The sequence below is a fragment of the Balaenoptera musculus genome, chromosome 7, assembly GCF_009873245.2.
Source record: "Balaenoptera musculus isolate JJ_BM4_2016_0621 chromosome 7, mBalMus1.pri.v3, whole genome shotgun sequence".
NCBI lineage: Eukaryota > Metazoa > Chordata > Mammalia > Artiodactyla > Balaenopteridae > Balaenoptera > Balaenoptera musculus.
The window spans coordinates 48,121,784-48,265,962 of NC_045791.1; the positions used below are offsets into that span (position 1 = coordinate 48,121,784).

Genomic DNA, 144,179 nt, shown 5'->3' on the forward strand with positions numbered 1-144,179 from the left:
AATGTGTACACAAATTACCGGGTATCTGAAGCATCCCGCTCTAACTGTGGTCACTGGATGAAAAACCTCAGCATCATCTGGGAACCTGTTAGAAATGCAAATTTGGGGCCCTACCTTAGATCTAGTGAATCAGAAACTGGTCGTGCAACTCAGTGATCTGTGGTGATCTGACACGTACTAACATCTGAGAATCACTGGTCTAACTTGGGACCAATCTTCTTCTCTTTTTATTCCTGACAGGTGAAGACTCAATCTCCCAAAGGGGTGGAACTCCTTCACTACCTCATTGATATTTTTACCATTGAAACTGATCCATTTTTTGTTTTTCACCAGAATTGCTAAATACATAGACACATCCTGTTACTCACTTTTTCTTTCAATGCCTGCTCCCTTGACGTCTAAGATGTTAATGTCTGGAGGAAAGGGTCAAAAAAAAAAAAAAAGAGCTAGCAAACAAAGCAAGAAAGAGGACTAGAGAGAGGGGTTCCAAGAGTTTGTTGGTGCACTGAACTCTGATTAATCTTCCACTCTAAGGATTCTCAATCACTCTAATTGTATACTCTGCATATAATTGATGCTAGCAATAAAATTTCCATCATCTGCAAGACATCCAGGATATTCAGAATATAGCCATGATCTTAAGAAGCACCTCAATGTTTAACCAAACTCTTGTTTTGTTTATTGCTGAGGTTTTGGGTGGCTTTTTTGACTACCACTCCCTGAAACAAATGAGAGATGTGGTCTCTGGAATCAGAGAAATCTGGATTTGAACTCTCGTATTATCCTTTTCGTGATGTATAGCCATGAGCAAGTTACCTAAGTTTATGTCCTCATCTCTGACATGTAACTATCAATTTATGGGTTACTCTAAGATAGGAGAGACTGAATAGAAATTTTCCACTCTGTTCTTGGCGCATGATAGATGGCAGTGGTGTGCCGGAGCCAGCTGGGACTGGCTGGAGGGACCCGTGGTGCCCATCTCTTCCCAACTGTTTACAAAGTCCGTTGTGGACATCTCATTCCCCAGCTTCTCATTTAAAATTTTTTTATAATCTTGTTCACCCCAACTTTTATCACTGCTGTGGGCAGATGCAATGTTAAATAATTGCGAACAACCGCAGGGTAAAGGCTCTTTGCACTGGCTGAGCTCTGAGGCAGGCCAAATAAGACAGCCGTGCAAGTGGATTTACCAGGGAACTGCCACGCAATTTTCTGGTAATGGCTTTTGGGGAGCTCCAAATCTGTTCTCCCCTCCAGTGTCTCTAGGCTGTAGGTTTTCACTGTGATTGTAGGACTGTTGGTTTTCAAAGGCTACTATGAAGTTTGCTGTTCTTACTGAGATACAGCCATTTTTCTTGAATAAATGTTCCTTTGGTTAATTTTGGTCAATTTTCAAAGTTCTGAAAAAGTTGGTTTTGACCATTTTGCTGGTGCTCCTATTCATTTATGGAGAACTGGATTTTCAGAAGTCCTTACTCTGACATATCCACTGATGTCCTGAAAGCCCAATTTAAATATATACAGAAAATGCAAGCATATACTTCATGAAAGAGGATGTTCAATCTGGCTCCTTAAGTTTCTATTCTTACACTATCTACTCTGCTATGTGCTGGAAAGGTGAATTTCGTGACAGGTGTTTAATCGTCATATTAAGCCTTAACATACTTTTCATTGATTCGTGCAACATAGCTCTTGCATGTACTATTCCTCAAAAATTTTTTGCACTAAATGACTGATACTTTTAGTTGTGTGCCAACTTTGCAGCATTTTGTAATGCTGCTCACTTTCTCTTTCTTAATACTCTCTTGGTTCTCCTTAAAACTCTCTGTTTCATGTCTCAGCCTGCATATGCTCTTCCTGGTTCGCTTAGTCTGTCTTTAGATTCTACCATCCCTACAAAGCAATGACTCCTGGATATGTGTCTCTAACCCTGATGTCTTCATTGAACTACAGGCTATTATATTCAATTGCCTTCAGGACTTTTTTCTTTGACCTATAGTACCTCAAATTCGACACATTCAAAACTAACTCTTACTCACTTTTCAATACTCAGCTCTAGTCTACCCTGGCTAGATTTAACTCGTCTTCATCATGTTCGCATGGTACAATATGGAAGTAAAGCATCGTACTATCATTGTTGACTGATTCTTCCAAGATACAGTAGATGCTCAATATAATTTTATAGAATTTATTACTGAATCCTAAATTGAGAGATACTTCAGAAAATGCATAATAAATTGTTGTCCTTTAAAGTTTCTACCACATATTTATGTATTTTGGATCTAATGAGTGCCAGTCTCTTATAGATGAAGAAACAGGCTCAGAGAATGGAGTACATTGTTCAAGTTTATAGTCACATTGTTAGTAAGTGACAGAAAGATTTAAACTCATGATATTATGTAATAGGCTGCTGCTGTGTATATGTGTGGATATTTATATTTTTTGGCAATTCTTAAAGGCATAAGATGGTATTGCACTCTGAAAAGCAGAGCTTAGATTTCTTTAAGTGCTTTCAAAGTCATGTCCAATATTCTTTATTGATCTTGTAAAGAGGAAGAGATTTGTTTTGTTAGTTTTAGCTCTGAAGATGACAGATACAGGGGAGAAAAAAAAAGAGTTCTCTTACTCTTGAAGGAGATAACTAGACAGGAAGAAATGCCAATGGGGAAAAAATGCCAACGGCTGCCATTTTAAACTGCCAGAATGATTCCCTAGCTTTGTTCAGGTCAATGGGCTTTGTTTTTCTATAGAAGCATTGGCTTCTCAAGACCAAACTAATCATGCCCATTATAGCTCTTGGCATGAGAGTTAAGTGAAGTTTTAGCTTTATTTCAAAGGAAAAATTTTGAATATGCTTACCCACATTCACTTCTTGCCTGCAGTCATTCTTCAGATTTCTCATATAGTCTGTCGTTTAGTATCATGAAGCTAAAGTAGATCGTTTCCTTTGTTCTCCCTGGCTCCCTCCCAGATCACTTTCTGCCCATAACCCGGCCCTACACTTGGTATTCTGGCCAAGGTTTGTAGGAGGCAGACCCATTTACCTCTCAAATAAACAGACAGTGTGTGATTCCTTAGAGATAAACAACTTTTCTTTTAGTTGCAAGTGTCAGGGCCAAATTAGATGACGCTAAACCAATTTTCAATCTTTGTGGGTCGAAATGAGATGGGTAGGGAAAGATGAATTTATAAAAGAAAATACATTAGGCAGGAAAATGAAGCATGGAGGAATTCTTTTCCCACCTCTGTTTCCCCCAATTCTTCTCTTAACAGAGCTGATTTTATTGACGGCATCAACTAGAACCAATATATCAAGACAGGCTGAGTTGTTTAGGGAGATTACAAGAAAATTCTATCTTTACTGTTTTCTTAAAGGGAGTCAAAAGGAGATATTGATATTTAGAAGTTTGGTAGTTGTGAGTTTCACAGGATTTTTAAGAAAAAAATATGTTTTCTGTGGAGCTTTGATACCTATGTCTCATTCATCTTATTTTATTACAAAATTAGTTCTTAATTTCCAGGATTGGGAAGAACATCAAGGACAATAGTAATATCCTAGCTTCAAACAGAAGCACACATTTTAACTATAAATTTTAATCTTTTCTCATTAAATATTTGGCCTGAACTGCCAAAGTGAAATAACTATTCTGTATTCTTGATTTTTAAATCACTTATTTGTAGGAGTGAGAAGTAAAATACCTACTAGGGATGAAAAGTTAGCTCCAAAGTGATTTTTCTCTGGCAAAAAAGCTTATAAATTATTAGAATGAATGGCTAGAGTATTTCTACAGTTACAAAATTTGCAGTAAAAGAATCTGCACAACCTCAAGTCACTGTCTTTAAGTTATGAACCAAAATTATGAAGCTTTTGAGAGTGGAATGTCCTGATACTCTTTCAAAGTATCATAAAAGAAAATAGTATATAACATAATAATAGAAGAAATAGTAAAATATAATTTAACTCATATATACATGATTTATAATGAATGATAAATCAATATAATATTACTCTCTGATATTTATAATCATTCAGTTGTCATCATTTTTGTCTCTCCTCAAAATCTCCACGAGGGAAGGGATTTGTCTGTTTTACAATGTCTGAAACAAGGACTGGCAGATTGAAGGTGCTCAGTAGATATTCACTGAATGAATGAACAATTCACATATGACGTTTAGTTCTTTTTGAACATAAACTGAATTTTGCTAAGTTTGACTCCCTTGAAAGTAATCAGGAGTCAGAAAAGCTTTTAATTCATGGATTTGTTTCCGTAGGCTGAAGTGGAAGTGAAGGTGTCAGCAGCTCTAAAACTCTGCAGAAAGACAAAAAGTAGATGGGGTTTGCGTGACTTTTGGGGGAAGGTTGGAAAAGTTCACTTTTTTGTTGTCTTAATTTGTCAGGAGTCTTTCCCAGACCTTGTCTTTGAATTGCGTTCTTTTCCCTCAATACTTTACAGCAGTTTTCTTTGGTAGTTCTCTTTTCAATTTTGCTAGGGGTCTAATGCAGTTAAAATCAATTTTATTAAATTCCCTAAGGTTATGAAATCTCAGTTTGTTCTGAGTTGAAGTATTCCCATTGGTGTCACCTGCTAGTTTGTACGGTATGTTGCCTTTTCAGACTGGTTTCTTTCACTTCGTAATACGGTTTGTCTTTGCTTTTGATTATTTTGATAGGCCCATAGAGATATCCCAAGGTGTTGCTAGTCACCTAGTGGAAATTTTCACAAAAACAGAAAATACATGCAAACATGATTTTATTTTTTTGATGACTTTTATTTTTAGATTCTATTACAATGTGTAAGTCTCAAGTATAACTACAATATAATTTATGACAAACATTTTGAGCATTCATAGATGTATGAAATTTGTAAAGAATTCTATGTAAACAGCATTATTATATTCATGGCTATTCACTGAATTTTATGAAGCAGTTCTTGATTATTTTCCTCAAGAATATAACATAATAAACCGCAGATATTAACAGAAATTGATGGCCTCTATACATAGGTCCTAAACCCAAGCCAATTACTTGGGCATTCTAATTTAGCTGGCCCTTTTTCATCACTCCCACTAACATTTCTCTGAAATTGCTATTTAGAACTGCTTTATTTACATATGCATTTTATCTTAACTCTTTTTAACAAAGCTATTAAAATTCTATAAAATCATGCTGAACATTTTGGGTTGAGGTTTTCAACAATCAGCATTAGAAACAGCCCACAAATCACTTATATCTTTTGCAAACTATGTAACAGTCAAAAAGGTGAAGTGAGATTCTCCCACTTTTGTTCAAATTGTATGAATGGATTTGTGTTCAGATCTGTTCACTTCAGTTTTATTCCAATTTAAATTTTACAGTGTAACTGCCATTCTATATCATTAGGTTAAATGAGTTCAATGATTGTGTGACTTAAATATTAGCATGACAGTGCTTTCTGAGGGTGGTATCTTATAATCAGTACCAAACAGTAATCTACATGAAAAGAGAAGTCTAATTTTCCTTCAAGCTTGTACTGTATTAAATGAGCTCTTGGTTCCAAATATTATTAGTAATTGATAAAAAGTCACAACTAGACATTCCTGGGAAAACATACATATACAAAACCTAACCATGTTATATTTAAAAAAAATTATAGTTCAGCATGAAATGGAAGTGTGACTTTGTAAGTTTTTCTTTTTTTGAAACGCTAAGAAGAAATTGTGTTGAGGAACCAGTTGCCAATATTTTCCTCACATAAAAATCAGGCAATGTAAAAACATTAGTAGTAAATCACACATAAACCTACCCGCTATATATCTTTTCACACTGTATTATATAAATATGCAAAGTGCAGTTATATTTATATGGATTTAAAATGATGAGGATAAACTGCATTCAAATTTAAGGTAATATTCATTTCTTAATTTAATGTATTAAAATATCTTACAAATGTAATATATTTTGTATGGTTCTCTAATTAAATTGTCAAAACCTATTTTCAACAGACTTAGCAGGGATGTGATGCAATGCTCTACACAGTCTAGGAAAACACTGCATGGTATCTTATATATTAAATAAAAAAGAGGCTCAAATAATTTAAGATGAGTGATTGAACTTAGGTGTAAAGAATCTTTGGCCCTAGGTTTAATTTCATATGTGCCTTAGGACAGATGTCTAGACGTGATAATCTCCTTCACAGATGTTGTAAAATACATCACAATTTAAAAACATTCTAGATAGGAAGTTCTGTGGAAATGTCGCTTTCTTTGTTTTTATCTGTCTTTCTCATTTCTGTTTCTTTGCCTTTCTGCCTCTCATTCTCTACCTATACTTCTTCATCTCTATAGGTATGCTTTAATCTCCTTTATTTTTAACTAGCCAGAACAACAAAAAAATTGCTTTAAGTACTTAATATAGAAATATATTTATGTTCTTTTTTCATTTAAGAAAGCAAATGAATGAAATATTGTTGTATATATTTGCTTTGAAAACTCCCAAAAAATCTTCTAAATAAAATTCTTTCTACTTATGTAACTCGATTTTTGTGTGTGCATGAATAACTTGATAGAAGAAAGATCTTATATTCCTGGAATAAACTCATAAAAAATACATCATGGCTGTTTCTTTTCAAGCCACTATTAACAAGGATTTTTAAAAAACTAGATTCATAATCCTTGGTAGAAGGACAACAGCTAAAGCAAAATGAATGTGTGCTTGGTAAACTATAAGCTCAGGATATGTTATTGATTGATATATAATATACCTCATAGTCATAGAATTTTATGGAGAAAGTGACATCTTTCTCATTTTGTAGATGAAAGCATAAAAGTTCAAGAGGATGAATGCTATTTCATCCTTTTCACACAAAAGTCTGTGTTGAACGCATGCCATGTGTTATGACTTGAAAGCTTGCCATACACACTTAGGATGGTATGCAGGAGACACAGTTAATACTGTGCCCAAGTCATTATCTGCTCAAACATGTTCCATGGTATCAAATATCTATCTGCATATCTGGAAGCACTCCACTGAAGAGAAATATCAACTTTGCTTAGTGCTAAAGAATGACTCAACACTGAATCAGAAAGCAGAAAACTGACAAAAATGACTAAGAGTTGGGTCATTATTGGTATTTTGGGGCAGCACAGTCCAGTGTTACACTGTATACATAAAAGTGAATAAAGTTTTCTTCAGTTGCTTCGTTTCTCAATTACCTTCATTTTTTTCTTTCGAGGAATGTGATATGTACTTAAAATAATTTTTTCATGTTCCACAGTTATTGTATGAACAAAGAAGGATATAGAAAAAGGCAGTCTATTAAGCACAATACTCTAAAGGTAACTCTTATCCTAGTTGGTATATGAGTCAAGATGAATAAAAAGCATTTGTTGAACGGACTAGCCTACGTGTTTTTAATCCCATGGCATTTAATAGGCACATATAAATTGGTTTTGATGCAATATGAATAAATTTAAGCACCTCAAAATATAGAATGACCACTGTAGATGGATAAAAGAGTCTTGCCCCCTAATAACAAGATGTTTTAACTAAACATTCATTACTAGTATTCATTCCTTCTATCAGGGCACTTCATTGCAAAGCCAAGGGAAAATACTTTTGTAGATATCCAAATGATAGATACTTGCACGCATGCACGCGCGTGTGTGTATTTGCATGGGAAACATGAATGTTTACAATCCTGTGAAAAGATGACAAGGTAGATGTGAACATTTTCTACATGGTCTTCTAATTTATTAAAAGTAAATAAAATTAAATCACCTTTGTTTGCTGTAATCAATAATCCCTGTACAGTTACTCTTTAGAATTCTTATAGATTCATTTACCAATGCAAAAATAGCCACTGCTAATGCTGCCCACCTATGTTAGAGAATCAGAGCTAGCGACTGCACTGACTTTGAGACTATTTTGATAAAAAGAGTTTTGGCATAGACCTCCTTAAAAGAGTCTTAATAACACAAATATATCACCTTCACAGGCTGTAAACAATATATCAAAAGTGAAGCTCTATTTTTTGCCTTCCTTGCCATCTTTTCCTTTGTCTTCCTTTTCTGTTTTGTCTTTTTCATATTTCTCTTTGTCTGGTTTTGTTACACTATCATATGAAGGTGGAGAGATGGTGGATGGAGTTCCATCTGTTTTTTCTGGACTTGAGTTCTCATTAACGTTATCAAAAACCATATCTTCTTTTTTTTTTTTTTTTTTTTTTTTTTTTAAATTTTTTTTATAGCTACTTTTATTTTTATTTATTTATTTATTTTTGGCTGTGCTGGGTCTTCGGTTCGTGCGAGGGCTTTCTCTAGTTGCGGCAAGTGGGGGCCACTCTTCATCGCGGTGCGGGGACCGCTCTTCATCGCGGTGCGCGGGCCTTTCACTATCGCGGCCCCTCCCGTTGCGGGGCACAGGCTCCAGACGCGCAGGCTCAGTAGTTGTGGCTCACGGGCCTAGTTGCTCCGCGGCATGTGGGATCTTCCCAGACCAGGGCTCGAACCCGTGTCCCCTGCATTAGCAGGCAGATTCTCAACCACTGCGCCACCAGGGAAGCCCCCCATATCTTCTTTATTGGGCAAATCATCATCTCCGTCACCATCTTTTATGTATATACTTGATATGTTTTTGACATTTTGCCGTAAGCGATAACGTCTGTAAGCACGCTGAATGACAGTAGCAGACACATCTTCCTGTTTTCGTTTTAGTGTAGTTGTGATGGGTTCATAGGACACTTTAGAAGGATTTGCAGACATGAACCTTTCTTCCATCTGTGAACGAAGAGAGTCCATCTCTCCACTTTCACCCAAAACACGCTTTGTAAAAGCAAATAAGATGTCGAGACAATGGATCCGGTCCCCACTGACCATGGGCAGATCCATGGCAATGAGCTGGGCTTTGTTTGGTTTTGCTATGAGAAGAGGAGGATCCAGGGCAGCTGCAAAATCAGAGAGTTTGCTATATTCTATAAATTGGGTGGCATCGGGATCAAACTTCTCCCAAACCTCATAGAACATCTCAAAGTCATCCTCACTCAGCGGCTCAGTACTTTCTTCAGTGGCAACACTGAAGTTCTCCAGAATGACAGCGATGTACATGTTCACCACGACCAGAAATGATATGATGATGTAACTGACAAAATAGAATATCCCCACAGATGGGTTCCCACAGTCTCCTTCAACTGAGCTTCCAGGATGAACTTTTCTGGGGTCACAATCAGGTGGTGCACTGTTGAGAATAGGTGCTAGCAATCTATCCCAGCCACCAGAGGTGGTAATCTGGAACAGGCAGATCATGCTGTTGCCAAAGGTCTCAAAGTTGAACATGTCATTAATTCCAGCTTCCTTTTTAACATAGGCAAAGTTGGACATTCCAAAGATGGCGTAGATGAACATGACCAGGAAGAGCAGGAGGCCGATGTTAAACAACGCAGGAAGGGACATCATCAAAGCAAAGAGCAGCGTGCGGATCCCCTTGGCCCCTTTGATCAGACGGAGGATTCGGCCAATCCTGGCAAGACGGATCACTCGAAACAGGGTAGGGGACACAAAATACCTTTCTATCAAATCTGCTAGAAACATACCTGGTGAAGAGGGAAGGAATACAAAGAAAATACTTAAATATCCATGCCACAGAAAATCATGACTCTAAATAGTTTTTTTTTTTGTTTTTGTTTTTTTTTAATTTTTTATTTATTTATTTTTGGCTGCGTTGGTTCTTCGTTGCTGCGCGCGGGCTTTCTCCAGTTGCGGCGAGCGGGGGCCGCTCTTCACTGTGGTGCACAGGCTTCTCACTGCGGTGGCTTCTCTTGTAGCGGAGCACAGGCTCCAGGCTCATGGGCTTCAGTAGTTGTGGCTCGTGGGCTCCAGAGCGCAGGCTCAGCAGTTGTGGCACATGGGCTTAGTTGCTTCGCAGCATGTGGAATCTTCCCGGACCAGGGCTTGAACCCGTGTCTCCTGCATTGGCAGGCGGATTCCCAACCACTGCACCACCAGGGAAACCTCTAAATAGTTTTATGTGCCATCTTACCTCTTATGATTTCAGGATTGTCATTTTACATTGAAAGCAATTTCATAACAACCCAAGGATCGAGCAATCCCACAGGAAAATGGTTAGAATTACTATTGTGAAATTTTCTCTCCCTTACTAAGTTTGTAGATCTTATTTCTTACCTCCACAACAATTTTTTTAATTGTAAGAATAGAAAAATTAAAGCTACACAGTAAAATGCTAAAAAGAAAATATAAATCACCTGAAATAACAACCAACCATTTACTACTGTTAATATTTTGTTGAGGATCACTCCATGTTTCTATGCAAGCACACAAACATTTACAAATGTAATCATGATATAGGAGCTTTTTTATGTCATTTGTTTTAGTGTTTTAGTTACTTCATCATATGGTATGGACATATTTTCATATAAATGACAAGAGAATAATTCCTTATAGTTGTATAATGTTCTGTCAAAATAACCATATATTGAAGAATTTTATGTTGTTTCCAATTGTTTTGGTTGAGACAAATATCCAAGCAGGTATATTTTCTTTTAGTTGCATGGGCATATTTTGATAATAAGAGAAGGTAGCTCAAACAGTATATTTCAAATTTTGTTATATATTGCAAATCTATCTCCAGCAAGTTTGTACAAATTCACACTCCTAATGATAGTCTATGAAAGTGTTCACACTCCACATGCTCCCCAGTGTTGTCATTCTTTATAATTTTACCAAAAAAACTTTGTGATGTTTAAAACATCTCATTATTGCAGTTTATTTGCATTTCTTTTGGGGAAAAAATAATCCAAATTTTTTTTATTATTTATTGGACATTTTGTATGCTTGTTGACCATTTTCAACTTTCTCTTTTTGGCCTAGTCTAGTCCTTTGCCCATTTTTCTATTGGGAGATTTACTATTTTCTTATTGATTTATGAGGACTATTTTTCTATTACAAGTGCTAATCTTTTGTTGGCCTTAAATGTTACATTAACAATATCCCTGTTTTTAATTTGTCTTTCAACTTTTTTTTTTTTTATTTGGTGGTGGTAGTGAGTTTTCCTCCATAGAATATTTTGATTTTTATGTAGTCATATCTATTATTTTTTCTTCATGGAGTCAAGTTTGTCATGAATAGAAAGGACTATTCAAGCTCATGGTTATACATCTATTTCTACTAGAATCCATTTTTTTAATACATTAATTTTTATACATCAATTAATTAATCTTGATCCATGAGATCTTTTAACTGAGTAACTTAGTAATTCTCTATATATTGATGTTTAATTTTGGATTATTTATTTGAATCCATTGAGCTTTTTAGTAAACACTGTTTTACTTCATCAATGTAATAATAATCTTAATATCTAGCAATGTAAGTCACCCCTCATTACTCTAATTTTTCTTCCAGGTGAACTTTAGAATCATTAGATTTATATCACCAATTTATTATCCCCACTACACAAAAAGACGCTCATGTTCTCATTGGGATAACACTGGAATGATAGATTAATCTATTAAAAAAATGGTCATGATTACAGGGAGACCCTTCTTATCCAAGTACAAGAAAAGCCTTTCAATTATTTAAACCTTCTTTTGTTTCTGTTAGTTTTCCTCATAGAAGCCTTATACATTTCTTGTTAAAGTTGTTACTAGGTATTTTACTTTATTTTTATTGGAATTGTGAATGAAATTTTTCTTTAGGCCTATTTTCTAATTTTTTGCTCCACATATAAAACAATTACTAACATTGGTACGTGCAATTTAAAATTTGCACCTTCTGAATTCTAATTGAATCCATTTTTTTCAGTTGATTCTCTTGCATTTTTAGAGTGCCATAATAAGATCTGAAAATGAAAATTTGCTCCATTGTTCAAATATATGTACCTCTCTGTTTTCTTATCTAATTGTTATCAGCCAACACTGTTACAAATAGAGGTGATAGAGGGACACTCTTTTCTTCTTCCTAAGTTAACTGGAACGCTTCCACCATTTTGCTTGTTGTTAGTATGTGATTCCTACCTAAATTTTAATTTGTTTTTTTATATATTAACTTTAATGTCACCTCTGGTAATAATACTCCTTTTTCAAAAATTGATTTTGCATCCCTATTCTAACTTATACTAGTCAATATGGCAGTTTTAGGTTATGTGACTTTTAACCTTTCTTGTCCTGCCTGTTTCAGCATCTCTAAATTGAGTTTGTATTAAATAATCCCTACAATCTCTGTCTAAAATTCATAATTATGAAAATAAATGCAATCCTAAACTACTGGGCAAGGCATGTACAAATAATAAAAAAACAAGAGGATAGAAAAACAGCTATGGTAATGAAATGAGAGGAAGTATAAAATCACATACTGTGATTCACAGATATGACTGGGGTTGGTTGAGAAATGATTACAAACTTGACAAGTATGAAGCCAAAAGGAATGAAGCTGGCATTTCTTCAGACCTTAACGTTTCACTTTGAGTTCAGGAAGAATTTTCACAAAGAGTCACCGATATTCTGGCTAGTTATATTATCATTAATCAAAGGATAGTTCTCATATGTGTAAAAACTAGAAGTGATTTCAGATTCTACATTGGTCTTCTAAGACATACCTACCTATAGACCCAGTTGCTACCTTTGTGAAGGGTAATCTTGGAAATCAAATATCAAGGAGTTTTATGTGCTTCCAACAAACAGAACATGTGTGGCTTTGAGGCTTGTTGTGTGAACCTAGGAATTCTGACATAGAGGTATTTGTTTTTTTTAGTTTTGTTTTTAAGGTTCCTTCACTCTTTCAGTATTACTAACTTACTCAAAAGTAAGTTTACATTCAAGAATTCAGAAACTTCTCTGAGTATGTGTGATGTTTAGTTTGATTCAAAATGGAAATCTGATTAATAAATGCTCTTACCTACAATGGAGAGAATCACAACCACAAAATCAAAAATGTTCCATCCTACAGTGAAGTAGTAGCATCTGAGGGAGATCAGTTTCAGCACACATTCTCCAGTGAAAAGGATAACAAAAACCACATTGACCCAATATAAAACTTCAGTCATGTATGCACTTTGTCCCTCTTTTTCTACCATCATGGTTATCATGTTGAGGCAGATAAGAACCATGATGGCGATATCAAAAGCTTGGTTTGTTACTAGGTCAAATATACATCCTTGGATTTTGTTCTGCAAAGAAACAAAAATAATAGGAAATGTACAGTAAATTTTGCAAGTAGTATCCATAAATCATTACATTAGTAAAAAAAATTTTTTTAAGGTATCAGTCTTCAAAACTTGCATAAATTATCCCTGGTCATAGGTTCTTGCTTTGTACAAGAAATATTATTAAATCTTAGAGTACACGAAAACTTTTTGTTGTTGTTGACTTTCAGTATACCAAGTCTTCAGCGAGCCTTGTAAACTAACATTTGCTTTTAAGCATATCCACCCCTAGTATGTTATATAGGAGTTGCCAGGATCACAAGGTAATTTTTACTAAGAAAACCTCAGCTCTACTACCTAGAGTATTTCAAGGTAATAAAATGATATCTCTAAATTTCTACATTGTCACGTTATTTTGACTAATATGTTGGCACTGTCTTGTACTGATATTACTGCTATAATATCAGATCTATATTTTCCTATCTCTTCCATGTATAGACTATACATTTCCAAATATATCCATACTTAACACATCACCTTTCTTGTCAGTCTCACTGATAGTATTATGCTTTCCAGGAAACCCAATTTCAAAATCACTTTATTAGTTGCATAGGCAAGTTTTAAGGCACTGTATTCAAAGTCAAGTAGTGTACTGAAAAAATTAAATACCAGAGCTTTAAATTCATACATTATGATTCAGTAGGGTCTGGGTGAAACCTGGCCATGTGTCCATTTAAAAAGTGCTGGGTAATCGTCATGTAGCCAGCTGGTACGAAGTGGATTCCCATCTTTAGGATGCTCTGTCTGCAGCCATGACTTTTGGTAAGGTGTGTTATGTTGAATAGAAATTGAAAAACATGTAATGCATTTAAAATTATTTTAATTGTTAGAGGAATACAAACTATTCTTTAACTGCTAAGACTCACTATTTACATCTGAGCCTATTCTGGTCTTTGACCCTATGGTAAGATAAAGTTTAGATTCATGACCAATCCAACTGCTTCTCTGGCTATTTGTTGTAATATCAAAGATCTACAAGGTTAGTTTCACCTGACTGATAGACAGCCATCATTACATCATAAAGCCATCAAGAAACTCAAATTTCAATCAAAAGTACATTTTATTTTGATTCTCTATAGGCCATTTGTACTAATAGTAAGTTGTATAGCTAAGGTAGAGATAAAAGCATATATAAGTATTTTTCATTTTTATAGAAAAAGAAATTATATGAAGGCATATTACGAGCTGTGACAGTGTTCAAAATACATATGTTCAGTTTTATAAGAATTTTTCTTCAAAATATTAAAATATATGCATTCATGTTTAAGAAATAATTATATATTAACGATGAATTGAAAATAATTTTAAAATTTACATGCTAAATATATATATATATTTTTACCCCCGGACGAGGTATTGGCTTTTGTGGTTTCTTGGATCCCAGCTTTTTCATTGCATTATAATATTTCTTCTGTTCTTCTGTCATAAAGATATCTTGACCTCCAAGGTAAAGAAATAAAAAATAAATCTAGTTAAAACCAGAATCATTGCCTAGATCTTCCTTCAGATCATTATTCAGGTTAAAAATGTATTCATATAGAAATGAAATGTTTTCTCGTTTCAGTAGCACATATATTAAAATTGGAACCATAGAGAGATTAGCATGGCTCCTGATCTAGGATGACATGCACATCTGTGAAGCGTTCCGTGGTTTTGGTGACAGATGGTGACAAATGGTAACTAGACTTTTATGGTAATCATTTCACAATGTATGCAAATATCAAATCATTATGTTGTATACCTGGAACTAATATACTGTTATATATCAATTACACTTCAATTTAAAGAAATGAAATGCCTTTTATTATGTGCAAGGTAGCTATAAATCAAACCTGTCTTAAAGGATTACCTACGTGTAGGCACATGACTCTCTGTACGTAATGCAGTATGCATAATACATAAAATATATGGATTACATGCAATAATGATTGGCTCAATTATCTTTTAGTAGCCTAACCTGCTATCTCATTTTATCTGTTACTTGTCTCACCAGACATTTCATTGCTAAATAACAAATATTTCAGGAAGGGTTATAAGAAATAAAAGTAGTGAATGATAATTTGGCTAACGTTTACTTATTAGCCATACTGACTCATAAAGAGTAGGGAGTAAGGGCCAAAAGTGGTAGCTAAAATAGTATTATTTTTATGTTCACTTGTATTCATTTTAATATATCATATTCCCTTAGCAGAATAAATGAATATAGTATATACATGTATAGCACATATCCATAAATACTGTATATACACACACATACACACATATATTTGGTACACATATAATAAATTTATTTATTTATTTATTTTTTAAAAAAACCTCTTTAGTTACCTCTTTAATTCCAAACAAGGAATTTCAACATAAACACTTTATTGGGTGTAAACATTACATGTAATAGAGCTGTAGATGCTGAGAAAATTACCAATAATCCAGGGTCTCTGACTTGAAGGATTTTCTAATTGAATATACAACATATAAGATTCAACAGTAAATAAACTAACATCTAAATAAAGTTTTTGTTCCTTTCTACACTGTATAAGTCTAAATCTCACAAAGGAGGCCTAGAAGCTTTGCTTACTCTTTTAAACTGTTAATTTCTTAAAATTATCTATAATTTATACAGATTCATGCATATTCCTCATCAGTCCACAATATAAACTTTTTAGTTATGGCATAAATTAGTACAATCCATGTAATTAGGAATTTATTTTGGGGAATTTACAGTTTTGAAATCCTTACTTAACTTGTGGGGTCCTGGAGCTAAGGTGATCTGTTTATGGTTTCCCTTTGGTTTTCCTGGATTGCATTTTCTTATCAAATACCTAACGATAACCAGGCTTCCCTTTCTGTCTTATGTGTTTTAATTTACATCTCCTCTAATTGATAGGCAGTCTTTGTGCAATTTTGGCATTCATCTGATCTATTGATGCATGAGAGAGAACTTTCATGCCAATGTTAAGAGAAGCCCAGACCCTTTATTCCTCAGTGATGAGGGTTGAATATCACCGCAGGTCAAGAACTTACAAGAAGCTAGGAAAACACTGGGAAGATAACTCTGAATTAGAGGTAAAAATCAAAGTAGCAGGTTTTGTCTTCCCTTGATGATACCCTGGTTGTCAACATAATGAAGGATGGGATGAAGCTAAGAGGAGATTACAAAATGCTCCAGTAGAGAAACTTGTGTTGTCATTTTATTTAACTGTAGCTTATATAGACCTTGTAAAATGCACCCTGTTAAAAGTTAGGTGGCAGACATTCTGTAAGTCAGGCTGGTCTTTACACTCTATGTCAAGGCTGTATTACATAGTAGTTAAGAAGACCCCAGTTCTGGTGTAAGATCATCTTCATTCAATCCCCATCTCTGTTGCCCTTGGGCAAGTTTTTTAATCTCTTTAAGGTTATATCATCTCATCATTACAAGAGTAACTACCTCATTGGTTTGTTGTGAGGATCAATTAAGATACTGTATTCCAAACACTCAGTAATTATTTATAACTTCCGTTGTTGTTATTAACCTTCCAAACAAGGTTATAGTTACTGAAAAGGGTTGATGTTAGAATTTAGTCATATGTACCCAGGTCTGTACTAGTCATTTGTGTAAATACATTGCATACATTTCCCTTCTATAACTTGAACTCATTAATAACTTATGTTCTAATTTTCAGAAGTGTATTTTCTGATGAACTATTAAAACCCAATTATCACATGGATTTGTTAAAGATGAAAACAGTGTGTATAAGAATGATGGATAGCTGGCAAACTAGTAAAGTGGGGGTGGTGATTAGAAAGAGGTATATGGGAATTTGGCAGGGTCCTAAACCAAGACCAAAGTGTTGAAGTTAAAAAGCATTAAGAGGCAACATTTCATTGTGGAAAAAATAGGCTTTGCAGTCAAATAGAACTTTGGATCCTGACCACCAATGACCTACTACTTGATTTGAAACAAGTTGTTAATCTTCTCTAGGCCTCAGTTTATACACTTGTATAAAGATAGCACTTTCATTGGTTTGTTCTATGGATTAGATGAATTCATATAGAGGCCTCTAGCAGGAGACCTCCTCTGTAGTAGATTATTAATTGATCTGTTGGTCCTGTCTTCTTTCATTCTCTTAGTAGGTTGGAAAGAAACCCTAAACCATTCAGAAAGGGTCAGAAGATAAAAAGCAGCTTAGAATGCAAATGAAACACTGGAAGAATGGTAGGTGATAACTGTAGCAGTCACTGCTTTGAAATTAGTAACTTTCGCCTGACGTTACTGGTAATGGTGTCTACCCAACCCATCTTCCTGCAGTGGCAATTCTTGTTGTAAGAATAACATTCAAGAGCAAGGGGATCAAAGCAATTAGGGCTGTGGCTGTCCTGTCATGTCATACTGCTCTTTCTAGATACACCTATAATTTATTCTATACAGGGAATGCTGGAGAACCATATGTATGTGCTTATATATCACATATACACGTATATAATGACTAAAGTAGGAAAAATAAATTGGAAATTAGGGTATAATTTGTGAAATTATTTTCAAGATTAATTATTAATTATTCAAGATCCTCTGCCTAAAGGCATGAATATATGATAATGCTAGCTAAGTTTGACTGTCAGATATAAAATGTAAGAATGGAACATGGAATTTTAAAAATTCTTTGAAAAATAAACACCTGTATTTGGAAATGTAAGCATAAATAACATTTAATATTTACTACATTTTCCTTCACCTGAGAATAGTCAATCATGGCCACTGATGCCATTTTACTGCATGTACCCCTGTCTTTTCTTAGATGCTAAGCCAGTACCTGAAATCACTTCCTCCTGGTATTCCAGCACTCACCCTTCAAAGGTCTCTTTTCCTGTGGGTGGTGCTACAGCCACAGTAACTCTGTTAACTTTGAGAAAACTGAGGCTTCTTAGACATTTTTTTCTCCTGCAAATCACAAACAACACTGTAGACCCTACCCCTTAAAATCTCTTAACTGAATGAATACCCTATTCTCTATTGCTGCAAATGACTAATTTGGAGAATTAAGTGTGGTCTAGGTGGCAGGTAAAGCAGGGTCTGACCTAGTCTTTGGTCTCTCCCCAGTCATTCTCTGCATCATTGTTAGGTTAATTTTTTAATTAAAGCTTAGTTTTCATAATCTCTGGGAAAAGAGACCCTGGAGTTAGGTCCATGACGAAGCTACTTCTTAGCTATCAGACCATGTGCAAGTCACACAACCCCTCTGAAAGGTGAAGTGGGGATACTGTGCCCTGTAGACTTATAAAATGTGACGAAGATTACTGTGTAAAGTACTTTACACATGATCAGACATGTCATCAAATCTTAATAGATGTCTATGTCCTGCTTATACGTTCTTCCGTACTCAAAATACCTCAGTGACACATCAGATCCTACTGAAAAATATCTAACATGACTTTTCAGATCTGCTCTCAAGCAAATAAAGACCTCATCTTTTCTATTTCTCTTCTCAAAACTCCATCCAAACTGGATGGACTGCTATTTCTCCTGCACTGCACCTCCTTTGCCAGCATGGTGCATGTGCTCACACACTTCTCTGACCCTTCATGTGGCTTACTTATCCTTCTGCCTGCCACTTGCTTTGTGTCTTTTCATCCATCTTCCAAGGCCTGCTCAATTGTCACATATATCATAAAACTTTCTATAGCTGTATCTAGTTTTCCTCTGACTGCCCATTTACATTTTTTGTTGTTAATTTTCTTACTGCATTTATCACTATGTCATATTATAGTATTTGGGGGTACAGCATAGGAAAGGGCCTAAGTAATATACAAGGTACATGGGATCAACTACCGACTATTAAAACCCTAACACTTACCAGGTGCATAATCGTGGGTAAGTCACTCAAAATCTCTGTGCCTTTCCTCATTTATGAGACAAAGTCTATAATAATAATTCCTCTCATGGTTGATGTTAAGGATTAAACTGTGTCCAACCCCCCCACACCCCGCCAAAAAAAGAAAAAAAAAAAAGGAGATATGTTGAAGTCCTAACCCCTCGTACCTCAGAAAGACCTTATTTGGAAATAGTGTCATTGAAGATGTAATTAAAATAAGGTCATACTGGAGTAGGGTGGGCCCTTAATCCAATATGACTGGTGCCCCTATAAGGAGAGGAGAGAGACAGAAAGAGAGAGAATGTCATGTGACCACAGAGGCTGAGACTGAAGTTACGCTGCCATAAGCCAAGGAATACTTGAGCTACCAGAAGCTGGAAGATGCAAAGAAGGATCCTCCTCTAGAGACTCTGAGGAAAGCATGGCCCTACCAACACTTTGATTTTGGACTTCTAGCTTCCAGAACTGTGAAAGAAATCAACTTCTGATGTTCGAAACCACCCAGTGTGTGGTACTTTGCTATGGCAGGCCTAAGACTGATACAGTTGATGTGAACATTAATGAAACAAAGATCTCAGGGGAGTGTCTGACTTGCAAATCTTAACTTTAATTACCTGTGTCATTTCTTCTGCTATAATATAAACTCCTTGAGCTCAGGAAAGTATCTTCTGTTGTTCTCTTTAAGTACCAGCCCAATACATACCACACAGAACAGTGGCTCAGAACAGAATACAGTAACTAATTATGAAACATGTTTTGAGTAAATAATTAGTTCACTGAATTTTCTTAATCAATCCTCTACAGGGAACATTGGAAAATAAAACTGAATAGTTGATGTATTTCTTAAAAATAATTATGACTTAGGAGATGATTATTTTCTGTGCAGAGATGAATGAGATTAAGCATATCCATCATTATATAGTAATCAATTACTTGGAAAATTAATGAAATTCTAATGAACTAATTACTAACTGACATCAAATTAAATTTCACATTGTATTTTTGGAAAAATAATTGTTCCTTTCTTTCAGTGCAATGACAAAAACTTGAAATACTTATCTTCTTTTTCTGTTGGTTGAAGTTATCTATGATGACCCCAATGAACAAGTTCAAGGTGAAGAATGACCCAAAGATGATGAAGATGACAAAATAAATATACATGTAGAGGCTGTATTCATATATGGGCTGCTTGTCTACCTATAAAATTAACAAAAGTTAGCAGTATGTTGACAATAAAATTCATCATTTTCTTTTTCACATGGTTTGACAAGGTAATTCAAACAGTGCTATCCTAGGTAAACGTGGTTTTTCAGAAGCCATAGTGTTGTCAAGGTTCAACATAATCATTCTTAAAAATTTATTCAACACTAAATAAATATTTATTACATGCTTACTATGAATATAATCTTCAAATTACTACAAAGGGCTTATCCACTGTAGTACTTATTCTCAGATTGTAGGACAGTTTAGTAAGTAAATGACCTAGTGCATAATTTTTATTTCCAGAAAAAAATAGTAAAAGAGATGATATCACACTTATATAAATCTTTTTTTTTTCATTTGATTACAGCAATGTCTTCTGTGGCTTTTGTGACAATATGAAATAGCAGTCTTCAAACTTTCTTAGTGTGTGACTAATTTCGCATAAACTCTTTCAAGGAACTTTAAAATATAAAAGCAGTAAAAACTATGAATAAAATATGTTATTTCCTTTTTATTTTGATAAACAAATATTTACTGAGCACTTATTATTGCCAGGCTGTGCTAAGCGCTCTACTTAACATTTTCTAGTTGGATCCTCACTCAGAACAATCCTATGAGGTAGGCGGTGAATTATTTTCTTTTCATAGATCAATAAACAGGCTCAGAGAGATAAAGTAATTTGCTCGAAGTCATATGCAAGCTTGTCTGATATGGTACAGCCAGAATTTAAGCCAAGCTCTGTTTCCAAATGCTGCACAGGTAACCACGAGGCTACCACCAGGTGGGTGTTCTTCAGTGTGTGTGCACATACCAAGGGCTCCTTGGAGCTGCTGTTTGAAAACAGCCTAACTAAACTAAGGAACTTTTCAAAATTGTAGAGTTTAGCGTTATGTTTACCAATACTTACGTTAACAGAATCAACTGCTGCATACATAATATCCATCCATCCTTTAAATGTTGCCTGTAAATATAAAATTTATAGAATCTGAACCTCATACTTTAAAATAGTCACAAGTGAGTTTAGTGTGTTTAATGTTACAGCATTTATTAAGTAATACTAAATTAGTGAGTTTTACTATACAGTCCTCCCTCGGTATCTGCAGGGGATTGGTTCCAGGGCCCCCCTGAAGATACCAAAATCTGCCCATGCTCAAGTCCCTTGCATTAGGCAGATGCGAACCCATGGATAAGGAGAGCCCACTGTATTTCAAAATACCAATTTAACATAAGATGCTGTGTCAAGGGAAAAAAGGGGAGGGACACATTACAAAGTCACATCCTAAATCTGACTCCTAGTTAATTATTGCCAGGTTGTTACAACTGCCTGTGAGTTTTGTACATGAACTTTTCATTATTTTTCCGGGGGGGGGGGGAGGAGAATTTTATGAATAACAAAGGAAACAATTTTTCTCCATATCTTAAGGATTCTCCATACCAGTGGGAAGTCCTTCTCATTTCCCTGTAGTGTAAAAGTGCAGTCCAAAACATGACTATTCGTTTTTGGACACAGTATTCAGATGGCACAATGGCAGGGGCTCAGGTGACTCCAAAAAGGTGGATTAATAACTCTACAATGCAACGACAGAACCCATGTTCTGTTCTCATGTTTATAGGCACATGTTCTAAAAAGACCAACTCGGGCTTCCCTGGTGGCGCAGTGGTTGAGAATCTGCCTGCCAATGCAGGGGACACGGGTTCGAGCCCTGGTCTGGGAAGATCCCACATGCCGCGGAGCAACTAGGCCCGTGAGCCACAACTACTGAGCCTGCGCGTCTGGAGCCTGTGCTCCGCAACGAAAGGCCGCGATAGTGAGAGGCCCGCGCACCGCGATGAAGAGTGGCCCCCGCTTGCCGCAACTAGAGAAAGCCCTCGCACAGAAACGAAGACCCAACACAGACAAAAATTTAAAAAATAAATAAATAAATAAATAAAATTAAAAAAAATAAAAAATAAAAAATAAATAAAAAGACCAACTCTATGTTTAAAGTCACAAAGTACTTTATCTTTAATTTTTAGTTAATAATTATATAAATAATGACAGCTCCTCCATCCAGTGTGCACCAAAATGTCAAGCATTCATAAAAGGAGTCACTTACAACTTGAAGCAGAGACAGGTAACCAAGTCCAACATTATCAAAGTTCACTTTCAGGTTCTTCCATCGCACATTTTGGCTAACATTCATAAGTGCAAAACACTCAGAACGATTTTCAACTTCACTTGTAGGAAACGGTGACCCATCTGTGGTGTTAACACACTGATAGAACTTGCCAGCAAACAAATTTACTCCCATGATGCTAAATATTAGCCAGAATATAAGACACACAAGTAGCACATTCATGATGGAAGGGATTGCACCTATGAGTGCATTCACGACCACCTAGCATTTAGAGGAAAGAAGAGAATGATTAGGATTAGTATGAATGTTAAATGGGCAACATTAATGAAACACAATACAGAATTAAAGAAGTTAGAAAAGCCACCCTTACATGTTTAAGACATAAATCAACCAACCAACACGTACTTATTGAATGCCTACTGTGTGCTCATCGGGACAAAATGAGACAGGAGCCCCTCGATCAATGAGTTTACAAAAGTACATGAGGATCACACAGTGAAACTATTAGCAACAATACAGAACAAATCACTAAGATTATATGACAGTTTAAATAAATGAAAAAAATAAATAAAAAGAATAAACCAAAAACCTGATATATGTAAGGTGAAGTCATAAAATCTGCATGCTCTAGAAAAGAAAGAAATTTGTAAATTTAAACAATTAAAATAAGTAAAATGTACATTTAAAGGTTCATAGTCCTAGAATTACCAGTGCTAAGATTCTCCCATATAGAGAAACTACTAGTACATATAAGCTGGAGTTAAGATTGGGAATCTTTTCACGGTTTGAATCCCGTAGATTTAACTGGTTCTGCTAGTTGTGTGATACGTAAACTTAATTAAGACCCTGGGACCTCTGTTTCCTCATCTACAGAACGAGAGCAATCTTTTCAAATTTATTATTCTAACTCTAAAAACACTTTATACATAAGCCCTTGGCTAAATATAGATAGTGCTGGCCTCAATTAAAACAAAAAATGCAGAATAGTTTATCTTTAATACTCCCTTTATTTCTGCTTTTCAGCATTTCCACTACTATTGATCACCAGTGCCTCTTGCCACCCAGTGCTCCTTCATGGCGACCACTGTAGCATTTATCACCCTCCAGATTTTCTTAATTACCTCATCTTTCCAAACTTACGATCTTCTTACAGTTGACCGCTACTCTGAATTTGAGTGCAAAGGTGTTAAAGAATAATTTGTTAAGTAAAGAGCACGTGCTGCCTTTTTTTTTTGCAATGTATCAAGCAGGATCCCTGACTACTTCTGAGATTGTCTAGAGCAGGAGTTGTCAAACATTTTCTTAAATATTTTTAGGTTTTGCGGATTATATGATTTCTGTTACCACTATTCCATTCTGCCCTTGCAGCGATAGATCATATATAAACAAATGGGCATGGCTGTGGTCCAATAAACTTCCTTTACAAAACAGGCATCCAGCCTGTAGGCTTTGGTTGTTGACCCTTGGTCAAGAACAACAGTTATTACCCTGGGCTTCATGGGTAGACATGGACCTGTAGAGGTTCCATGGGGGAATGAACTCATATGAAGAACATTATTATGGGTATGCTTTCTTTACGGAGAAATGACTTCTACTTTTATGAGATTCTTACAACGTACATGACCCCCAGAGGGTTAGGAAGAACAGAATTAGAGAGTAGAATTCCAAGTGGTCAGCTCTTTTTCAAGCCTACATTTTCATCCTCATTTCCTGCTACCCTCCCGCTATGCTTATAACCTAGGCACGCCGATCCTTATAGTCACCGCTCAAACACACCTTGCCTAGTCAACTCTGTCCTCTACCAAGTTGCATCTCTGCCTGGAATGCCCACCTGCCTGTGACTTGGGGCCCATTCTTTTAGTCATGGCTGCGAGGTCACCTCCATAGGAAGCCCCTCCCAGACCTCCCCAGGCAGCCAGTTTCATCTCTACTCCCATAGCACTGTGTGCTTACTGTTTTATAGCAGATGCCACAGAATAACTACTACTCCCCTCTCTGTCTCTCCATGACCACTGTCCTGACTCACTCTTGGGGGACTGGGGTCTATTTACCATTGTACACTTTTTACAGTACAAAATTTGACACATGGTTTTGGTGCTGAAAGAATGTGCATAATGATGAGTCTCTGAGGGAGATGGATACATATCGTTCTGATGAGAAGCCATTTGGAAAAGTCAGTAAGTTCAAGAACCTCAAGCCCTTTTAAAGGAAGCTAACTACAAAATGCCTCATATGCCAATCATATTTCATTGATTCTTTAAAACGATCCTGCAATTTGAAGAAACATCCCTGTTTCGCATGGCTAATAAACGTAACTAAATAGACATACTTGTCCCTCCAAATATATTAAAACATTCTCCTGCATCCAATTCACCTGCATATTAGATAAACAACAGAGAGCAAACAGGGTAAAATAATGGAGTGGCTTAATCACTGAGGGATGTATTAATATCTTGATGGGGAAGGTATATTACTTGACCATGAGAATGTAGTAGACGCTCTGCTTGAGTCCAGGGATCAGTCATAAGTTCTGAATAGATCGCAACATTCTACTAATGCTCAAAAAGAAAAATTAATGTCAACTCCAATACTACCGTTCTGTATAAAATGAAACTTGTAATTTCAATTCTTACATGACCAAAAGTACTTGACTTTTACTTATGAAAAAAAATCTTTGTATAATCATGATCTTTCATATACTTACATGGGGGCCAACATACACTGGATACACTAACAAGTAGAGGTTACAGTCATAATTAGGTCACAGTCATAATGTAATGAAGATCTGCTAGACTCAAACACATCTAACATTCATTCACCTGAGGCTTCAGATTTCTGAGCCCCATTCCAGAGTTTATTACTCAGTATATCTGGGGTGGAACCTGGGAATTTGCATTTCTAGTAAGTTTTCAGATGATGCTGACCACATTTAAGAGATGCAGTAAGCAAATTGTTCAGAGACTACTGTTAGAGAGGCAGTCGGATAAATAAATAAGTACGATGCAATATAATGAGGATGTTATGTGCCTGAACATACAGGAAGGATGCTCAATTATACCTGGTGGTGGACAGACAAGGCGCATTTAAACTGAGGCTTAAAGGATGAGTAGGTATTTACTATATTGATGAGTTAGGGTTGAGATAGGGCAGGGAGAAACATTCCTGGCCAAGAGAATGGAGGCATGAGAAAGCAGGAATATATCTGGAGAAGAAGAAATTCAAGGAGAGAAGCAACAAATGAGGATATAGACTCATCAGAGAAAATAAAGAATGGATTTTATGAAGAAGTTGCTGGTTTAATACAGCCCTAAAGCTAAGTTGCTGGTAGTCATTATTTATCTCACCTTGTTTTTTTCTGCAAAATGAATCTCTTTTCAGGTACTATGCTGCCTACTGCAAATTAAGTAAAATCAGAGCTTTAGTTTTCTCAAATACAATTTGGAGCTATTTCCACTTTCACTGAGCCATGTATTTAAAGAATGAAATTAAAAGTGATGCCTGATGCTACTTCACTTCTCTGTCTTTTCTTATGCCCCACACCCAGGGTAGTTCCTTAAAAAAAAGTTTGAGCACCTGATAAAGGCAAGTCCTTCATGACTTATATATGAGAGATGCTGTCAGGACTAATAGTGTCCCCTTCACCTGAGTTTCCTAGCATAGGAAAGATTGTCATTTAGGAAGGGAAAAGTCACTTATTTGAATCACTGCCTCACAATATAATATGGAGGCATTACTGTATTTGATTTAGTCTTTGTTAGACAATAGGCACTGAAACACTGCATGTATATGCACATGTATACACACTTATATACATAAACAGCCCATATATACGTATATATATGCATGTGTGTGTAAATATAAACAGTCCATAATTCCTACATACCCATGTTTTCATATTTTACACTCCATTAAGAAATATGAATATTATATTAGAAGTTTAGTATTTTCTTACCCTCATTCCTTCAAATCTAGATAAAGCTCTCAGAGGTCTTAAAGCTCTAAGTGTCCGAAGGGATTTAATGGGGCCAAGGTCTGAGTAGCCAAGAGCGTTTGCGACCAAAGTAACCAAAGAAACCTAAAAAAGAAGAAAAATTTCATTAATCATTTCAATGAAATAATAAAGCATGAAGAGAAAAAGTCAATTTCAAAGATCACTAAGAGCAGTTCAACAAGAACAATATGATTTTATACATAAAGTTATCTACTTATTGTCTAAAAATTGGATAAGATAGATGCTTTTTAAAGGAAATAGATTTAAAGGAAAGTTAAGCTAAATAAGATGAAATAATAGAAGGAAAGTAAGTTATTTCTTATATCTGAATTAAAAAAATCACACATGCTTTTCACACTTTTGTAGTCAATGGTTTTGTACTTGCTTATTTTTTTTTTTAATTAATTATTTATTTATTTATTTATTTTTGGCTGTGTTGGGTCTTCGTTTCTGTGCATGGGCTTTCTCAAGTTGTGGCAAGTGGGGGCCACTCTTCATCGCGGTGCGCGGGCCTCTCACTGTCGTGGCCTCTCTTATTGAGGAGCACAAGCTCCAGACGCATGGGCTCAGTAGTTGTGGCTCACGGGCCTAGTTGCTCCGTGGCATGTGGGATCTTCCCAGACCAGGGCTCGAACCCGTGTCCCCTGCATTGGCAGGCAGATTCTCAACCACTGCGCCACCAGGGAAGCCCTGTACTTGCTTATTAATCCTGAACATTTAATTAAAGCAACTATCAAAATTTCAATTGGAATAAAGCCCAGGGCATAACGAAGTGTGTGATTCTGAAGCTAAGTTAAAAGAGTGTGGCAATCACTCAACCAAATCTAAGTCCCAGTATAGAGCTTTTTCAAAAGCATTCTGAAGACTTATGACTTTGAGATGAGGCAAATTCCCCAGAAGATTATTCTGACCTACAGTTTCTCAGAATTGGCACCAAAGATCTTCCTATCAATAATTAGTGGGAGAAAATCTCAATTGTACTGAAGACAGCACACAAGTAGGTGATCTCACTGGCTTCACCATTAACATAGACACACAAGAACTTCGTCATGTTAGACGGACCCTCCACAATCACCATAACCAGTATCCAACAGAAATTTGTGTTCTTATCGTAAGTTATCTCAGAAGAAAGAACATGGACAGAAGTAAAATCAATACATGTTTTGGTAAGGAGCAATGAGCTCTTCAATGACCCAAGATCTGTATTGGTAAATGTATTCAGTCTTTGAATAAGTTCCATTTAAAATATCCATTGTTTCACACTGCGTGCAGCAGGAGGCAATGCCTAAGAACAATGTCTGCAATGCAGTTGATTGGAATTAAGTAATGACTGAAAGACTGAAGTTTTCCAGGGAAGATTAGGAACAACTGGAGAGTCAAGTTCCTTATGTTTAACTATTGAAGGAGTAGAAAAATTTATTGCTTGCAAGTTCACTACTGCTGCTATCAGAAACACAGTGAACTGATTTTTGAATCAGGATGTGTTGAAGTGTTTTGCTCTCATACAGTTACTTCTAAATGTCTCACTAAATGTAACATAACTCTTTGTTTTTAGGTCTTCATGCTATGTATTCAGAATTACTAACTAATCCTCAGTATCACTCTTAGATTGACCCAGTCATTCAGGTCCATTATTTCCCACTTACGTATGCTTAAAAAAATGTGTATTTTTTAATCAGAATAATAAATGTTCCTTTTTAATCAGAAAATAATAAAGGTTTAAAATGTCTATTATAATTTGAATAACCCCTAAGGAAATGGTTAACCTGATCTCCAAACCATTGTTAAATGAGTGTTATTATATTGAATATATGTAGTCTGTAACTGAGAACATATGTATATGCATATATTTATTTATCTATTTATGTATACATGTGTATGTGCATGATATATGCCCCTATTGATGAATAATGCTCAGTCAAGTAAGTTTCAACTAATCAGGAAGCTTGCAGAAATCAAACAAATCCATCCTCTGAATATCAAATCAAAAGAATATCAAATCAGGTTCTGAAACCTGAATATGTACCAGAATCATCTGGAGAGCTTATTACAAGAATTTTCTGGGTCCCAACACCAGAGTTTCTGATTTAGTAGCACTTGAGTGGGACCTGAGAATTTGTATCTACAACAAGTTCCCACCCACATGTGCCAATGTTGTTGGTTCAGGGATTACACTCTGAGAGCAACTGTGCTAGATAAATTTCTCAATTTTTGAGAAATAAAAAAAATCTCAGCTCCTCCCCCAAATCCACATGCTTAGATTTGCACCTCTATCAGCAAGCAAACTGAGTGGAGTTTTGCTCTCTCTGTTGCATTATGAAAACATTATATATATATAATATAATTATATGCGTTATGTGTGTGTATATGTATATATATATACACAAACACACACATATATATATAATTTATTTAGTTAGTTTTTTCAAAATGTTAAATATTTCAAATTGAAGCTATATAACTTCCCTGAATTCTGCATATTACATACCCCTAAATACTGAGAAGCACTACTTCAGATTTTCAAATACAAAAAAATTTCATTATTAAATAGCCATATCTCTTTCTTAACTAAAAATAAATTCAACTCTACTTGTAAACTTTTTTTTTAATCTGAGAGATGAAAAGAACACTGACAATATTTTTAAAAGTTTCTGAATATCATATATTTTATAATTTTTAAAAGATGCAATCATATTTACAGGTTAAGAGAAAAGAAATAATCCACATTCCTTCTATTATTTCTTCTTATTTTGGTTATCCTTTTTTTAAAACTATTGTATTACAAAAGTGTTCATCTTACCATTCATTTTTCTAGGCACTAACTATGTAACGTATATGAAAAAAAGGTGAATCAAAAAATAATCAAACATGAAATCATTAACATAAAGTATCAAAAATTAAATATCTCATAGAGGAAGTCTGAGAGAACATAGGAGATATAACGTATAGCTATGCCTGCCTTGGAAAAAAAAATCTTTTTGCATATTACCTATCTAAATATGATAATATTTAACATTAGTGAAGGTTTTTGAAAAAACTTATTTGTAAGAATAAATCTCCCTTTAAAATTTACTCAGAAGTACCTACATCGACAATTAAGAAATCCAGCCAACACCAGGCATTGGTGAAATAGGTTTTATAACCATATGCTATCCATTTTAGAAGCATTTCCAGAATAAAGATGTAAGTGAATATCTTGTCAGCATACTCCAGGATAATCTTAATGGTCTTTTTCTTTTCAATATATATATCTTCAAAAGCCTGTGAAAATAATATTCAGATTTAAATTTGCTACAACTTAAAGCTTATGATTCATGACAAAAACAGGAAATGAAATTCTGATAAAGAGACCACTGAGATATAATACTATTACAGGCCAGCTGTCTTTCTTCTGGTTTACAGTTACTGTGTAACACTTAGTTCTAGCCTTTGCACCAGTGCAGGGGGCTGATCACCAGAGGTCAAGAGAAAGAGAGTGAAAAAGAATGAAATTATTTATAGTCCCCTAAAAGAACCATGATCTCTGACACATTCAGGGATTTCCACTCATCTGACTCCCCTTTTATCCTCCTTCAAATTAGGTAAGTCCTAGTAATTTAAGACATGATTCCAGGGTCAGCCCCTTTTATAAATCTCTCTAACCCTGCACTCTACTTCGACACAGAAGTAGGATTTAAGCCCTCTCCTTCAGCTCTTATGTGCCTGTACATTCCCAGTGCCTAGCACTGTGTCAAGAACACAGCAGGAAAGGTTTGCTAAATGAATGAATGCAGTAGCTTAATAGGGCTATAGAACACAGAAGATGGTTTCTTCCTTTGAATTTTGCACCAATATTTTATCATTCATTAAAAGTTTCAGCTCTACAAATCACTGTTATATTTATTACATCAATGTGACATCTTTTAACACTTTCCAAGAAATTTTAGTAAGTGATAGACGATGATACTGTGGTCATAGCCACAAGGCCCGTGGGAAATAATTTGAATGGACTTAAAGAACTGATCTCACTGAAGCCACTGAAAATGACTGCTGACCTAAACAGGTCTAAAGTATTAGATTTTTCTCTTTCAAGTTTAAACAACATTCACTTTGTTGGAGAAAATGAAAGCAAAAGGACCTGTATCCTTGGTGGTTAACACTGGACTACCTGTCCACAGTCATGGGCTTGTGCATTCTTATTCTTCTTATTCCAAGTTCTTATATCAATACTTTAAAAATGATCCTTAGCACTTTTGGAGAAATGTAATCCTCAATATTGAAGAAAACAGAGAAGTTGGAACAGAGAGAATGGACAGATCCATGAAGATGCTGAGAGAAGGTTCTACCAGCTAGCAGAGGTTCTAAAAGACAATGGAACTAAAAGGCAAGAACTGAAGTCCAGCCCTCAGGACTCTTCTGCTTCCCTTCTCCGAGTTCTGGAGGAATCAGGCAAGCTACCTAAACAAACTCTGGCAATGCCTCAGTCCTTGAAATGCGAAGACAAGGAAGGGGCTTGATAACAAAGAAGAGTACACCTTGCTCCAACCCATGGAGCCTGAAGCAGGATTCTGCCTGCAGAGATCCTACCTTCTAGAACTAATCTTGTGGATGAGGGAACAAGGAGGCAAGGAGGTCGCTGTGTGAGCTCGGCCAAATCTGAGGCATAGGCCTCCCTGTTACTTATTTCGGTCACCACTCATTTGTTTCTCCCCTTTCTGAGGACCCACAACACAGTGAAAAGATACTGTGGCTTTGAATTTAGACTTCAGTTATACCTCTGCCATTTACTAGCTTTGGGACATTAGCAACTTTTAAAACTCTGCACCCAGCTTTCTCATTGGTAAAATGAGCAAAATACTATAATCTCACAAGATGTTTGAAAATTAAAGAAGAAAACCTATATAAAGATCTTGAAACACAATAAATATGTACTCAGTTGGAGCTATTACTTTTTATTTATTTTTATTATTAATTAAGGTACTATTCATTAAGTAAGGTATTTAAAAAATCTAGCTCAGTTAGCAAACTCCCTGAGTGAAAACACCAGTTTCTTGAAATACAGTTCCCTTTTCTTCCTTATATGATACATTTGAATTTCAGTTTTGAGAATGCCCCTCCCGCAAAATGTCATCTTCCTTTTTAGACAATTTGAACAAGGGATTACTCTAACTTTTTCTTTAATTTTTGGTAATCTCCTTTCTAAAAGTCTCAGTCACATATGTGACTCAACATGACTCATCAACTTCCTCAGTTATTAGGAATACAAGAAAATGTAGATGTTATCGAGACTCCTACTTGCATTCCACCAGATAAACAGAGCAGCATTTTTCTCATTACATCTTCTGTTTTCCGATAGGAAATTTGTTGGCAGAGGCAGTGCGCTATGCGCCCTGAGCATCTCTGCATGTTCCTGTTGGGCAGGCCAAGAACCCAAGGCCCTGACTGCTCCTTATCCAGGTCCTTTCTTAGGGTTGTTTTTGCCACAAGCAACCTTGAGGGATGAGGTAGCGTCTCCTTCTGGGACAAAGAGCAAGTCTGCTTATTGCTTGCTATAAAAGAATGGGTTCCCTAAGCTCAGTGCTTCTCAGCTGTGATGCGAACACACTGTATGTGTACTGTTCATTTTAGTCCCTGTTATGCCCTCACTGGACTTGGGGACAAAGGGAACCAACACACATATGCTAAAGTTCTTGCTCCTTTCTATGCCATGAGTAACAAAGTCCTTTGTCCCTGACTCGGAAGCCTCCCATCTTCCACCAGCATCCATGAAACAGTAACAGGTTAACTTTCGTAAGTGAAATCAAATCCCAGATCCATAAACCTGTCTAAGAGGAAACTTACAAAGTTCTTGAGTATTCTGTTTTTAGTAAAATGGAACGTCCAGTGGTATCTTTAGCTGGAACTGGGCTTTTCTAATGGCTCATCTATATTCGTGTCAGCAGGAGAGAAGAGCAAACAAGAAAAGGCTCAGGGAGCTTCTGACTCTCCCAGATCCCTCTCAAACCTCAGAGAAGGCACTTGGCACAAGTACAAGAATGACAGACCTATCCCATTCTCACCCTAAAACTACAGTCTATTTTCCCTTATGCAAGATGCTTCATAAGCTGACACTGCCTATCTCTGTCACAGTATCTCTGGTCACCACCCACCTGCCTGGATTTGCTCTTCCTCCCATGACACCTTCTATAGTTTGGGAACTGTTAATTTCCTGAATGTCTCATGCTATTTTATGCTTCACTCCCCTCAGGCCACCTTCCTGGCTGGAAAATTCCTATTTCTTTCTAGATCTTGCAAAACATCATCTACCGTTCTGAAATCCCAAGCAGACAACTCTTCCTGCTCCAGAGCTTAATCATGCATATACTTCACTTACAAACATATCCCAATTCTGTATCACTTGTGCCTCTCACTTCCCTAATGCTCTCTGAGCTCCTTGAGAAAAGCACCTGGATCTTATCCAACTTTGCATTCAGGGCAGCAAGAATAATGCCAGGCATGGAGTAAATATTTACTGAGCTAAGTAAAATTTTGTCCTTGGGACTGATCAGAGGGATTAATTTTTAAGTAAAACCATCTGCCATGATATTTTTATCTTCAACTCATCTATTAAAAATAATGACTTAATTGATTTAAGCCTTAGATGTCAGATCACTTACCAGAGCACCACTGCTGAGCAGGATCATGAGAACAATGAAGCTTTCAAACCAACTGTGCTCAACTATCCGATAGCAGGTCTTCCTGATGTTCCACCAGATTTTTCCTTTCCCTGATTCTGTGTTAATTTGGCAGCATGGGAGCCTCCGCACACAACCTGGCAAGAAAGACATGCATGTAAAATCTGGATATTCAGAATACATAAAATACTTAACATACATCATTTAATGCAAAGCGCTCCTACGATAGTTCCTCAACCAAATAATTTCTAACACTTACACCTGAAGCTTCAAATAGTTTCAACTTGGATGCTGCCTTTTCTCATCTCTTAACTCTCCCTGGTGTTTTCTTAATACTTGTATCAGTAATTTTGAACTTGGGATGTATTCGTGTTTTCTGTTCTTCCCTAGTTTCTCATCAATCTCCTCTACAGTGTTTAAACCACATATTGTTCTTTTTATTACTGCAGCCCTAATGCAATCCTAATACACAATGAGCAGTAAATAATTACTGGTTAACGAATGAACTAAAATCTCAAGACAAAAATGCATTTCATGGCCTTCTTGATACGAATTTAGTCTGCAGTCTGGTGCTGCTTCAACTCCTCTATAAAACACCCTTTGAGAAAGAGCATTCTATGTAATACTTTAAAAATTAGTAGAAGGTCCTATAATTCAGTTCAAAAGAAACAGATCTTGATTACAAGAATCAGATGAAACTGTTTCAAGTACTATAAGTTAAAAACAAATCTGATTTTGGAATCCCAGATGCAAAACACACTGCTATAAAAAACTGAAGAATATTTTATTTAAAGTTGTTTAGGTTAATTCATTCATATCCCCATCAAACATTTATTGATTAACCTTTTACTCAGCTGTGTACATATTTCTTCTCCTCAAGATATCTATTACTGGTTTTTGGTTAGGCGGCTAGATATAGAAATAAATTACTATAACTGGATAATGCAACTAAAATGACAGATATGCTGGGGTTATGTTTGATAGCTTGGAAGAAATTCACCTAACCTGGCTTATTTGTTGAGAAAGTGAGGTCAGAGGAGGTTTTCTGGAAGAGGTGGGACCTGAATTGAATCAAAGTATTAGCCAAAAAGAGTGGAGTGGAATTCCAGGCCAAGAGGCAGCAAAATGTGCTGTGTACAGGACTTACAAGTAGTTCAGAATTTTGATGAAAGCAAACTGCACAGAAAAGGGATGGATGAGAGGTAAGGTAGAGAAACTGGTCAGATTATGGAAAGCATTTTCTCCCACCTTAAGGAGTTTGGCTATATCCTAAATCCTAACGAGGAGTAAGTGAAGGGTTGTAAGCAGAAAATTACATAGGAAGATTGTAATTTAAATAGATGTCGCCAGCAACTGTGGAGGATAAGTTGGAAGAGAAGAAGAAGGAGGGGTGGGGGGCAAAGAAAGACCCAGAGCTAGAAAACCAGTTAGGGTCTGGTTCAGTATCCCCAACAAGAAGGATAGATTTGGGCAGCTCTGGTTAGGAACTAGAGCAATAACAGAGTCAAGACATATTTGGCAGGTAAAATCAGCACATTTGCTGACTGATTGGATATGGGATGTAAGAGGAAGGGAGAAGCCCAGACAACTGGGTGGATGTCAGTAATGAAATGAAGACCACAGGAGCAGGAGCTGCTTGGGGTGATAATGAGTTTGAGATGCCAGTGAAACCTCTAAATACAGACATGCTGTAGATATTTGGAGGTGTGAATCTGAAGCTCAGGGGAAAAGTCTGGGCTGGAAAAGAATGTGTAGGAATCATTAGCACATATGTGTCAGCTGAGATCAGGACAGTTGTTGAGGTCACACACAAAAAAGTATTTAGGGTGAGGAGAGAAAAGGGTCGAGTCTGGAACATTCTGGGACAGCAATATTAAGAGACAGAATTCAGTGGTATGCTGGAGCCAACTCATACTGGCTCTTGACAACTTATTGTTAAATTGCCAGGAAATTTTGCTAGCCTGTTGTTAAATGCAGCTGTTATCAAAAATTAAATTGTGTAAACTTAAAAATATAACTTACTTAAAAAAGGTAATAAATACTAAAAATATATTACTCTAATAATTTTACTCTAAAAATATATTACTCTACATTTTACTATTATCTATGCTCTTGAGTATATTTAAGCATTCTATCTGGTTGGCAGAATATGTTATACTGTTGGGCTACAATGTATCTCTTCCCAACTGTGCATGCAGCAAAGTCACACCAGTAGTTTGAGATCAGCCATGGTGGGAATCTTTACAAAAGTCATCAAATGCTATAAATCCAGGCTTGTTGATTTTCTAGAGAAGAATTAAGAAAGTGATGGAGAAAATGTTAATAAAACTGGAAAAGTATGCCATATTGGTAGCCATTACACTGTGAATAGCACAAAAAATTGAGGAAATATTCTTTCAGTATTCGAATTCTATTATCTGATTCAGCAAAGATTTGTTCACATCACTGATGAAAGAGTCAAGTTCTGACACACAGCCTTTTTGTTTCACTCTCACCTTACTGATTAACGTAAATGAAAATACCAACCAACCTTCAGGTTAAAACTATACTTGTTCATCAGTTGCAACCCCTGTTTATAAATATAAAATTTTGGCAAAATTCAACAAAAGCATTCTGTGGGAACCAATTAGCTATATGGAATGTTCAATGAAGGATGGTGATTATATTACTGCCTGTAAATTGTGTACCACATATCTTTTATATCAGTAAAATACATGGTAAACTGATGGATGTATGCATACTTTGTTTTTCTTGAAGAACTGGTTGTTAAACATTTACCTGTCCACCACTGGGAAAGGCAGAAGATGAGAAAACCCTGAAGGAGGTGACAAAGTTGGGGTGGGGAAAATGTAGAAGAGGCTGCAGTAAAAGAAAAGTCAGGGAAGAGTTTCATGAAGGACTGGTGAACACAGCTATGACCAAGAGAGTCTCAGAGAGAGAATGATTGAAATTAAAAAAAAAATAAAGTTGATTAAAAAATAAACAATCAAAATTACTTAAAAAAAGGAAGAATTTAAAAAGAGGAACTACAGTGAATTCTTCTCTTAAAATTTTTAGATCAAAAACCTCGTTTGGAGGGAATGTAGAAGGTGGGAAAGCAAGAATGAACAGCACTTTTTAGAGGCTTGTTTTAGAAGTTTGCAAGTTAGGCACTCTAAAAATAATTTACTTGTCTATAAAACAATATATTTCATTAAAAATATTGAGCCTATCAAGTAATAACTTCATATAATCATAAGCTGTCTGTTCTGAAACAACAAAGCTATATAATTCTCTTGGTGAAATACATTTTTTGGACAATGTCTTGTTATGGTTTCTTTTACGATTATGTAGCGAAATTAGTTCATTGATCCTTAATACGAGGTATCTCCTAGTACTTTAATTTCCAGTTTTATAGAAATGTAGCAAGTTATGTTTTTCTCCCACATCTGACATTTTTGCTAACAATTTTATGTGTTCTTGTCCTTTCTCTCTGGAAACTTCTAAGTTCCCAGAAGGCTGAACTGTGCCTGTTATGCCCTTTCTTTCTGCTCACAGTACTTACTACAATCCTCTACATAGATTCATATGCTGGGATAGTTGACTTAAAAGACATAACCCCCCAAAAAAAGAGTTCTAAAATCACCTAAGCATTAGTCATGATCTGAAGGGTCATGTCTTTGTGAATTCTAGAATTTACACAAAGTTTGGATGAAATAGAAAAAAAAAAAAAAAAAACCAACTGGGTGAAAGGAAAATATACACATGGCTTCACTTATCCAATGTTATTACAGTTTACATGACCTCAGATCTCAAAGAATTTATCTTCATTGTATCTAAAACAATTACTTTATATCTCAAATGCATTTAGTAAAGAAAGAATATTTTATAAAATGATATGAAAAAATAGTAAAAGGTAAGGCCAAAAATTGACACCAGATCATCTTTTTCGGGGCAAAAGAAAACACCAGATAGAGTGGAAAAATTTAAGATGGAATTTTTTTTTATTAACTTAATGCTTGAGACTTTAGAACTTATCTTAAAAACAAAGATCTTGTGCAGAACAGAATCTATCTGCATCAAGTATAATTACCAGAGGAGAAAGTTATCTCTTTGGTTAAGAAGATTTTACTATTTGGGATTTCTTTTTGTAGGTCTTAAGGTTGAAGAGAAATATTATTCTTACGATTGAGGCAGGAAAAGGCACTATATATTCTAATTAGAAAAGTTAAGTAAACTTTTTATCTGAGATGAAGGTTCATAAGTATTTTCCTCAGGATTTATCACACCTCAGAGAGTTTCTCTCTTATTTTGAGGCAGGAGAATAGGACCACCGCCTGTCTAGCTTTTATGCAAAGGCATATCCCAAGAGATTTCCAACCTAGCTGGTTAGCAACGTTATCACACCTTCTTTTTTAAAAGGACTATTAATTAAATGTAAACACAGCAGAGAATGTCTCAAACATTTTAATAGGTCCCCATGGGTAAATGCTATTTCTTTTGGGTGGTTTCATTAATTTGCTCTTGTGATCCATTAAGTAAAATCTCTATTGTGTTTCATCATGTTAAACTAATGCTTTCAAATAAAAAAGAAACCACAGGCCTCTTCTAAGTTTAGCCATTAATAGAAATATAACAGCATGATCAGTATAATTAATATAAAAATTTATTAGGAAAACATGTCTTTTTTTAAACACTTCTTAAAAACTTCTAAATCCTTTATAACGAGTTTTTTGTCCACATTTTCCTTCCAAAAAAAGACAAAAATAGGCACAAAGGAGTTGGTTATTGTGTTACTAAAGTTAGAATTAGTTATTAGTTATTTTATAGGAAGTGGAACTCAGAACATTTTGGGGGAAAGTTGAGTTAGCTCCTCCTACTAAATTAATAGAAAATACATTATTTTAAGGAGAAGAGTGTGTCCTTCTCACACCCTAATCCTGATTTTGTGATTTACTAATTGTATAATCCAAAAGGAGTATAATATAAAACCAAGCAAAATCAAACAGTCATGTCATGTTCATAATTATATAGATTGCAAAGACATGTAGAATTAAGGATAGTGAAGAACAGTACCAGATCTGGGAAGGTACCTGAAGTCTTGAATGATAAAGCTAATGAAACAGAACTAAGGAAAAACACAGAATAAGAGGGAGGAGAAAAAGGTGAAGAGGAACAAGATGCAAATGAATAAAGTGATAGTTATGAAGTTAAAAAGGATCAATGGATGTGAGGCTATGAACAACAAAATCATTTTAGCATTCGTCTTCACTGAAACACAACTATTCTGATTTAACTCTCCCACTTCCTTTGATTTTCCTGCTGCCTTTCAGGTAACAGAAACCTCTAGAGGCCAAATGATGCTCTAAATTGGCATTGGTTCTAGCGCAACACTTGTCAACCAATCACGACTTGGTAAGGGTAATTTCCACTATGAGTAAACAAGTTCCCAATTTTCCATCCTGTCAAGCCCACTTATTTTGAACTCTTCATGTGGAAACCATATATTTCCAGTTTCTTGAGGCCCCAAGCTTGGTGTCTTCTTTGACTCTTCTAAAGAGAAGAAAGCTTTAACACCCAGCATCGAATCCATCAGCAAATCCCTTCAGCTTTAACTTGAAAATATACTCAGAATCTCATACTCTCACCATCCCCAATACTCTCACAGTAGTCTACACTCCCATCATCTCTCACCTGGATTACCGCAGGGACATCCAAGAGGTTTCCCAGCTTCTGCCCTTGCTATCCACCTATCTGCTCTTAAGATGGCATTTTGTGAGACTTCTAAATGAGATTCTTATGTTTTTCAATGCTCTTGAGATCTGGCCTCTACTGTGTCTCTAACCTCAACTTCTACCACCCTTTCCACCTCTCAATCTGTTCTACTCATACCAGCCTCTTGATTTGGTTTTCAAATATGCATATCGCCACTTCAGGGCATGTGCCTTCATTACTCTGCTTAAAATACTCTTCCTTCATATATTTGCGTGGTCCACTTCAATCTTCTTCAGGTCTCTGATCAAATGTTATCTTTTTAGAAAGGCCTTCTCTGACCACTCTATTTGTATGAGAGTAGGCTTCCACCCCTCAATCTTAGTATTCCCATTTTCACTTTACTTCTCCATAGCATGTATCACTTATCAGACCTACTAAATATTTATATATTTATTTGGGTAAGAAACATTGTTTTTTTTCCCTGCTCTATCTCTGTCTAGTGCTCAGGTCTGGGCCTGGCAGACAGAAGGTATTTAATGATTATTTGTTGATTGGATAAAAGAATGATTAAGTGGATAAAGGGTTGAAGGGCTCAGAAAATTGGTTGCCCTGTTTTTATCAGGCTGAGCCTCTTAGCCCAGCAGGTCCGGTAAGTATAAAGTCTCGAGTGGAGCACAGCTGCTCAAAGTGATATGACTCAGAGATGTGTGTTTGCTAGTAGATATTCCTGTCATTAAAATATATATATTTATCTGTTTATTTAAATTTTTATTGAGAACATACATACAGTGTAGTACACATATTTTAAGTATATATATTGATATTCTCATGTAACAGCCATGTAGGTCATGATATAACATTTCCAAGCACCCAGAAATCACTCTCATGCCCTTTCCCAATCTGTACCCCCTAAAGGTAACTACTAGTCTGACTTCTATCTTTGTAGATTGATTTTGTCTATTCTTCTCCTATTTTGCCCATTTTTTCCAGCTTTACTGAGGTATAATTGACAATTAAAAACTGTATATATTTAAGGTGTACAACTTGATGATTTGATATAGGTTTATACTGTGAAATAATCACCACAATCAAGTTAATTAAATTGCCATCACCTCACGTAGTTACCAAATTCTTCTTTTTGGGTGGGTTGAGAACATTTAAGATCTACCCTCTTAGCAAATTTCAAGTACACAACACGGTATTGTTAACTATACGCATATTGTTGTCCATTAGATTTCCAGAATGCATTCATCTTGTGCAACTGAAACTTTGGTTCTCAGTAAATTTTCAGTGGTCAAGACCACAATTCACTGAAAATGTGTTTCTATAATATCTCTTATATACTAGACTCAAATTAGAAGTTATGAATAATCTCAAAATCATTATATAAGTATTCTCATTGGTGTTTTATAGGATTAAAATAGCACCTACAGTCTGAAATAGCTTAGCATTAATACTTTCTGCAGAGGGTTTAAGTTTTTCTAAGGCCCTTCTCTGATATAGAGCCATAATTTGTTAGATAAGCCCAACTTCTTTCTGGTTATCCTAGAATTTTAAGTCAGGGTCATTCATAAAATGTGTGGAAGAAATCTTGGTAGCATCTGTACAAATTTAAGTTTACATGGTACTAGTCAATTTCATTTTATCGTGATGCTGAAATACATGATGATACTCTTAAATGCCTTTAACATGAACACTTCTAAAGAAAACTCCATGTGTTTTGCTTATAGTACTAATTTGAGTTAACACAAATTTCTATTAATTGGGTGTCACACTTTTTTGCTTCTCACACACACAAAAAATGACATTTGGCTTTTATTTAAAGAGAATTCATGCATCCATTGTAGTTTGCAGATATCTTTATTTGCTGGTCATTTTGTTTACTGCATGAGTGTTATAGGAGACTGGTTGAGAAAATCTTGAAGAATGAAAGCGAGTCAGTGATTTCTACAAAAAAACACAAATGCTGAGAGTTTAAGCCCATGAGTAGATCATGAGTCATTAGCATCAAGGCTACCACTGCTTCTAGATAAGATTGCTAACAAAATACTTTAAAAACAATAAGGAAACTAGAAGGAGATGAAAGACAGTACTGTGCTAATTAATTTATTAATGCTATCTCATTTAATCTCCTCAACATCCCTATGATATGGATGTAAAATGTACCCATTTTACAGATGAGGCGTCTGAGGTATAAGACTAAAATGTGCTCAAGGTCTCATAGAGAGTTAGCAGTAGGCCAGTTAGAACTCATATTTATCACGCTCCAAAGCTTGTACAATAAATTATTGTATTACATTGCAACCCTACTCTAGGTTTGCGTTTTTACTTAGATGACACAATACTTGCTTAGAAAACTGCATATTTTCCCAAGTCAAGTTCAAAGTAACTGCTTTGAATAAAATCCCTGAAAAATTCCAGGAGTAGTAAGAAGTTCAGTAAGGTAGAAAGTGAAAAGGAATGAAAAGAGGCACTGTTAGAAAATAAGAGCCTGAGGCCAAATGTAAAGGGCCTTACATGCCAAGTTAAGGACTTCAGGTTTTATCCTACCAATGGTTCTCAAATTTTAGTGTGCATCAGAATCCCCTGAAGGACTCGGACCCTATCTCCAGAGTTTCTGATCAACTTGTGTGTTTTGTGATCAACCTGTGGCTAGAAAGGGAGAGGTTAGGACTGACTTAAAGTCGAGCTTGAGAGGCAAGATAGATCATGACATCACTAAATGTGACAGAGACTGGAGGAAGCTGTAGATTACATGTGGAAACCCCACTGAAGTTTGTTTTGAACTTATTCAACTGTTGTTTAAAGACAACAGATGGAGATGAGCAATGGGGAGCTGTAGGCAGATCTGGAACTTGAATGAAGTCAGGGGTAAAGATAAAGATGTAAGAGCAACAACACAGAAATGGTTGCTTACACCACAGACACGGACGAAACCACTTAGGGCTACAGAATAAGAAAAGTAGATAACCAAACATCAAACTGTGGGCAAACGTCATTATTTAAGGTTTGTGCATAAAAAATAGTCACTAAAAGAAACAGGGGAAGAAACTCAGAATTCTCAGTGATGTAAAAGAAGAACAAAAATAGAGTGTGGCCTCTGAAACCAAGGGAAGGAAGAATTTTGAGACAGACTATGGTCAACTGTATCAAATGGTTTCCTGACAGAGTAGCTTCAGCTTTTGATGAAAAGGACAACAGTATCTACCCCATTAATTTGTTTACTGGTTCCATGGAGCTGGGAACATGAATTAAGGATCTAAATGAGAATATGAACATCTTTCAGGAAGTAGAGTGCTATATAGTATAACACCGTCACCGTCATAAATTACTGTTAGTAGCATATCATAAGTGTGGAAACTGAAGCTTAGAAAGCTCCAGCAACTTGCCCTTAGTCACAGAGCCATGACTGAATCAGCATTGGAATAGAGTCTTCTGACTTTTTACTCATCAACCCCCAGTAAGTATTAGGTTTTAAGACCAAAGCCAAAACACTAATAAATGGCTGCTAACTGAGGTCTCAATTTTTCTCTTACCATCTGTAAAACAGGCCTCTGGCTCATCTGAATTTACAGGCTCAGCCTCTGCTTCCTCTCCTTCTCCTGGCACAGGGTTATCAACTGTGCTGCACTCAGAGGAACTCGATCCGTTCAGCCTCTAAAAAGAAATTCACCACCCCACCAGAGAGTTCATTTAGGGTTCATTCAAATCTTGCATTAAAACCATATTTGATAATCAGAGTCATGCAAAGTGTTATGAAAAAAGATTAACAGTATGATGGCCATAAAAACATATAAACATACATTGAGGTCAGGTCACCTTACAATGCATCTGTGCTTGATCTTTCTATCTACACATCCTGTGAAAAATACATTTCCTTATTTTTAGTATGCTAACAAGTTATGGACAGAATCAGTCTTAAGGTAATATTTTTATGTAAACTATAACATCTGCAAAGTATTGGCCACATTTTTATTTTGCTTTATGTTTAATATAAATTTGTATACACCAATAATTACTATTTTAGAACAACCAAGACCCTGATAGAAATAATATACAAGTGCCAAACTGCCAACACCTGATAATTGAAAGGTCAGATCTGACAACTGGCAGAAAAAGCTTGTTGGTACTTAAAAGTTTTAAAAAGAATAAAATCAGTGTAAAATGAAATCCAAACATATTTTTTCTATTAACGCTTGGATTTGAAAATATGTATCAGGATGATATAGATAGAAGGCCTTTCATCAAAACAAAAAAAGTCAAATACTGTATTGGAATCAAAATGTCAAAGACCATAGCAATTATCTTATCCAATACCACCTATTTCAGTGATAGAATTTCAGGATACAGTAGATCATAAATATTATTTATAATGTCAAGAGATAGTGGCTACTAAAGTGAGTACCACATGCAAACTCTGAAACAAAGATTCCATGAAATTGAACATGGCGGACCAACACATGAGAGGAATGAACTCATTGTCATTATGATCATAGAACTGATCATAACACAAATTTTTCCCACCCAGAACTTTGTGATCAAACATGATGTTTACACACATACACATACACAGAAAGTTTTAGATAAAATACATACAGCAATTGTAGCAAAACTGTGTCAATTTTCCTAATATTATTTTATAAGGGGTAGAGCAGCACATCAATGGAAGAGTTCAATTTTCATTCTCATTTGCTAAACGACATGTGAATATTGAAAACTACTAGTTATTATAGCATGTACTTCTCTTAATAAGATTACAGCTTTACTTGTTTTTTTTTTAAGAATGATTCAAACAAATGTAAGTGCTAAAAATGAGGAAATACTTATTTCATTTAAATTGATTCTTCAATCTATTGATTTGCATTAAGATCATAGGCCCAACCTAAAATATTAACTTTTAGAGAATGACTTTGGAAGCTAAAAGTATACTTTATGGGTACCACATTAAATTCTCAGTGCTATTATTATCACACAGTATTCAATATCGTAAAAAAGGCATTGATAAGAATTGAACATAAGGAATGATGTAAGCAAAGTGGTTTGTATAACTGAGGTAAAGAATTATGAACACTCTATTAAATTAATACTTCTAATCTACATTGGCATAGAAGTATTATTCCCACATAGTCAAAGAGTTTTAAAATATTATGTTATTAACAGTATCAATATGAAATTTCACTTAAGAAGCAGGTTATTTAAACTGATTGAATTCATCTAAAATTACTTTAAAATAAAGCAAATACAAATTAATTGTAAGACAATATCCTGTAAGACTTAAGGTTTTAAAATATATATTACTCCAGGAAACAATGGGGAAACTTATAATTATTAATATGTCCTATTGTGCCAATTACCACAAAAACCCATTTTAAGTACCATATCTAAAAGACTACAATTATTTGATGTCCTCAATTCTTGACCTTTCAGTTGCAAGTGAACTGTCGCTAGGGAATTGAAGGACAAGGCACTATGATTCTGTGGAGATGAGACCAAACATTTCCATGCTGAAAAAAAGTTATTGGCTTGAACTTTGAGGAAAAGCAGTGGGTGAAATAGCTGATAGAATACGAAGCTCCTCCCTGCTATTAGCCAAAATACTGACAAATAGGATATAGTTATAATGATTTTCTCTCACCTTGTAACAACTTTTAAATAAAATGTTTCAAATCTGCAGAACCCTGACGTTTGTTAAATTAATGAAAGCATCTTCAACCTCAACATTTGGTTTTCTCACTCTTTGAAAGAGCATTAACAAAGCAGAATTATGCCAAGTTAATTTATAAGTAAAAATTAAGATGATTTTATGACGTGTATTCTTGCCATTGAAGCCTTTCCCCCCCATCACTTTCATGGCAATTTTTTGTCAATTAAATTCGGAGTTTGGCTCGGATTTTACATCATAAATGACAGTTATTCAAAATTATTCCTCATTGCAACAGAAATTATCAAAATATTTAATATGAACTATAATTTGTATCACAAGCCAAATTCAATGTTTAGAATGTTTTTAGGAATTCAATGTTTTCCTGGGAATGCATTAAGTATTCACAAGTAGCTATTTCAGTACTGTATATAATGTTAAATATTTATGGGCATGTCCTAGCAATATAGACAGTTTAGTTTTAATCTATTCAGCTTTTAAACTTCATACCTACTAAAGCAGAAGTTTCTTTAACAGGGTCCAAAAAGGATATTTTTAAATAGAAAGGCTAACATCTATTACAAAGGTTTTCTCTTGAAGGTAAATTCTTTTAAATCTCATAGTAGGCATTGCTAGATTTAACTACTGAATCTTCTTTTATTCTTGTTTAGTATACAGTGAAGATCAAGTCAATCATTTGTATCATTTTATATAATTAATTATATGATTATTTTCATTTATGTATACTCAATCATTTACTATTTAGTTTTCTTGTGATTTTGGAAATGGAAGAATAATTATACTATACTAAGAGCAGTGAAATAAATACTTCAGTATGAAAAAGTTCCCTTCTGGATTTATAAATAGGTCATTTTAAAATTTCACGTCGATTTTATTTTTAGTAAAATGTGAAATCGTATAGAATAGGAAATATGCTATAGTTAGCATTCCTGCCTTTTTATTAAATAATATGGTATTGACTGTAGGTACTTCCTCATTTTTTTCTTTCTTTCCTTTAAATAAAACATATACACTTGATTCAAAAATTTCAAATGTACAATAGCATGTGATGAAAAATACAAGTCCCCTCCACTCTCGCCCTGATTCTATTTCCTTTAGGTAATTACTATACTATATATAGGTACTTTTTGACATATCTTTCTATATTCTTCAATGAGCATCCATAAAACACTGAAGTAGCTTTGAAACATCCTACTCTTGATTATAAACTTATATAGCTATGTCACTATTGAAAATATGATCAAATTAAAGCTTAATTATTCTTTATGGATCTCCTTTTGATTGTCTTGAAGGTGTGTTTTCTACAACACTGCATATAAGTAGAAACTCTGTTAAATGTAGGTGTCATATGAAAAACTGCCCTAGGCTGGTCACTTACAAACTTGTTACTGTCATTTCCTGAAATAGGCGATCTCATTGTAAGCCTATTTGATGCTAGTATGGATGGGTTAATGCTAGTTGGTCATTTATTTCGAGAGGTATGAAGTAGGATTGTCTAATAACTTGACAATCTGGCACTCAAAATCAAAAACACTATCAACATATAGCAGCACTGTAGAAAACACAGAACTCAACAAAAGCCTTATTCAAAGAGGATGGTTGGTGTTGAAAACATCCCAAAGATGTCACGTTTAAAGTACGTGCTATAAGGCTGTTTGCTTCACACAACACAAGAAAGGTATTCTTTGAGTAGCAGAGTCTAGAATAGTTATTTCACCTGAACGTCCAAACAAAAAAACCCAAAGGATAGCAAGAAGATTGAAAGAAGCAAATCAAAAGGAAGGGATGGGCATATAAGGGCAGAAAAATTATGGGTGACATTAGTGATACACTAAGCTCCACTGTATGTCAATAAACAAGAAAGACTTTTATTAGATTCAAATCAACATCACCCAACTTTTAATTTTATAGCCTAATTTTCCAACTGATATCTATAATGAGGGTTCTGAATCTATAATGAGGAGTAAAATGGTAAAGTTTAGAATAAAGGATCAAAGAACATTTACAGAGGAATTCCACAGATAGCTACTATGCTTTGTGAGAGAAGTCCAATGTTTTTCCAAGTTTACCATTCTATTACGGGATAACTTGAATTTTAAAGCCAAAATATGCTTTCCTCTCCCTTGCAATTGTTAGGCTGTTTTTTTGCCTTCTGAAGAAATGCAAACACTACCCCTTTCAACCTTTTATAAACTAGAGATTACCTATGGTATTGCCATTTGTGGGTTTTTTTTTTTTTTTATTTTGAGAGTAATGATATTTAGTTTCTTTACATGATTTAGCTTCTGGGCCCCTCAAAGTCCCTCAAATCCTTTTCCAGTCTCTCTGGAATTCTGCTTTCTCTCAAAATTATTTTTAAAAGGCAAATACCATATGCTAACACATATATATGGAATCTAAAAAAAAAAAAAAAGTAGTTAAGAAGTACCTAGGGGCAGGACAGGAATAAAGACGCAGACATAGAGAATGGACTTGAGGACACGAGGAGGGGGAAGGGTAAGCTGGGACAAAGGGAAAGAGTGGCATGGACCTATATATACTACCAAATGTAAAATAGATAGCTAGTGGGAAGCAGCCGCATAGTACAGGGAGATCAGCTCGGTGCTTTGTGACCACCTAGAGGGGTGGGATAGGGAGCGTGGGAGGGAGACACAAGAGGGAGGGGATATGGGGATATATGTATTCATACAGCTGATTCACTTTGTTATACAGCAGCAACTAACACAACATTGTAAAGCAATTATACTCCAATAAAGATGTTAAAAAAAAAAAAGGCAATGCCCAAAGTTAAAAAGTACTCCAGATACACTTCATAAATGGAAAATTAAATATTTTTTTCCTCTCTGTGATCTAGATTTTCATTTCACTTCCATTTAAGTTAGCAGAAAATAGTTTATTTACTAGTTACAGTAAATTCTTTTCTCACATTATGGGCAACTAAAACTCCAGCACTTTTTCATATAAAGGGCAAGAAAATGGAGTTTTTCCTTTCCTAGTGTTTTGTTTATTGCTACTAGAGAAGCTGTGTAGGCTTTTTGGGAACAGTTGTTCATTCAGCAGGAAATCTACTTAACAATTCCATCACAGGGTCAAATGGTTTATAGTATTAGTTGATGGAGAAATAATGAGGTCAAATCGCAGTCACCACCAGGGAAATTCAAAATAAAGCAAAAAGTTTACTGAAAGTTCCTAGTTTTTTCAGAATCTTCTACCTAGGGTACTTTCTATTCAATAACAGGACAATTTACAGGACTGAAAGATCAAGATCTTGCATATGAAAACAAACAAACAAATGCAACAAAGTTTGGCCATATAAGATCCAACCGGCTATAGATTTCTCAGCCAGATCCTACAGTATCATCAACTTCTTTCTAATGGAAAGGCAAATGGCATTCACCAGTAAGGTCCTGAAAGGTAAAGCAACCACTGGTATTCAAAGGCTTTGTGCACTAACACAGAACTGCTATTTGCAGAGAATAGTTATTTAAATAGCTGGAATACAGTGGGTCAAATCAGAAAGAATATCTTAAAAACTTCAGGAACGAAAACTTAAACAGTTCTACTTTTGAGGCCTGCTAGGAAACTCCAAGTAGGTAAATACGGATTGGAACACAAGCAAACATGACAGCAAAATGTGAGGTAAAAGCATATACTCTATGACTCAAGGTCACTAAATATTATTTATAATAAAAAAGGAAATGACAAAAAACAAACTACCTGTACATCTGAATGATTAATGCTATTCTCTAAAACTACCCATAATGAGGAAGCACAAGGAAAGAAATTCCAATTGGAACAATTCCAATTGGAACGATTCCAATAGTTTTTAAATACCTGGGCTTCTAATACTGCAAACACAATGTAAAATAAAATTTGGCACAGATAAAATATATTTTTCCTAACCTTTATGTAGGTAGCTTCTGCCAAAAAAAAGTATTGTATTTCAAGTCAATTTTTTGCAACTGAATTCTTGTTTATCTGGAGAATAACCACTCCTTAATATGTACCTCATGTTTTCTAACAGTAGTTTGGTAAAAAAAAAAAAAAAAGTAATAATAATTTAGGAACTAAGCACACACACACATACACACACATATATATTTCTAGAAACAGTTTCCTCAAAAATTGTGTTTTAGCTGTACATATATAGATACTATTGTATATGTGTACATCTTTACTTAGGTTCTAGGGGAAGGAAATTTACTGCATTTTGGAATAAAATGGTTCTTAAAATATTGCCTCTAAATCACCATCAATTTGAAATAGAAAAATATGTCTTTTACCTAGGAGCACCTTTAAAATTAACTGCAAGTAAACTAGAACAATTATATGTTTCTTTTTAAATTTGAAACTCCTATCATTACTATTCTTAGAGTGTATCAATTTTAGGATAGAGTTTTGCTTTCATCATTGCAAATGGAAAACAATAATACAAACATCCTAACAATGACAGAGAAATTGAAAATATGAACTGCATTAAATATAAAAAAGGCAAGATTCTTATTAATGTGGAATTTCTTCCTTCCAAGGAATTTTAGAGTTCATTCATTCAACAGGTTATACTAAAATTAAAACAAGATATTATATCTGAGTAGTATATTTCTTTTATACGTGTTAGCCAGATACAGCAATCCATATTAATCTTTCTAATTTTAGGGAAAGTGTTTCATGTCTTATTGACAGGTTTAGTGTTCACTTCATAATATGTTCCCTTTAAACCTCTTATCTTTCTTGAGGCTACATGTATATCTATCGCCTCATGAAATATATTCAGTCATCCCTCGGTATCCTGGGAGGTTGGCTGCAGGGCCCCAGCAGATACCAAAATCTGCAAATGCTCAAGTCGCTTATATAAAAAGGTGTAGTATTTGCATATAGCATATGCACATCCTTCCATTCTCCCTTATACTTTAAATCATCTCTAGATTACTCATAATACCTAATACGATGTGAATGCTATGTAAATAGTTGTAAATAGAATGTAAATGCATGTAAATAGTTGCTGGTGTGCAGCAAATTCATGTTGTGGTTTTTGGAACTTTCTGGAATTTTTTCCCCCGAATATTTTCAAGCCCGATTAGTTGAAACTGCTCATGCAGGACACATGGATACAGAGGGCCAAATGTACATAATCAGAAACTTATTCTCATCAGTGTGTAAATCTGCTTCTGGAATCAAATTAATCATTTCAGGCATTTGCAACTCATTCCTTCATAGGCAGAGCCCAGTAAATTATTAATTGATACATTTTATATACTGCCAAATAAAAATCAAATATTACTGAATTAATTAAAGAAATAAAGTCCTAGTTATCATTGTGCTTAAAATAATTTCAAAACATACTCAAAGTCTGGCCTAGAAGCTGGGTACTTTGGCTCTGTCTCCAACTTTCTACATGTGTACTCAGAAACTGTATGAGTCTCAATTTCCTTACCTGTGAATACACGACTAACACTAGAAAGGTCCTTTCCTGTTACAAGAATTTTATGTTTACGCCTGAAATATTTCTCCCACAAAAATTATTTCTTGAGTTTTAATTTACTGAGTTTGAATGTGACAATTTTAATTTTTTCCCCAGCTTTACTGAGATGTAATTGACATACAGCATTGTGTAAGTTTAAGGAAAACAATGTGATAATTAGATACATGTATATATTGTGAAATGTTTACCACAATAAGGTTAGTTAATACATCCTTCACCTCACATAATTACCATTTCCTTGTTGTTATTATGGTGAGAATATTAAAACTCTACTCTCATTGCAATAAACCTGACAATTTAGTATGACATACATCTATACATATACAGGTGACCTTGAACATCATGGGGGTCAGGGCACGACCCTCCGTGAGGTCTAAAATCTGATTATAACTCGTAGTCAGCCCTCCGCACCCACCGTTCCTCAGTGCCCTCTGTTCCACATCCGTGGATTCAACCAACCACAGATCGTGTAGTACTGTATTCTTTACTACTGAAAAAATCCCAGTATTAGTGGAACCACGCAATTCAAGCCCCTGTTGTTCAAGGGTCAACTGTATAGCTTAAATTAGGAGGGGAAGTTGATAGAGGTTTTTTAATTAAATGCTGCTTCAGTGGCTTCTGTTACATACTAACTTTTATAATCCAGCCAATAAAAATTTATAGATCATGCACTTGAAATCACCTAAGGACATGAGAGATGTATCAAGGAATTCATCAAGAGAGCAACAAAAAACGATGGAATTGCCCCAGTGACATGCTGTGATGTCAATTTATCTATGGAAAAATTGTATATGTTTTAACTTTCTTGCAATGGGTCAGGCAGAGAGATTTTGTAGCTGAACAGCATGCATGACACTGAAAAAAAATATCATATACATATGTATGATTTTTTTTTTTAGGTAACCTGTGTAAAAGTGGTCACATATGTCTGTGCCTGGTTAAAAGCACAGAGCTGCATCCTTGATGGATCCAGTTTGTTTTTACCCCTGTGAGAAGTAAGAAGGTCAGGTACTGAAGTCTGTAAATGCAGCATGATGGAACAGTTTAATCAACTGATTTGAAATGTTTAAAGTCACATACCTGTAAGTAGAAATTAGTTATATTTGACAATGCATGCTATATGCTCAATGCAAAGCAATATATTTGAAACACAGTAATAAGATTAAATATAATTCAACATAGATTTAGAAATAATGAACTAAACAGTTACATAGTTCTGTTATTTAGATGAATTTAAACACTATTGATATAATGTGCGAAGGCAATCTTTTGCATTCTGCTTGCATATTCTAAAATTAGCATTTCTTGATTTACTTTTAATTTTGACATTTCAAACAGCATTACAGGAACGGAATGTTTTCAAATTTATCAAAATATAAAAATTAAGAAACATTGATTTAAACGTCAGACCAAAATTTCACTGTTTTTAGACACAAGAACAAATCCAATAAAGATGAAAATAATTTCAAATAGTTTGGAACCAATCTACAAAAAAGATATTATCTAAGTAAAATTCTGTAGGGGTGCTTTGTTTTGTTTTTGCAAGAATCTATGCATAAAAGATAGGATCAAATGTCAGCTTCCCCCAAAGGTATAATTGAAACTAATCCCTAAATCTTGCCAAATCAAATGCATTTCTGGAGAAGATTATTATATTTTCTAAAATGCAGTAAAGAGAAGAAATCTAAACTGCCTGCAACTGCCTCTTTGTGGAAAAAACTTTATAAAAAATCTAAGGAGAGACAGACCTAACAACAATGTAATTAAAACCACCATATATTAAAAATAAATAAAATATTTAACCTTGATGACTGCAAATACTTAAACAACTTTTTATAAAATCAATAAAAGGAGTGAATTTAATAACAAGTAAGCACATTTAAGTTTCTCCAAAGATGATGGCTTTCAAAAATTGAATGCTGAATAGATGAATAGGTGGATGGATAAATGAATGAGTGAATCAGATGAACAACATGAATGTTTGTTCCTCTGCCTGGGATTTCCTTCTCCACCACATTCACACAATGAAATGATCTCCATCCTTTAAGGTCTAGCTTAGGTGCCACCTCTTTTCATGTGCCTTCGACCTGATATAACCGCTTACTTAATACATCCTCAATGGACTGGTTTATTATTCTCTTACGGACTGTACTTTGCTCTGCTCTATTATCAAAGTAAACTATAAGCTAATAAATTAACATTAAGGAGGATTAGACACTGAACACGAATCAGCAAATGCACAATACCATTAGAACGGAAAATTTGATCCTGAATTGCAACATTACAGAGATATAACAGAAAATAATTATATTCCTATCCACTCTCTTGCCTTTCTATGATATGTATTATGGTAGTTAAAGCTTGGAGCTCAAATTTTAAAAGACCCCTAGAAACATCAGTGACTAACCAGCATCATTTCTTAATCTTTTAGCATCTTAGTCATCTGTAAATATAGATTAATATTATCCACTTTCCTGGGTTGTTTTAAGGAGGAAAGTTATATAGCTTATATGAAAGTGGCTAATGTATACATTTTCTCCTTGGTCTCTTTGGTGCTTTCCTGTGTCCACTTCTCAAGTGCTGAGTTGATCACTTGTCCTCGTCCTTTCTAAGGTCCCTGTACTGCAGTGGATGCTGTGGTGCACTGCCCCAGTCCCCCTTTCAGACACGCCACTCATTCTTCCACCTGCTAGGAGTGTTGGCAGCTGAGGGCTTGCAGCTGAGTCCCTCTCTGGGAATTGAAATACAGAAGGAAGCTGCCTTACTCAAGGTTACATCCCCTCCCCTGGCCTGGAAGAGTGGAGGGAGAGCCTGTATCCAGTGACGGACTGGCGTGGACCACACAAAGTCCTGACCCCTTGCTTCAACTTGGGACTACTCCAAAGGGTCATTCCAGTGCCGGAGGTGCCTACAGGGTCAGCTGAGGCCTCTGCTGCAACTGCAGAGCATTTCAGCTTCTCCCTCTGGGCAATCATCTCGCTTCCCTCACTTCTTACAGGTGTTAGGTGCTGAACCTGAGAACACTACTCAGAGTTGGTTTCCCAGGGAACCTGACCTCAAAATTAACATACAAAATTCCAACCTGTTTACAACTCTGACTTATCTTCTTAAAACCTCCAATTACCTACTGTTCACCATCACTTAGCTATCCTGCACATAGCTCACAATTAAGATGTCCCCAAATTAAACTCTGTCTCTATCTTACCCCCCAAGTTTTCTTCCCTCCCCCCACCCCGTATATTTTTAATAGCATCAATATCCATCCAGTCGTCTAAGCCAAAACTTTTGATTATGAGTTAATTTGTATCTCCCAAAAAAAGATATGTTGAAGTCCTAATGCCTGGTACCTCTGAATATGACCTTATGTGGAAATAGGGTCTTTGCAGATGTAGTCAAATTGAGAGGAATTCACTAGGGTGGGCCCTAATCTAACATAATTAGTGTCTTTATAAAATGAAAAGACAGAGACAGATAGGGAGAACTCCATGTGACAACAGAAGCGAAGATCAGAGTGATGCAGCTGCTACACATGGGAGGCCAAGGATGAAGTACCACCACCAGAAGCTAGGAAGAAGCGAGGTAGGATCCTCCCTAGAGCCTGCAGAGAGCATGGCCCTGCCTACACCTCCATTACAGATTTACAGCCTCTGGAACTATCTAAGAATACAGTTCTGTTGTATAAAGCCCCAAGTTTGTGATACTCTGTTATGACAGCCACAGGAAATGAATATACCCTTTGAAACAGCTCACAACTCACATATCCAGACCCTGAGCCCTTATTTTTTAAATCGCAGTGTCTTACCATTATCCCACGTGCCACCATCACTCCCTTAGATTGAGCCCTCATCAAGTGTGCTTCGGATGGCTGCAATAGCCTTTCATCCTCTCCCCTTTGTTACGCCCCCAACCAAACTTTCTTTAAAAGTAGAGGTTTGCTAACAACAAAGTATAACAAGACAGAGTTTCCTCTTTCTGTTAAATAAAAAGAAACCTATTTCAATCTCTCGCCCATGGTTAAGTCAAGCCATTTACTATCTGGCTCCAATTTACCTCTGCCACTTACTACTTCCCAGCAGGCCATCCTCATGTGTATTTAATGGGCTTTTGTGCACCTGGATGCTTCCACACATGCTAGGCCCATTACACCTACCAGAAGGGTGTCTCTGTCTCTCTCTGTCTCTGTCTCCCTCCCTTCCTCCCCCTCTCTTCCCGCTCCCTCTCTTTCATTCTCTCTCTTTCCTGATGAATTCTCTTTTTACCATAAAATCCGCTTCAAGTGCCATCTCCACTGTGAAGTGTTCCAGTTTATTTTCAAGATTATTAACCATATCTTTATCCTGCTTCAATATTTTTTCTAAAAATCTGTTTTAATTCTTTTTTATATGTTTAATTATAATTTCTGATTTCCATACGTGTTTCTCCTCAAAGGCAGGGACCTTGCTTTACTCTTTATCACTTAAGACAGTGCCAGAGAGCAAGAAGACCCTGAGCCTACAGCTACTGAGGAAATGAGTACACCAATGACATCTTTCTAGTGTCCAGCAGGCATAAGGCAAAAAGCAGGTGCTTAGGAAACGTGAGCTGAAACAATGAATAGCCACAGTTTACTGAACATGTACTCATGTATTCCTTCACAATTTTTTTCTCTCACAATGATCAAAGTGAATGGACTTTACTTCCTTTAAGAACAAAAATTTTGCATAACTGTGTTTGCAGTGTTTTAAATGACACTCTGTTGAAGGTGAGAAGTTTGATTGCGTAAAATTTGAAGGTTTCATTGATTTCCTTTCTTCAAGGACCTCAGCTAGCTCCATCACAACTTGGAGACAATGTTTCAAAACACTAAAGAACTACTGAGTAAAGCTGAGTAAAGTTTCTGTATTTGACTGGAGGAGGAATGAATAGGGGATCTTTCTGTGCTGAAAATTTTACACAGGATGTTTTCCTTTCTGCTGAGTACACAACAGGAGCAAATTCACTTAAGCCAGGCTTGATAATAGATACATTTGTCAAAAGAGCAGTAAAGAAGATTTGGGGTATTAGATTCACAGCGAGTAGCTTCTCTGAAAGCTGTCAGAGTTTAACCACTCCAAAATCACAGGAGGCTGTTACGTTTTAAAATATGTGGAGAAGTAAACTGGGTAAATTTAACGTTTTTCCCCCAAATGTACATATACTTTCAAATCAACATCACAATTCTGTAAAATGGCTCTTTTTTTATCTTTAAAGAAAGAAATAAGTTATCTGTAATAACTGAAAACAAAGGGTCTCTTTAACTCTCCAAGAAAGAGCTCTCCATTTAAAAAAATTTATTAGTTTAGTTTTTTAGAACTTTCAATTTTGAGATTTGGCATGATTTAAAAAAGAGAAAAAAACTACACTTCTTAAGAATTTAGTTAAGCCAGACACCAATCACATTGAATTACTGCAGCTGGGTGAAAAAAAAAATTTTTTTTTTTTTTCTCTAAGCAGCTGTTAGCACAGTGCCTGGAGCATAGAAGATCTCAATAAATATTTATTGAATGAATGGGTGCATTTCATGCTTCATTTGAGGCTCATAATAATGAAGCACTTCATTGTTAATGGTGAAAATCTGCAGTGTGTTAATGTTTGCCTAGGGCTTAGAGGGCTGCCTCAGGTGGAGGCTGATTCTGAGAGGGGCCATCAGTTCAGAGTGTATTCTGAGATGCAGTGACAGGAGTCTCACTCTCATGGGTCCCCTTGAGATGACAGTACGTCTTTCTCGATTCTGAGACAGACTCTATCTTCAGAGAAATGCTGATGTTCTATTGCCAATTATTGCCTCAAAACTCTTTAAGATAATTTACTCAACGCCTTATTTGAACTCATCTCTTTGGTCATTTGCTGGTAAGCTGTTTGATTACAAAATATTTTGACTTCAATCTGGAGTGTATATCTGTCTATCAGAACATGGAAACCTGCCTATCTGAGAGCCGACACTAGAAGAGGACAGAAAGTCTCCATAAACTACAATGGGAAAAAAAGGATGCTAGGACATGAAAGAGAGGGTGGATTTGTTTTTTTGGATGGCGAAAGGGAAAGAGGGAAAGGTGTCAAAGGTCAAAGATATTCTTTCCCCCTGTTCAAAATGCAGATTCTTAAACAGGTAAAAGTGGAAAATACCCCAGCCTCTGAATAAAGAAAATGATTTCTCAGAAACCTGGATCAAAATAAACCAGGAATGGGACTTCCCTGGTGGTCCAGTGGTTAAGACTCCGCACTTCCACTGCAAGGGGCACAGGTTCAATCCCTGGTCAGGGAAGTTCCGCATGCTGTGCAGCGTGGCCAAAAAAAAAAAAAAAGGAAAAAAATAAACCAGGGATGAATTTAGGTTCACTTCCTATGCAAACTCAATCCAGCACAGTGGCCCCTGGGAACCCTGCTGGTAAGGATTCTGAGGTTGCATCCAGACTTAGGCAGAGAGAGTTTGGAGGATATGGACCAGAACAGGCGTTTGTAACAAGCTCCTATGTTTGTCTTTACACACTAAAATTTAACCTGTAGCAAATAGCTACTTACAGTGTGTACATGACTACTAATCATACCCATGATAATTGTTAATTGGGCACTTATTTTCCAACAGGCACTTGTTTATCTAAATCATTCAATCTTTATTACAATTCTGTTGCATACAAGTAAACTAGAAAAAAACAGAGGTTTTTAAAAATTGCTCAAGATCATGGAGTTATTAGCAAATATTAAATACAGGATCTAAGGCAAGTATTCTATCTCCAGAGGATGCATTTTTCATCAAACTCCAAGGTAGTGCTTAAGACTTAAATAACTTACAAATATTCAATTGGGCATTATTTTCCATTGGATAATCATGATTTGCCTCTTTGGGCAAGGTTCATCAAGAACATGGAATCATTATTTCAAAGATATCTGAGGCATGAAAAATAAGAAAGTTACATAGGAGTTAAAAAATTGGGAACTCAAGTAAGAGCTGAAGATTAGGGGAATTAGAGCAGGGAGGTTAGCCTGGAAGGGCGTTAGAAAACACTTTAGGTGAATAAGGAAATCTGCATTTTTTTAGTGGTCCAAATTGAAAAGTAAAACCAACAAGTCATAACTAGGAACATTTAAATCTCAAGCTACTGGAGAGAAAGGCTCTAGAACAGGGTGTCACAGTTGGCAACAGCTTAATATTATCTAACAAGTTTCCTGTAGAGCTTGAAATTTCATTACTTCTCAAGTCCAGTATATACTCAAGTAGGTTTGAATGTAGTCAAGATGACACATTTTGAGATATGCCATGGAAAAATGTCTTATGAAGAAGGACAAACTTTCAAGATCCATAATTTAAAATCTGAACTTTTAGAGGCTAATAATGATGATGAATTCAGTAACAAACACAATACCTAACACTTTTTTAGGGCTTACCAACTCAAATACTGTGCTAAATGATTTAAAGAGACTAGCTTATGTATTCCTTATTACAACCTATGAGGTAGCCTCAAGCTCCTGAATATTATACCATGTAAACCACAGATAGGAAATAGAAAAAGTGTATTTTTTCTCATGTAGTTATGACTATAATGTCATAAAAAAACCCAATGGTAATTAAGAATATTAAAATGTTACCATCAAACGGTCTTTGGATAACACAGTTTAAGGGCACTAAATTTCACGCTTTTTAGGAAGGATTTATGGGCTAGGTGGCAGAGTAACTTTATGGATGGTTAAAATAGTCTATTTCCGTAACCAAATGGTTTATAGACTAAATCATTAATTATAAAAGACTGCTGGATACTATGACATCACAAACTTCCTCTGGATACCACAGGGTATGTAAATTCTTCAGAAGCATGGCTCAGTATCCCAGGGGAGACAAACTGGGTATCAACCCCAATAGGAATGTGGGTTTTATCCCTGAAATAGACAAATACAGGAGAAGGAAGGTAGACTTATGAATAACAAGACTGGGATTCTTGTCTTGGCTCTGCCTTGAACCAGCTTTATAACTATAGATAAAGTCGCTTCCTCTTAATGGCCTTCTCAGTTAGGAAATGAGGTGCTAAATGGGGCAGGTCTATTATAGTCCCTTTACAATGTTATAATTCAACAGACTAAGAATATGATTTTTGCCAGCGACTAAGGAGATCCATGTAGGGATAGCCACAGGCTTTGAGCAAAGAAAAAACGACCAGGTAAGAAATGATTCCTCCCGAATATTAAGATGAAAGCAATATTTGGTAAACTCAACCAAGCTACCAAAGTGCTTTAACACCCAGAATCTCAAGCTTATTCAGAAAGTCTGCCAGGCAGTTAGGGTTTTACAACTCTAATCTTTGTAGGCAGAGAAATGGGTAATTGAATTAGTTTTCCTTTTCACATGAGACTAGACGCAGATTACTGTTCCTGAGCGGGGTATGTGAAATCTAATTTTCTACCTTCAAGCCAAAACAACCACATCTTTTGAATTTTGGATTACTTCTTCCATGTAAAGATTTTTAAAATAAAATATTTTATTCCTTACTTTGTGATCTTGGAAATAATTTTTTTGGCTACTTAAAATATATATACTCATAATTTATTTAATCATCTATTCATTCAATAAGTAAGTACTGAGCATTTACTCTGCACCTAGTACTGGTCGTATGGTGTGCATGCACACAAACACACACACATACACACACACAGAGCTGTGTATCTTTGTTCCAAAATCCACTATAAATTCATGGAGGATAGGTCTTAATATAAGGTTAAGAAGATAGAAGATGTTTGGGAAATACCTGTCAAACACTTTCAAATATGACCTAAAGAAAGGAAAAATATTTTAAAGTGATATCTTAAAACTTTAAAGAGATGCCATAAAAATGCTTTGTGATAAAACTCACTTATGATTATTATATTCCATATTAATAAAAATACAGCTCAACAATGCTTTGAATATATGCAACCAAGTGTGGGGAAGGAGGATACAAAAAAAGTTTTAATAAAAGTTTCCCGTTTTCAATGAGTTTACAGTACCATTTGATGCATACAATAATTTCTCAAAAAAATTAAGATACAAGGCTAAATAATAAGTCTAGGAGAAGGCATAAAATTGTGTGGGGTTCAAAATGAGATCATATCTGTTTGAAGAGAAACTAGGAATGATGCAACAGCTACGACTTTTGAGTTCTGAGTACTGTTCTAAGCATACCGCATGTGTTAATTCATTTAACCCTCACCTAACCCTATGCTGTAAGGCCTAATAATTTTACACACGAGGAAGCTGAGGGCTATGTCTTGAAGTACATGTTTAGGATTTTGACTGAAGAAGGAAACCCCAAGCAAAATCATGCAGGTTGTGAGTGTATGTGGCCCAGAAGAAAAATGGCTTGGTTCAGGCGCAGGAGCCCTAGCAAGCCCAGGAGAGACAGCTGGTCAGCTGGCTGGGGCCATGGTGTGAAGGCTTTATGTATGGTCCACAATTCACATCTACGTTGGGGATCAAGGATACTTCAAAGGAGAAGTATGATTAGGACTGAACCTAAGTAAAATTAATCAAACAAGTGGATTAGAGTAGATGGAAAATGGAGGCAGAGACACCAGTGGGGAATGGGAATACACGTGGAATGGTTTCGGCAAGAAGTAGACAGGGCAAAGGCAAAGGTGATGAACAGGAGCTGTGGATTCAACAGACACTGTGAAAGGAGATGGTATATGACTTTAGGATTGATAACAAACAGGGAATAAAGGAAGGGAAGACTTAAAGATACCTGGTGCTTTCAAATTTCGCTAAATGGATTATATCAGTTATGAAGAACCAGTAAGTAAAACCTTACCATATGAACCTTCAGGAAGCTACAGTATAAATTCACATACACACAAACTACTCAGTAGTATGCAATATTAGAATAAACTTAGGACAGCAAAAATCTGAAATTTTAACTCATTTCGTACTAGTTAATAACATGAAACAAAATGCGTATAAAACAATCTTACCCCTTTGCTGTATTCACTATCTGAATCACTGCTAAGTTCCTCAGTATTCATAAATTCCAAATCAGATTCCCCAGGTGCAATTGGCACTGTCACTGTGAGGCTGGGATTATGAATAAATGATTGACAATCACTTTCTTCCACCAAGTATTTGTCCATGCTGTTTCCAAAACCACTGGTTTTATCTTTTTCTTTGTGAAAATTGTGATCCTTGCTCATTTCAGCAAGTGTGTGGTTAGAGATGTAGTTTTCCTTCTTAAAATTTAGATCTTCTTTTCGGCTTATCTCTCTGGAAATCTCTGGCTTTGTGGAAAATGCTTTTAGAATAAATTCACGTAAGGTTTGTTTCACATAATTTATTCCCTTCTTAATTCTAGCCACTGCAGTCTGGAGGTTGTTTGCATCAGTGTCTTCTTCAATTGCTGTAAGATTGTCTGAACTAAATGAGCTCAATAATAAAGCAAGAAATAGGTTGAGGACCTACGTCAGGGTGGGGATAGGGTGTGGAGAAAAAGGGAGACAGGAAATAAAAACGAAAATAAGTGCAGTTTTCTGAAATACAGGCCAAAATCCAAACCAGCAATGAAGAGCCCTGAACTTCTTCACCCATAGATAAGAACATATGATAGGTGTAGAGGAGAAGCTAGAGTCCTCATCAGTCTCTCCATGTCTGAGCTTCTGTGAACTCTGGGGAGCAGAGGTCAGCCATACCCTTAAAGGGCTAGCATGAGGAGCAAAGAGAATGTTCCCTCACCATTACCATGATGTCATTCCTAAGTTACTTTCTACAGCAGGAATCCCTTGTCCAAATTCCCTTTTATGGGTCTAAATAGCTCTTCTAACATTACCTTTGATATTTGTTACCTGTGAGAAACAAGTAGAACAAGAAAATTGTGACTAGTGTCTATTGTGCTGAAGGTAACTTAAGCCAAGATCTGTGTTCACTTTTCCCAGGAGATAAATGTCACTTATTACAACAAATGGAACATACAACACTTGCAGAGCTCCTGTAATAAAATATTCTGTCCGAGAATTTTGCCAACTTGCAACTTAATGAGGCTTTTTTTTTTGGTTGCGCTGTGTGGCATGCGGGATCTTAGTTCCCTGGCCAGGGATCAAACCCGTGCCCCCTGCAGTGGAAGCATGGAGTCCTAACCACTGGACTGCCAGGGAAGTCCCTTAATGAAGCTTTTAAAGCAAAGAAAAAGACCTGCGCATTGAACCCAATTCAAATGAGACAATGGCATTATGATTGGGTGGCTTCACTGCCAATCATTTTGGCCCTGGACAACTCCAGGTCAAGACAACTCCTACTTGAAGCAAAGTTCTGTTTGTGTGCAAACTATTTCTGTTTTTCCTCCTGGAGGTAAGGGTCCAGGTGAACTGAACATTGTGGAAAGAAAAAAAAAAAACAGAATTCTTACAGAGGGCTAAAAATATGTAAATCATATTTTAAAAGTGTTTTACATAAAAAACAAAAAGATAATTGAAATAATCTTTCATTTAAGTCTCTTCATGGCCAAAAACATCTACCTCATATTTAAACAATCAAAATTAGACCAAACTGAGGAAAAGGGACTCACCCCTGATTTTGGTCACACCTAAAACAATTTCTCAGAAATGTAAGTAGAAAAGCACAAGTTAAAAATGTCTGTGTTAATATGTCTAGTTTAAGAGAAGAATCCGAGAGGGAGGGGAAAGAGAAAAGCATAGAAAACAATTTGATGAATCATTAAGGAATTCTGAATTGGTTATTTTCATTTTGGTTTTTATTGTCAATGAAAAATATATTGCACTATGAAATGTATGTTTGTTTATGTATATGTTTTAATAGGAATGTTGATGGGAAGCCAAGGGCTCATTTTACCCTTTAGTCTCCCTAATCAATGCAAATGTTAATAGATTTCTTTTTTTCCTTCAAATTTGTAATTAGATTTCATTTTTCCAGCTTTATTGAGAGATAATTGCCATACAACACTGTGTAAGTTTAAAGTGTACAACATGTTGATTTGATATCCTTATATATTAGGGAACACCTCCATCACGTCTCATAATTACCATTATTTTTTTGTGGTGAGAACATTTAAGTCTACTCTGTTAGCAACTTTCAAGTTGGCATGTGGGCTGCAAGGACAAAAAAAATGAGCAACTTATTTTTAAGCCAGTGGGAAGTGAAGGTACTAACCATATGGCTGTTATCACAGACAACCTCCTGGGATACCTGATGAAGAGTCTGATGCTAGGTTGACCAACTAAACCAAACCAACATGGTGGCTTTGAAAACTGAATTGAGTCATTGAAGAGCATCTTATCCCAATTATCTCCTGCCTCTAAGCTTGAAAATTCCTACCAACAGGTACGTATAAGAAAGAAGGAAACAAACAGTGAAGGCGTACAAGCTAGGAAAACACTAATGGAGAAGCAGATCACTTGTAAAAGAGATGCTATAGAGCAGTGGTGGGCAAACTTTTTCTGTAAAAGGGCCAGATAATAAATTATTTAGGTTTTGTAGGACAAAGAATCTCTATGGAGACTACTCAGACCTGTTTGTGTAGAGTAAAACAGCCGAAGACAATATGTAAATGAATGAGCATGTCCGTGTTTCAATAAATTTTGCTTATGGAAACTCAAATTTGAATTTCATATAATTTCCATGTGCCAAAAAATATTTTTCTTTATATTTTTTTAACAATTTAAAAATGTAAAAAACATTTCAGTTTTGCAGGGCCATGCAAAAACAAGCAGTGTGTGGGATTTGGCCCATGGGCCATATTGTTTGCTGATAACTTGTTATAGGTGCTAGTCTTATATGTGACTTTAACAGAGCAGGACTAGTCCTTCCATTTGCCTTGTTCCATTATAACTTCATTTTTGTTATTGTTAATTTAATCATATTCTATTTACTAGTGTAGCTTCACATTTGAATCAACACTTAAGAGACATGAAAACCACAGATGTAACCCATATGACATCACTATCAAAATGAAAGAATAGAAAACTTTCCATTAAAATAAATATTGTGAAAAATATAAATATAGCTTATCTGGCACAGAAATGTAGACAATATTTCATTTTCTTTTCTGTTCTTCACTGAATTTAAATAGTCAATATTCCATTATAATTAATAGTTTTAGATCTAATTAATCCTATAATTATAAAAGTAACTGATCATATCATCATGTAACAATTTTCTATGGAGAATTTTAAATGTATGAACATCAGATTACATACCACCAGGTTTCCAATGACCATGACCATCATGTAAACAATAAGGCACATGGCTTGACCGGCGACCTCCATGCAGTCCCACATGGTCTCTATCCACTCTCCACACAACACTCGGAACACAATCAGGAAGGAGTGGAAGAAGTCATTCATGTGCCAGCGTGGGAGTATGCAGTCTTCATTGATCTTACAGACACATTCTTTGTAGCTCTTACCAAAGAGCTGCATGCCAACCACGGCAAAAATGAAGACGATGATGGCCAACACCAAGGTGAGGTTACCCAGAGCCCCCACTGAGTTACCAATGATCTTGATCAGCATGTTCAGTGTTGGCCAAGATTTTGCCAACTTGAAAACTCGGAGCTAAAAGTAAACACAAAGCTTAATATTAATTTTTATGAAAAAGTTCTCAATGTTTCCAATCTTGAATTTTGTTCCAAAATTTAGTTCTAAAATATTGTCATTATTACCTAGCTAAAATCGATTATTTCTACTTTTCATTTTCATCTACTCTCAATATTCCTGTTATTTTGTTATACTTGCCACCATATAATTACCACACAAATTTTGAAGGAACTGTAATTTTAGTTCAGGATTGTTATAGAACCTCTATCAGATATTATATCCTTTAAATTGAAAATTTATCCTTAATTCTATTTTCTGATACTTTCATAATTTTTTTCATGCTGACATAGGGAGAAAGCCTAACATGTTAGAGGAAAAAAGCATTAGAAAGTGTTTACTTTTTAATATTTTTGATATCAGAGAACAATTTTGAGGCTATAATCTTTAATTATCAAATCCACAAAGTAATGAACATATTATAATGGTTGAAATTCTATAAACCATAAGCTTATTGCGATATAAATCATCGCGCTACCATTATACTAGCATACAACTGAATATGTCTTCAAGATCCTAAAATTAAGATATCTGTGTGATTTTGAGCTCTAAGTGCATTTGTTACTGAATGGGCTTTATTTTACTAGATACTGAGACCTAATCTTGTCTTTTGATTCAAACCTCCAAAAGTTTTAAATAATAATAATGCAAAACCAAAGAAACACCCCTTTATATATAGAATATAATGGTAAGGTTGGTCTATATTTACCAGTCTGAATGATCGTAGAACTGACAATCCTTCCACATCTGCTAGAAAAAGCTCCACTAAGCTTAAAGTCACAATAAGACTGTCAAAAATATTCCATCCTACTTGGAAGTACTCATATGGATCCATGGCAATTAGTTTTAAAACCATTTCAGCTGCAAAGATGCCAGTAAAGACCTACATGAAAAATATAATATTTTTCTAGTATTATTAGAAGGTATGGAATCAAGCTAATGATAATAATGACATGTTTAGCATTTACTGTGTTTCAGACAATGTGCTAGATACTTTATAAACATATTATTTCATTCAATCCTACAAACTAAATATCACTAGTCCTATAGCTCTAATACAAGCATCGAAGGGTTATGAAGCTCTAACTCACCTATCAGCTCTCATCACCTTTAGACAGCATCATAGAAAAGCATACTAAAATTTCAGATAAATTAAACCTTTGAAAATTAACACAGGCAATCTTTGCAAAACAAGTTTTGTGGGTCAACAAGTTATCCTGGAAGATAATATAAAGGAAACAGACTGATACAAAAATTTTGAACCAGTCTTTTTTTCTGGTCTGACTACTCTTAGGGTAATAAGGAACAAGTTGACTCACTCTTTAAAGATTTATCAGTAGAAAAGGAAAAAGTATTTAATTGATACAGTAGCAGCTAAAGTAAGACTTCCAAAGCTTTGACACAAAAGTGCATCACAAAACATCATTAATTCATGACATGGCATCAAAGGACTCATTTAAAAAGGCAACAGTGAAAGACTTATGAATCATTCGGGTACAATTTGATTCAAAAAAACTGAGCAAAGAAGGTTCAAAGGGAAATAGTTAGCTCTATAACTGTGCGAGTCATTTTTAAAATAATGCAGCATCAAGAAGACTAGCAGGGAGCACCCAGACTTGGGATTGTAGTTATAGACAAGAAACATGGTGAGTCTTTTTTGGATTCACAGTGATGCAGTCAAGTCAGTGAGAAGGTACTGATTTTCATCATCTGGACCTCTACCAACAATTAGAAACTAGATTAAATAGTCCTGCCTTTTTCCAGTGAGGAATAGAAAGAAAGAAGAATGCTAACTTAGAGCACATGAGTTTTAAACATCCTGACTGGGAATATTCATAAGAAATTTTGGAGAGATGATCAACTCAGAAACACTCTTTGACTTCAAAGATCAATTGGTTTGGGACCACGGCAAAAGTAAAATTATCTTATACAGACATTTGCAAAGACATCCAGAGTTTTTCATGATTTATGAAGAGTCATAAGTTGGGACCCTTTGGTTGTGAAATAGTACTTCTGCCTGATTCATGCAGATTGTTGGAAACTAGCACTTTCTATTTGCCATAAGGCATTAATTAACTTGAGTGTGATCAACACTGCACATTAAAGAGCATCAACTTTCCTACTAGAATCCTTCTAGTCTGCCCTTATGTCTTCTGTGTCCAGTTTAATCATTCTGGTTTCCAAATATTCTTGTTCTTAAGGCTTGTTTCTGCTGATTCATTGAAAGCATGATGGTGATGATGAAGATGATGGTGACGATGATGATGATGGTGATGACAATAGGTTTGATTTGTTGAGTACTTACTATATGCCAGGCTGATAAGTAGAAAGTGTTTATTCCTCTCAATAATATGATATATAAAATATTATTATCATTATATTAAAGAATTATTATTATTATTTTATAAAGTATTATAATTACATAAATGAGAAAATTAAAGATTACAGACATTAAAACATTTTCCCAAGGTCATAAAACCAGTAAGAGGCAAAACCAGGATTCAAACTCAGGACTTTGGACCTCCAAAGGTCTAGGTTCTTTACCTATTATGTCAAAACAAAGTATCCATAGCTTTTCTGAAAACATGTAGGGTATGTACTCATAAGGAAGCTGCAGTGTAATTATAAAATGGGTAAGGAAGTATCAAATTTTCAAAGTGTTGCTGCTAAGAGACATGCCAGCAGAAAAACAGAACACACTATCATCTCCCAAGATGTGACTCGTTATGGAAATAGTATTGTTATTTATAGGCCTCAACATTACCGCAAAATTATTTAAAAATAGTAACTATCACCAGAAACTTGACTCTGTACAATGATTCATACTGTGAGTTCTGGAGATGCCTAATTACCTAGCTAAATATTCATCTGACTTCAAAAAAAGAAACGACAGTCATGACAAACAAAGAGAGCAGCTCTGGGAACACAACCCAAATTAAGAGACTTACCAAATTTCCCACAGTGAGCACGTTCTTGAATTCATCAGTCATTGGGTGATGTTCCATAGCCATGAACAGTGTGTTTAAAACTATGCAAATGGTAATAGCAAGATCTACAAAAGGATCCATTACAATAAAATAGATAAGTTTTTTGAATTTTATCCAATATGGAGAGCAATTCCAGATCAAGAATGTGTGTGCAAATCTGTACCACCAAGGTGGACATTTTTGCCTGGACTCCTCGAGTTCTGGGAGAAAAAACAACAGAGAACACCAAGTCAATCATTTGCATATTGTATACTTTTTATTCCTCACCAGATACAAATCAGCAGTATACTTTAACACTGAAACACGTCTTCTGTTTAGACTTTGCAAATTTAACAGTACTGTTTCTATGAAAGCATAGCATGTTACATAAAAATCTTATATCACACATTCATTTACTAGATCAACCATAAGGAGAAGGCAGTGAAATTAATGAATGAGAGCAGATATGGATATCTCTGAGAGAAACATATCCTTAACATATGACAGTAAACAAGAGAATTGATGTTTTCTTAATGGAGATATGTATATTTTTAAGATAAATGTATGTATACCAGTATACATACTTTCCCCTGTGTCCTTAACCCATTACAACAATAACACACTTCTACTCTATCCAGGAAAAGCTCTTGCTAGTTCACAGGTGAAAACAATCCCAGAACCAAGAAACTGAAAATAATTTATAGAGTGACTCATGCAATAGGCACTAAACACCATTAGCCCATTTCGTTCTCATCATAAATTTAGGAGGTAGGTGAAAACTTTGTCTGGGCCCATCATGGGTATGTGGGGGGACGAGGTGGTAGCCCGTGGACAAGGTAAGACCTGGGGCACATTGTGGGGAGAGAAGGTGGGAGGCAACACAGTTTTTAAATTGCCACCCTTTGACCGACCACTACTATTCACATCATATTCTCTGAACTGCTTTCTCTAATTCCTTTGGATCACAATCTTAACAGATGTCATGTCACATATTTACCATTTCACCATTTTATAGAAGGTGCTCAGAGGCAGCAATTTATAAACACCTGGAAGTTTGTATTATTTTCTCACATTTTAGAAAGATGATCAATTCCAAGAGACTAGGTAAAGTTTCGAAGAATACATAGTGAGAGAACCACACAGGCCTGGGTTAACCTCCCTTTCTTCATTTAGTACCATAAAGTTATCTATCTTTGAAAGGCATATCGCCCAAAGCCTGTCTTTAATCACAAATAACTTTATCCACTTTTTAAGCACATAAAGACAATTCCTTTAGTGTCCATTGGTTAGCCTTACCATTGTTTATAACCATTTTATATTCTTTGAATTCTTTCTAAGAACTTGCTATATCTATTTAAGGCTGACTAGGACTTACCTGAATTTTGTTAAAAATCTGTATGGTAAAGAGAATATTATTCCGTACCTTCTACAGTGTTTGTTAATATGCTTGCCCTACTCATTGCCCTTTGTCTGAGATTGGGATCATTCAACATATCCTCAGAAAGGAGGTAAGAACTGGAACGTCTTTTCTTGTGTATTTGATTGTTTGTACCCTGAAAAAAAAAAGATGATTAATTACAGTTTTAAGAATGGAATTCTAATAAATTGTAGGTAGAAAATAAAATCTTGCTCACATAGTTGTAGTGAGTAATTAAAAGTAGAGTCTAGATTGTTGATTTGAATCATGGCTCTGCTACTTACAGGCTGTGTATCATAGGAGAGTTACTTAACCTCTCTGTCTCCATTTCATCACTGGTAAAATGGGGGTAATCATAGCACTTGCCTTACAATCTTTCTATGAGTATTAAATGAATTAATACTTAGGAAATAAAAGATAAAATGAGCTGCTTTCATTGTTAAATTCACTATCATTATCTATCTTTCAGAGTTTCCAATTTATTCAGATAGTTTTACTATGTAAGAATCCTACGTGTAAACAGCTAAACAATTGTTAAGTGGCGTGTGCGTAAAGGGGTAGAACCTAGATTTCTAGGTTAAATTAAATTTTTGTAATTATTCTTTGTTAAGGTACAGCAATAACAGAGGCAACTGTAATGATTGTTTCTCACTGCCAAGGAAGATCTCATGAGCTGCTCTGAGGCTATGAGGAAAAATGACTCAGTTGGAAAAGGACAATTAAGACTGATGGAAACTGTAGCAAAATGGAGAATATAAGCTCCATCTAAAAGAGGTGACCACTCTCCAGCTCTAAAGGATTGCTGCTATGCAGCAGGAATATGAGCTCAGTCTTACCAGGTATACCCATTTTTATGTGAAGATGTCTTATTTCTAAATCTTAGCAACTAATTCAAAGTTAAAACACTATGCCAGTTCAGGGCAGGCCAACAATACACACACACACACACACACACACACACATGCTCACACACATATATATACATATAAACAACTATACAAGTCTACATTTATCATCTATCTATCTAGTTGTGTGTGGTATGTATGTACGTGTGTATACACACAAACACACACACCATTCTACATATATATAGATATACAGATCTAGAGTTGTAAAGTTGTACAGTTTATATTTGTGTATATATTAAAACATTGACAAACAGGCAAAAATATGTGTATGTGTGTATGTATGCATGTATGTGTATGTGCAAAGACACACACACATATCTGCAGGTGGCTTTATATAGAAATCTTTCTATAACCATGTTTTCCCTGATATACTCTCTAATTTACTGACTTTCCAGAAGCAGAGATTTCTTTTTCCCCAAGTCAAACAATCAGCTGTGTTGATTAAATAATTTGTTCTCCATGTAGACATGTCTCAGGTGTCAAGTTTATACTATTTCTCATGCAATTTTTTCATCTAAACTGTACATTATTCCACACTATTATGTTTTGCATTTCTATTGAATCTTAAAGTTTCCACTAATTACTCAAGTTTTGTAGTTTTAGTTTCAGGATTTAGAGTGCTACTGATTTTTCTGTGGGTAAAAATAAAGTATTAAATAAAACATTCCATTTAAAAATAGGAAATAATCTCCAAATCTGATACACATTATATAATCTTTTACAGGTAATACACATTGTTGAAAAGCAAAACACAACAAAGATCTGATTCTATGGAAATTTAACATGCTCGTTTGATAAGGAAAAATACCTTGACAGAGGGCTGAAGCTGTATCGTGCAAGCACAGAGGTCACAGGTGACCTAAAAGCACATGCATTCTTTCAAACCAAATGAAAATATGTGTGTGGCCATGGCTTTGATGGAACTTTATTCTCACTTGAAATACTACATTGTCTGCAACTATGAATTTACGAATCGGTAGCCCAAGTTCAAAGTCAAAGCCTTGCTGATACTGAGTAATGCAGTGTAACATAGTCAGTGGCCTTAAGAGGTAACCTAGATACTCCCTAAACCGGAAAGACTTTCAAGCCTAATCACACCCTTTTCTCAAACCACTCAATGACTCCTAAACTCTTGAAATTGTTGTTTTGGAAAGGTGTTTTGTTTTTGTCTTTATATATATATGTTTGCATTTCTGTATGTGTTTTGGATATTATGTGTTTATTCATAGATTCCAGATAAAAGAGTTCTGTTGTTTTTTAATGAAAACAGTAAGTTTCATTTATGTATGGGAAAAAGCACAGTTATTCTAAATTATTTCCAAGAAGCCTACCACACATTGGAGAGAAAGTATGGTGGTTAAAAGCACAAGCTTTGAAATAGAGGGTCTCTGTTTGAACTTTAGGACTACCATTTATTAGCTGAGTGACCTTGCACAACGTGCTTTATTTCCCTGTGCCTCAGTTTCCCTATTTGTAAAACAGGGATAATAATATATCACCTCATAGGGCTGTTGTAAATACTAATGTGTCTGCTATTATTATTACTATTACTAATTATTAACAACTCAAATAAGATCCTTGCAATAAGGTATATATTAAGTAGTGACTTGAAAAAAATAGCAGTAGGTGACAAATAATCCAAATTTCCTTAGAGACATGGGACCTATTATCAACTAATAAGATCAGCATTATCATTGCATTTTGTGCTGATACATAGATCTTTTATAAATTGTTTTCTAAGGGGATGATTCATAATCAAGTATAGTATCAGTAGATAAGTATCTTTTTTCAAAAATGGGGTTTTAAATATCTTGGAATTAGATACCTACAACAATAGTATTAGGAGTACGTTAATCAGTTAAAGGTGTGTTTCTAACATAAAAAGTATTGCAAGATGCAGAGGCATTCACAGGACCAGAGAGAAGGCCCCTCCAGCAGAGAGATTGATGGATGCAAGAGTAAGGGCCAAGCCATGCCTGAGCTATTTAAAACGTACTTACACTGTCCTCAGAAGTTGCCTTATCTATTATCACCTCTGGCAGAAGCTGTCCATTGGGGAACATGAGGGCTGAGGGTCCATCTACCAAGGAGACCACACCATTGCAGTCCACGGTGCTGTGCATCTTCCTGTTCACCGGCAGCACGGGGGGGGACCTACTGGCTTGGCTGATATTACTGCTGCGCCGCTCCCGAGGTCTGTGGGGCACGAACAGTGAGCCCCTTCTGCTCTCGTTGTCCCCGAAGATGCTATGCTCATCGTCGGCAAATTCAGTCTCAGATCCAATATCTTTTCCTCGACCTTTGAAACTAAAAAGACTTGTTCTGCTGCTTCGCCTTGCAGAAAACAAGGAGCCATGAATGCTGAGTGGTGACTGCAGAAAAAATAAGAGAGGACATGTATCTGCTGAAGCACCCAAAAACAGAAGTTCATTTCCCATAACTTCCACTGAGACCACTGGCCTGAGGGCAGGAGGTTCTGTACAGGTTTAAATGAAACATATTTAAAAACAAAGAAATTCAGCAAAAAGACAAATTCTTCCAAATAAGGAACGAAAAGACTGGAAAAGTTCATCCTTTCAGGACCAGGTACATTATTTGTTGCTGTACCGCTCTCTATAGTTCTGGCCTAGAGTGTTCTCTCCATTCATTCTGTACCGTTCATGCTGCTATAAAGAACATATCACTTAAAGAAAGAATTTGGTATTGATGCCCGTTTTTGAGCTTTTCATATATCAACCCATACATTCCATAAGTATTGAAACTTTCTTGAGGTCCAAGACCATGCTGTATGTATCTTTGCGTTCCACTGCTTGCAACTCTACCCTGCATGTTGAGGGCTCGGTTAAGGTGTGTTAAGAAAGACCTTTTGGGACTTCCCTGGTGGTCCCGTGGTTAAGAATCCTCCTTTCAATGCAGGGGACATGGGTTCGATCCCTGGTCAGGAAACTAGATCCCACACGCATGCCGCAACTAAGAGTTTGCATGCCACAACTACAGAGCTGGCGAGCCGCAACTAAGACCCGGCACAACCAAATAAATAAATAAATATATTTTTTAAAAAGACCTTTTAATACTAGTGGGTTTACAAAGTCATAAAATATTAGAACTTGGAAAAGAAGCTGCCCAGTACAAAAGGGGAAAAAAGTCCCATTTATATGACTCATGTCCAAGATAAAACATGTGTATAAACCAAACTGCATATTCTTCGGAAGTATCTAATTGAATAAACATTAGTGCTTGCTATGTACAGGACAAGGTGGTAGGCATAGTGAATAATGGCAAATGGGTATGACAAGGTCGTTACCTTAAAACTAGCTTGGACTGCTCTTGTCATATTTCTTTTTATTGATATCACATGTATTCAAGTTCTGTCTCCCCAACCAGATTATGAAATCTTTGAAGGCAGGGACTTTTATTTTTGTATATATCTGGAAGGGTTTTACAGACTTAAGTAGTAGAAGATAGAATTTTTAAATGATGACGTAGATAAAAAGGATAGGAATTCTGAGTGGGTAACTGAAGAGCAGATTGGGAAGAGTGGCGAGGACAGAGGAATCTTTGTGGATGGGTGGCACCTGAGCTAATGGGTAAAGAATGGGTGGTCCTATGCCAGGAGGAAAACAAGGAAGAAATTCATCCCACTTAGAGGAAACCATGTGTACCAAGTAATAAAGGAATGAAAATACTGGGCATGTAGGTGAGAGTAAACAATCATGGGGGACTGAGGGTACATGAAGGTTGAGAAAGGTAGGACTGAGGTGAAGCCAGTCCATGGCGTTGACAAGATGTGGGTCTTGTTCTGTAGTCAGTGGCTACAACAACAACTCACTCCTCTCCTGAGGTCCCTTCCCTCAGATAGAACACTTTGCTCTATGATGCCACCTCTGGTGATATGCATGTGATGGTGTCAGTGGTACCTGGTTAGGGGTAGACAATCTCTTTTCACGTGCTCGCCTATGACCTTCAACACCAAGGTGGAAACTTTTTCTCCTGATGCTCTCCTCGGATTCGGATTTGGACAATTTCTCACCATCTCCCTTTTCTTCCCCAATGGAGAGTTTCTTTTGACTCTTTTTCTTTCTTCTGTTTCTTCTTTCTTTAGCACTTTTAGAGCTCAGTTTGGATGTTTCGGAAGAACTCTCGGAGAGGCCCATTATCCGGCTTCTCTCAATGCTTGTATATTCAGCTGCTGCCATTGCTATTGCCTGTTGCACCAAGAGGTCACACACACAGTGAGTCATTTCCAAAGTCTGGGAAACCCTATTATGGGGCATCTGGTTACTACAAATTCAATTACACTGTTCATGTAATCACGTCCCTTGTAAGGGAAGTAATGTCGTTTTCTTTGCACTCTGAATAGAGAGCTTACAAAATATATGTTTATTGCTTTTCCTGCATTGTAATAAAGCCATACTGTGCCTTGGAATTAAACTATTACATACTATTACTATATAGTAAAGCAATTTAAGTAGTATATGTGGAATTTTAAATTGTATATGTAAAAGTTTTAATTTTAGGTAATTCTGGGTCATAAAACACATAAACCATGTGATAATTCATTTGTATATCTTGTTCTGGTAATTAACTCAATATTATCAATAAATTCAGGTACCGCTATACTTTAATGAAGAATGAATTATTTGCAAATAAAATAAATTATTACAGAATAATATCTCAAGAAAATGAAAGAGCCTTTTAGGGGTTCTCTAGGAAATTCCTGGGATAGCCTAGTGCTACCCCTTTTATAAAAATTAAATTTTTATTATTAAAATAAAACGATCCTTGTAAAAATTTGGAAAATAAAGATATTGTGAATAAAAAACAAAAATCAGTCAGAAACCTACATCCCAGCAATAATTGGTGTTAACATTTCTTCCACTCTTTATATATATAATTTTTAAATTGTTTGTATCCTATATTCTATTTTGTATTCTACAACTTAATATATTGTTATATTAACACCTTTTCCTGTCATAATATTATTAAAACACATCATTTTATGGCCGAATAATACTCCACGACACAAACATATCATAGTCTTCTTAACCATTTTCTAATTTTTGGAAATATAAATGCTTTCTTATTTTTAATATTATTAAAATACTGTCCTGAACATCTTTCTGCTTCAAAGTTTCTCCGCATCACAGATTATTACCCTCCCCCAAATAGGTTAGGTTGCTTGAAGAGATTTGCTAGGTCAAACACGTGTGGAATATTTGAAATTTTGGTTCTCTTAGTACAAGCCTCCTCAAACTTTTCCACTGAAGTACCCCTTTGGAGGAAGGAGTAAGGAGAAATCCTCAAGAATTTGTGACTTAACCTAAAGTGGCCACAATCATAAGTATGATTTTCTTAACATCTCATACGTTATCTTAAAATCCTTGCAACACTAACCAAAACTGATGAACATTTTGCTTTCTACCTCACAGAGTACCTAACTTTAACATCAAATAATTTTCCCTAAACATTTGTGTACAATGGGGAAATACAACATATACATTTGTGTACAATGGGGAAATACAACATATATATTTTGGGACTTTGCATAATGCCATACACACAGAGGAATTGTGAGTAACAGGTTTAGGAGGAAGAGATTAGAACATTCTCCGTGCTGGAGTGAGCTGATTATGTGGGAAGGTGGAATGGGGCAGATGTCAGTTCTAACTCAATCCAGAATTGCTTCCTTTGACCACACCAGAATGAAAATTCAGTTTTCATTTATAAAAATGAAAGGAAACCAGGAAGGAAAATCTCCCCAGGGAAGGCTGAGCATAGGCCACAGGGCTTCTGTTGTTTCCTCTGCTTTTCTACTTCTAGGAAGAAGTTTAAATCAAATAACAATACCTCAGCTTCCTCTTGCTCTTTTTTAAGTCGATCTAACATCTGTTGAAATTCTAACTCTTTCTGCCTAGCTTCTTCGATGTTTGCCTGGTTCTGTTCTTCATAGGCCATGGCAACCACAGCCAGGATCAAGTTTATTAGATAAAATGATCCCAGGAAAATCACCACAACAAAGAAGATCATGTAGGTTTTCCCAGCAGCACGCAGTGTCTAGGGAAAAATGGAAATTATTATTTTAATAACACAAAGGGTTTTTCTGTTAAATCATTTCAACTTGAATGGCATATTAGGTATGTAAATCGTACAGTTCTGTATACTCTTATGTTATCAAAAATATAAAGGAATAAAATTGTATCTTCATCGAAAACAATCAGTATGAAAATACACACTTTTTCAGTACAAAAGATATAGCAATTAATTAAGCTTGTACCGAAATTAAGTATGATTCTTGACTATTAGTAAGCATAATAATAACCCTGGATTTTTTCTCCCCTAATCTGAAAATTACTCAAAAACTAGCTGCTTTACTCATTTTCAAATTATAGGACTAGATAATTTCCATAGTATCATTTACTGATAAAATTGTATCTTTAAGAAATATTAATGATTATGTTAACACAAGGTAGATAGCCTTATTATATGAACTTATGCATTCATCTTTTATGTATTTTTAATTAACATTTATTAAAATTTTTTAAATGTAATACATGGTAAAAAATTCAAATGGTACAAACAGATATTAAATGAAAAATAAGTCTCTTTATTCTATCTCTGATGCCTGGTAACTCAATTGCCTTTTCTATCAGTTACTGTTGTTACTGATTTCTTCTTTTGGATAAATTCTTTGTAGTGGAATTCTTAGGTCAACAGGTATATTCATTTTAATTTTCATAGAAATTGCCATGATATCTTCTCCAGTGGTTCCCAGAAATGTGTGAGAAAGTCTACCTCCCCACATCTAGTCAGACAGTATCCCTCTTTTGATCAACTTTTTGATTTTGGTGATCCAACAGGTGAAAAGTTATATGTCACTCCAGTTTTAATTTGCAGTAAAGGTGAGTATCTTTTTGCATACTTAAAAAGTCATTTGTATTTCTTTTTTTTCCCGTGAAGTAAGATTTTTATATAATTTCTACATTCATTTATAATATTCTCAGAAATTAAATAGACATAAAACAGGCCAAAAGAAGAATCCGTAGCAATTTGAGAAGTGAGTCATTATTTTTTATAGTATAGAATAATCATTTTTGGTCTCCTTCCTCTTGGGGTTGGGTACTGATAACATATAGGTGAAAAGATAGAGCCACAATCCCAAGAGGATCACATGTAAGTTAGAGAGGAGATGGTCACATGAATGAAGAATTCCAGTACAAGAGATGGATGCTATAAACTGAAGAACAGTCAAAGGGCATGGAAGTATAGAAGAAGGAACAAGTGAGTTGAGAGAGAAAAACTCAGAGACATGAATTGAGTCTTCCATTCTCATATTAGTTTGCTCAGGCTGCCATAACAAAATGCTATAAATTGGGTAACTTAAACAACAGAAATTTATTTTCTCAGTCCTAGAGGATTGAAGTTCAAGATCAAAGTATTGGCAGGTTTGGTTTCTCCTGCGGTCTCTCCCCTTGGCTTGTGGATGGCTACCTTCTCACTGAGTCCTCACAAGGTATTTTCTCTCTCTGTGTGTGCATCGCTACTCATGTCCTAATGTTTCCTTCTTATAAGGACATCAGATTGGTTTAGGACCCACCCTAATGGCCTAATTTTAACTTAGTTACCTCTTTAAAGGCCTTAACTCTAAATATAGTCATTCTAAGGTACTGGGAGTTAGGACTTCAACATATGAATTTGGGGGAGATACTATTCAGTCCAGAACAACTGTACATGGGAGTGCACAAAATAAAGAACAGTGAGCAAAGGAGAGCCTGGTGTTTAGGGCACTGCAGACAGGGAGGCAAGTGTGGAAAGCATAGCGTGTGTAGGAGTGCTGTGAGAGAACATTACAGTATATTTCTTGCTATTTACCTAGGACCCCGTGGGATGCTATATTCAGAAAGGGGGAAAGAGATCTAGAGATCCAAAACCCCAGAAGAGTAAGAAAATAATTCATGATTTAAGAACTATCCATTCTAATAGTGCTGGAAATAGAACATGTCTAATTTTAGTACTAAGACAATAGAGTTTTCTCCATTATAAATTGAATAAAACATCTCATATATAAAGCTGGTAAGGAACATACATCAGATTTTTGTGCAATGAACGCAATGAATGTTTCTCTTGGCACTCACCTGTTGGTAAAGGTTTTCCCAGTAGTCCTGGGTCATTAGCCGAAACAAGGCTAAGAAGGCCCAACTGAAAGTATCGAAGCTCGTGTAGCCATAATCAGGGTTCCTGCCAACCTTCACACAGGTGTACCCTTCTGGACACTGACTACATGTGAAAAAGGATATCATAAGTCAGAGTACCTTCAGGATGCAAGCTAAAGGGTACTACAGAGAAGTCAGAAATTCAAGGTTTCCTTTCCAGGGGGACAATATTGAATAATGATAAAGAACACATTATTTGGAGCCAGCAAGAACTGGGTTTGAATCCCATCCTTACTTTTTACTAGTTGTTGACTTTGTCAAATTACTTAAATTCTCCAAGGCCCAGTTCCTTCTTTCTGTGAGACAAGATAATAATACCTACCTCCAAAGGTTAAGACTGTTATTAAGTTTAAAGAAGATAATGTATGCAAATTACCTAGCCTAGTTCCTGCACATAGAAAGCATTTAATAAATGGTAGCTGCTATTAGTATCATCATCATCAATCATTAAGACTTGGAAACTTTCACCAGATGTCATAAAGTAGTTCTTGTGCCCATAAAGATTGATATATAGGCCTCTAATAAAACTGTGTCTCCCCAAATTATTCTTGGGGTGAATTAGAATCAAGAACAGTCAACAGATAGCAATTGTGTACGTGCATAGAGATTTCTAGTTTAAGACTTTTTTTCTTTTTAAAATTAGTGGATTGGTATCCATGATGTCAAATAAACACAGTGTTCTGAGGTGTCTTTAGGAGCAGCAACCTTATCTTGTTTATTTTTATGTTCCCAGTGTACACAGAGCCCCTGGGCAGGGGGGAGTGAAAGAACAAAGGTCCTGCAGCAGAAATAAAGTCGGTGTGTGTGAGAAAGAGCAAAATGGGTACTTACATAAATATGACATTCTTAAAATATCTTTACCCCAGTCCATGGGATCCTTTTGTTTAGAGTGGCCAAACTGTCACTGCATTCTGTCACCTATGAACCATACTTGATGGGAGAATGAGTATAATTTGGGGATGGAAAGAAAAGTTGATTTTGTCACTCTTCTTCCCAGAAAGAAGAAAGGTTGGAAACTATCCAACCAACTTTTGGTGGGGTTTTCTGGAAGTAATTTTTTTCTACTTTCTTAGGATGTATATGATTTGTATCTTGTTTTAATTCAAGCACTACCTCAAAGTATTGCTTTCAAATGCATGGTATGCATTAACCATGAAAGTTTTAAAGTTTGGACTCACTGTGGGACAGAATGAGTCCAAAAATGCCATGAAATATATGAAAATAATATAGAATCAAAGGTTCTTATTAGCAAACTGATTGAGTTTGATTTCCCTTTTTTCCCCCAGCCTTTGGACTAAACTGAAAACAAATATTACATACCCTGAATCGGTGCTGAAACCACAAAGGAGAGCATCTTTGGATCCCTCCAAGTAATAAAAATATTCTGTTTAGGAAGAAATTGAACAATATAACATTATGGAGTGTAAGCTTTAAGAGTGACACAGCAGGTCAGTTAATTAATATAGACACATTTACAAACATATTCAGGCCCAGTGCCAGGCAATAGGCATTCATTTATTTATTGTATCCTTATATATTCTCCTTCAAATATTTGTTGATAACCTCTTATGGGCGAGGCAGTGAATACGATGACAAACATGATAAATAAGATAATCAATTTTATGAAGCTTTCTTTATGTTTAGGTAAGGGTAGAGGTTGGGGATGGAGAAAGACACTGAACAAGTAAATAAGTAAATATACAAGGTATTTTCTCATAGGGATAAATGCCCTAAAGAAAATAAATTAAGACAATGTGACCAAATGTGGTCAGGGAAGTCCTTTCTAAAGAGATGACATTCGAGCTGGAACCTAAATGCTACAGAGAAGCCAGCCATTCGAGGACCCTCGTGAGACATCTTGACAGAGTCAAGAGCAAAGAGCAAAACCCCAAGGTAGAAGTGAAGTTGGTATATGGAAACAAAAAAGCAAAATGGCCAGCCCAGTTATAGTGCAGTGAGTGGGGAGGATTGTGGTGTCAGAGGTGGGCCGGGGCCACGTAGCAAGGCTTTGCATGCCATGGAAAGGAGTTTGGATTGTAAGTATGATAGGAAGTAATAGAAGTAGGAAGTAGAGATGTGAGACAATAATTAACATTTTTGAATGTTGCTGTGGCTGCTCTGTGGACTATGGGCTATAGGAGGGCAAGTGTGGAAGCAGGGACACAAGCTAAGTGACTACAGTGACAGGTGACATGGCTATGATTCAGAGAGTAGCCATGGATACGGAGAGAAGGGGATAGAATCAAGTGGACGGGATGTGTTGACGGAGTGCATGTGGGGTGTGTGGAAGAGAAGAGACACAAGGATGGATCTACTGGTCAAGAGTGGTACCAGTTACTGGGATAAGGACGAGTGGGGCAAGGAATGGCCTGAAGGACAACCAGGAGCTCCGTTTTAGCTGTGCTCCACGTGAGATGATTATTAGGTATTAAATTATATTTGTCAAGTAAGTGACTGGATTGATATGAGTCTTGAGGTCAGTGAAGGTATCAACTATGGAGATACAAAGATGGGCGTCATCGTCAGGCCATGGGACCCGATGAGTTAACCCAGAGAGAAAGTGGAGCTGGGGAAGGGGAGGGAAGGGAGGGAAAGAGAAGGAAAAGAGCCCCCAGCTCAGCCCCAAGTATTCCAGAAGGGGTACAGTTGGCAAGGCAACACTATAAGGGAAGGAAATTTATTTTCTGAAATTCTCTCATTGTTTACTCATCAATCAACATCTATTTAGGACTTACTAAGTTCTGGATGTTGAGGATACAGAACTGAAATAAATGTACATTTTCCCCTTTCATGGTACCCTTTGTGCCCATTTTCAGGTGTAAAGGAACTCATAACTCTTCCTTTATTTACTATAATGACTTATTCTTAATACAGGGGGCTGATCCAAACATATACAGTAAAGGTATAAAGGACAAAAAGAATTTTTTTAATAAGGGCCCAACTTCCTATTTGGCTCAAGTCAAAATAAATAAAGATGTAATTTCTAGGAGGCTCTGGAGTAACAGCAGAACGATGACTTTGAAGTCAGATGTACTTGGATTTGAATATTGTTTCTACCCCTTCCTATGTAGGTAAATTATTTTATCACTTTAAGATTTAGCTTCTGCATTTGTAAAATGTGGATAAAAACACTTACTTTGTAGAGCTGTTGAATTAGTACTAATAGGCCATTGCACGTAAAACACTTAACACAGTGACCCACACGTTCTACATCAATGCTCAAAGAGCAGCAGCTCTTATTAGACAACTTCAGATAAGACTAACTGACTTATATGCCATCGTTTGGTCTTATGTAGAAGACACAAATCTTAGAAGACACAAATAAACCAATAAGGCCTCTTAGTTTGGGGTAAAAACTCTCACAGTGTTCATTTTTGCAAAAAATCCTGTGCCTTAGGGAGGGTAGGCATGGCAGAATGACGATGGAGGAGGTTATCATGCAATGTTTTATACATAAACCTCTGAGATATTTTTATTATGGAAGGATTACTTTAGCGTTATCCTTTAAAGAAATACCAGTTCACATTTACCAATCACTGAGGAGCTGATTTATAAAAGTGGGCTCTAGAGCTGCCTGTACGGGCATGTTGCAGGGCTAACATAGTCAACTCAATACACGAATGATGAAAGGTGAAGCCATGAGCGAGAGTGAACTACTCTGGTCTTGTAGAACACTTGAAAATAATTCCCAAACAAATAAACAGTAAATTATTAGGATAATTAGCCTCAAGAGAATTTAAGGTTAACATGTAAAGGGAAAATGTAATACCAAGAGAAGAATTCCTCTTTTGCACTCCCAGCCAATGATCCCATCTCGCACTTTTCTGTGGAAATAAAAGCCACTGGGCTTGACTTAATCCTCCTCTGATTACGCTGGAGCCTGCTTTTCCATCTTTCCTCCTGCTTCTATGGTGGAGATGTCTCTCCCCTTCGCTCTCCCACTTTCTCAAGGACTTGCCCTCCCCCACTCTCCTGAATTATTAATCCATATTTTACTACTTATTCATTTCTAAAACTAGAAAAACATCCTTATCAAAATCCATCTTTTAAAAAAATGTTGGCCATTGCCCCTGTTATTCTGATTCCCTTACAGCCAAATTTCTTGGAAGAACTGTCTACACATACTGTCTTCTCTTCTTCCTGACATCTTATTCACCCGTCACCACCTTCGTCCAACCCTGTGCTCCTACCGCTCTACTAGAATTTGCTCATGAAAGTCTCTAATGACTTCCATGTTGTTTAAGCTAATATACATTTCTCTATCCTCATCATCCTTGATCTTGATCTTAATCCTTGATCTTGCAGCATCATTCAACACAAGCACTCCCTTTTTCTCAACATACATTTTTCTCTTGGTTTTCCAACTTATACCTTTGCTTCTTGCTTTACTGGCCACTCTTTCACTGCATCTTTTTTGGGGTCCTCCTCTCTACCTGCCTTCTAGACATTAGGGTTGTAGAGATGAGCATCTTCTAAACACCAAATTTGCTTTAAACACCAGATTTCCCATTCTCTACCTACTTATAAACATCAGGGTTTTCAGAAGGATGTGTGTATGTGTGTACATATCTTTTCCCTCTGCTGATTACTTCGAAGCGTATATCTCCAAACTAGGCAGTTCCTCTGATCTCTATGCTTAACTCTCCAATTGTCTACTTTCTATCTCCACTTGGATGTCCCAATGACATCTCAATTTTAACTGGTTAATAGTGACTTTCTCCTACAAACCTGACCACTCTTCCCTCACTTCCCATTGCCACCTATCCAGTTACTGTGCCAGAAACCTAGACGAGATCCCCAAGCCCTTCTCTCCTCTCTAATTCATCAGCGAGTTCTATAGGTGTCATTTTGAACTCACCTTTTTCACCTTCTGCCGCCACTCTAGATGAAACCACAATCTTGTCTTGTTTGGAATGATAGAAACAACATCCTAACTGGTCTTCCTTATTCCAATCTACCATCTACTCTTACCCAATCAGCTCCCCATATGGTAAAGTGATTAAAGCCACTGCATTTAAAATAAAATCCAAACTCCTTTCCATGGGCTAAGACGTTCTTCATGATATGACCCCTGCCTTTTTCTCTAACTTTCTCTGTTGCCATTCTGCCTCTCCTTTGCTAAAGTCTAACCACACTGCTATTTTCCCATTCCTTAAACACATGATACTCTTTCTTGTCTCAGGGCTTTCCCACAAGTTCTTCCTTCTAATTCAAGGAACAGCCCCCATTTACACTTACACTATTTTATGGCTTCTTATTATCCTTTAGATCTCTGCTTAAATGCCACCTCCTCAGAGAGGGCTTCTCATTTAGTTGGTATCTCAGCCCCTGAGATTTATTTTCTTTGCATAGCATTTGTTATAACTTGCAATATTTCTTATTGGTCTGTTCCCCTCCTTTTACTCTTTTTACCCTACAAGATAAGCTCTGTGGATGCAGGGGCTGAGGTTATCATACTCACTGCTACAGGTCCAGAAACTTGTACAATGCTTAGCTCAGGGAAGCACTCAATAAACCCATGTGATAAATGAATACTTGAATTAATATTGCAGTGAGACTGGGCTTCTATGACACAGAAGACAGGTGGGAAACCAAACTCGGACTTAACACAATCATCTCTGCTGTGAAACTATATTTCAGAAGAAAATCAAGAATAATGTATAGAGTTGAGGGAGAAGATTGTGGTATAAAATTTCATTGTTAGCTAAGCTGTCATTCACTCATGTGTAAATGCAATATGAAGATACACTGCAAAATCCAAGAGCTTTTTCTACTCTTTTTGAAAAAAATTGCTTGAAGCAATTCCAGAAGGTTAAAAATCACTCAAAGCATGAACTCAGGAATGAGACCAAGATTCAGAATAAAAGGACTGGTAATGATCCTAGTTAAAAAAAAAGTCAAGTTTAAGTAAGTGCTGTAAACTGATTCATAAAACAGAGTACAAATGTCTGCAATTACCTGTAAGCTCTATAACTTGCATGGTACATAAATTAAGAAATAAAATCCTTTGGAAACTAGGAATAAAATTTAAGATCATATTAATAAAAATCAGAAGCTGAAAAAATAAATTAAAGGAAAGGAAAATATGCTACATTCCTCATCAAATGCTGGTAGTAAAAAAAATATACATTAAAAATTTTACTTTGAAAACCTTCAGTTTTCTTGTTTTAGGCTTCCTTTTCTTCAGTTTTCTTTATTTACAGTCTTTTACTATATTAGCTAGGTTTTATTTGCCTTTATATTCCTCAGTGAGTAGGAAAAAACACATTAAGTAAAAAAAAAAAAAAAAAAAGATGTATACGACTCTTTATTATTTAAGGAGAATTAACACCTGACCTTTATTCCCTGATCTCCTTCTATCAAAGGCACTTGCATGTCCACCTTACCTCTGGATCTAATTATTAAGGTTTATGGGTTCACGTGGGCAACATCATACAGACACACTGCAGGTGTTAGACAGAAATTACAATCTTGCTAGATTTCATTCTCACCCAAACTCATCAGCTCTGGTGAGAGAAACTGTGTTAGGGGATAACTATTTAGAAAACATGACGTTTATGCTTTCTGTAAGATACTCTAAAATACACTTGTGAATTAAGTAGACTTCTGAGACTGTGTGTACAGATCATCTTAAATGGTATCTACAGAACTAGTTCTGATGAATTAAACTTTGATGATCATTAGCTAGATTGAGGGAAGCCATTAGAAAGAGCTGTAAAACTCATCATTGGTTATAGTATGAGGATAGTGCTGATAAAGCTGCATAAACTGTTCTGCTTATACAAATCTTTAGAAATATTATTGAGACAAACATTTTAATATGTGATAATATTATCATTATAACATGATTAACATGACTGTACAATGTTATAGTTATAAGAAAAATACAAGGGTAAAAATATAATTATATTACTATATAATAAATTATACTATAAAATAAACATAAGTATAAATTACTCAATAAAACTACAGTATATAAATATATAACTTATGAAATTTAATGGTCAATATCATTAATTCATAGCTAAATTTATTTTTCTAGAGCAAACTTATTCTTTTTTATCTTACAGAAATTGAGAATTATGGAACTATCCCATGTTCTTAATACCAGAACCGCTAGAAAGCTTAGATTGAGGGAAATTTATGAAAATATAACATGATCCAAATTCACATTGTAGCAACTTTCTCTATATTTGCGTGATTTTGAAATAATTAAAATGAAAGCAACATTTCATTGCCAGAAGAGAACAATGCTCTTAGCCTTATTTCAACCTATTAATAACTACAGGGGCATTCTTACTTCCATAGTCTTCTTCATCGAGAGTATTCAATATGCTTTCTATTGTTTCATTATTTTCAAGTGGAGTCCGCACACATTTTTGCTTCAGGTTGCCCATAAAGAGCTGCAGCCCAATCAGTGCAAACACGCTCAGACAGAACACAGTCAGGATCATGACGTCAGAAAGCTTCTTCACAGACTGGATCAGGGCCCCTACGATGGTCTTCAGGCCTGAATACGGGGAGGAGAAATAGGTGTTCAAAATGAAATAAAGCCTCTGAATGAGAAACGAAAACAAAACACAAGCTTTCCTAGAAATGCATGCATTTTATCAAATCAATGATCTTAAATAACCTAGTTGGAAAAAAGTCTACCAGCTCAAAAGGGTGGACTTGCTGTTTTATATATTTTGTTTCTGTATATTACAGCAAGTGATTAAAAACTTTAAAATATTTCAAGAGAATAACCAAACTGTCAAAATGAATAATTTGGTTGCTCAAACCATATCCACACTCACTTGAAAAAATAATTTTTAAAAAGTGTCAATTCAGTGAATGTTTGTCAGACAAAACATCTCTTTATAATGACACCAAAACAAAAAAGAGGCTGAATTGCAGCACATAGTGACAACTTACTAATTTTCAGTTAAGAAATGGTTTGTTGAGGAAAGAAAAAAACATTATGTCATGCAATCCTCCCCATGCTGATATTTTACATCTCTTTTCTTAACCATATGAAAAGCAATAAAACAAATTGAAATTTTCATTCCTGGATAAGCAAAATGGAAAATGAACTGTTAGACAGGAGGGAAAATTTCAAGTTGAGATGTGAACCAAATGGCCATCTTCATCGTCTAAGACTCATGCAACTGATTAAACTCAAAGGCTGACTTTTAATAACGACTGTGAAAACCATAAGAGATCAAATTTAATTAAAATTGCATAAGAGAAAGTTTTTCTTGTTTTTCCTTCAAAAGATCAAAGTCAGCCCCGGTGTTTAACCCCACTCTCACCTGGAATGACTGAAATTGTTTTCAAAGCTCGGAGAACTCTGAATGTTCTCAACGCTGAGACATTGCCCAGGTCCACAAACTCTGTCACATATCTGTAATAGGGGAGTTTACACACAAACACGGTAACAACACACACACAAACAAAGAACAACTCCCAAATAGTTGGAGTTATGAGTGGCCTAATGCTTCACACCAATTACTTCTTACCTGGGATTACAGAAATAGTTTTCAAAGCTCTCAACACTCTGAAAGTTCGAAGAGCTGAAACATTGCCTAGGTTTACAAATTCTGTTAAATACCTGTAGAATTAAATCAGAGTTATTCAGAATTTAGATAAAGTCTATGATACTTACCTGTGCCTTTAGTCAAGGTGTTTCCTACGTTTGGAACTTCTTATTTAAATTTATAGTTCTGCAAGTCTTTTGTTTCTATCATTACTAATTTAATTTGATTTGATTTGAGTCATTTGATGTGAGCAAAATACAAACGTATTATTAAAATGGTTTCATACACATAAATGCCTAAATAAACAATTAAATGCTTCAATTACTAAACTTTAATATTATGATAATATAGATATTTAATATTCTATAAAATATCAGCAGCAAACCTTGACAACTGTATGCTAATTAAAAGAAGCCAGACACAAAAAGGCCACATATTGCATGATTCCATTCATGTGAAATGTCTAGAACTGGCAAATCCACAGAGACAGAACACAGTTGAGTGGTTTCCAGGGACTGGGGGGGAGAAGGGAATGGAAGTGACTGCTTTCTGGGGTGACGAAAATATTCTGGAATTAGAGAGTGGTGATGGTTGCACAACTTTGTGAACATACTACAAAACACTGAATTTTATACTTTAAAAATGGTAAAGTTTATGGCACATAAATTTAAAAAAGGAGACCCCTGAGAAGATGCAGCCTTCTTTGACACAGTGTTGTCTTGGCAGGTGGTGGGTGGCACTACAGCAGTCTTATATGACCACAAAAAGAGCCAGCCTGAAGGACAAAGAGGTGGGGCAGGTGTGCGGGAACTGGAGACTAGAAATCTCAAGACCCTTCTGTATTGTCTAAATCCCTCCAATGAACATGTATTACTTTTACAATTCAAAATGACAGAGGGAAAATACTGTATCTAGGTTTGAGATTTAAAAAATAAAGAAATGTTTCTGACAAATATATTTAGGAAAAGAGCAGCAATATGAATAAATTAAAATTATATCTTAATGTGATACTTTTCCCTTGAAAATAAACTGTGGTTGCCTATGTAATGCATACACAATGCATTAATGTTAGGTTTAGTATGCAGTGACAGCCCTTATAAAAAGATTTATTTCTATATTTTAATATACTTATTAGCTTTTGAATAATATAGGTTAATAAAAAAAAAGAGCACCGTACTTATAATAAATGCCTGAGTTTTTTTCTGTTTTTCTTATAGGTTTTACCAGATTTTAAATAAGAACTTGGAAAAAGTGTGACCCTAACTGGCACCACATATATTATCTATCCAAGTACTGAGCATGGAGGAAGATCATCTATCTTAATGATGTCATACACTTTTGAGTAGAAAATGCTCTATCTGAAAAAATATTAATATTTTTTTGATGACTAACTTTCATACAGTATCCTTTAAATGCAACCATTATATGCTGGAAAAGTCAAACCCCAAAAGTCTGTTCTTACTGGAATACTGTGCTGTCTGAGACTTTCATGAGTCTGGCATTTCAAAAAACTGAAAGTACTTACGCAAAAACAATGACAATAAAATCAAGCCAGTTCCAAGGGTCACGAAGGAAGGTGAATTCTCCTACACAGAAGCCTCTTGCAAGGATTTTTACAAGTGATTCAAAAGTATATATTCCAGTAAAAGTGTACCTAGGCACAAGAATCCATTGGGATATTAAGTGCGAAAAGAATACAATACCATGTGAATCTTTATAATTCATTTTTTCTGATTAACCAAAGGAAGGCATCTATTGGAGTAGGGTCGTTGGTTTATGGATCCATTCTAACTATTAGAATAAACTACAGTAAAGGGCTTTCCAGAAAATCTTAAAATGTACATATCAGAAACACTCTCAGAAAGTAGAGGTATTTAAAAATTACTAAGAACACAGGTATTAGATCTGCCTAGAAAATTCCTGTATTGTTCCTATCAGAAATATATCCAAGGACAAGAGATATGTGACATGTCTAAGAACAAAGCAGGGTATCTGATAAGGTATTTTTTCTAGAAAAGACTGTAGCATGTATTATTCTATTCTAACATTAGCAGGTTAATATTGTAGGGGAGAAAAAAATAACTGAAAGAAAAGCAACTATGTAACATGGGAAGATAAACACCACAACTTTTATAGATGCAATAACTTCCTGGTATAAAAAGGAAAGGATAAAAATGACCATACTAAGACTATATTAAAATGTACTTAAACCCACTTACTCTACATTCTTGGTCCAATCTGGAGGGTTACTCATGGTCATAAATATGCAATTCGTCAGAATAGTGCACATGATAAGCATGCTGAATGCGGTAGCTTAGAATCAAGGAATATGATAAAAGACCACGGTAGGAACTTTGAATATTTGATAAAGACATTTGTTGAAATGCTAACAATATTTCCTTAGAAAAAAATTCTAAGCACGTCTATAGACTTAAAAAAAATCTCTTTGAACAAGGTAGTAACAGACAAAAGCAATTTTTCCTAAAATACTAAAATTGCCATTCTCCCAATCTACTCACAGATCTACACCAAATCATATTGAGATTGGTAAACCAGAGTCTTTTCAGGTACAAAAGGACTAAAATCTATATTTTAAAAAAATAACAAAAACTGCATTTTAAAGAACCATTGTAAGTAAGCATTTTAAAAAGGATATGAGTGTACTAAAATCTTAATAGATATTCTTCTGAGAGGACTGAAAGGAGAGAGCATGTACAAAGCAGGTGTGGCATTGAAACGGAAGATTGCTTTCCCTTTGTTCAACACTATGAAAGTCTGCAAGAGCAAAAAGAAAACAGTATGAATCGAGACTCCAAAATTTCAGTGTAGTAGATTAATATCTGCAATTTACCTCTCCACGTGGTAGGGTCATATTAAAGAAACACTGCCATCAGACTCGAGCAATGTGGTTCCAATACCATTGATGCAGCTATTCACGTCATGTTGGCCAATGAACTCCAAGTCCATTGTCCATTTCTTCAGTAAAATAAGAAGTGAGCCATTTATGAGCATGTATTATTTAGACCTTTCAAAATACAGTTTTCACTTTTTCATATCCCTTCAACACCCAAATCAGTAACAATAACTTGTGGCCACTGGAAATATTTTAAAATACAACTTCCTTCTTTCATTACATTGTATTTTATGCAAACCAAATAGAAACTAGCTATCCTTGATTTTTATCATATCACTTAGAGAATTTTAATACTTCTTGGCTATTGTCAGGTTTAGTAGCAAATGTTCCAAAATATGAGTTTTCAAAAATATTTTCATAAATTTAAGGAATATTAGAGTTGAAAGAATCCTACTACTCAGTATGATTTTCCTATTTTAGATGTTAATACCAATAACAGCTAAAATAAAAGAACATAAATTAAAGGACTTGCTTGCTACTATCCATGGCAATTTTTTGAAATAATATGAATAGAACCAAACATTTAAGAAGTATGTTATGTAACCATTGCATAATGAATGACATTTTCCATGTCTCTGGTATTTAGTTGAAAAATTTGAAACCCAAACAAACAAACAGCAATAACAACAAAACATTAAAACAACCGAAGGAATTGGCTTGGAAATCAGAAAGACCAAGTTCAAATCCTTGTCTTATTTTTCTGTGGTTGGCAAACAAATTCCTTGTGTTATCTAGAAGACACTGATTTGGTCTTTTTGTTGTTGATTATGAATTCTATATAAGTTTATAAGGGAGCTTCTGGTAATAAATATTTTTCACCAAATTGGAGATGTAACTAGGGGTAATCTTGCTTTTGTATGTGGCAGAGCCCCCGAGAAAACAAACAGAATCTATTCTTTTCAGATGCCCTTTTATATTCCTGGTCCCTTTTACTATACCAGTTATGTCTAAACATAATTTACCATAAAGTTCACTTTTACATTGAAAATTAGTTTTAAAATTAATGTCTCACCTTTGAGTACAACTATTGGTTTCTTAAATCTCAATACACTGTGCTTTTTAAAATTCATTCAGCCATTATACTCTACAATTGTGCAGTGAGCAACTATGGCATAAGAGGCAATGAAAGGAATTTGAACATAAATGAGGCATGAGTTTTGCATTCAAGGAGCTTCCTAGAAAAGTGATAAGAACACAATAACTCTAATACAAGGCAAGATGTGACAGGTAGCATACAGAGAAATACAAATGGCAGAGCATGAGAGTAAAGAGTGGGCATGGTCACATGTCTGTCAGAATAATCAGGGGACTTCATGAACCAGAGGTCATCTGAGCTAATGTGAAAATCATATTACTGCCCCAACTTGGCAAGATCAAGTTACCCTGTACTTGAAATTTAAAAAAAAGAACTGGTTTACTATTTTTAAATTCAGATTCCCAATTTTTCATTTTCATTAAAAACTTCTTTAGGATTGTCTGGGTTTATAAACAACCAGGAGTTAATTACAGGTGGGAAAAATAGATATGCCTATGACATTTTGGGTAGCAGAATAAGTCTCTTTAGCAAAGTCTAAAATCCTACTAGGAAATGCATAGATGTCAAGGTCTGAATAATTTTTTTTAATATTGCTCACTTATTTAATAATTTATTGAACATAAAATTAGAGAATTAAGGTACTTAAAGAGTATAAGCGTTGGAGCTAGACAGATAGGATTCTAAATACCTGATCTACCATTTCACAACTTGAGAGCTAGCACTTCAAGTCTGTGAAGCTTTTAAGTTCTGGTATATTGTAAATTCTTAGTAAATGGTGGGAAGAGCTGCTGATATTTTGGGCAACATATAAGGCACCAATGATATGAAGATAATAAGACATTGTACCTGTCCTCTTAATACTCACAGCAGAGGGTAATTGGTAATTTATTCTTTCTTAAAGACACAAACTTTCATCTATAATAAAGGCACTGCATAAAACTATTCAAAAGCACTTAATATATTCATCACACATGAAAATGAAGCCCTAATTTCTATCATTAGTTTATTAAGTGTCCTTTTTTTAACAAAGCATTGATAATTACACTCAAATATAAGTTAAAATCTGAACCCAGGTCAAATCAGGAGTCATTTAGATTTTTAATCCAAGCAGTGATTATAATGTAGCAGAAATAAAGTTCTTGTCAATTAGTGTGAATAACCCGAAACATTAAGGAATCAATCCACACAGAAGTCAATCCTGAAGTTGCAAGTGGAAGTCAAAACTACTTTAATCAAGAATGATTGAAGGGCTAGGACATGGTACAAAAAGCTGATCATCTAAAGCTCGAAACCAAAAAAAATAAAATAAAAAGACTCGGTAATCCCTGTGGGTATTTATTCATCTGTTAATAGAGGACCATGAAAAATAGATTACTTCATTTGACCTAGCTCTACCCAAGTATACTGATGCAGATGTGCATTAGTCTTTTAATGTGGTTGGCGTCATATTTGAAAGGAGCTGGGGCCAAGGTGAGGGATTGGAGTCCCACCCCTAAAGATTCTCCATTAAAGTTGTCTACCACATACCTAAAATGATTCCATTAGTTAATCCTCCATTCAAATACAAACATTTTCTCCTTACCTCCCAATTCACTTTAAGCCAATATTAGTCTATATCTCTGAATTGGGATTTATTTCAGAAAGATTCCTTTCCTCCTTCAGGGCTTCCTGGTTAAGTAACATCCAGGGCCCCTTGAGAAATGGGAAATGCAGGAGGTATCCATGAAGAGCCAGGCATTTTTCAGAATGAAGTAGTAAGTAAAATGAGAAAGTACTTTTTATATTGCCGGTTTCATTATTTACCCATTCATTCTTCCATTCATTTTTGTAAAGCTGTGAGCATGGTGATGCTATACAACAGAAATTAAACTAAGAGATGTTATATAAGAGAATATTTCAGTAGGGAGTCAAATCAACTTGAACTAAAAAATTTGTGACAAAACTTACTAGCATGTAGCATTTTGTAAGTTACTTATTTTCCCCAGGTCCTTTGTTACTTCCTGTCTTACCAAGTTATAGTAAATATGTGTGCTAATTTGTATAAAAAGTCTAGTGCCTGATGCAGAGATCCTGGATACGTGTTAACATTCTTCCTTCCTGTGTCAGAATACTGATTGGTTAATTGGAATGCTGGGTAGTATCTCAAAGGCTTCTCAGGTATTCTGCTTTCTCCTTCTGTGCTGTCAGCTTGCTGAGATGCCGGCTTTAATGTGAAGCAAAATATTACATATTGCTATTCATAGCAACTACCCCGAAGAAGATGTGTTTCTACCATCAAAATTAACTTCATCACATTTTCTATTTCTCAAGACATTTCAGTGCCCTTTATTTTATTTGCTAGATGTGTTATCAATAAATAATCTCTTTTATTTACATCTTAAGTCAAAATAATTTTTTTTAATGGACTTTATCCTGCCTTTCTTGACCTCTTAAAGATAACTCTGCAGTTGCCATGCAGCAAAGCATTGTTGGAGAAAGTTATGGAACCTGCTGATCTAATCCTTTACTGTCACCTCTTTGTCAAGTTCAATCTGGTTGTATCTGCTACTGTCTCAGAAATGATTGTAATCCCCTTCTCATTTTCTCGGTAGAATAACCTTTATAGCAGTTGTTTCAAACTCTCCCATTTCCTTAATGCAATCAACACCTTCTCAGGTCTGCTGCTCTCAAGATTGACTCTCAAAGGACAATTTCCACTCCTGTAGTACGGAAAATATTGATATGATTTAACATGCATTTCCTCAGATGTGCCTACCTTTACTTCAACATATCAGGACTCAAATTCATCCTCCTATTTGCCCTTCAGGGCTCACACAGTAAGGCTTCGCTCCATTTTTCTAATGCAAATACAAGCTGACCTGTGGTTTATCCCTTGTCTGTTAACATCAGCAACTAGCTACTTACTCGACCCTCTGTATTTTTCTCTGAGAATAATTTTTCTCCACTTTCAAACGTGCTACTTATACCCTACGTTGAAAAGGTTTTCAATTTATTCCTTGCCTCAAGTGACCATCTTTCTGGTGGAAATTTCTCAAATTTTTCAGCATGCATCGACTGCCACCCACTTCCTCTTTTTACTTGCTATCCACCACTATCTTGCTTTGATTTCCATCACCTAACACAAACTGCTTCCAAAAAGTTACCAACTCATCCTCCTTGTTCATTCCAATAGCCTTTCTCCAGCCTCAACTTTCTGGATGATTTTATGAGACACTCTCTTCCCTTTTTTTTTTTTGAATAATGGAAAACTTTCTGATTTACAATGTCTTGCCTCTCTGACCATCTCAGGCTCTTTCTCTCCAACCCCCTAAATGAGTGACTCTCTAAATCCCATTATTAGTTGAGTGATTTTATATATTCCCATGGATTCAACTGTCACCTCCATGCAAATGCATTCTGGACGTATCCCCAGGTCTTACTTCTCAAACGGACAATTATTTTGTTCCTACCAGGATGCACTTATGTTATGTCCCAAAAGGCAGAACATTATACTGAACACTATTAAATTAAAAAAAATCAAAATAGTATGCCAGTGACAGAACCAGTTTTGATGAAAAATTAGTAAAAGTACATATTCTGAAAGAGCCTACATATGTATTTAACTAAACATTTTTGTCATGATGTGGCTTTTCACTAAATTCTACTTAATCTCAATTTAAAATGTCTTTCTGTACAAAAGAGGTAAACAGAGTCTGCACCATTGCAGGCACAATAAACTCACTTTTTTGTCTGCATAGTAAGGGTCCAGGTCCTCCAGGGGCTCTGAAACCATGCCCTGAGGGATGTCCCCATAGATGAAGGGCAGCTGTTTGCCGGCTTCCAAGTCACTGCTTGGCTTTGGCCCTTCTTCGTCATCGTCTTTCTTTTCTTCTTTGGGTTCCTTTGTTTTTCCTTCAGCAATACGTTGTTCAATGAGGGCAAGAGACTGTTTTGTGAAGAAGACAAAGCTCTGAGGTCCTGGGGGAGGCAACATTGCCATCTTTTCATCCTGTATATTTTATTTCCCCTTCAGCTCCTTACATAAGAGGCCTAAGGAGAAACAAACAAAGCCTTAAGTGGTTGCCAGCCAGGGACAGCACTTTAAAAAAATAATAATAGTAATAATAAAACAGATTTTGGTTTCAACTACAAGAAGTACTGTGTTCACAGAATTATCATCATGTTGAATGAGCAATTATTAAGTGACTACTATGTACATGACTTATTTTCTATGCTCTCTAATGATCTTTATTTAAGAATTTGAACTTAACACTTCACAGATCTTAAGGTGACAACTTAATGAAAAATATGTTTAATTCCCTTTATTTTTCATCTGTATTTACTCTTAGTGCAATTCAATTCAACTTTCCTTGTTTAAAAATCTTTATGACAGTGCTTCTGATAACACCACTCTCCAGGTTCCCTTCTTGCCTCTCTGGTCACCTGATCCTCTTCTGTCTGACATCTCATAATATACTCACACCCTCTGCTTCTCTTTCTTGAGGAAACTTATCTCTGTGAAGTGAGGTGGTGGAAGATTGTTTTACTCTATTTTACACATTTAGATTTTCTTACAATAAATACATATACCTTTATGAATCAGAAAAAAATATATTTCCATTCTGAATTAAAAACAATTTAGGCAAATGTTTCAGAAGAACAAAGAAGATAAAAGGAATTTGGGAAAGGTTTGGGATAGATTCAATTTAAAAAGTAAAAAAAAAAACACTATAATAGGCATTCAAATTATGACTTCCCTAATTAACTTACATGTGTAAGTAAATTGGGACACACCAACTTCTAGTATGTCAACCCACTGTGAACAACTTGAAAGGTTGTATATTAAGTGATATCATGACACACAGAGGGAGGATAAGCTAAGAGAAGCCATGGTCTGTTCTTTTATTTTCCAATGTGAAACATAAAAATTAAGCAAATCACAATAGTGACAACACAGGTTATACAGATTCAGAAAAAGTAGTGAAAAGAAGCTGAAACTAATTATTCTTTTACAGATTTCTCCTATTCCTATGTCAAACAAAATTTACTTCAATTATGTTTAGAGCAAAATGGATGACTTTTCCCCTTAGTCATTTGGGCAAGGTATAAGAATAACCCTTATCAGAAATCTATGTATTTTTTTTAAGGTGGAAAACCAGTTTAAAAACAACAGAAAATCATTTTGCAATGTAAAATTATAAAAAGGCTTATAATGCAAATTTAGCTTTTCTGGAAAATGCATTTTTATGTTTTTATCACATAATTGAGTCTGCTTTTTGCCATGGTATGTATCATCATATTTCTTTTTAAATCTGCTAACCCATATTCATTTAAAATGTTTTTACCAAAGAGTTAATCTGGGCATGTTCCTATATCAGATATTTAAAGCTGTGAGAGTAAGGAGAAAACACAGTTTTTGTCATTAAGGACCTTACATTCTAAAAAGGAATAATCATATCAAATCATACAGTAAAGACAAGCCTGGTTTGGCCATACTACGGGAGAATACAATCAGCTTAAATAACTCACAGCCTTCTTTTGTACCCTGATGTAGACACAGAGATAGAGATATAGGCATGCGCCAGGAGAGAGGGTACCATAGGTAACAGGAAGTGGCGAGTTCCTGCGATTTAAGTACAAAATTTCTAACATTTCTGACATAAATTGCAGGACTCTTTTAGGAGCCTCTCCAAACGTGGAGAACTCAAAACGTCTTACAAGTAGTAGATGTATAGCAATAGTTCATGGGAGAGAATTTGCTGAAAGCCATGCAATGGCATATTTGGAAATAAGAACACATCTCTACCTATGGATTCAGAATTATGGAATTTTATAATTATGAAAAAGAAGAGCAAAGTCAGTTCACTCTGCTGGCCACAAGCAGCTAAAATTATTACTTTTGAACAAAATTCGGACAGTTAATTGACTATGCGTCTGCTGATTTGCCCTGGGTTTTAAAGTATTTGACTAAGATTATTTATTCTGTTATTTCTATAAATTCAAACCAGTAAAAAGAGACATATATTTTGATGGAAACGAAAGTTGAGATGAGTTTCGAAGAATGTAGTGAAAAATAAGGGACACTTCATGTGTACATTCAAAAGCAGGATAGAGTGACTCATGAAAGAATGAATCGTGACTCAGCATTCCACTACTAGGTAAGTACTCAATAGGATTGAAAACATGTCCCCGCCAAACTTGTACCTGAATGTTCGTAGCAGCATTATTCTTAATAGCCAAAAAGTGGAAACAATCCAAATGTCCGTCAACTGACAAAATGGGGCGTATCCACACAACGGAATACGACAATAAAAATAAATAAAATACAGATACATGTTACAACATGGATGAACTCTGAAAACCCCATGAAGGTGGCCAGACCCAAAAGGTCACATACTGGATGATTCCATCTGTATGAAATGTCCAGAACAGGCATACCCTCAGAGACAAAAAGTACATTGCTATTGCCAGAGGCTGGGGAGAGGGGGTAGTGAGGAGAGACCATTAATGGTTATGGGGTTAATGGTTAATAGGAATGAAGTTTCTCGGGGAGGTGATAAAAAGTTCTAAAATTAGATAATGGCAATGATTGCACAACTCTATGAATATGCTATAAACCACTGAATTTACACTTTAAAGGATGATTTTTATGGTATGTGAGCTACACCTCAATAAAATTATTATAAAAGTTTTCTAAGAAAATTGAATCATGAAGTCTGTGAAAATTGCCCTGAGCTGAGAAGAGAGGTTTAGGAAAATGGAAACAAATTCACATACTCAACACCAATCACTGTATAAGTCTCTGTAGTCTCAGTATAAACATGGGATTGCTCTTGGTGTAAGATTAATTCAGGAGAAGCTAAGGTTTAGTTCTAGCACTTGAAGGCCAAGCCTGGTACAGGTTTTAAAACTGTGGTCACAAATCAATCTAAAAAACAAGGCGGTGAGTGTAGTTGCCACTTGGGCTTAGGAGATTCCTCAACACTTTTGGAAATCACAAAGGCGAGGAGGGGTTACTTGCGTCAACTGACTTTCAGTGTACACATACATGGCCTCCTGCGGGAAGAGATGGCTGAAGAACTGGTATTTTTGTACATCTTACATTCGAATGAAGGTGTCACCTCTTTCAAGAATTATTTGACAGAAATCCAGGTAAGTAGATGTCATGAACTCAGATGTCCAGTCACCAGCTCCACTCTTTCAATATTCCTATTCTCTTTTTCCCTCTTTTTCTTCTCCTTGCTCATGCACATTCTCAATATACAGTTTCTGAATCACTAAAGTATATGGAAATAGCAGGGATGGTGGGTGATTCAAGTCAGTGGTACCACTGGGACATATCTTCCTCAGGCTAAATTGAAGGAAGACACTAAGCACCTGCTTAACATCAGGGCCTTGAAAAGTTAAGTTGAAGAGACTCCGGTCAGATTCCATAATCATCCTCTAGTTTGGAGGGTAGAGGGGAAATCACTGCCTCCTGTCTGTATGATGGGAAAAATAATGTGTACCAAATTTTGAGGGTAATTTTGCAATATCTATCAAAAGCCTCAAATATGTTGATTCATTTTTATGGCCAAATAACCTCCCTTCTAGGAATGTAACCAAAAGCAATAATCTCAGATGTCCTCAAACATTTATGAAGATGTTTACTGCAATGTTTTCATAATATTGAAAATTGTAATCAATCCAAAAGTCTAACAGTCAGGGTTTCATTAAATGAAAATAAACATACAATGAAAAACTGAGTGGCATTTAAAGAGTGCTTTTAAAGACTATTTAATAAATTTAAAAAATCTTATAAAGGATAATTAATAGAATACAGGGTACCTGTACACAAACATATATTTATATTCATCTTAATTTTTAAAAATGTACAGAAAGAAACTCTGAAATTAAATACACTATATATTTAATGAAGGTCATTCCTAGCTGAGGGATTATGAGTTATTTTTATTAATTTATTTATACTTATTTTTCAAATTTTATGAATAAAAATGTCATGCTTTTTTATCCAAAAAAAGGTAATTTAAAAAGAAGCACTTAAATTTATTTGACCTGATTTAATATATTTAATGAAATCAGCCACTGTTTATTCTTTCCATGTTTAGTTTACAATTTTGAAAATTACCATGTTTCCACTTATTAATATCACCATGACTGCATCTTCTTCAGAGTAAGATCACAATATTGCACATGAAGACAATATTTTTGTGTTCTCATGACTATCTTGCCAACCTACCATTAATCTCATAATAGAAGATACTTAACTTCTGAAAATAAAAACTGAAGGTATTATCCTTGTACCTAGGATTTCTTACAATTATAATAGGTATGAAAATATTTATTCTGAACTCTTCTTATTTTCTAGCTATTACCTATGTATGTATGCATTTCTCTCTCTCTCTCTCTCTCTCTCTCTCTCTCTCTCTCTATCATCTACCTATTTTTATCTCATACATCTTTCCAGTCAAAGCAATGTCAGCTTCCAGTTCATGACAATGGTCTTGACCCATGTGTTTACCACCCCTTGGCCTCCAATTCCCATTGCACTGAAAACAAAGATGCACAGTAGGGAACAGTTTCATGACATCACTGAACACCAAAAAAGACACTAAACAGTTTTCACAAATCTGAAGAAGAGATAGCAGATGGGGTTACCCCAGTGAAGAGATCAGAGCAGAAGACGCAGCCTAAAACACTCATCTGAGAATGTCAGAACAGAGAAAGAAATACTTCTTCCCAGCACAGAAGTCATAGAGTTGGCACACAGGGCAAGTATGTCAGAAAACAAGTTGACTAACCCAAGGATTATCGATTTAACAACTTGCAGGTCACATTTCCCACTACTCCCTCTATATTCAAGTATAAAGCAGCAGAATTTATCCCCAGGCTAAAACCAAAAAGTTAATCTCTGAATGAATTGAGATAAGACCCCTAGGGTGTCCATTTCCATTTTAGCTGAAAGCAGAGTGGAGACTGGGGAAAGGTGGACTCTTCTTCTTGCCCATACATCCTAAAAGGAAGCCAGCCTATCAACACGCCAGACACATACAGAGAGCTTGCTGTCATCCCTCTCTTTCAAGGCAGTATTTGTTTGGAAAACAGGCCTACATAAAGGCAGAAGATATCCTGACCAACAACAGCATAGCTTTTCATTTATAACTATTAATAGATAATTAAGGATAAATTGGTAATCAAAGACTACTAAACATAAAACTGAAGGACTAAGATGAACAGACCAAACTCCTAACTCTAGAAGAAAGGAAAAAGCAAACATAGGGGAATATTGAGTTTAAAATTAGTATTCCCAGAGAAATCTGAGAGGATAGAGAATCTATTACAGAAAAGAATAGGCTACAAAAAAAAAAAAGAGGTATCAAAACAACAAAAGTTCCTGATAATTAGAGGCATGATGATCAAAATAAAAATTTCAATAGAATGTTTGCTGAAAAGAACTAGAAGCCAGAATTTTAGTTACCTTTCAAGGGTACTTTATCAGGAAGGGGCATAAGTGAGCATTCTAAGGTGTGGAAATGTTCTGTATCTTGATCTGTGTGATGGTCGCATGGGTATGTACATATGTAAAAATTAATGGAGTTCTATACTTTGGATTTGTGTCAAAAAATTCCCCTAAAATGTAGTGCAAAAGAGCAAAGGAAAGCTCAAAATAAAATTCAGGAGATATAGAATAATCCAGGGAGTCCCAACATCAGTCTCATTTGAGCTTCCAAAAGAGGGAGCAGCAAATGGAAAAGAGAAAACAATAACTAAGAAAAGATAGAAGAAAATTAATCAAGAGTCATCAGGCTGAAAATACAAAAGAGGTTCAATTAAAAAGGTAGATTCTAGTGAAAATTTAGAATTCCAATAAGAAAGACAAGATTTTGAAAAAAATCCATATATTAGATCCATTGTTTTTATCTCTTTAGGGTAAATTGGAGACAATCTGAAATTTATTTTATTAATATCTTCCTTTCAAGGGACCAATGTGTCACACTGCAAACTCCCACAGGGTAAGGAATGTCTCTTCTACTTTCTTTGCTTAGATGAATACAGAAAGCTTTATTAGGTGCCACCTATGGTTGGCTTGCTGAATGTATGATTTCCAATGGTATCAATTTTCATTGAATCTCACACCAATTCTTCCATAACTAGGTATGGATACTGGTATCATGTTAAACAATATCAAGAACCCATATTATAAAATTAATGAGTCTTATTCCCTACTGTTTTCTTAAATACTACTATTTTAAAAGCTCTTTTCACTTAGGTAACAGTAAAAAGGCGGCTAAGGACTTCCCTGGTGGCGCAGTGGTTAAGAGTCCGCCTGCCAATGCAAGGGACATGGATTCGATCCCTGGTCCAGGAAGATCCCACATGCCGCAGAGCAGCGAAGCCCGGGAGCCACAACTACTGAGTCTGCGCTCTAGAGCCCATGCGCCACAACTACTGAGCCCGCGTGCCACAACTACTGAAGCCCACGCGCCTAGAGCCCATGCTCCACAACAAGAGAAGCCGCCTCAATGAGAAGCCCACACACCACAACGAAGAGTAGCCCCCTCTCGCCGCAGTGAGAGAGCCCGCACACAGCAACAAAGACCCAATGCAGCCAAAAAAAAAAAAAAAAAGGCAGCTAAGTGTCATTTTTCCCTATTGCTGCCAAAAAATGTATGTCAGAATGAAGGTATACTCTGTTTTGGTTCCCAACGTGGGTGTATAAAAGAATCATCTGCATAACTTAAAAACTACAGCTGCCAGGGCTTATCCAAGTAATGCTGAAATAAAATTTTTGAGGGAGGGTTTAAGTTTATCTACTTTAAAAAAGCATAAAATATTGATGTGACTCCCCTTTTAAGAACCATTTTTAAAGCAACAAATGCACTAAATCAAAAACATCAGATGAATACATATAAATTAATGACCAGGTTTTATTATTCAGTAAGAGAAAACAAATGCAATTAAAAGCACACAAAAGTTTTTGGATTTTTTATTTGAAGAGTATGTAGTAGGAATGTAAAATATGAAAGTTTAAAGTCTCCATTTTAAAATTGAAAAGATAAACATAAATTCCATTCAATAAAAACAACACATTTTTTGAACTCTGAATCTATATTATGCTCAGTTAAAGAAAGAAGATTTGGAATGAGGGGGAAAAAGGAGGACATGAAAAAGGTTGAAAGAGAGAAGGAAGATGATAAACAAACTAAACAGGAAAGGAGAGTGTAATAGGGGGAAAGGGAGAGGGTCTAACAAAAATACCCTAGGTCCCTTAGCTCCCTTCCAGCTACAAAGTCCAAGACAATAAAAAAAAAACAAAGCAAGTTCTTCGCATATTAATTTTTATTTTTAATTCTCAACATTTTAAGCATCATTCATGTTGTATTACTCATATTACTTCATCTCTATTAAGCCTGGAACCCCAAATATCAAATTATTATGTTGTACATCTGAAATTAATATAATGTTATATGTCAATTATTCCTCAATTAAAAAAAGCTGATCGTTCAACTTTTAGGAATAAATGACAACACTGCAAAAAAAGAAGACAAAGATATTAAAAGAAACATGTTTATCAGCTTAAGAACTAAAGGTATGTATTAATTTATGAATGCTAAATATTTAGCAATGTACACACTTCAAAAAAATTTTTTTCACTTTACATAAGTTTCTCCAGTTTCTCTTCAAATTTGAGTTTCTGCAAGACATTGAAAATATGGCTCAATTTCCAAAAATGTAAAATGGACAAAATCCTTCATAATATATATCATGAAGTGCACTTGTATTCAACACAGAAAAACTCAAACTGGTTTCAGTAGCTCACAGATCAGTCATCATCTTGACCTTTCCCATCACAATCCATGTTCCACATTTTATAGCTATTGGCGCTTTACAGATGACAAGTTCTCTAAGCCTCAGTTTCCTAGTTTGAAAATGGGGTTAATAATCACTGCCTCCAAGAGTGGTTAGGGTTGGCATGGTTAAGTGTATATAAAGTGTTTAGGAGAGTTTTACACATAGTAACCGTAAATGGTGCCGTTAATATTATTAACTTGTCTCATCTTTCCATTTGAATTCCTTGCTTTGGTCATTTACATCATACATTTGTAATTAAGATCTACTAATTACAATAAACTTGAGGATATTTCAATTTATAGAAATTTATTAGCCTTTTAAACAAGAAACATAGTTCACATATATGTATAACACAAGCAGAGATTTGATTTAGAGACATGATTCAAGTGCAAGTTCAAGAGCCAGAAATCCTAGAGTTTGAATCCTGGGTTTACTAGTTACTAGCTATGTGATCTTGTATATCCAAGTTATGCAACCTATCTGAGCCTAAAAGACACTGAAGCATTTACAATAGAACCAGTTACTTTGTAAAACATAATGTTAAACACCACAAATATCCCTAGAATGAATCTTCATTGCTCAGAGATTTAGATTGCTGCTGAGTTTCCTTTGTTTAAGTAAATTCCCATTATTTTGCCTTTGTTGCCTTGAACTTTATATCAACATTTGTGAGATAATTTTTTATTTAGACGAAATTATGTGGTTCAAGAACTATCATTAAGATTTTTTTTCTTTTTCTTCTTTTTTTTTAATTGAAGTGGTATTTCTGTACAGGCTCAAAAGGAAGTGAATTCTACCACTTGGTTCACCTTCTGAGAAGCATTTAAGTATCATTAATGGAGTCTCTGAACAGAGTACAGGAATGATCCTTTCATTCAAACAAAGAAATATCACAGTCTCTAGAGAGTTTTAGGGACTCTGGGTACCTTCTATGGCTCTGAACATACTGTTCCAAAAATTGTATTCTTTTTTTTTTAAATTATTTTATTTATTATTTATTTTTGGCTGTGTTGGGTCTTCGTTGCTGCGTGCGGGCTTTCTCTAGTTGTGGCGAGCGGGGGCTACTCTTCTTTGCAGTGAGCAGGCTTCTCATTGCGGTGGCTTTTCTTGTTGCAGAGCACAGGCTCTAGGCGTATGGGCTTCAGTAGTTGTGGCACGCGTGCTCAGTAGTTGTGGCTCACGGGCTCTAGAGCATAGGCTCAGAAGTTGTGGTGCATGGGCTTAGTTGCTCCGTGGCATGTGGGATCTTCCCGTACCAGGGCTCGAACCCGTGTCCCCTGCATTGGCAGGCAGATTCTTAACCACTGAGCCACCAGGGAAGCCCCAAAAATTGTATTCTTGTAGTCATGTATCAGCAGCAGCCATGACAAAGCTGCTTTGGGGGATTCCTTTAGTCCTCAGGGTCCTATGAAGCCCCTCACATAGGGATAATCTCTGAGAGTGAGATGGGTGTGGGTTCCCTTAGATGTGTACAGTCCTAACTGAGAATCTCCCAGAAATCAGTGAAGTGAACCCCAACACCAGTTTTTACTTAAATGTGGAAAAGGGAAAAAATGTGGTCTGTGCCCATTATCTTATTCTGGTAAAGGTCTCAGTGGCCTCTGTTACCTTAGCCCCACAGCAGGTGCCTAATACTGGAACTCTAAATGGCAGTTCCCAATTGATTTATTAATGCCAGAGTGTCAACTCTATTGTGGTTCAGGTAGGATATGTGTATATCATGTCCAAATAACTTTGTAATAAGAAATGGGCTTTTGTAATGATTATCAGCATACTTTGTCTTACCCATGTAATATGTATTTAAAAATAGAATTATTCTCTTAAAATATTTCCTATGGAATTACTTTAGCAGCTAGTTTCATTTGACAAGTTTCAACATTTCTTGTAGAAATCAGGTAATATTTGAATTTCTTATTTCTTTGTGATTAGACAATTAAAGATATGATATTTCCTCATTTCAAGGAGCAGAAGAATAATTACATGTTTATAATTCTATAATAAACTAAACTCAGGCTCTGTTTTATATTCCATCACTGAGTCTCTTACCTATAGCTAACTTGAATTTATATAAAATTAAAATAGGTCCAATAAACCATTTTGAAGTTCTGCCAAAATCTGAATCAACTTTGGTCAAATCTAAATTATTTAAGACAGTGGACAAATGTAAAAATAAGTAAAATAGGATGTTATATTGATCTCACTGTTGTCAAATGAAAAATTGCTTTGAAAATGTCACTTGTCTGGAAACAGATAGTGATATTTTCTCACAGGTAAAATTTTAGCTGGAGTACCATTCATTTTTAAAGTCTTCTCAAGGCACCAGGGAATCCATATACAAGCATTTTAAAGGGCAATTTAAAATAAATCATACCTCACATCAACAGTGATAACTCATGTTGATGATATGTTCTCTTGATATATGATGAGAATGGTGCTTTACCTGTATAGTCGTCCTCCCCAAAATTCAAAACTTTGATCCTAATCATGAGAAAAACATCAGAAAACCCCAAGTCAGGGACATTCTACAAAATACCTGACCAGTACTCCTTCAAATCATCAAAGTTATCAAAAACAAGGAAAGTCTGAGGAACTGTGACAGCCTATAGATGTCTAAGGAGACACGATGGCTAAATGTAATACTGGTATTCTGGGCAGGATCTTGGATGAGAAAAAAAGACAGTGGGGAAAACCTAGGGCAATCTGAGTAAAGTATTATTACTTAATAATAATAATGTATCATTATGGTTTCATTAATTGCAACATATATACCATAAAAATGTAAATTGTTATTAATAGGGGAAACTGGGTATGGAGTACATGGGAACTCTCTGTACTACCTGCATAATTTTTCCATAAATCTAAAACAATTCCAAGATAAAAAGTTCATTTAAAAAAAAAGAGACATCACAGGTATAAAATTACACTAATATTATGTAAAGTTAACAATGTATCAGTAATTTTATTTTATCAAGTAAATACATTGCCATTATTTAGAATGTACCTAAGTGATAATAGACCTACAAAACTGAGCTACTTTAATTAAAATGGGTTATAATTAATACATAAAAATAATTTGCATAGTAAAAAATAGCATCGCTTTGATAAACAGGAGATCCATTAGAAATGCTGAACAATTTTTAAGTTATTATGCTTGGGAGGGTAATTTTTATAAATGTGCCCTCTTGGGTAAGGAATAAGCTTACAACTTATAAACATAGAACTAGACTGGAGTCACAATGTCTGAGTCCTAATTATACTTGAGATCATTATGACTAAGTAGGCTAAAAAATTCATCTATAAGGGATTCATGTGTGTTTTCTTTTAGAATAAGGGTAATTTAGCTCACTCGGTAGTGTTAAGCATACCAAGTATTTTTTAAGTTGTTAAATTAATGCATTATTATATGTCTGTCATGATTATGCAGTTAAGCTATAAAAGGCTCTCTTTTGGTTTCTGTGTTACTTTAGAAACTGTGGGGTAACACTGCAATGAAGGAAATCTATCTGACTCAGAAATTCTCATTTTACTGACTTCTAAACACCTGATAATAGTCAGGGATACACTTAATTAACCATTTCTTATAACCAAAGTCCTCTGTTGCCACCATAGCATTTTAAAACCCTCACCTATGTTCAGTGGCATCCCCTTTACAATTTTTCTACTCATAAAATCTAAAATCCCATGATAAAAGAGAAAGTCATCATCAGGAGATGGGAGAAGCAACCTTTAGTTCCAGTATGAACTGTTATGATATAAGCTCTCTTTCATCAGAACTACAAAACTTCAGATGAGTCTGGAAGCTCTGCTCTACATCTTGGCACCAAAGGAAACACCTGGATCCTTCCTATACCCAGCTGCAGCACATGAGAGGAATACCTAGATCATACAAATCCTATCTGTCAACGACAAGGAAGATGAAGCTGAAACTCTCAAAGATAAGAGGAAGTGTACGTTAATCATCCAGTAGCTCTACTATTTAGATAAGAAAGTGAAAGCTGCTGGAGGACTGAATCTGGAGAGTATAGGGAAAAAAACAGTAACTAAACCAGGTTTGAGTCCATTCCTGGCTGCTCCCTGAATTGTAATTAGAAGGCCTCTCAATAGTCGTTCATTTTGCTGATACGTGAACACCTGATAACATCACTGGAGGAAGGCAATAGACAGATATGCCCTGGCTGTACAAATTTTGTTCCATTCTTGGCAGGATGACCATGGCATTTATGTTGCGAAGAAAGATTTTTTGTCAAGAATAAATGCTACATCACATCAGACACCAAGACATAAATTGGGACTGTTCTGGGCAAACTTCGATATATGCTTATCTTACTTTTGAGACATCCTAGAAGTTACCAAAAAGGACCTAAGATCCTTACAAGGCATTCCTTTGTAATATTTTCCTTTTTATGGGAGCATATAAGACTAACTGTCTTGATCATTATTTGTCTAGGTGTACCACAGCTACTGTGTGCTTTGCTAAAAGACGTTATGGCTGCACAGCAGTACCAAAATAAACATAGGCAGAACTTAAATCTTAAATTCGTAAGATTTAATCATAATGACATTCCTACTCTTTGGAAATACTACACCTTGCTTAAATGGCATCCCAGGGAGTCTTCCAGCCTGGGACCTCAGATAACGGAAGATTCCCAGCTTCAGGTGCAGGCTGGAAGCACCATGGGTTATATTCAAATACTGCTTGGCATTGCATTTAATATGCAATAAAAGGTCTATAAAACCCCTTGACTAATCTTTTAATTTGCTGTCTTGATATATCTGTCTAATTTTGATCAAAATAAATACATAATTTTAGCTCTAATTTGGGCAGACCCTCTAACACTTCCTGAGTATCAGTTTATCATTTTTGAAAATTGTACAAATTTTCAAATTGTCAGTTGTTCTACCTCTGATGCTTTATCTTACCCTTTGCCATATCATGGTTCAGTAAAACCAGTGGTTGTAATCCATTATGTTTAGGGATTTAGGTGATGGCCATATTATTTGTTTCGTTACCTGAAATTTAAAAATTAACCAAAATTTTTTCACTTAAGTAGGCAGTAAGGAGACTAGAATTAAGACAGCCTTTATGAATCTATATGCAATCCTCTATTTCCTCAATTTGCTTTTAACTTTATATAATTTCTTACAATGTCATCAGTAGTCACTAAATATAGTACACTTTATCATTTAATTGCCTATCTTCATTGTGGATTTATCCTGTGCATATCCTAGTCATTCCTCATGTCTAGCCGGTACTAAGGAGCCTTCCCTTACAAGATGGGTTAGATGAACTAATATGTGTCATCATTGAACTATAGCCTATAAATATATAGCTTCACTTGACTGATTGTTATAATTAGGTGTCTCTAGGAATCTCTAAGATTATGTGATCCTAGAGAGCAGTGTATCCTTAGCCTGTAATTGTGCTTAGAACAAAGTAGACCTGCCACTTGGTTTTGTAGTCTCGTGGTCACTGACAATCCAGAACACTAGAAGGTATAAAAAATATCCTTCTAGAGTGAGCAGTTCTGTGTTTTTACCCCATTGCTGGTTGAATGGTTTGTTTAGTTTGGAGGAATTCATGGAACTATATATTTAGGATATATGTATTTTTCTGTAAGTATATTGTACTTCATGCAAAGTTTAAAAAGATGAAAGCGAAATTTAAAAACTTTTTTCAGAAAACACAAACTGAGAGAATTCATCACCATACGAAAATATACATTAAACATTAAAGGAAGTTTCTAGGCAGAAGGAAAAGATCCTAAGGGAAGAAGAGTGGAAATACAGAGAGAAATGAAGAACATCGGAATGGGTATGTGTCTGTGTATATAAAAGGAAAAACTGACTCTACAAAAATGAATGACTATACAAAGCAATAATAGTTCTATATCATGGATTTTAAGACTATGTAGAATAAAATGCATGAATGAATTCCAGTTTATATATTTTCTTGAATCCATCATTATATATACAAACTAGATTTCCTTTAATCTTATTTAATTTTTACTTATTTCAGCCTGTAACATTTGAGTTTTATTATTAAGGTAATTGTTCTCAGGTTTCAAAAAAAGAACATGGAATTTTTTTCTCTGTTGTGTAGAAAACACTGTCCATGAAGCCCCTTAGTGTATACTGTTGTATAAATACTACTATTTTCAAAGTAGCCTTATTTTGAAAGAGCCTTCAATAACTGAAAATTAGAAAATGAATCTTAAATGACCAGCCATCAGTTAAATTATTTTCAACATTATTATTTGTATTAAAATTTATTTTTAAATGTCATCACAATAAACTGTCAGCAGAATTAACAGGATGTGCTTTGGGGATTTTTCTTTATTAAGCTACAAAAGACTAAAGCAAGAAGACCTAAATATTGGTCTTCTTGACCAATTCAAGGAATTCAAGAAGACCTGAATTCCTTATTGTTCAAATTATTAAGACAAACTGAAGGTAATCCTGATTTTAAGATCACCTCCCAATAGGTTATACAAATAATAATTGTTACATGTGTGAAATCATATGATGTTAATATTCCTTTAATATGTCCATTCCATTTTACTTACTGTTCAACAAATATTTTTAAACTGATTACTAAGTGTCAGACACAATGCCAGGTTCTGGGGACACAAATACAAAATAGGCGGCCTTGGTCCTTGTCCTCTGGGACCTACAGTCTACTGGGGAATATGGGAAAGCAAACAATTGCAATCCACCTATCATATGAAAGTAATGAGAATATATGGAAAAGGCACCTGACCTGGACTCTGGAAGGAAGATTTTGGTCAAGGAGGGAAGATGAGTAGAGGTTGGGTGGTCTGTACTATGACTCGTATCCCCGATAGGTCCTCTGCCTTGGCACTCTTTATTCGTAAGATTGTTAAGTGCCTGCTATGGTCCAGGAGCTGTCTTTGTCTTTTTTTAAGTTTGTCCCTAGCCTGATCGTCTTCTCCACACTCAGCTTTTCTAAACAATAAAAATCATCTCTGGTTTTGTCCTTCCATGGACTCTGAAATGTATAACTTCATAAGCTCTTTAGATTCTATTCCTGGATTTATCTAATCTCAGGCTATTCTAATTTAAATTTTTTAAAAGTTTGCACAAAGCTTGTAAAGATTCAATCATAATTTAGCTGTATTGTGGATAATATCAACCATCACTGCATTCCATAGATTTTTTGTTTTAACCTCAGGTTTGGAGAGTTAATCTCCCCAGATCATGCCCATCATCACCACTGGCCATGCAAAGCCTCTCTTTATTATTATTTTTTTCTTTTTTCAGCCCGGTATGCCAGTCCTGTTTACTCCAGCCCCTTCCCATTCCTATTCTCATCCATACGCAACCATCCTAATGGGTTTACTGTGCATCTTTGTGTTATGTTTTCTTAAAAATTGAATATTACCTTGGATGCACGTATCTTAAATTTTTATAAATTTTGTGTTATACACCTTATTCCGTTTCTATTTTCTTTAAACTAAGCACTATGATTATAAGATCCATCCGTGTTACAATAAGTACATCTAGTATGTGCTTCTAACTACTTCTAATATTCCAATGTATATTATCAGACATTTTACCTATCTGCTCTCTTAGTGAGAACACCTGGGTGCCATCTAGGGCCCCCTACCTCTCTGGGGACCCAGAGACAGATCCAGGTTATTTAAGCCTGTAGCCTATACAATTTTTTAGCAGGAGGATTGAGGGAAAAAATGCAAATTACAAATACAAATTAGATACAGAAATTAAATGTATTTCCATTTAGAAAAAACTAACCAATACCACAAACACCATAAATTCCAAAATTTAATGAATTAACTCCCTAGTACACCTTTTTTAATGCTTTTCCTCCATTTTTGGCTTCATTCTCATTGACCATCTCTACACAGGGTAACAATTTTGTAAGGAGGGAAATAGAGGCAATTTAGTCTTTCCTTTAGTATAACTAATTGGAATGTATCTTGGTAATGGCATGTACATTTTTAGTATTACTGTTAAATTTGGGAAAACCTCCATCAAGTTCCTTTCATACATGAGCTCTAAGATACCAGAGCATTTGAGTGTCCTTGTTCAACGGCTAATTTTATATACTCTGAATTGACAACACTCATTAACCACTTTGTCATCAATGTCCTCAATGTAGTGATACACAATGAATATCATGTTATCTCATGTGTTTGGGTATTTCATGGCCAACCGGCAAGAAATTTAAGTATTTTTTCCCCAACATATTTATATGATTCACTTTTCTTTAACTGGATTATCAAACAATCCAAGAGCCTATTTAATACTTCTATTAGAAATTCACCTCTTCCTTTTAGTGAAATACTGTTTCTTACTTTTGCTTCTGATATGATAAAATGCTTTGCTATATTTCATTGTTCAATGTTAATATAATGATTTCCTTGCTTTTTACAATTTTTGTTTCATATTCCACTAATTTTATATCTAAATTTTCTCTCAGTACTTTAATACAAAAAGTTAAAGATGAAAAAGAAAGTGCCTTTCATATATATACCTATATTATATATATTTAATGTGTAATTTTTAACTTAGAGTATTCTTATGTATCTATCTAAATTGCAATTAAACTGTCATATTTGAGCTTTATTGTGTTTGTGGATAAATATCTTGTACCTCATTTGTAATTGGGTTTCTCAAGAAACCCAAAATATATATTAAGGATATATTTTGCAATATATATTAAGGATATATTTTGCAATATATATTTTTCATTGTATCTATTTCATGTAGTTGGGGAAGCTTTATATTAGGCAGAGTAAATAAAAGAAAATTCCAAGTTGGCATCTGTGTTTAAAATATGCCATCTATGAAATGTGACCAGTAAAAAAAAAAAACCAAAACGTGTTAACTGTTGAAAAATACCAAAGTAATCACGATTTCAGTTACTGGGAAGCTTCTCTGGCAAGATTAAAGAGCTGAACATGGCACCTATTCTATATATTTAGTGTTTTTATAAGAGTGTGTGTGATAAATATACATGGAAGTAACTGTAAACCCCATAAATAAACTCAAGTGAAATGTATCTCCAACTCAACTCCTCTTTGCTACAAACCAGATATGGTCATGGCTACTCCAACACTACTTGATAGGAGGGAAAATCATGGTAATATCGATAGTTAAAATATCTTACTTTTGTAAATCTTACCAAAATAGGTAACATGTGAAAACATTGCTAAAGCTCCTCCTAGCTTAAACTTTATTATTTCCTCAGTAAACTCACTTCTCTCACCACCACAAAATAACATTGTCATGAACAACTTTGTATGTGTCCCTTTATGGAGCTGTGTAAGAATTCTTTGGCAATGCTCCCGAGGTAGGGAGCATAATTGTTGGGTCCTAGGGTACATACATACTTAATTGGACTAAGTAATGCCAAGTTCCTCTCCAGAATGGCTGCACTTTTCTATTCTCCCACCAGAGAAGGTTCTACATCTCTACATCCACACCAACATATGGCATTATTCAGTTTTTTAACTTTTATCAGGCTAAGAGATGAAAAACCTATCACTTTTTAAACTGAGTTAGCATGGCTCTGGTCTATAATGATGTTGAGCATCTCTTTGTATGCCTACTCACTTTCTGGGTTTCTTACGTGAATTCTTTGTTCTTATCCTTTTTCCAATTTTTCTATTATGATTGTTGTCTTTTATTGGTTGATTAGCAGGTGTTCCCGTATATACTAGACTGTAATACCTCAGTTTCAGAATTGCAAGTATCTTTTATTCTATCATTAACTTTTTCAGTGGTATCTTTTCTTCATTGAACAGGTATCTTTAATTGGCCTTATTTTAATGTTCTGAAAGTCTTGCTTCATATAGGCTTCTTCACCTCTCCTCCCACAAAGATTTCTTATAGTATGTTTTCATCCATATTGAGACATGTCCTCTCCTTTTCTCTCTACTTGAGGTTAACTTACCTATACATGATCGTTTAGTCTTTTACTTTATCAATTTCTCCAAAAAGCCAATTGACACATTGAATAATTTATGAAGGATTTATACCTTTATAATGTTTGTCTTCCCATCTGAAGAGGTTAGATAATTTTATATGTCCCTTATTAGAGTTTAAATTTTTCTACATAAGGATTTGTATATCACTACTTAAATTAATGAATTAATTCTAGACACCGTCTAGTTTTATGTTGCTATTGTAAATGAGGTCCTATTTTAAAAACACATAAATTCTAGTTGGTAATTGCTACTGATTGGACTTTATATCCTGTGATCTTTAATTTTCATTTCTAATAGTTTGTCAATTATATTTTCTGAATAGATGATCATATCTTCTGGAAATAATGACAATTTTTTCTCCTTTTATTTCTTTTTCTTTTCTTGGAGCACCAATATAGAGTATGAATAACCACTTTATGTCAGATACCGCATAAGATCTGGGAATTCAATGATAAAAGAGACAAAATGACATGCCCTCAACTTTAACTGCTTCTTTTTAATATAGCTTACTTTTAGTGCATTACCTTAAACACTTATGTTATCTCTTCATAATATACTACTTCATAGTTCACTTATCAAATTAGAGAATAGGCATAGTTGGGTATAAATCACTTGGGAATTCTCTGAACTATAGAATGATAAATTCACAAATTAGAAAAGCACCACAAATTATCTATTACCTTGGGGAGGAGGGACATCCATTGCCACCAGATGAGTTAAACTCAAATGTAAAATGATACTTTATTTAATCGTTATACTACTTGAGGTAAAATGCCTTCCTTTGCTTCAAGTATATAAGGTATATCCATTCTAACCATTCAGTCACTCAATGTCTGATTGCACATACCTGATCAATCTTGCATAATCAGATATTAATCTGCTTCATTTTTAAACCCCAAAGCAACTTATAGGTGTGTCTATGCATATGTGTGTACATGTATATATATTTATATTTATATCCAGCAGCCAATCTTCCTTCTTAACTGGGGTGAACAAGGATCTCCCCTTGGGAGTAGTGGTGATGGAACTCGAGCCCTACCTCTTGCTGTGGAAATCTAAGGTGAATTATCCTTCCTTTCTACTCTTTTTTTTTTTTTTTTTTCTACTCTTGTTAGTATGGCAAGGCTGCATCTCCTAAGCTAATCCAAATGGATTAACTTTCCCTTTACTTGGGTCCTGGAATGAGTGAAGCCAAAATGAAGGAAGGTCTAGTTGGAATTCCTTTGCGCTGGAGTCTTTGTGCAACTACAGTAGAGTCCAATTCCAGCAGAATCATCCAGCAGTTCCGTCCTGGCCAGATGAGTCTGCCAGACAGCCTCTAGCCCTCCCACTGGTCTGCTCATTTCCCCAGCCAGCTCATCCAGATACCCAAAGCCTTCCAGTGACTGTGTGAGGATCCAGAATCTTTCAATAAATCTCCCTTTGGCTTGAGATAGCCAACGCTTATTTCTCTTGCTGTCAACCAATATTCTTGTTTAATAAGGGAAAATTACTTCTTACTCACTGTGTGGAAACTAGGTTATGATAAGAACAGGCTAATTTTAGACAGGGCAGTTTTGCTAAGTGATTAAAATACTTCAAAATTAAATTTTCTTTTAAAGTTACATTTTTAATACATTTCAAAATAAAATATTTGTAGTTTTTCATCCTCAGGAAAGTCTGGGACATACAGGAATATTGTGATTATGAGAAATATAAAGACTAATAATCAAGTAATTTAAATAATCATAAGAATGCTATATTATTTGATCTTGGCCTAAATTAGTGGTTCTCTCAACAGGGCAATTCTTCCCTACTCAACTCTCAGATAGGGTTCTCAAAGTTAGGAAATAAAAAATCACAACATTCAGTTAAATTTAAATTATTTCTAATTGCCTATGTACATTTTGAGATAAATAAAACATATACACAGAGCATACTTATTCTAAAACTTCATTCATTGTTTATCGGAAATAAATTATCAGTATCTAAACTATATATATATCTTTCCTGAATATCTGATGATTTGGCTTTCATTAACAGCTCCTTGGTTTTGCAGAATTTTCTCATAAAATTTCTTGCAGTTAGAGTCTATGTTCCATTTCCACTGTAACATATCTGCCATAGTGGTCACATCCACTTATTTCATTCTTTTGTCCACTGAACATTCATTAATGAGAAAACATGGTCAATATTAGCCTTACAAGCTGGGATACTGAACACATATGTATATAAAGTTAGAAACAGCAAGGCTCAGAGTTGTTATCTTTCATGACATAACTTGCTTTTGTATTTTTCAGGACTAAGTTGTATCTCTTGATCTACAACTTTTTAAAATGTTGCCTACTGACAAACAAGAGCAATGTCGTGAATTTTTATTCTCTTCTTTGACTACACATGATTCCAATTATTCCCATTCTGGAAGAGTATTTAGCAGTATTCATATACAAGAATCAAATTCTTCAACAGGTAGAATCCATTTCAAAATACAGTCATGAAAACTGTTGTAAAAATCATTCACTTCTAATGGATTTTTTTCCCCATGTGTTCCTAAGTAATGTTGTCCCTTTTAAAAACAGCCTTGGCATTTAATGAATAACATTTTCACTCATTTTTTTCATTCAATAAGTTCTTTAAAGCAGTGGAGTACTTCAATAATACTTTCTACTCTTCTTTCAAACAGCATAATCCTACTGTAAAGAGAAATTGAAAACCATAAACAGGAAATACGTAGGCTTCACACAATGAGCTATTTAAAAAGTCAGCAAGAATTTGTAGGGCCTTTTCAGAATTAATGTATGATTTCAGTGCTTCAATAGTCGAGGATTCTCTCCGCCTCATTTGTTAGAGAGCCACTAACTTTTAGCATGCAAGAGAACTGAAGAATAATGAATGCAAACAAAAACACAAAAATCCTCTAATCATTCTGTTTGAACAGAATCCTAAAATAAGAAAACAATTTCATGACAATTACTTTACTGTCAATATAAAGGACACCAGATGTTGTTCATCATGTACAATATGGCAGAAGAGCCAACACCACCCAGAAGCTCATTTATACTTTGCTTCAACTTTGAATAAACAACACACCTTTAGGCAAACATTCACCAAATTATATTTGTACTGTCTCCACCAAAAGAAGTACAGTTTTTTTTAAACATCTTTATTGGAATATAATTGCTTTACAACGGTGTGTCAGTTTCTGCTTTAGAAGTACAGTTTTTATGATTAACTCCTAACTCAATAAGAGGGAGGAGTGTTTGTTATGGACATCTGGTAGGAAGATCTAGGAAGGCTGCTAACAGGAAAGCCTCCTACAGCAAAGAATTATATGGCCCAAATGTCAACCTTGCTGAGTTGAGAAACCTACGCTTAAACCACAATTTCATCTGTAGGCCTCTCTGATTTAGCCCTGACCAGGGTTCTTAGGAACTTACTTGCTAATTTGGCTCTAATTGATTTTTACATTATCTACTTGCTGTTTACATTGTAAACACCCCAAGCAGATGGCTGTTTTTAGTTCTCTGTCTCCTGAAGGGTATTGTAGGCTGTCAATAAATCCAAAGGCTCCACCGTTTTCATTTATAATCATTACATTGTCATTAGCTTTGGTCCAACCTTTGGTACTCCTATTGTAGTACTCTCTATAGAGAATATCTGTGCAGAGCTATAGACCCTAGACACTGACACTAATTCACTTGGGAAATATTCACCATTTCCATTATATTTAAAGGAACTATGTCCTTGAAAAAATAAAGTGGAGAGAAAGGGGGCTGGAGAAGAAGGTAGATGCAATGACTGTGAATTGATTTAAGCAGGAAAATGATCAAATCTGTATTTTATAAAGCTCAGGTCTCCCACTGTGCAGAGGGTGAGTTTACGACACAGAGATCAGCTAGCAAATGAATGTGAAACTGTAGCATATCATGATGTAGAGGTGTGGTCATATTTGAGAGATAATGAAAAGTTAGAATTGACACTGGAATGTGGGACCCTAGGAAAGAGATGAGAATCAAGGATTACTTTCAGGTATCTGACTTGGTCAACCAAGAAATGCTTTCATAATTTCTTATGGTAGAAAAACTAGGAGGATGAGGCTTAAACAAGGGAGGAAAAATGATGGTTCCTGTTTTGGTCATGATGCATCTGAGATGCCTGGAGACATAAAGTATACAGGTCCAATATATAGTTAGCCATGTTGTTCTAGAACTCAATCCATGAACCTGGGTTGGAAATAGTAACTTTGGAGTCACCAGCACAAAGAACTATTTGACACTGACCAGGAAAATTTCTACTCTTAATAGGTTAATAGCCTTTAAGACTTACATGCAAATTACCATAATACAAGGGAATGATATAATTACTTGAATGGAAGTATTTCAAAAGTACTTTAGAAACACAAGGAAGTAGAAGTGGGTTTGAGCTAGTACAGGAAAGATAAGTCAGAATTCTGCAGAAGTACATGGCTGAATGTGTATTTCTCAAGGCTGGACTGTCTGAGCCAGGATACCTTCTTTTTAATCCTGACTTCAAGACTTAGAAGCTATGTCACCTTGGTCAAATTACTTAATTGGGCATTTCAACTTACTCATCTGTAAGATGAGTATGAAAAGGATGATGGAGAATTAAATGAGTCAACAAATATAAACTCTTCAGAACTGTATCTGAAACACTAAGACCTTAATAAATGCCTATGATGATTGCTGTTATTATCATGATTAATCAGGCAGAGGGAACAAAATGAACCAGGGCATTGATGCATCAAAACATGCAGAGCAAGTTAAGGAAATGATGAGAGGTCTATGGAGTACTTGGTAGCCCTAAACCCAGGAATAGATGATATGAACCAGAACTTGCTAGCAGCAGAGTAGTGGTGACAGGCATTCCCCTTCTAAGGGAATGTTTTCAGCAATTTTTATGCCATCATGTAGTAGGAAGAGTACTAGTAGGAACCTTAAGAAACCTATATTTCTGTCCTGGCTCTTACTCTTGTCACTTATGAGACCCTGAGTAGGTCACTCAGCTTACCCTGGCGTCAGTTATCCCACCTAGAAAACACAGACTTTAGATGGTGATCTTTAAGTTCTTTTCTGGTCTAAAAAGTTAATTTAAATAGCTTTTCTGAACTAGTAATACTACCAGAATATGTTTAACTTGTTCTGAATAAAGAGCACAGTGTCTATAAATGATTATTTCATAAACCCTTCAGTATTACTTGATAGTGAGACTGCTTTTTGAAAAAATAAAAAACCCAAAATGGGTCCATTATTTGAAACAAAAGAGGAAATGTATGTGTTCTAATATTCATTCTCACTTTTTTTCTTTCCACGAGAATCCTGAGTTATCGGCCCAACTAAAAAACCATATTTACTCAGTTTTCCTCATAGGTAGGGGTGTGACTAGTTTTGACTAAACAAAGGTAAGAAATATTAATGGAACTTCCTTGCAGATGCCTGGAAAGGGAGAAGTTGAGTCTTCCCTTCTTTCTGTTGCCTTGAATTTGGATATTACCACTCCAACAACCATCCTGGACTATAATGTGAACTTCTGGTTGGAAGTCAGAAGTAACAGAGCAGGAAGAAGGATCTGGGTGGGTACCCACTGATTTTGCGCAGCCACTGGACCAGTCCTGGATGTCTATCTTGGCCTTCCATTAAGTGAAAGCATAACAACTTGAAAGTTTGAGCTACTGTGTTCAGGTCGGTATTATTAGCAGCTGAATCTACTTCCAAATGACACGAAAGCAATATTGAATACCTATCCAGTTAAGTGATATTAATTTGATTCATAAACTGATTAACTCTGAATGAAATTATTCTTAGTAACATCATATACAACATTGAAACACATTTTACATGCTTCTGTTCTTTTACATTTATCAAACTTTATTTAATTTTTCATAATTATTCCTAACTTTTAAAAATTATCTTAGTGTTTGACATGTTACCACACAGGTTGGTTTCCTCAAAAAGCACAGTCCTTATGAAATGCAGAGGGCTATAAAACCAATCTCATAATTGAACAACTTTAATACCATAATTAATATTATTTTTCCAAAGAGAAGAATGAAGCACAGAGCAACTAGATCTTAGGTGCCATTTGAGAGGAAGTTCAAGGTACAGCAAAATATCAGTTTCACTTATAAGAAAATCTCAAGGACTAGACTCATGAATCCAGAGGTAATATTTTAATAAGATGCCAAAAATTATAGTACATACAGACCTTGGTTCAAATGGTCTGCATACAAATGGCTATATTAAAACAATTTTTCCTAATTGAAGTTTTCCAAGACCAACAGTGCTAAAATCTATTTTATAGCTTAGAAATAAAAAGCCAATTTGAATACTTTAAGAAGACTACATTAATTACTATCTACTGAGGTTCAACAATTATTCATCTGATTTAATATGCAAATCTCAGATGGCAAGGATCAGACTCATTATTCTGAAAGGAACAGGGTGCAGCAAAGCCAACATTAAAATTTAACCACTAATCAGACTTTTAGGATGCAGCAAATACTTAAAAATGCACCTCACCTTAACAGGGCAAAATACTATTTAGTGCCTTGAACACATTCTGCTTTTCCATGACTACATTTAGGATAATCAAAAAACCCTATATCATACATATTCCAGGCATGAATTATCCTGGTTTGTGTTGGGTTTGTTTTGGGGCTTACTGTTTGGGGACATGGTGTTTTGTAAGGCTGCGACAATTAAAATTCTGTAATGGGAACAGGTGTTATTTAAGTTTTCATTTGCAAACCAACCATTATAAACAGAGTGGGAAAGATGGGTAAGATTCTAGAGAAGTTCTCACAGTTTTTGACCATGACCCACAGTGCAAACTATGTTTTACTCTGTGGCTGAGTATACATGTTCACTTATATCTGAAACAAAGTTTCACAAACAATATATATTCTTACTGTTAACTAATACTCACAGGAGGTTCTCTCTTCTAGTCTACCCTCACTGTCTTTGTGTATGTGTGTGTGTGTTAAATCTACACACTACAACTCACTAATCCCGTTTAAAAATACTACTCTACAGTGATTGGAGCTTAGAGGAAATCTAAGTCAGACCTCTCAATTCACAAATATGGAAACTGAAGTGTCATCTAGAGGGTGACTTTGTTCAAGATGACAGAGCTGTGTAAAGCAGAGTCAGGACTAGGACGAAGGTCTGCTGATCCCCAATGTAGAAAAAAAAGATAACGTTAGATAAGGGATGTTCATGTTTTTAAAAGTTCAAAATGCAGAAGTATATGGCTTAGAGTATGTACCCCTCACAAAGGTCTTGGCATCTGAATCACCGAAGTTTTTAACTGATGACTCATTTGGCTTTGTTCAGCAGGCTTGAGTCTAGAAACTCAATCAGCAAGTAGTTTATCTAGTAAACTGCCTTTGTAATTAAATAAAACAATCTCCAGAAACTTAATTGAGGAATGTCTACCCATCAGTAATACCTAGAAGCTACAATTTGTTGGGGTGCTTATGTCACATTTCTGTCACACTGCTCTTTGAAAATCAAATTTAAAATGACAGGCAGGTTGCTCTTAACTTCCTTAAAGGCATGCACAAGTAACTGCAAACTCTCTGATACTTAATGTGTCAAAGAAAAGGCTCATTTCGTAGGCAGTAATCTTTTATTGATAGGAACATAATTTGGGAATTTCTAAATTTGTAATTTGGACTTATTGTAATTAAAGATTAGTAAATATGCAAAAATAGGTGAGGACAAGAGAATATTAAAGAAATACCTTGCGAAGGAAACACATTTTCTCATATTTTGTTGAAGTACAACAAATCTATTGGTCCTTGTATTTTTACAGGCCCCCACCCCTAAGTGTAATGAATTTATGAAGATGGAAGAGAAGCTTATTAAATCTATTACTTTTCATCCCAATATTTGATATCGAGTCTCTATATTTAAATAAAAAAGAAATATATTAACAACAAAATTGAGTCCCTTGCATCTAAGTGTCTACTCAATAAGTATTGGTTAATTAATTGTAAATTCACCACTGCAAAGAAGAAACTTGATGTTAGTATAAAAATCATCTTAAGATGACTTTTATTTAAATAACCTCTATATAATAATATGGCAAACATTTTAAATAAATGAGAACGTTAGTGAGGAATATAAGTACACACAACATCTCTTATGATATTTCTTTTTGAAACTAAAGTCCACTGTCTAGAGAGGTAGCATATTACAGTTAGCAAATCATAAGCGCTCTTGTCACAAAATCACAGGTCCAAATGTTGGCTTCACACTGTCGTATAAAGAGCAAGTAATTTATTCTCTCAGATACTCAGGAATTCTACATCCCATTTCAGTAGTGAGGAACTTATCTGGCTAATCTGTTAGGAATAAGGCATGAGATAAGCATGTCGACAAACTGGTTAGTTTTATTCTACAGCATTACAGCAAAAAGAAAGAAAGAGAGAAAGGAAGGAAGGAAGGAAAGAAGGGAGGGAGGGAGGGAAGGAGGGAGGAAGAGAGGGAAGGGAGGGAGGAGAAGGAAGGAAGGAAGGAAGAAGGAGAAAGGAAGGAAGGAAGGAAGGAAGAGCGAAGGAAGCAAGCAAGCAAACGCGAAATCTGTCTCCTTAACGAAAATGAGTGAAAACAAAATTCCCCAATAATACAAACTGAAAAGAATGTACTTTTAGAAATTTTATAATTTATATCGACTGCATTTGACATGGGTTTTCTCCCAAGCTATACAATTTTAACATTGATATATATGACTTAAAAGCAAAGACATATGCATTTTACCAAATATTGTTTCCACATTTATTCCACCATGACCTCTCATTCAGTTTTATTTTCTCTCTTTCAACTAGTACTACTGATTCTTGGTTTTCTAAATTTTTTTTCTTCAGTATTTAAAAATTTTTATTGCTATATAGTATTCCATCATATCAAAGGTTTACCGTTGTTTTTTTTTAACACCTTTATTGGAGTATAATTGCTTTACAATGGTGTGTTAGTTTCTGCTGTATAACAAAATGAATCAGCTATATGTATACATATATCCCCATACCCCCTCCCTCATGTGTCTCCCTCCCACCCTCCCTATCCCACCCCGCTAGGTGGACACAAAGCACCGAGCTGATCTCCCTGCGCTATGCGGCTGCTTCCCACTAGCTATCTATTTTACATTTGGTAGTGTATATATGTCCATGCCACTCTCTCACTTCATCCCAGCTTACCCTTCCCCCTCTCCATGTCCTCAAGTCCATTCTCTATGTCTGCGTCTTTATTCCTGTCCTGCCTCTAGGTTCTTCAGAACCTTTTTTTTTTTAGATTCCATATATTTGTGTTAGCATACGGTATTTGTTTTTCTCTTTCTGACTTACTTCACTCTGTATAACAGTCTCTAGGTCCATCCACCTCACAACAAATAACTCAATTTCGTTTCTTTTTATGGCTGAGTAATATTCTATTGTATATATATGCCACATCTTCTTTATCCATTCATCTGTCTATGGACACTTAGGTTGCTTCCATGTCCTGTCTATTGTAAATAGAGCTGCAATGAACATTGTGGTACATGACTCTGGTTTTCTAATGTTTATTTTATCAGGTTTCTAATGTTTTAGATTCAGTCCTCTCATCACATTATGAAGTTTACTTCCTGATGTACAAAAGTATACCAAGAACATGGTTTTGTGTACTTGCTCTATATTTTATTTTTATATCTACATTTCTTCATATTTTTTGACAGACATTAATATGCCAACATATTTCTAAAGAACTAATTTCTTTTGGAAACACCGCTTAATTGATAGTACCTTTTTAGGAGAAAAAAATTAAAAATACATTTCCAATTCAAGAGTAATACAAATTTATATAAAGATATGCTGAGTTACAATAGTTTTATAATTTTCACAGCTCTTTCTCATATGGCAATGCTCTGAAATATAAAATGCAACTATCCTTTCCTTAATTTAATATAAATGGTGACATCAAGGTTTACAGTTTAGTATTTGCAAAGTCATGTTGAAGGAGATATTGGAGCCATGACTAGAAGTCAAGTTTTGAGCTTTGAGTTCAGTGCCTTCCACCACTTCATTCTGCTTAAGATAGGTCATTTGGATAGTAAATGGAAGAATATGCAACAATAAGCCTAAAGATATTTGCTCTCAAAAAAAAAAAGGCAGTTTAGCCAATATGTCTAAATATGTATATGGGTCTCTCTTTTTTTAAGGCTCTCAGAAAGACACACTGATGAGAGTTCATGGGAATGAACCAGGCCTATCTGTGAATAAATTCTTAGTTCACCGTTGCTGTGGGAAAAGTGAGAGATCCAATGACAAAGTCTGAGAGGTTTCCTATAGTTAGTGGCTATTATGTTTCTTTTGCTTATGACACAATACAGAGGAAAAACTGGGAGAGGAATTGCTGTTTCATTTCTTTCTTATTTTCCTAATTGCCTTTTTTTTTCCTAACAGCTTATATTTAAAGGAAGCCAAGCCATAATCTTTTCATCAATCATATTAACCTGTCGTTTCATTCAGAAAATATGAGGCAAGTTTTGATCTTAATTTTAAGAAAACTAGGAGATTCTGGTCTCTCTTTTATTGTCTTGTAAGCATACTTGCAGAATAATGAGGTCAATACACAGGAAATGTCTCACACATTTCTCTCTGTGTTGCATAAATATCTATCAAAATAATAATTGAGAGATGACTGTGTATACTTTCCAAAAATCTTGTCATGAAGATCCTCTCCTTGACATTTGTGAAATTATGATGTCTTACAAATAGAAAAAAAAAGAGCAAATAAACATATATGAACACATATGTGTATCTATAATAATACATTATATTTACTTCAAAATAATTTAGAATTATTGGGTTATTTCAGGTTTGTGCAGGAAACACAAATGATTTAAATCAGAGGTGGGAAAAAAAAAAATCAGAGGTGGGGCCAGTCTATTCAGTCAATGCCATATGGAGATGTTTGTGTCTGGTCACTTGCTGATATGCTAGGCCAATCATGACCCCTACAACATGACAATAGGCAATTCCTGCAGTTAGTTTTCCTGCCTTTCCTTAAGATGATAATACGTATAGGATCAAGTTTGCAATCCTTATCATTAAGAAAATGTCCCAGATTCATTTTTACTAGGAAATAACATAATAATAACGTGAGCATCTCCTACACGAATTTATACTATGGCTAAATTTTAAAGAATCTACATGTGCAAACTGTAAAGCATTATGTAATTAAAATATGTACATATAAGATTGAAAATTTAAGACAAGAATTTTTAAAAAAGTCTTCCAGCATCCTTCTTAGATGTGCATAATCCACTTGGAGACTGCAGATTACGCCTTTCCCACGTCCAGATCATAATTTGACCAGCTCAGCTCAGGCCTCACATCCATCACCAAAACTTCCCTGGAGAACCATGGCAAACATGTCCCATCTTTTCCTACCTTCATACTGCAAAAATACTTTTAGTGCAGAGTACTTTTGGTTTTAAAACTAGCATTGTTTTCAACATCAAGATTAATTGTAACATCTGTATTACACCTTTCTAGATGTTGTGAAATTAACTACATAATTTAGTGCAGGCGAAATCTGCACTAAATGTATATTTATATGAAATAATTATAAGACTGATTTTTCTTGGTGTGGTGGAAAAGAGAACACATAAAATTTTTTGTCATATTCTTTGCTGGTTTTAGAGGAGAAAATTACATATTTGGCATAACCCATTTAGAGTTATGACTAGTATTATATTTTGAAACAAAAGCAAGAAGTCTTTACATATGGAAACCCCAAGTTTTTAGGAGACATTACATATATCAGTATTTTACAGAACTGGAAATGTTTGTGTTTCAAAAAAGAAGTTCCAGTTGACGCAAAATACACCTCAGATACCTTTTCTGGGAAAGAAAAATTTTAAATAAATCTTGCTTTCTTTTCCCCCAAGAATTTTTCTGTACATTTCAAAATCAGCCAAGAGAGAGCCTTTGGATTGAGGAACATAGCTATTGTATTAGGAACTATGAGTCAGACAAACCGGCTTTTGAAGTCCAGCTCTATCATTTTCTGGTTGTGTGTGATGGACTAGTGTCTCTACTTCTCTAAGATCAAGTTTGCTCACCTAAAAAGTGGAGATGACAATAGTGCCTTTCCTCATTATGTTATTGTGTGCATTACAACAGATACTGCATATAAAGCCATCTATTTACATAGATGACTTTATAAGATAAAGTGATGAGAGGGGTGCTGAACACAAGGACCACTCAATAAAATATCAAAGCTCAAAATGCTAAGGTTCAATTCTGTGCTTATGTGGATAATCGGCTAGGGTCAAGGAGGAATGCCTGAGAGTATAATATGCCTTTTCATGGAGAAATAAATGCTAAGTGTTCCTATATGGATCCAATCCATTGCATTAGCTTTAGTAGTATCATATTTCAATCAACCAAACTAAACTGGCACAGACACATACTTAATTGAAAAATTATTAACCACATCATATTATTTAGAATAAATGAAGCATCTTTAAAACCACATTTTGATATATTTTTTGTCTTTATAAAGCTTTTTAGTATTATTTCATTTGAACCTAACAACATTGTACTCTTAAAAAAGATACCATTAACCATCACCTAGGAGTTAACAGAAGTGTGAAACATGAGAAACCACGAAGTAAAGCCTTTTGGTGAGAAGTTATCTTATGAAACTAAGGATTTATAATTTTTTACATTGGCTTAGAAACGGGTCCTCCTAGTCATCTATCATCAGACTCATTCAACCTTATAAGAGTACTGGGCTTGGTCAAAAGAAACTAGAGAATGAACCTTAAGAAGATGTATCTGAGCTGTATAAATAATCATCATACTAGCAATTCATCAGTATGTGGTAGACCTGTCAAAGACAAAACAAAATTTCCTATTGCTTGGATTGTTTTCTCCACTGCCAATAATATCTAATTTATTTTCAAATTCCTTTTAGTGATCCCTTTCATGTGTGTTTTATGGAAAGCCACCTAAAATCCTTTGTGCAAGCAGGAAAAACTAATCAAGATAACAAACCCAGAGATGGAAATTTCCACCGCTGATGTCACAGCTGTGCCTTTAGATGAGAAAATCCAAAATACGTGGGAGGAGAAAGCCACTAAACATAAAATTCTCTGCGTCTGATGTGAAGCAGGAGTGCAAGTCAGAAAGCCCTGAGTCATGCCCTTTGCTGTCTTGCCAAAGCAGCTTTTCCTCAAGGCTCCGAAAGAGAGCTCTGACCATGTTTCAGACCTCATAAAATTGATAAATTAGATTTGAGCTGATTGTATTGCAAATATTCCCCCAATTACTGCAAGAATTAAAATATCACAACTGTCATGTAAGATGGGCATCAAGTGGCCTAAATAGAGACCTCAGCTCTCATCCGTATAGAAGAATGGTCAGCATTTGCTGCTTGATAATACATATCTTGATTTAGTAGTACCCAAAATTCTTTCATAGAATCTCTATTCTTAGGCTATCTTTAGGTCATTTCATGACAAAATTGGTACTGAGTTGTGGTGTGCATAGCTTAGAAAATCGGCCAGTGATGAGAGCTTTTACAAAGCTGTAAATGCCATTAGCAAAGAATACGATTTTTGAGAGTAGGTAGAGTTTGGTTGTGCTATAGAAGAAAGTTAATATATATATAAAGCAGCTACTCTGTGTTAAGTACTGTGCTAGAAATGTAATCTTTTCAGAAACATTATGAATATGTTATTACACTCATTCCAATTCATGGAGACCTAGAGAACTTCTTTGATACTACTAGAAAGGGGCAGAGGCAGGCTAAACTCAGTTCTCCCTGTTTTGAAAGTTTTCACCACATTGAGGTCAGTAGGCTCTTTAAAAGGTGAGGGGAAAGAAAGCTATGGAAAATGGGATACTGACTGACATAAAGGTGTAAGTTATAAGAAAACACACAATACAAATAGGTATTTCAAATCAATAGAGGAATTAAAAAAACAATGAAACAAAAGAACAAACAAACCCAGGTATATTTACCAGAAGGTCCTGTTGAAGGTGAAAGTATTTGTTGCTTTCCTTCTTCCTGAGCTCCCAGAATTCCATGCTGCCATGATTAGGAATGAGGATGATATCCTTGGTTACATTTTCCCCTACTACCACCTCCTCCCAAAATAAAACTAATGGTGCCTACCCTGTATTTTAAAGTTCTCACCCAAGAGAATATCTTCCAAAGATATAACTTGTTAGAAACAAGACTGTTTAAACACAGGTATTATGGATTAGACTTCCCAATATTACTGAAGAACAGCTAGACCTAGCATCCTTGCTAGGGAGTATTTTAAGTGCAGAATTCACTTAAAATTGCCACCATGGAACACGTGATAAAGTCCTATGTCATTAGGTCTGCTTGTTGGGACTTATAGGCTTGGGAACTTTTGTCATCTGCCTTGAAACCACCAAGATGGAGAATTCTGTACTGAAATATCAGTAAGGAGTGTCTCATTCTCCTGCTCCTCTGAGCCTCTTGATCAACCTGTGCTGCTGTGGTAGATAATTTGTCTCACCACTTGTAAACAAACAAGGAAAGAAGCACCAGTGGTGCCCTGACACTTCCTCCCTCTTTCCTGCCTTAGCCAATTTCTCAAAAGGAAAACGGGCTTGGTCAGGGGATATGAAAACAGAACAGATCATCAGAAAATCTTCTCATTATTTAGGCCTATTCTTAATTCCAAAATTTAATGCCAAAGATCATAAATCTTTTGCACAAAACTTTTCTCTTTTTTCCCCAAATGAATCCACCATGACTTGGCATTTCTCATAGATCTTTTCAGTCTTGCCTTGGGAAATTGGACACCTTTTATTCATCTCAACAAAGAGGATTTACTAAAACATTAAGGATACTTAATGTTTTAAAACAATTCAATACTGTACGTATTAGACATTTTAAAGTATACAATGCTTTGGCCGTGTCGACAACATAAAGATGGGCCTCTAGGGGCATTTCTCCTAATGAATGGGAAGTGCTCAGCTCAAGCTGGAAAAAAATTTACCACCTGTTTGTAAAAGATATAGTTCAGCTGCTACCTTGACAACAAAACCAAGCACGCTAGCGACCTGAGGGACTGCAGAGATACCTGCTATTGTTTGATACGGAAAGGAACTGGAAACTTACTAAACATGGAACAGGTGCAGAGAAAACTATCATTGTTCTCTCTATAGCATGGTTTCAGGTGGGAATCGAGCTCAATGAAAAGGGTATATAATATATAAATGTACACGATCAAGAATATGACTTCTAACAGTAGGAGGAAAAGTGAGGAGAGGAAAAAGTCAGACAACAAAAATATAGAAAAACGGACACCTGCACAATAGTTTTGAGATAACCATTCAAATCATTTGAGCCTCAGACTGGACAGAACTCAGTGTGCTTGAAGGGTTGAATATTTCACATGAAGATCAGGATGGGGAATTGGGACTGGGGCTGAGTCACCCACGTGTCTTCTCCTCCTCCTCCTTCCCCACATCAATTTGCTGATACCTGACTGGTCTTCTTTTTTAAAAATATGTTTTTATGTATTACGGTGACCCTGAATTAATAAGAATGGAATTTAGAGAACACAAACTAGAAGCATTAGTACTGCAAGTTTGTCTAAAATCTTTAGGCACTGGCCTACCACTCTCTCCATCCTCCTAGCCCATTTGTCCTTTCCTACTTCTTAATCTCCTCTGGGATCTTATATTTTTGGAGTATTCTCTCGTTTCCACTTACACCTACATAAGAATACAGATGAAAATATTTTCACAATATTGTCCTAAACATCCAGAAGGTTCATGAATCATTGCTCTTAGAAAGCCTTTGACACCCAAGGGATATATTTTCATGCAAGTGATCACACCGGGAGATCAGCCTTCCTAGTGGATGATGTACCTTATGGACAAGTTGTATTTGTTTTTTCCTGGCATAGTAAAGTGTTATTTAAGTGGACCCCCAATTGAGGTGAAAAGCCTTGAGTTCTGCCCTATTTAGGATGCCTCTCAACCAAGTGTTTCATAATTAACTAATTAATGCTCAAAACACACCTGGGGCACTGTTAGTACTATTCCATCATTCTTCCTGAGTTATAAACACATTAAGGCTTTATGTGAAGTCACCAATAAATGACAACACTGAAAATAAATCCAGGAATTAGTGTCTTAAGTACCTTGAATTGACTGGTAGACTATCCTCCCCTGACCCCACCCTTCACATGCATTTGAAGTTCATGTCCCAGAATTTAAGGGATACATTCTGCTCTACAGCTTATATATTGAGGTCATGAGGAGACAGAAAAGGATGAACATTTTTTTAAAACTATAGGATAGGGTTGCCAGATAAAATATGCGGTGCCCAGTTGAATTTGAATTTCAAATAGACCCAGGACCTACATAAGGAATTGGCAACTTTTCATGACCATGTTCCAGAGGGACTAGGCCTTTTTCTTTTAGTATAATAAGATGGTGGGTACTCAAATCAGATGCACATGCAGGGAGAACACATGGGGGAGAGATCGCCCACTTCCCAACTGTCATGCTGTGACTCTCAGGACGCCAGGAAGCAGTCAACTCATGAGCCAATGGAAATCAGCTAAGATACCACCTTTGCACATGTGCAATTGCTTGCTGATTATCATATGGACTGTTTTTTTACAAACTAAGAATGGAAAGGCTTTCCACTGTAAAAACTTGAGAAACAACTATTTTCCAGCCTATATACGTCCTTCAGGTTCAGCAAACTGGTATCTATTTTTCCTATACTCTTATATTACCCTGATCACTTAAATGACACTGTTAATCAGTAGCCAGTACTAGAAGTAACAAATATCATTCACTATCTAGGGATACAGAATAGACTCTTAATATCCAATCAACAAGTCCTACTGATTATTCCTCCTAAACCATCCCTAAATTCATTCCCTTTTACATCCCCACAGCTTTTCTCTATTCTTTACCTCTTATCTGCATTATCACAATAGTTTCCTAATACCTAGGTTTCCAGTCTCTTTTCCTCTAATCTACAGACTACACATTACTATCAAAGTGGTAAATAAAAACTGATGACTTCACTACTCTACTTAAAAATCATCGATGGTTGGTTTATGAGATTAACTACAAAGGCCTTTCTTAAGTGATCCCAGCCTCATTCCATGAAATTCAGGCTCACCCACCTATTCAGAACTCTGGCGAAGTGGCTCTGGTCCAATGGAGCATTCCCATTCACCCTTCAGGAGCCAGTCCAAGGATTATTTCACCCAGGACCACTTTCCTTAAATCTCCAAAGTAGTTACTCTCATCATGATTTGACATCTTATTCATCTTTCAACTCCCAATGTTTAGCCCAATAAGGCACACAGTAGGCAGACAACAAACATTGATTCAATGGTTATATACTTTTTTCTCTATTCCATACTCCAGAAAAGATTAGAAAAAGCTCAGAACTCAAGATCCCAATAAAAGAAAAAAAAAAATGTCACAAACTTATGTAATGAGTTTTCCACTTCTCTCTCATATTTATTATTTTCTATACAATCCATTTTATGTATTTCAATTTCTGCACTGAACCACATGTTTTACTTACCTACTGAGTACTTTCCCCTCATCTCCCAGTTTTGGAATATTAAATGAAACATTCTCAATGGTCAGAGAGAATTAAAGTATTGTCAATTCTGCTAATTATAATATCTCCACTACATTAAGTTAGGGCACAATTTTACTAAACACTCTAAGTAGACACTGAGGGCAGTACACTATAAGAGCCTAGAGTCATCACGAACATAAAAATGTTTCATAGTAACATGCTAGGTCTGCTATATTTTCAGTTGAAAGCCTTTCTACCAATGAATGGTTCATAGACTTGACTCTAACTTGCTATGCTATAGCTAAACTATCTCTGGCACCAAGAACATTTATACTAGTACATCTGTAAGGTTCCTTTCTGTATGAAAATTGATTCCATTTTTCCTGTATGTATAATTTACAGGTAATTTGAGTGTTTTACATAACAGCAGACATTATTAAACAGGCTAGTGAAGACAACTTTCCAGGCACTTCGTATGCATTCCTGTCTGGTTTTGTTTGTGACAACTTTCTCTGTGTATGTAATATCCCCAGCACTTGGTCTCATGAAAGTAGACATCCCCATATGTGCTTTAGAACCCAATAAATATGTGCACAAAACCCAAGAAAATCCCCTGCTTCACTTTCTCATCTCTGCTGACTTTGAGGATTTGGAGATTTAAGAATATGAAGAGAAATCTTGATTTGGGGGAGAAGAATTAGTGTGTATAGAGGTGTGCTCAGGAATTCACTAATGAAACTTTAAAAATGACAATTACTTTCGATCTTGTCTTTAACTGTGCTTTCTATTATGCTAGACACAACGAATTGAGTGCTCAGGGATTCGTCTGTAAAGTGAGGAAGTCGACTATAATTTTTGAGGGTACTTTCAACTTAGTTATCTATGACTCCATGATTGTAAACACATGCTCTGTCAGTCATCTTGCAGTTGTCTGCTGATGGTCACCAGGGAAAAAGTGAAAGATTCTTCGTTTAAAAAGAACATTCTAAATGCATGTATTACCTCAAGTACGTTAGTAGCAAGTATACTAATATATGATGGGCAGCATATTATTAACCAAAAGATGGTTATAACTAAGAGTAAGAAACAGGAATCTCTAGAACTATAAATATAGTCAAAGTCAATGCTATTTGATGGTGATATTTCTTTATAAAGCTAAATTTTCTTTAAATGTTATTTTAACATAAATTTATTTGGAAAGCTAAGAGAAATCTCCATGAACACAGACACAACCAAATTTTTTTTCTAAATAGATATTTAAGATGTGTATACCTAAAGTGAAAAAAAACCTAATTTGGGGACACAAAAAGCTTACTGGAAGAATTTTTTAAAAATAACTGAGGCTTCCCTGGTGGCGCAGTGGTTGAGAATCTGCCTGCTAATGCAGGGCACACGGGTTCGAGCCCTGGTCTGGGAAGATCCCACATGCCGCGGAGCAACTAGGCCCGTGAGCCACAGCTGGTGAGCCTGCGCGTCTGGAGCCTGTGCTCCGCAACAAGAGAGGCCGCGATAGTGAGAGGCCCGCGCACCGCGATGAAGAGTGGCCCCCGCTTGCCACAACTAGAGAAAGCCCTTGCACAGAAACGAAGACCCAACACAGCCAAAAAAATAAAAAATAAAAAAAAAATTTAAAAAAAAGCTATTAAAAAAATAAATAAATAAATAACTGAAGTGTGAAATGCCTAAGAAATGAAGAACAACAATATAAAACAAAAACAGTGTGGGGGAATAAGCAAGTCAGAAATATTTCCTTTATAATGTTTTATCAACCACACAATTACTTTATGGTTCACAGAAAATCAGAACTGCATAAATCTTGTCACAAAAAAAATGTCTCCCTGCAACTGAGCTGAGGAATTTAGAGTTGATACATGTCAAAGGTAAAAACATGTTTCTTTTCTCAAGCAGGAGAGATGGGTCACATGATGATGTTCTATTGCAATATCTTCATGGCTCCCTTGCCAAAGGGCTGATGTATATTTAATCACTTTATCTAATGGATGTGATTTCTCAAGTCACAGTTACCCATTAGGAAGGCTCTTGCTCTGGTTCAGCTGAGCACTCTGATTACATTTCCTGACTGTGGTTTCAGAGAGGCAGAGCTAGTGGAGAATTCCCTGGCTGATCCATCTGTCTTTGCAATAGACAAGCAAATACAACAGGATCATCTAAGTCATTAGGCTTGTGGATTGGGTGGAAAAACCACGTGGATGTACGATGTCCAAACCTTTTCAGCCAGGTGCCTATATCTGGTAATTTTAATTACCACAGAATCGATCTTTTTTTTTTTTTTCAAAATGCCTTATCCTTCTCAATTAGAATGGGGACAAATCTCATTGTGGAGTTTTAAACAATTACTATGAAGCACCTCATCAGCATAGCTGATACCACCTAAGAACATATTTATATGCAAAATAATACAGTGACACTTAAAAGTCTTTTATTCCAGTACAGTGTTATAATGTTTTTACTGTTGTAAGACACAGTAAAAAAAAGTATACAAATAAACATATATTATATATATAGCCTAGCCCCATTATAACCGATTATATATTATTAAATTATATATGATATCTACTATATCACAAATACTCTTGTCTACTGTCCTCCTTCTTCTGCATGTTCTTCAGCAACATGTACAATGTTGAAACTATATTGACATAACTAGAAAATAAACCTTATACCTGTAAGATGGGGAAAAACTGCTAACTTGGAATACTGGTACATTTCCTATGATAATTTAACAGATTATCAGTTTTACACAGTCCTACTTTAGATAACAATAGAAAATTTTAAATAGATAAATCCATACCGATTTAATGATGTACTTCAAAAGACTGTTCTACTCAACAAATATTTACATGGTTGACATGTGTATTCCTTTGCTCTGAGACAAGAAATAAAGCATCTAAAATATGATCTAAACAGGTGAAATTCAAAAAATGAAACACCATGGCAAATTAATGATGGTGATGCATTTTTTTTTAATTTCATTCTTTTTTTTTTTTTTAAACATCTTTATTGAAGTATAATTGCCTTACAATAGTGTGTTAGCTTCTGCTAATTTCATTCTTTTTTATTGAGATATAATTGACATATACTATTATATTAGTTTCAGGTGTACAACACAATATTTGATATTTGTATATACTGCAAAATGATCACCACAATAAGCCTAATTAATATCCAGGTGATACATTTTTTTAAAAACCTACCATAAGGGCAGAGTACAGCAAGACTGAAACGAAGAAACCAACTAATGCCTTAGCAAGGACCTTGTATATCCTACACTGAAGTAAAGGAGTATTTAGGAAAGCAACCCTCAACCACAAACTGTTAATCATTAACGGTTAATCATACATGTGTTGCTGTATGGATTTTAATGAATTCATTAACTGAATATATTGTAAGAGATTCTCCTAGATCTTGTCAAGATAGTTTTGCCCCCTCAATTATAAGAATATAGTCAGACTTTCAAACGTAAAAAAAGGGAAGAAACTCCAAACAGAGCCTATTTTAGGAATCTGAGCCTTCCACCTGAAAGGGGGCTTCACATTTCTGTACTGCTCTCTTCTGTCGCCTCCTCAATTGAAAATTGGGTGTCATTTCTGTGCATGTGAGATAGGACACATTAGTGGTTTTCAATTTAGCAGTATCAGGGGTTGTTAGAAAAAGGAATTATTTTCTCTAAACCAAGATTTAAAACTGTTAAGGACCCTATCTTTCCATTTTATCTATTTTTCTTACTGAAGCACAGCAAGATTTCTTTTGGAAAAAAAGAAAAAAGAGTTGTGCTACAGAAAACGCTGGAAAGTATTTAGTTGGGTAGTACCAAGTAAGTTTGGATCAGTTATAATATTCATTCAATGTACAAGAGATCCTGCCTTTACAATGGGAAATTCAGTGATTTTCCCCTGCTTAAAAAAAAAAAACAATCTTCTATAGCTGACCACTGCCTACAGCATAATCTGCCATGGCTTTGGTTTGGCAGAGAAAGCTTTTCCTAGCCAGGTGCTGACAGCCTCTTTTCCTCCCCTATTTGCGTCTACATTCCAGCTACATCACTCTACATTTCATTTCCCAAAGGGCAGCCAGATTATTTTATGATCACTGCCTTCTCATGCTGCTCCCTCTATCCAGTTTCAACTACCCAGATCATCTGATTACTTATCTTTTAATATTCAGCTCAGCACCTCTTATATGAAGAGATCTGATCTCATCTCCTACCTTTCTTTCCTCAAATATAAATTCAACTCTTCATCAGCTTCTCCTTCTCTCATCTCTCCAGTCTGACTTGGGCTCCCAACTACCACCTAGTTGGTGGTAGTTTATCATATTTATCATATTTATCATATATGATATATCATATATATATCATACATATTTATCATATATATATCATTTATCATATTTCTTATAATGCCTCATTTCTTTCATTAGTCTCCATGCCTGTCTTCTTCAGCTAGACTCTAAGCTTCTTAGATAGGAAACTTGTCTTAGGCATCTTTTATCACTAGTGTATTGCATGGTATCTAGACATCATAGGAACCTGCTGAATGACTGATGAATGACAACTTCTCCTAACCCAAATATATGAAGAAGCAAGAATATTGCCTTTAAGGTAATGTATACATCACACTGATTTGTAGGCAAATTTTAGTTATTATTCAATGAAATTACTTAAGAGTTTTCAATATTTTGAGAGTATCTTCAAATACAATAATCAATAACTGTCATGTCACTGACTTTACATCAGAAACTTGAAAAACATTTATGGCACTCTCAATTTTTCTTTTGCTCCTCATTTAAAAAATTAAAAAACATTCAGAAACAAAACAATTCCTATCCTTATATGTAGCCTGATGTGTGCAAGAAATATAAAATTTCTGCTGTTATAGTCTGTTTCTCATTTTAATGATACCAAAATAAAAACTACTGCCTATCTGCTTGGGTTTAATCAAAGCAGCATTCAAACAACTAAAAACAGTAAAGTTAAAAGCTTGATCTGATAGATGAGAAGGGAGACCAATATGGTGGACATCACCTAATTAAATGTAAAATTCTTCAATTCTGAATTATACTAGTCATGCAGAGTCACAATTATACTAGTCACTCCTAAAAATTCATTAGGAATGTTTTCCCATTTCACCAGTGCTTAAGCACCCCCAAATTGCAAATACTTTATTTGAAACACGTATTTGATTAAGGACAAATCCCCAAATGTCTGGATCTCTAGCAAAGTGATAACTTAATTGTTTTAGAAACTTAGGCACAGATGCAATACTAGATTCGTGATTCATTCTAACTTAAATTTTGCCATTAACAATGCAGTTTATTTAAAATTTGTAGGCAAATAACAGGGCCAAGTTATACAGAAAATATTTTATTATTGTTAAATCCAACATACAATACCTTGAAGAAAGTTGTGCATATAACTAATTTAAGGTTATTAATATAGTTGAATATAAATATAGCAAATTTTCATTGGTATAAAATTTAGAAAATACTGAAAAGCATAAAGATTAAAACAAAATTAATCTATTCAGAAAAAATTACTGACAATATTCTGAAGTATTTGCTTTGTGTTTTTATGCACATACATACAGCGAAAATGCTTTCCAGAAAGGCTGTAAAAATTTATGTTCCCTCTAGCAATATATAAGCATATATTTTTCCATACCCAAACAATATTAAATACAGTAATTTTAAAAATGCTTCCCAATTTGATAGGAAAAAAACATTTAAAAATGTGCATTCCATGGAACATTTCTGTTTCTTCTCTAATAAATCTGCTTATTCTCTTGGTCCTTTTTCTATGGGGGTTTTCATCATTTCCTTCTTTGATAAGGGGTCTTTTTATGCTAAAGATATTGGTCCCTTTACATAAAAGTTTTTATTTACTTATTTTTTGCCAGTTTGCCATCTTTTAATTTTTGTCTTTGGTAAGCCTGGTTTTTGAAAATAGAATTACATAATTGCTATCTAAAAAACTATACAGTGACTTTATAATCAAAATGTTCACACTTTTTATGCATACGTATTTTTTCCTAGCGCGAGAGCAGAGTTTTATTTTCCAGATATATTTCTGGGAATCACAGGCCTAGGAATGAGCTATTGACACAGTCCCTGGAGTCAGGTCTGAGGCTGAGACAGGTTGCTCATTTTACCTCGACTGGATTCATCCAATTCAACCTTTGCCTCTCCTCTTTTCTCGGTGTTTGGGTCACGCACCTCCTCCGATCTGTATAACCTGTCTGCATTTGGAATTTTTGTAGAGTGAAATTTCTTTAATTCAGATGACTCTATACTAAATAAGGCTAATAATAATATTATATATTTTTATACACATTATAGTTTGCTAAACACTTTCACCTGCATCATTCATTCATTCTACTTCATTCTAGACATATTTTTGAGGATACACTATTCGATTATAACCCTAAGCTTCAGAGCAATTAGTAACTCCGAGAATAGAATACTTTTAAGTTGAATAGTTGGGTCAAAACTACAGGTTTATGACTCATTATTTTCCCCTCAATAGTGTTCTTATATTTGTTTTTGAAGACTAAATACAGCCATAAAACTCAAAGGTATATATAATGAAAATTAATTCTCCCTCTCTCCCTTGTTTCCCAGCCATAGTAGGAGGGAACCACTGGTACCAATTCCTTGTGTATCCATCTAACATGTTTCTATAAACACATAAATACCTATTAATTTTTCTTTTCACACAAATAATACCCTATATACACACTGCTTTACGTTTTGCATTTATCACTTAAAAGTATAACCTGGAAGTATTTCCATAATAGTATGTATAGAGGCACCACCTCTTTTTTCCAACAGTTTCATAAATTCCTATTGTATGAATATATCAAAAAAATTTTTAACATCATTATTGGAGTATAATTGCTTTACAATGGGGTGTTAGTTTCTGCTGTGTAACAAAGTGAGTCAGCTATACATATACATATATCCCCATATCTCCTCCCTCTTGCGTCTCCCTCACACCCTCCCTATCCCACCCCTCCAGGTGGTCACAAAGCACCAAGCTGATCTCCCTGTGCTATGCGGCTGCTTCCCACTAGCTATCTATTTTACACTTGGTAGTGTATATATGTCCATAAATATGCCAAAATTATTTAGCCATTCCCCCTTGTAGAACATTTAGTTTTTTTCACAAAGCTACAATGATTATCCTCTCATATATAGCTTCACAATACGGAACTATATTTGTGAGACAAATGCCTGAAAGTGGAATTGCTGGGTCATAATTGTATCTCTGTTTTTAATTTGGAAAAAGATAATATTGCCAAATTACTTTTCATAGAGGTTCTATCAATTCATACTCCCCACAATACGTCAGGAATTGTTTGCACATAACTTCAACACAGAGTTTTTAAAATTGTTTTCATCTTTGCCATTTTGAGAAGTGGGAAATGACGACTTCCTATTGTTTTATTTTGCATTTTCTCTTCTGAGTAAGGTTGTGGATCTTTTCCTATCCTTAGAAACCATTGGTTCTTCCTTTTCTGTGAGCTCTTTGTATATAGCCTTTGTCCGTTTTTATAATGGGCTATTGGTCTGTTCTTATTAATTTAGGAACTCTTAATATAATAAGGAAATTAGTTCTTTTTTGTGGAATAAGATGTAAATATTTTTAACAGTTTGCTATTTTTCATTTCTTTTGGTTTATGGCGATGTTTCCCCTTCAAAGCGTTTAGTTTTTTATTAAATTGAATTCAGCAATGCTTTCTCTAATGGCTATTGTGCTTTATATTACCTTTGAAAAAATTCAACGTTTTCTTCTAGTAACATTTTTTCTTCCTGTGGTTTATATTTTAAATATTTGATTCATTTGAATGTATCTTGGGATTAAGTTGTGAGGTAGCAATCTGAATTTATCTTTATCCACACGGCTATCCAGCTGTCCCAACGATACCTACTAACTAATATTTCCTCGCATCTACTTGAGATGCCACCTTTATAATTCTCATATGTAATTATGTCTATTTCTGGACATTATATTTTCTTCCACTGCATTATGTATTATACTAATATTACACCATTTTAATTACTCTAGTTTTATAAAATCATTTGATATGAGTTTTCATGACATTTTATAGCACCTGATCAACGGATACACAAAAAATTTTAAGGATTGTATGTGATAATTTTATACTAAGAGTAGCAGACAGATAGTTAGGGATTTATTTCTAGACTCTTTGATGAGGAAAATTATTGAAATATTGTGATCTGGGTCTTTCAGACAGCCTGTAATGATTATCTATGTTATACTTTAAGACAGAAGCTGTCTCTATGCATGGGTTTACAAAATACAGTACTCCTCAAATTTATAAGAAATTAAAGTTTAAAACCTCAAAAAGTATATTACTTTGAGGGAAATTAAGATGATTGTCAATGATTGCTGGCATATCTGAAATTTTTAAAAGAAAATTCATGTAGTCCCATTTACATGAGATGTATGAAGGAAAAAGGGAAAAGATTCTTTTGCTCACATTAAATTTTCTCTGTTAGTCAGAATTCCTGAGAGCACAAATCATCACAAACTTAGGTAACTTCTGGGGTCACTAAAGTATGGCTGCAGAAGAGGTCCTACCCCTTTTTATAAAGTGTTGTATAGAGAGTGCATTTCCACTCTGATTATGCATGTACCCACCTCCCCCCCAACATGGTTTTGGAGAAACGGCATAATACCTTTGATGCCAGGCAGGGTTAGGTTTTTTGACATCCCTAATTATAACACATAAGTAGCCTTGTGACATTATGCAAATTCCTCATACATGAAGCAGGGAAAGTAGCTGTCTTACAAGGTTATTAGGTAAAATAGAAACAGTTTCTGTGCCTACCACAGTGCCTAGGCTAAATATTAGCAATATTCATAGTTCTTAAATTTGTGGCTCCAGAGTGAGAGAGACCTGGGTTCAAATTCCATCTCTACTGCTTATTAGCTTGTGTCCTTGGGCAAGTTAATTAACCTCTCTAAAGCTTGGTTTCTGCATTGGAAAACAGGGCTGGAAATAATTATCCAATAAGGTCATTTTAAGGGAAAAAACAAGACACTGCGTTTTAAACATGAAGCATATTTCTTAGTACACTTTAAGTGTACAATACATTCTAACCATTCATTTAGCTTATTTCCTGATAATGTTTTATGTGCACAAAAACTCTAACCATTATTGTGAATGATTTTTATCAACTTCCTTATCAATTGATTTTGCACACCTAACGTTCTTAAGAAAGGAGAATAAATTTGGTTACTTCATAACAGATAAAGCTTTGCATTTACCTACACACAGAAACTTTTCTTCTTCGGGATTGTTTTTTTTTTAGGTCAAAGATATGTGTATTTGTAATTTTGAAAGATATTCCCAAATTGCTCTTCTTAGGGGTTGTACCTGTTTTTTTTTTTTTTTTAACTTTTTATTTCACACTGGCGTATAGCTGATCAACAATGTTTTGTTAGTTTCAGGTGTACAACAAAGTGATTCGGTTATACATATACATGTATCTATTCTTTTTTCAAATTCTTTTCCCAATTAGGTTGTTACAGAATACTGAGCAGAGGTCCCTATGCTATACAGTAGGTCCTTGTTGGTCATCCATTTTAAATATAGCAGTGTGTACCTGTCAATCCCAAACTCCCTAACTATCCCCCCCGCCACCTTTCCCCCCTGGTAATCATAAATTCATTCTTTAAGTCTGTGAGTCTCCACTTTCAAGATATTTTAAAGATTAAAACTAAACTATGATCAACCAAAACGACAGTGCTTTCTGCCAACAGATGGCGATATACGTCATATAGTCATCTAGTCCCTGCCTGACATAAGGCTCATTAGTCTGTCCATGCAGTGTACGCAGAATGTGTGCATTGCTTTTAAAAGGTGATAAAAATTATTAAATCAATCAGACTTGTTAACTGCAAATATACTGAGAGTGTTAAAATGTTTGATAACCAAAAAATTGGAATTTGATGAAAACCAAAGTGGAAATAATAAAATAATTGAAAGTGTATGAAAATAAGGAATATGGCAAGTTCATAAAAGATTAATCATCTGACATTAGAAATAGTTCTTTAGGACTGAGCAGGCTCATGCAATAGGTTAAAAATGCTGAGGGTAGGCAATAACCAGCATGATACACAGAAACATTATTTAAAAAAAAAATAGGGAAAAATTTCTAGTAGGGGTCAGAGGATTATTCTTCATTAGTAGTGGATGCTCCAGAACTTAATGCTAAAGCAAGAGAAGGCTCGGTATTCGTTCAAGAAGGTAAAATCCAAGCATAGTGACAGCTGCTGATCAAATATTCCTGGCAGGCCAGGAACGGTTCAATAGACTCAAAGCCCTTTAACTCAATATCAGAACAAGTGAATTAAGTAGCACACATGCCAAGAGATTCTTTGGAATATTTGTGGACATTATCAAGAAAAGTTGTCAGTCTACTTATAAGACTTTTGGTGTAGACATTTTTTTAGAATGCATAATGGCAGGGAAAGGAGGTTTTATGATTCTAAAGAAACAGCTTATTTAGTGGAAATTCATCTAGGGATGGTAAAGAACCATGGAATGAATCACATGAACTTACAAACATGTCTTTTGCAAACTAATATGTCCATCGAACTAATATGTTCATCAACAGAGGAACTTCCTGTGCTTCATACTTCTCTACTCCTTCTTAGAACTAGAGGTTATAATTATGGCAAGGCATTCAGTAGCCCTGACCTCAATCTGGGAATACGATGAAACCCATATAACACTGTTTAAAAAGTACCCTCTTTTGAGGTAGTCATTGTTTAAAAGATATTCAGAAGATGAAGGGTATGGCTACTTTTAAAGAGGGGTGAATTAAATGTATGATAATATCTCTTACTTTCTGCCACTTTTAAACAGGATTTTCAGACTCTCATAATAAATGTAAACAGGCTTAGAATAGTGGGGAAAATTCCAGATTAGATACTGGCCACAGAGTAACAAGTATGTGGGGAGAAAATAATTCCCATCCTTCTTCAAATTTACATTCCAGTAGATATCTGACCAGACGACTTGTATTCTGAGATAAGGTGAGTGTTCAGGCAAAAAGAGTATATAACAATTCAATGGCAAAGGGCTTAACTTTTATTTATGGGTTTTACTTCTTTCAGCTATTGTTCTAATTAATGCACTTAACTGTTTATAAACAAAAAGATGTTCATATGTCATATTTTCATGACAATATAAACCGTACACAGTGACCTTGAGTTTCTATAAATAGTCACCATTTTTCATTTGCTGGTAGCTACCCAAGGGGAAAGGTGCTGCTTATAGGACTTAACCTCCACAAGGACTGTCTAATGGAGCAGAAATATTTGTGGTACAAACTCTAATCTTCAAACCTCAGTTCTCAGCACAAACTCTTCTAAAAACACTTCTAACAAAATTGATTGAAAAATTAGTGTCTTCACTAAGAATTAAGGGAAAGGGGAAAGGAGTTTTTCGAACTTGTTCTTTATTAAAATGAATCTAAAATTCTAAATAGTAGAAGCCATTGATTTACCAAACACCTAAGGAAACAAAATAGTCTTTTTTTCCCATTCATTTACTCATCTGTTTATTCAATCAAGTAGTATTGAGAACCCACTCTGTGTAAAATATTGTGCTATGATTGGAGGGGTTATAACTGTAGCAAGACAAAATTCTTGCTCTATTTAATCATATCATCTAATACCTAGGATCAGAATATAAAGAGCTCCTGAATCTATTATCTAGTGAGTAAGGAATCAGAATTCCTAAACTACATAGGAAGGGACTAAACCCAAACATTTTTCAATAATAAGATTGGTCAAAAGGATGAATGAACCCAATCAGAGACTAGGAGCATGTGAGTATAAAATATTCTTTCTGCACCAGGAATCTCCATTTGTCGCTACTATACTCTTTCAATAATTTCAAGCACTTTAATCCTAGCATACAAGAAAGAACAAATGAGATGGGGGTTACTGAAAAGAAAGGTAAATGTTTAGAGTAAGGAATACTGAACTAAAAACCAAATCCCTGGGAGTGACGGGTGAAGGGAAGCTGGAGACTCTTCGACTCTATAATGTCTATAGGAATGGAAAAAAATAATCAGCAATGGATCACAGGCCTAAACTTAAGAGCTAAGACTATAAAACTAAAGTAAGAAAACATGGGAAAAACCTTTAAGACATTGGATTTGGCAATGATTTCTTGGATACGGCACCAAAAGTACAGGCAGCAAAAGAAAAAGAAAATTGGATTTCATAAAAATTAAAACTTTTGTGTGTCAAAGGACACTGTTGGAGAGTAAAAGACAACCCAAGAACAGACAAAATATTTGCAAATCATGTATCTGATAAGGGACTAATATCCACAATATATTAAGGACTCTTAAACTCAACAACAAAAACAAACAGCCCTATTCTAAAATGAGCAAAGGACTTGAATACATATTTCTGCAAAGAAAATATACAAATGGTCAACATGCACATGAAACAATATTCAACTTCACTAATCATTAGGAAATGCAAGTCAAAACCACAGGGAGAGCCAACTTCACACCCAGCAGGATGACCATTATTTAAAAAGAGAGAAAATAAATGTTAGTGAGGGTGTAAAGAAATTGGAACCATTATGCAGTGCTGGTGTGAATATAAAATAGTGCAGCCACTGTGCAAAAGAGTATGGCAGTTCTTCAAAAAATTAATTATAGAATTATCTTATGATTTAGCAACTCTACTTGTGGGTATATACACAAAAGAATTAAAAGCAGGGACTCAATGAGATATTTGTACAATGGTGTTCATCACAGCATTATGCATAACATACAAGCAACCCAAACATCCATCAGTGGAGGAATGGATAAATAAAATGTGGTATGTACATACAATGGATTACTATACAGCCTTAAAAAGGAAGGAAATTCTGATACATGCTATAACATCAATGAGCCTTAAAAATATTATGCGAGGTGAAATAAGCCAGACAAAAAAGGACAAATATTGTATATTTCTATTTACATGAGGTACCTGGAATAGTCAAATTCATAAAGAAAGAAAGTAGAATGGTGGTTACCAGGGACTGGGGGGAGTGGAAAGCATGAGGAATTATTATTCAATGGGTACAGAGTTTCAGTGCGGAATGATGAAAAAGTTCCAGAGATGGATGGTGGTGATGGTCGCAAACAATGTGAATAGACTTAATGCCCCTGAGTTGTACACTTAACAATGGCTGAAATGGTAAATTTTATGTTCCGTATATTTTACTGCAAAATTTTTTTTATTTTTTAATTTGCAAAAATGTGCTGAGAACTGTAAGGAGGAGAGTCAGGAAGATACCAAAGTCATGGCAGTTAACAGTGGGTCAACCTCGATGGGATTCAGATGTGCTTCCCTGGTATCTATTTTGCCAGGCAGGACTCCTTTATATATATGCAGTATCATTATTTCATGAGAAATAATTTGCACAATAGATATAAAAATTAATCAAAATATGCAAAATATTACTGTACTCTTGCCATGTTTTAATTTCCAGAATTTAAACATTTAAAGATACTCTCAATTGTAACCTCTGTCATATTAGCCCTTCTTTCCTCAAATGGCTTCCAAGAATCTAATCTATTGCAGATGAGAAAAGAATATAAAACATTTACATATAAATCACAAAAAATGACTGAAAGATTAATTTTGTATGGAAATTAGGAGTTTCCCAAACATATATTTGGATTGTGTGGTCCCCACGTCCAGAATGGGATCCAGTTTTTAAAGAAAGCACACTTCATCCCCTCCCAAAGTCTGTCCCCTGACAGTCACTGTAATGTTGACATCACACAGACCTCTAGGCAGACTTAGTACTCTTCTCCAAGTTAAGAAAAGGTCCCCATCTTCTACCAACTTTCCACCTTGCTCTCTGCACTTCAGTCACGCTGACCTCCTTGATGTTCCATAAACACATCAAATATGCCTTAGGGCTGTTGCGATCGCTGCTTCTTGTGACTAGAATAATTTTCCTGTCGCTTAGTAGCTGGCTCCCTCACTTCCTTACCTCCTTCAGGTCTCTGCTCAAATAGCACCTCTAAAAGGCTTTTCTAACCACCCTTAATAAACAATGTCTCCTTCCCTCAATTTTCTCTGTCCTGCTTTATTTTTCTTCACAGTATATAGTATAATACAAGGTCAGGAAGTGGTGAACATTTGTTTACTTACTCATTATCTGTCTCAAAACTAGCAGGAAACCTCTACGTTTTGTTCAATGCTGCATGTACAGTGTCTACAGCAGTGCCCTGAATAGCTACTCAATAAATACTTGCTGAAGGGAGTGAACAAAGGAAGAGGGAAGGAAAGAAGGAATTACCATTTAATTTCAGAAGACATATAAATACCGAGAATAGTGAGGCTGAGAGTTCTAGGAACTGACCTGGAGCAACTCAGCATCTCTTTACCACTACCCTTGGGATCTCTGCCAGGTCCTCCCTCCCCACAAACCTCAATGGCACTGATAACAAACTTGGATTCGAACTCCTGACCTACACATTTTGGAGGCCAACCAGACAGGGCTTAATGATTGATCATGAGCTCAAGACAAATCAGCTGGAAATTGTAGTTCGAACTTTTTTTTAACTATCTGATTACCAGTCCACCTCTTAAGCAAATCTTTAGAAACGGATTTGGGCCTTTTTAATGCATCACCTTGAGTACATGTCAAAATATTTTGGCTCTTTTATGCAAAGGAGGCTAAATATTGTCACCTAGAATTGACGAACCCAAACTGGGGCAGAAAATAAGCAGGAATGCTATTCCTTCCCTAAGAAATAAGAAATAGGAATTTACCTAGTAATGGTAAAAAGCTAGGCAAGAGAAGCATAAATTATTAAATTCTTGTTAACTTATTCCTCCTATATTCTTAGAAAGCATTCAGTTTCAGTGAAAAAGCTATTTTTCATAAAAGTCAAGCACCTGGTTGTGTAGTATGTATCATTGATTCATGAAATACGTATCAAGAATGACGGCATGTATGGCACCCTGCAGGGGTGCCAATATGAACAAGTTATGGTCTCTACCCTTAAAACCTTAACAGTCTAGTGGATAAGCTGCCAATCCACAACCACTAGAACAGACTGAGACATATCATAGAACTCAGGGGTCCAATTTCTCATGATTTTCATATCTCACTCAAAGAACAGTATCTAAGTAGATAATGAATATTAAAAGAAAATCATCTGCCTTAGAAAATTATTATAAGTATCATGTAAAATAAATTATTTTTCCCCAAATGTTTTAAAACCCTTAAGAGTAAGCACCCTGAATCACTGATGTTAAAGAATCACTGTTATTGATATAAATCATTGATTCTTTGTTACAATAAGTACTGAGCTTTAGGTTAGGACATAAGAACAC

General features: G+C 35.3%; 1 protein-coding gene and 1 non-coding gene across 4 annotated transcripts; one reads left to right on the forward strand and one right to left on the reverse strand.

The window, feature by feature from the left end:
- Positions 1 to 7,784: 7,784 nt before the first annotated feature.
- Positions 7,785 to 93,364, reverse strand: SCN9A (sodium voltage-gated channel alpha subunit 9). Of its 3 annotated transcripts, none has more exons than XM_036859014.1 (27): positions 93,107 to 93,364; positions 88,092 to 88,210; positions 87,655 to 87,744; positions 86,961 to 87,089; positions 85,211 to 85,302; positions 84,220 to 84,429; positions 78,240 to 78,303; positions 76,842 to 76,983; positions 74,557 to 74,763; positions 72,627 to 72,914; positions 70,743 to 71,081; positions 67,808 to 67,937; positions 66,367 to 66,605; positions 64,128 to 64,301; positions 63,023 to 63,379; positions 59,795 to 60,271; positions 42,233 to 42,353; positions 32,985 to 33,139; positions 29,437 to 29,610; positions 26,311 to 26,433; positions 22,338 to 22,619; positions 21,145 to 21,202; positions 20,098 to 20,231; positions 14,532 to 14,636; positions 12,883 to 13,153; positions 8,532 to 9,566; positions 7,785 to 8,178 (listed from the first exon to the last, which is right to left on the reverse strand). In XM_036859014.1, the coding sequence occupies exons 1-27, from the start codon at positions 93,362 to 93,364 to the stop codon at positions 8,003 to 8,005; spliced, it is 5,949 nt and encodes a 1,982-aa protein (XP_036714909.1). In that variant the 3' UTR covers positions 7,785 to 8,002. The 3 variants fall into 3 exon arrangements, with proteins under 3 accessions (XP_036714909.1, XP_036714908.1, XP_036714906.1); XM_036859013.1 differs by lacking the exon at positions 85,211 to 85,302 and adding an exon at positions 85,418 to 85,509 and having other exon boundaries at positions 20,098 to 20,235; positions 21,149 to 21,202; XM_036859011.1 differs by lacking the exon at positions 85,211 to 85,302 and adding an exon at positions 85,418 to 85,509 and having other exon boundaries at positions 20,098 to 20,235; positions 21,149 to 21,202; positions 70,710 to 71,081.
- LOC118898658 lies at positions 14,739 to 14,844 on the forward strand. The gene has a single exon (XR_005020798.1). It is a non-coding gene; the product is annotated as a U6 spliceosomal RNA (small nuclear RNA).
- Positions 93,365 to 144,179: the final 50,815 nt, after the last annotated feature.

What these genes read in the sequence shown, in the direction of transcription:
- SCN9A (XM_036859011.1), bottom strand. Translation starts at nt 93,364, where the DNA reads ATGGCAATGTTGCCTCCCCCAGGACCTCAGAGCTTTGTCTTCTTCACA. An exon ending in AGGCAACTTCTGAGGACAGT is followed by an intron (nt 67,938 to 70,709) that starts GTAAGTACGTTT and finishes TTTTTTTTTCAG; the next exon opens with GGTACAAACAATCAAATACA. An exon ending in CAGCAGTTGATTCTGTTAAC is followed by an intron (nt 20,236 to 21,148) that starts GTAAGTATTGGT and finishes TTAATTTTATAG; the next exon opens with GTAGACAAGCAGCCCATATA.